At 38.5% G+C, this 144,179-nt stretch overlaps 7 protein-coding genes and 1 pseudogene across 8 annotated transcripts; 6 read left to right on the top strand and 2 right to left on the bottom strand.

The window, feature by feature from the left end:
* Positions 1-2,399: 2,399 nt before the first annotated feature.
* On the top strand, positions 2,400-9,795 carry LOC139951709 (uncharacterized). The gene is made up of 2 exons (XM_071950732.1): positions 2,400-2,600; positions 3,669-9,795. Exon 2 carries the CDS (start codon positions 3,695-3,697, stop codon positions 5,636-5,638), a length of 1,944 nt encoding a protein of 647 aa, XP_071806833.1. The 5' UTR covers positions 2,400-2,600; positions 3,669-3,694; the 3' UTR covers positions 5,639-9,795.
* Positions 9,796-12,184: 2,389 nt separating this feature from the next.
* On the top strand, positions 12,185-13,093 carry LOC139951854 (microfibril-associated glycoprotein 4 pseudogene; annotated as a pseudogene).
* Positions 13,094-23,263: 10,170 nt separating this feature from the next.
* On the top strand, positions 23,264-34,497 carry LOC139951785 (cytochrome P450 2U1-like). 2 transcript variants are annotated; one of them, XM_071950859.1, is made up of 6 exons: positions 23,264-23,377; positions 26,414-26,848; positions 29,390-29,809; positions 30,460-30,674; positions 31,244-31,565; positions 32,362-34,497. In XM_071950859.1, exons 2-6 carry the CDS (start codon positions 26,455-26,457, stop codon positions 32,541-32,543), a joined length of 1,533 nt encoding a protein of 510 aa, XP_071806960.1. In that variant the 5' UTR covers positions 23,264-23,377; positions 26,414-26,454; the 3' UTR covers positions 32,544-34,497. The 2 variants fall into 2 exon arrangements, with proteins under 2 accessions (XP_071806960.1, XP_071806959.1); XM_071950858.1 differs by lacking the exon at positions 23,264-23,377 and adding an exon at positions 25,223-25,827.
* A 554-nt stretch (positions 34,498-35,051) lies between these two features.
* On the top strand, positions 35,052-44,459 carry LOC139951256 (uncharacterized). The gene is made up of 9 exons (XM_071950045.1): positions 35,052-35,259; positions 36,190-36,339; positions 36,830-37,081; positions 37,614-37,664; positions 37,830-38,264; positions 38,738-38,841; positions 39,028-39,216; positions 39,784-39,932; positions 40,429-44,459. Exons 1-9 carry the CDS (start codon positions 35,110-35,112, stop codon positions 40,476-40,478), a joined length of 1,530 nt encoding a protein of 509 aa, XP_071806146.1. The 5' UTR covers positions 35,052-35,109; the 3' UTR covers positions 40,479-44,459.
* LOC139951257 (transmembrane protein 145-like) lies at positions 42,623-72,279 on the bottom strand. The gene is made up of 15 exons (XM_071950047.1): positions 72,087-72,279; positions 69,454-69,528; positions 66,415-66,501; positions 65,390-65,617; positions 64,545-64,623; positions 64,027-64,098; positions 62,288-62,356; positions 61,398-61,557; positions 60,263-60,356; positions 59,079-59,251; positions 57,981-58,101; positions 56,552-56,791; positions 54,543-54,704; positions 51,963-52,064; positions 42,623-47,689 (listed from the first exon to the last, which is right to left on the bottom strand). Exons 1-15 carry the CDS (start codon positions 72,210-72,212, stop codon positions 47,621-47,623), a joined length of 1,857 nt encoding a protein of 618 aa, XP_071806148.1. The 5' UTR covers positions 72,213-72,279; the 3' UTR covers positions 42,623-47,620.
* Positions 72,280-79,820: 7,541 nt separating this feature from the next.
* On the top strand, positions 79,821-87,970 carry LOC139951600 (uncharacterized). Its single transcript, XM_071950568.1, has 4 exons — positions 79,821-80,039; positions 84,589-85,851; positions 86,154-86,292; positions 87,246-87,970. Exons 1-4 carry the CDS (start codon positions 79,850-79,852, stop codon positions 87,763-87,765), a joined length of 2,112 nt encoding a protein of 703 aa, XP_071806669.1. The 5' UTR covers positions 79,821-79,849; the 3' UTR covers positions 87,766-87,970.
* An 8,791-nt stretch (positions 87,971-96,761) lies between these two features.
* Positions 96,762-102,422, bottom strand: LOC139951519 (E3 ubiquitin-protein ligase TRIM56-like). The gene is made up of 4 exons (XM_071950450.1): positions 102,363-102,422; positions 98,966-100,240; positions 98,482-98,605; positions 96,762-97,856 (listed from the first exon to the last, which is right to left on the bottom strand). The coding sequence occupies exons 1-4, from the start codon at positions 102,406-102,408 to the stop codon at positions 97,478-97,480; spliced, it is 1,824 nt and encodes a 607-aa protein (XP_071806551.1). The 5' UTR covers positions 102,409-102,422; the 3' UTR covers positions 96,762-97,477.
* Positions 102,423-102,640: 218 nt separating this feature from the next.
* Positions 102,641-143,584, top strand: LOC139951601 (gamma-aminobutyric acid type B receptor subunit 2-like). The gene is made up of 17 exons (XM_071950569.1): positions 102,641-102,665; positions 108,905-109,042; positions 115,351-115,521; positions 116,970-117,077; positions 123,850-123,915; positions 124,525-124,713; positions 125,134-125,379; positions 126,899-126,962; positions 129,795-129,881; positions 130,637-130,787; positions 130,936-131,068; positions 131,974-132,084; positions 134,265-134,384; positions 135,404-135,549; positions 139,098-139,293; positions 140,951-141,124; positions 142,859-143,584. The coding sequence occupies exons 2-17, from the start codon at positions 108,923-108,925 to the stop codon at positions 142,937-142,939; spliced, it is 2,163 nt and encodes a 720-aa protein (XP_071806670.1). The 5' UTR covers positions 102,641-102,665; positions 108,905-108,922; the 3' UTR covers positions 142,940-143,584.
* The last annotated feature ends 595 nt before the right edge of the window (positions 143,585-144,179 follow it).

The raw sequence follows: 144,179 nt of genomic DNA, 5'->3' as shown, positions 1-144,179 counted from the left end.
CAATTGAGGTCAAATGGTCACAGATTTGTTATGTATGCATTGGGATACACCAAGTTAGAATACGGGTCTTTGACGATGGGAAACTTTAGACTATCTGCCAATCACCAAGACAGGGCGCTCTTCACCAGGTAATGTCAACAACTTAGGAATAGGAGAAGCATGAGTGACGGTCACTGACAGCAAATACCTTGTGTTCTGCATGTTTTTGATTTTGTATTTCAGATTTAGCCAAACTGTATTTTGTTTTTCATAACACATTGCTAGCATAAACCAAACTGTTCTGGAACAGGACGTACTGGACACGAGTTCCCCAAGGATAACAAGCGGTGTGCATGAGGTTTTGGGAGTGTTTCTTCTAGGGTAATTAGCAAAAATCCAAAATGCGAACCTAGCAAAGTTGAGAAGAAGTCAGAAGTTTAGTTGTATAACAATGTATCTGATTTAATTTTCAAGAGGCTGAGAGACTTCTAACTATCATTTTTTTTTTTAGTATTTTTGAATTTTTAGCATTTACCATTGTTTGCTATAGGAGTTGTGCACCCTTACCTGGTAGGTCTGCTGCCCTCTAGTGGCAGAGCTTTCAAAAAGTCTCCCATTACCAAGGTGTCCGTCTAGTGCAGTTTAACACCTACTTGAACCAAAACGGAAACAAATTCGACCAGTATTCTCACTTGGTGTGAATTTTGACTTAATTGGTCATCTCTAGTTGCAAAAGAATATTGACAGAAACCTGGTTGTACACATTTGTGCGCTTTCAGTTGCCTACAAAAAGGGCGTCAGGCCTGAAGTATTTTATCAGATTAAAATTATTTTGGGGTTGAACAAAGAATTGACTAGAGTGAGATTTGAACTAACGACCTCCGGATTAACGTGCCGGCGCTCTACCAATTGAGCTATCTAGCCCTATATTTGCGGTGTCCCTATTGTCAATATCTATAGACCCCTTTACAGATAGGAAAAAACAATGCATTCTGGGATAGGATGCGATGTTTTGGGATGTTCGTCACGCATAAAACCTGCATAGCTTACTCGTAAACTCTCCCAAAATGCATCATAATCACCACTTCCGGCCTATCTGTAAAGGGGTCTATGTTTAGGGGTGCCAGTCAGATGCCATACAACCGTTGACTGCCGTGTAGCCAGGGATCACACCCAAATTACGATACAACCTGGGAAGCGGCAGCCAGGGGATCACCTTAAGGGGATGCGACTTGTTGTTTTAGATATCAATATAAACCACAAGGGAAACTGACCAAGCAAATTTTGAAATGATTTTGAGGGTTGAACAAAGAATTTTGGGGAGAAATATCCTCTTACTCAAAAACTACGTTACTTCACAGAGGGAGCGGTTTCTCACAATGTTTTATACTATCAACAGCTCCCAATTGCTCATCACCATGAAAGTTTTATATGCTAACAATTATTTTTAGTAAAAACAAATAGTGTCAAATGTCTTTAAAGGGCAAACGTAAATGTCAAGTCATATGAACTTTATCCCAAATCTGTGTTCATCGATACGCAATAACGCAATGAATGTAAAGGCATCCACTTGAAAGGGGCCGTGTCTTCATAATCACAGTATTTGTGTTTGGGCATGGATCCAAACATGACCACCAAATCAGAAAAAAAATCTTTAAAGACATCGGGTAAGTTTGGTATTGCCAAAGACGGTATCCTGGTGCATCCCAAATGCATAAAATCAAAAATCTGTGCAAATTTGGTCATCGAAGTTGCAAGAACACAATGAAAGAGAAAACACCCTTTTAGCACAAATGTGTGTTCTTTCTGATGCCGGAGAAAGGCCTGAATTCTGTTTCAGCTTGAATATTTTAGAGGGAGTGGCGTTTTGCACTTGTTTTATTTTTCCTCCATGTTAACTATCAACAGCTCTCTGTTGCTCGTTTGCAAGTAAAACGATGGTCTGGTTTTGCTTGTGTTTTAATGTTTTCTTTTGTGTGATTTTTAAATGTTTCAGTGTAATCACCTTTTTATATTGTATAATTATATTGTTATCGTTGGCAGGGGTCTGATTTTACACATCTTTTGATGACAGTTTTTATACTTGTGTTTTAACCTTGACAGCCCCTGTACAACTTGTAACTATTGTGTATGTCTAAAGATTTAAAATAAATAAATAAATAAAATAAATAAAACTATACAGTGCCTTTAAAGGGAGCCGTCACAATAATCGCGGGCGTATGAATATAACTGGATGTCTCGCCACACACTCGCTGTGACCCGCAGACGACACAGCCCCTTTAAAGGCTCCATGGATCCAACATACGGGGATTCTCATCAATGCGCAGTCATAATGCGCTGCGGTGACCCCGGGTCATCTATATTTAGCGTGGGGGAAAACCCATTTTGTGCAGTACATATCCTTTGACTAATATTGCATACATGAAAACGCAAAATATGTATAGCAACCTTTGATATGATGAGAGGCCACTATGATATGTTTGGATTGGTTTCTTTCGTCTGGTTTCGTCTTCTTTCGTCAGTGTTAATTTCTAGTTGAGAATTGTACCACATGCATGTTCGTAGCACCAACAAGTTTGGTCATGATTAGCAATCGTTGTTATGATGATTAATAATCATTGGTAAGTTTAAATAGGATTTACATGTATGTGTATACACGGGTTTCGCAATCGACAAGCTCGATCAAATGGGGCATGTTATTTTGCCCCCCAAGCCCACATGATCTGTACAGGATCTGTTTCAAATTTGAAGCTTAAAATACCATAATTATGGTATTTTTTTCTTCTAAAATAATGAGCACTAACACTCGGTTATAAATCATGGTCGTGTTTCATCTTGTTCAGTTGTTGATATAAGTGTAGTATGGATATTATTTCCCCCATTGAAAGCATGTGTTTTCCCGGACCCGTTTTAGAAATTTGATGTCATATCCCTTCATGAATTCCCTATATAAACCATATGAATCCTGTACGTACAACACAACCCCTACGATTTGTGCAGTGTACTTGTAATGCAAGGCTCATGTTGACCTGGTCAATATATATAAAAAAAAACGGTCACTTGAAGTCGACTGCCACTGTTCGATCGTAAATGCCAGCACGACTAACCCTTTTATCATGCTGCCACGATCTTGTTGGTCATGTTCACAACATCAGTCAGTAATGATTAGTAATATTTGTTGTACAAAAAGGAACCAGACCATTTCTCCTCCCAGCCTCGGTCTGGTTACGTTGAGTTGAATGAGGGAAAATTAAGATGGCCGCCATAAAGGTCTAATAACATCACGTTATGGTTTTGAAGAAACACAGATTTTTAAAAGCAATTTTCTTCTTTTGTCGTATAACAAGCAGCTGTTCCAGATTTGCACACAGCTCAAATCATTAAAGCCTGCCGCTAATGTATTTCTTAATTATTTTCTCGAGAATACCTTAATGCCTCCTTTATAATTTTTTTTATAATACTTGGAATAAACTGTTGTTATAAATATTGCTTACAGTTTATATGGCATATATGAGATCGCCATGACCATCATGCATACAGATATTTCATGTTTTATTTAATTATAATTGTTTTATTTAACTATTTTGGCATTTATAGTACCATCGGTCCTTTTGGTTGTGTACAAGATAATTAAGTAAATTCTTTTTTATTAACAATAAATTGTGTTACTTTTGTGTGTCATTATATAGATCACTGGTGTTAATACTGCTACAAAATGGATGAAGTAACAACAACCGAGGATGTGCTGAAGAAAATCAGCGCAGAACACTTGGAATGTTCAATATGTTGCAGTCGCTACAACCACCCGAAGATTCTTGATTGCCTGCATAGCTTCTGTGCCCAATGTCTCGAAAATTACAGGACAGCGCAGTATCCAAGCAGTGTCAAACTTCCATGTCCATTGTGTCGCCGAGATACCCCTCTGCCAAAGGAGGGCGTCCTTGTTGGGCTTAAAGGCAATTTCAACTTGACTGCCTTGGTGGAGGAGTTCACTAATCAGGAGAGTCTTGTGCGGAGGCAGCAGTCTCAGATCGTCTGCGAGGTGTGCGAGGATGACGAGGCCAACTCTAGGTGTATTGAATGCAAGGAATACCTGTGCGGTGAGTGCCATAAAGCACACCGCAGAGCTGTCAAGACGAAGAAGCACGAGATAGCCACCCTGGAAGACCTGCGTTCTGGCAAGGCCTGTTTCAAGAGCAAAATGAGAGATGAGATTCCAAAGTGCCAGAATCACCCAACTCAAGAAGTGGTCTTCTTCTGCACCACCTGTCAGGTCTTGATTTGTCACGTGTGTACAGCTCTAGATCACAGCAACACCAGTCATGTCTACGTGTACATTGAAAAAGCTGAGAGGTTATTCCGAGAAAAGGCCAAGATTCTGCTCTCGAAGGCAACGGATTCCACGGCTGAATTCAGGTCCGCGAAGAAGGTGATCGACCACGCCATGCAGACACTGGATGGTGTGATTGCAGCGGCTTCGGCTGATATCTCAAAACGTGCCGATGAAGATGTCGCGAGGGTTCGACAACAAGAAGTCATCTTGAAAAAGAAGGTGTCAGAGATCGGTATGGAGAGATTGAAGCTGTTAAAAACGTCACAGGATACCTACTGCGAAAGTCTGAAGTGGGCTGAGCATACGCTGGAAAAGGCAACCAGCGTCCTTGAACAGTCGAGCGGCTTCGAGGTGCTTGAGCTAAAAAAACAACTTGTGAAGAACTTGACAGATGTTTCTGAGCAGCAAGTACCAGGTCCAGTTGAAAGCCTGTCGCCGTTCATTGCCTTCAGCCCAGACCCTGGGAAGACCAAACAACCACTTGGTAAGATACTGCTTGAAGAAAAATGGGAGATGAAGACACAGTTTGATGTAAAGGGATCCAAGTTGGCAGCTAGCATTGCAGCCTTCACCACCAATGATCTAATAGTCGCAGACTTAGAAACGCACAAGATAAGCGTTTTCACTCCAAAGGGTAGTTTCAAATACTACTTTGACACGCCTGTCTCTCAACCAGTTGGGAAACTCTACTGCCCTTACGATATCTCTGTCACAAAAGACGACAGGGTCGTGGTAATAGATCAACCCAGTAAAGAAGTTTCTACGGCAACAGTGAAGGTATTCCAGGCACACAACGCTAAAAAGATAAGACACCTGCTGAACATCACACCGTTGCATGTGAGTAAGGCTCATGAAGACTACGATATATCGTGTATAGGGGCAGACGAGAACCACATCGCAGTGGGCAACACGGCTAAGAAGGAAATCACTCTCTACCAAACAGACGGCTCTCTGATATCAACAATACCAGCTGCAATGATCGACAGGCGGTTGGAAATCAGTAACCAGGGACGCCTCATCTTCAGCAACTACGACCATTCTAAACTCGTTTCACTGGACATGGAAGGCAATGAGATCTTCTGCGTTGATACCGTCTTGAATGGGGTTAAGGTCAAACCGGCTGGCATGTGCTGTGATCACTTTGGGGAGATTTACATCGTTCTACATGCAGGTCACGAGGGTGAGATACATCACTACAGCGCTGAAGGAGCACACATCCGACGGATCGCTCAGCATCTCGAGAACCCGTTGGGGTTAACAATCATGCCTAATGGTGACTTAGCTGTTGCTGATATGCTTTCTGTAAAGATCTATCACAAGGTATGAGCTTCCATTCATGAAGCTCCCAATAGGTTCTCAATTGGTGGGAGTTACGACTGGAAACAATGGGAGACTTTGGAACGCTAGGTGGCAGCAGACTTAGCAGGGATATTTCCATTGCTTACATATTTTTGAGCATGCGCAAACGTCTGAGAAAAGTAGATTTACATGGTTAGTCTGCTGCCAGCCAGAGTCCCTAAAACCCACCCGTTTTTTGAAGTATGTGAATAATTTACAGCTTGAACTATCTCGGTGATCATCATGCATAAAGTCTTTTACGAAAATAGTGTTTACTTATGTTTTAATTAGTGGCGTTTGATAAGGTGGCGGCGCTCTTTCTACTCACCGGTATTTCGCCAGTGTTTTCAGCGTCTAGAACAATAGAAAGGGACCGCTTAGTGGGACGCCCTCTATTGCACCAAAAGTCTCTAAGGTAGAACTGATGAGTAGGTATACACATTCATACCGGGAACCTATAACAAAAGAAGACATTAGGGTCCACGAATGCAGGCGTATACACACTTGGGTGCGTGGGGCATCAACATTGGAAAATCTCCATTAATCTCTCTTATAATCAGTTCCCCTTATCGTGGGAAAAGAATCTCCGGAGGCAAAGATCTCCTGCCCGACACATCGGCACGAAGGAGAGGGGTTGAGTGAACAACATAGCCTGGGCCCAATTTCATAGAGCTGCTTAAGCACAACATTTTGCTTAAGCAAAAAATTCATTACTTAGTAAAATCAGATTACCGGCCAAAATACCACTCAATTATTGTTATGCTAAGTAAATAACAGCTAAATACTAGTCATAAGCAATGTATATGGCATGAAATTTTTGCCAGTAACATGTGTAAAATAAGCGAGCTATTTTCGTGCTTAAGCAATTTTGTTGCTTAAGCAGCTCTATGAAATTGGCCCCTGGTTTAACAACTGCACATTTAAACAATAAAATAATTACGCAAAGCATATAAAAATTTGTTTTACCTGCATTTTTCCTGAATAATCCTGCTTTGGATTTTCATACTCGATGTGATTCTTGCCAAAATCACGAGAAAGAGGACGATACGCTCTGGAAACATGAATCTTTCGAATGACTGTACAACGGTTATGTTTTCATACAAAAACCTGTAACAGAGTAAATATGAAGCTCGATTTAAGAACAGTCTAAGCTCCCTCAATATTTTGTGGACCAATGTTTCACAGTTTTAGAAAGTCCCGTCAATGTATTTCAAGATAATGTATAGAAGACCATTCCACTTTAAATCAATGGAACGGTCAATAGGACTACCCTTAAGGCAGTGGACACTATTGGTAATTGTCAAAGACCAGTCTTCCCACTTGGTGTATCTCAACATATGCATAAAATAACAAACCTGTGAAAATTTGAGCTCAATTATTGGTCGCCGAAGTTGCGAGATAAAAATGAAAGAAAAAACACCCTTGTCACACGATGTGTGCTTTTATTTTTATTTAGTTGATTTCGAGACCTCAAATTCTAAATCTGAGGTCTCGAAACCGAATTCGTTGAAAATTACTTCTTTTTCGAAAACTCTGTCACTTCAGAGGGACCCGTTTCTGACAATGTTTTATACTATCAACCTCTCCTCATTACTCGTCACCTAATAGTTATTTTAAGTAATTACCAATTGTGTCCACTGCCTTTAAGAACAGTCTAAGCTCACTCAATATTTTGTGGACCAATGTTTCCTAGTTTAAGAAAGTCCCATCAATGTATTTCAAGATATTAAATAAAAGTTCATTCCACTAAGAAAAAAATGGAGGTCTAAAGACCTTTAACACGCTGACACCATCTTGGTCATGTTTCTTGTTTCAAATAACAGTAATGAATGCTAACATTCATTGCACATGACACCCGACTATTATTTCGTCCAGCCTCAGTTTGGTTACATTGAGTTGGACATGAGTAAAATCAAGATGGCCACACCGTGATAAAAGGTCCATAGGACTCCATTGTCAACAGTTATAGCCGTAACCGTATGTAGCCACCAAAGCAACACGTATACGGCCTTCGCTTGAATTATTGATGCATCTGAATATTATATAAATAATAAATTCTGCCCTCTATTGCTTGATACCGATTGTCCGGTCACAGCTCAAGCAAATCGCGTTCGACCTTATTAGGACAGCAAGGGCCATTAAAGGCAGTGGACACTATTAGTAATTACTCAAAAAATATATCATCATAAAACCTTTCTTGAATACCAGTAATGTGGAGAGGTTGATAGTATAAAACATTGTGAGAAACAGCTCCCTCTGAAGTGACGTAGTTTTCGAGAAATCAGTAATTTTCCACGAATTTGATTTCGAGACCTCAAGTTTAGAACTTGAGGTCTCGAAATCAAGCATCAGAAAGCACACAAATTCGTGTGACGGAGGGTGTTTTTTCTTTCATTAATTATCTCGCAACTTCGACAACCGAATGAGCTCAAATTTTCAAAGGTTTGTTATTTTATGCATATGTTGAGAAACACCAACTGTGAAGACTAGTCTTTGACAATTACCAATAGTGTCCACTGCCTTTAAATCCACTAGAGACCCTATACCATAATGAGTGTAATTTAGTTATTAGTACGGGTAATAGTAGACTTGATTCGAGTCCCATTCTCGTGCGAGAGGTCCCTATAAGCATGCCCGCAGTTAAAATGTATCGTGGTTCCGAACAGGTTGGGAATGCAGAGCATCACAAACGATAGTTTCCTGTCGATGGCACGGGATTTGGGACTTGAGTCAAGTCTAGGGTAATAGAAGTGATTGATCCTTTCATAGCCAATTCAAAACAACTTTCTTAACCAATTATTATTCAAAAAAACTTTGGAACTAATGTGCTATTATTGAACCGAACCATTTGACCCACTTATGTTGCCTTGGACATCAAACATTTTGCGAATTGGGGCACAACACGTGATTTTATTATGTTTGATGTCCCTTCAGGGCCACCCTACCAGAGCCTCAGTTAGGGTCTACAGTCTGGTGATTAGCCAACAACGATTGTGCAATCACATGTATGTATTTCCAGTTTTAGTTATCACAGAGCTCCCTTAACTTATCAAAAAATAAAGTAAAAATGTGCCCATATCGCTATTTGTTGAAACACTCATTCTTCATGTTTTCTGAAGGATTGAAGTTCTTGGGTTGATTATGTGTCAAAGGTTAACATGTGTACTGCTTGGCTGTATGGCTTGTAACTGTTAATTAATCGGCATTGATGATAGTGTAAAGGTGAGGTGGTTCGCTCTTTCAATGCATAATTATTTTCTTAGATGGAATTTTTGTGTGTGCGATGTTTTTGTTTTTCAGCCTTTTTAATACTCTACCTCGCACTTGTATAAAAGTTTGTAGGTTGATACTGGAGGGGTAGTAGTTATAGTAATAATACAAAAAATGGTGACTTAGGTCTTTTATAAATATAGCGCTAAAATCTTTTACCCAGTGACGCTCGAAGGCGCTTCAGCGCTCATCGATTTTTTTGCAAGGTATGCGGAGCATAAGTTTTGAAGTATGATACATATATACTTTACACGTCACCATGTATTAAATGCACTGTACACGTTTGGTAATTGTCAAAGACCAGTCTTCTCACTTGGTGTATCTCAACATAAGCATAAAATAACAAACCTGTGAAAATTTGAGCTAAATTGGTCATCGAAGTTGTGAAAAAAATGATGAGAGAAAAAACACCCTTGTTAGACAAATTTGTGTGCTTTCAGATAGGAATACAAGACTTCTGTATATAAGTCTTTTATTATTTTAGTGAGAAATTGCCTCTTTCCAAACATCTATGCTACTTCAGAGGGAGCCGTTTCTCAAAATGTTTTATACTATCAACAGCTCTCAAATCAAGTAAGTTTTTAAGTTAATTTTTTTGGAGTAATTACCAAACGTGTACCTTCCCTCTAAACATATGTTGTGCATTATGCAGCCAATCATGTAGCAATGTAAGTTTGTCCACAATGACCCGTTCTTTGCAAAAATGTGCACTTTCTACACAATTATAGTCGATGCTGTTTATTTTTTATCTCCGGTATCATTGTAAATAAATTAAGGGCCCCCATTAATAAGAAGCTGTACTTAAACAAATTTATATCAACAACTAAAATACATTATTGTTTTAACGTCCTTTTACTCCGAGTAAAAAACCTATATCTGGTGAAATAAACATTATTTCAATGAGCGTATAATGGTGACTGCTAAAGGTGTAGTCCTTTCTAAACCGTGAATATTTTATAGGAAATGTACTTTGCCTGGCCTTCTCCATCTAATAGTCATTATATACCTCAAGCGTACAGTACCTTGTCATTTGATTGGTGGAGAACATGCCACTGTTTAATTTGCGAATATAGACGTATAATTGTAGACCTTGAGCATCTATATCACCTTAATGTGCTTTCCAAACTGCCACTTTGGAGATCACGTGCACATTAAAAAAGTACACGAGGCGAGGCTATTATATGTCATAATTAATATTTGATATTAATGTTTTTGTTGTCCATATACGCAAACCAGAGGACGGTAATTTCATAGGCCCTGAACAGCTGCGCCACATTAAAGACACTGGACACTGTTGGTATATGTCAAAGTGCAGTCTTCTCACTTGGAGTTGCGCAATAACTATGAAAGAAGAAGAAGAAAGAAAAAAAAAAAACTTGTCACACGAAGTTGTGTGCTTTCAGATGGTTGATTTCGAGGCCTCAAATTCTAAAATTGAGTTCTCGAAATCAAATTCGTGGAAAATTACTTCTTTCTCGAAAACCTACGTCACTGCAGAGGGAGCCGTTTCTCACAATGTTTTATACTATCAACCTCTCCCCATTACTCGTTACCAAGCAAGGTTTTATGCTAATAACTGTTTTAAATAATTACAAATAGTGTCCACTGCCTCTATAAAGTACTTTTCAAACTGCTATGTTGGCGGTCACGTATACATGAGAGGAGTTTTCAAACTGCTATGTTGGCGGTCACGTATACATGAGAGGAGTACATGAATACACGCGTTTAATGTGTGTCTAAAAAAAAGCACGTGACAGATTAATTGAGCGGGAAATTTGTTATCATTCATAGAAACAGGAAGACTTCTTGGCAGGCATGTCATGGGGCAATGTGGGCGGGACGGTTGAGGACGCTATCGTGTGTAAAGTCTTAGCAAGATTGCTTGGCGGCAAAGGGAATATGCAAACTAGTAATTCGACTCTACCGATAAGTAGAGTGAAGAAGACTGTCGCGCTTATCTCTGTCATAAACACCTGGCAGGGAAATTGAGCGGGAAATTTGTTATTAATTTTAGAACTTGAAAACTAAAGGGGCCATTTTCTTGTCCCCTAATGAATGCATGAAGCTTTACCAAGCGTATTTTTCTCCTGTGTTTTAAGTTAAATAGAAAGGTTTTTTTTTCTTTTTAGAAAAGCAAAACTTCTTCTCAGCACGTGTTGATAAAAAGCCATCGTGATTGGCTGAGAGCCGTAACAAGCGCGTACACACATGCACGTTCCAGCATTGTTTGACATCAAAGATGACGGCCGTGCCAATGCAAGTAGTCTATTATATTTTGTAGGTCAACATATAATTCACATAAAGATCAATGTCATTTGAATGATTGCATTCATTTTGGTCATGCATCTTTGCAGATGCTCCTCATCAAACTTCTCATTATACATCTTATTGTTATATCAAGGGCATGCAGGGCCAATATTTAAAGCAGCCTTGTGAAAGTTATAAAATATGTATTGATTGATCCAGAGTACCTCGAGACCGACCTCTGAAGAAAATCAATGATGCGCAGTAGAACAACTCGTTATGACCGTTAACTGGGGTGATGAGTGGCATGGCACCCACGCTGTAAACAGTTTGGTGTTTCTTAGGATCGTTGCTATGCAGGTAGACTTGATTTCAAGTCTGAGATCACGGTTATTTATCAGCATCATCCACGCAAAACTCTTCCCACAGACTACTAGCTATCAAACTCCGACTCGCAATGGAACAAAGGCTAATGATGGCCACAAGAGGGCGCTTTTTTAGGCAGCAATAGACCTTTTCGCAAATACTGGGGCGTGCGCGTAAAGCTTGAAATTAGGTGCATTGTGGTATAGCTGGTATCCAAATTTGATCCATATCTATCCCACAATGCACCTCATTCAACAGTCTGCGCTTGCGCATTGGTATTTGCGATAAGGTCTATGTAATTGGTTATCGAGTGGACTGAAAGCCAAGATCAAAGACTTGGAACAATGACAGAGGTTAACTCACAAGAGGGCGTTTTTCAGGCAACGGGTAGACTAAAAGCCACAATCGCAGACTTGGAACCAAGCCTATCATTATGTAGGTAAATGAGCACACGTAGGATGCTTTGGAAACAGACTCATAATATGTAAACTGTCACTTCAAATCTACATACAAACACAGTTGTTCATTGATATCATAGTTTTGAAGTCACAATTCACTACGGACGTCAACATGGAAATGTATGTAATAGTCTTGTATCTAATCTACATGTTTCAGGAGGGGCAATGTGGTTATTGTCAGAGATTTGAGACCGAGATGGTGTTTCACAGTGCAAACAACCGTGGTATGGTCAACCACACATTTCAGACGAAGATGATATCTTCGCCAGTGCTGTGCGGTCGAGATTGCAGTTCGATACCGCAGTGCACATCTTTCAACTATAACAAAATTGAGAGATTTTGTGAGCTGAACAATGCAACAAGAATGATTTATCCAGCTGACTTTGTTGAGATACAAGGGACTGTATACTACGATGAAAACATGGATACCGTTGCGTTTTCGCTGTCTGATTTAGATAATAGCAGTTGTAAGATGCTACACCGGGCTGGACATCATAGCAGTGGTATCTACACCATTTACCCTTTGGGTATACCAGCCGGCCTGGATGTCTACTGCGATATGGCGACCGATGGAGGAGGCTGGGCGGTCTTCCAGCGTCGCAAAGACGGCACTGTTGACTTCTATCGCGCATGGGGGGACTACCAGTCCGGCTTCGGTGATCTCTCGGGTGAGTTCTGGCTCGGGAATGATATCCTGCGTAAATTAACCGAGTTGTCCCCGGGACGGTGGCAACTTCGGGTGGATCTCCGCGACTGGGACAACACCGACGATTTCGCGACTTATAATGGGTTCTCCGTTACCGGTGAGGACTATGTTCTCCATCTAGACTCCTACGTGGATCAAGGTGGAGCGGGCGACTCTCTTCTATCCCACAACGGAAGGAAATTCTCGACGACGGACCGCGACAATGACGAGGCTTCGTGGAGTTGTGCGGACGATTGGCATGGAGCATGGTGGTATCGAGACTGTTTTGCTTCTCACCTTAACGGCGTGTACCTCCCTGGTCCGGAAGAGGTACACAGGAGAGGCATAGCATGGGTATCTTGGAAAGGACTTGCGTACTCACTGAAGGAATGCAGCATGAAAATACGCGAAATTGTGTAAGCTCGATGTTCGTTTGATTCACACCTTTATGGGTAACTTGGAAAGGGTGTGCATACTCACAAAAGGAATGTAGCATAAAAACACACGTAATGTTAAAGCTCGACGTTCGAGGTTAAACATGTTTTAACAAAATGTGACCTTTAAAAAGGTCACATTTTGTCCACAGTTTCAAAAAAGAAAATAACAGACATTATCACTCAAGAGCAACCAGTTTGAAGAATACAACTTTACAGTCAAAAATATATCAAGAAGAAAATAAATATGACACTGCAAAGGGATCCATTTTAGAAGAAGAGCTTATAGGCAATGGTCCCTAAAGACATGCATTTGCATTGCGCCGAAGAAAACCTTTATAACAATTCTGTGAACCGTGTGGCACTCAAACGGTTTGACTCTAGCGTCAATATTTTGAAACTGTACGTGGTTTATTTCCCGCTTATTTTTCAATGAGACACGCTCGGTGTTTTAAAGGTAAGACATCTCCTCTGTTAAAAAAACTTTCCGTATCATGCCACCACTTTTCCACTCACTTAAAAAAAAGAAGACTAATATCTCTTGTTTGTCAGGAGTGAACTTGATACTATTTTATAACATAATGAAAGAAAGAAAGAGAAAATGGTGGCAGGATATGGACACTTTTTGGATAATATTATAATAATATTTAAAGTCACCTGGAAGTGGTATTTTTTCAAAATAAAGCTTTTGTCACTAATATATGTGTTTTGATGAATGGAATGTGAATAAACAGTACATGTAAAAAAAAAAACCGCAGAAAAACACTTTTTGAAATGTACCAACTCACGACTTGGACGTACATGTACTTTGCACGTGTGTTTACTACAGCATTGCAGGCAAAGTCTGCCTCGATTGACGTCACAAAAGGGGTAGGCGGAGTCAGCCCCCCGAACAACTTTATATATTTTTTAAACATATAAATCGTGACAAACAATTACTAAAAAAAATGTTTTATTGTTCGTAAGCATATACTCTTATGTTTGAAAGAAAAAAAAATTCTATTTCCAGGTGACTTTAATAATATTTATTCGGGCAATCACATTTACAAGCACATGTACATACATTAAACATATTTTTGAAAACAAAGTGAAACAGCAGTGGGGTGCCCAGGAGAGCTTACAAGTAACAAACAAAAAATAACTATCGCCAAACGGCGTATGTCTCCTAAAATGTTCTTGCGTTTGTTCGAATCTGATGACGCTAATGCATGTGGAGTGTTTTACCACAGCTAGGGAGGCACGAAAGGTATCGGTGCTTTTCACAACCTAATGGTGCAGGATGATGAAAACCTTACTCGATCAATAAAATGTAAAAAAATAAGCACATTGTTAAGGATGTTATTTGCAACGGAGATAACCAATATATTCATTTTGGTTTTATTCTTACACACAAGTGGAACGCACTGTGTACGCCTCTCTTAATATTTATGCATGAGGTACGTCACAATGCTAACTCAAAACGAGGCGATGGGCGCAGCCACTGTAAGTGATGGGGGAAGTGCGCCCATAGCCTCATTTCGGGTAAGAATTATGACGTCATGCATAAGTATTAAGAGAGGCCTATACTCACTACTTTCCCGAGTTCTGTGAACAAAATTACAAGCATATTACTGGTCGGGATTCAAACCTACGACCTTTGTAATTCTAGAGCAGTGTCTTACTAATTATTAAGACCATCCTATATTTTAGCTTCAAAACTTCGAGAGCTTTACTTTTTTTGTTTTTTCACCGAAAGAAAAACACGTTGCGTTGAACACAATGAACGGCTCGCACCCGGATAAAAATGTGAAAATAAAAACACATTTTCACGAACCGACATTGTGTGTATGGCAGCGGAATAAGCCACCTATTGAAACGGAAGTGTTCTCTTTTGGGTTTATTTCTGTTTTGCTTTTTAGCATTATTTGCACCGTTGATTTCTCAGTTTAAAGACATTGGACACTATTGGTAATTGTCAAATTGACCAGTCTTCTCAACACGTATGCATAAAAACATGTGACAATTTGAACTCATTTGGTCGTCAAAGTTGTGAGAAAATAATGGAAGAAAATACACCTATGTCACACGAAGTTGTGTTTTTTCAGATGCTAAATTTCGGAACCTCAAATTGTAATTCTGAGGTCTCGAAAATAAAATCGAGGAAAATTAATTCATTCCCGAAAGCTACGTTATTTCAGAGGGAGCCGTTTCTCACAGTGTTGTATACTACCAACAGCTCCATATTGCATCTTGCGAAGTAGGTTTGTATGCTAACAATTATTTTGAGTAATTACCAACAGTGTCCACATGCCTATCCTATAAGTTTTAGATGATGGTTATTTCAATCACAAATAATTTGTTTCATTAGTTTGTAGACGGAAGTATTTATTAATTATTTTGTTGGAAATAGTCATTAAAGGCACACACACACACAAATTTCTTGTACTTTCCGCAGATAAAATAAGGCTATCAGCATAATGTTTTAAAGGCCCTGGGGTCGATTTCACAAAGAGTTAGGACTAGTCCTAACTTAGGACTAGTCCTAGGAGATATACGAACTGCATGGATAGTCCTAAGTTAGGACGAGTAACCGGTCCTAACTCGAGATAAGACTGGTCCTAACTCTTTGTGAAATCCACCCCCGGACACCTTTAAAAAATTGTCAAAGACCACTGTTCTCACTTGGTGTATCCTAACAAACTTGTACAAATTAATGGGCTTAGTTTGTCATAGAAGTTGCTAGAGAACAACGAAAGAAAAACGCCCTTGTTGCTCAATCTTGTGTGCTTTCAGATGCCTAAAATAGCTTCAGGTCTGAAGTCTTTTTCGATTTGAGTGAGACATTATACCTCTTTCTAAAAAACTACTTTTCAGAGGGAGCAGTTGCTCACAATGTTTTAGAATTTATGCTATCAAAAACTCTTCATTGCTCGTTACCAAGTAAGATTTTTTGCTAAATATTATGTTGAGTAATTATCAGTAGTGTTGTGTGCCTGTAAGGCTACAGTGTCTGTTTTAAATAATGAAATTACTAGTTTTAATTCTGGTGAATGCAAAGACTTTATAAAAGAGTCTTTACCCATACAAAGTCAGGTCGAGAAAAAAACGAATGTGATTACTGTTTGAACTCTGCGTCAGTTTGATCACTTATGAGTCCCTTTGACCCAGATTCTGAGTCACATTGACCCTGATATAAGCCAAGCACCACTCAGGGTCAATTCTTGCCCGTGTGTTTTTAGATTGGGAAAGAAGGTTTCAGATATAGGGTGTGAACGAAAACCTCTAATGAATTAATAATATATAAATCTCATGTAACAAAGTAATTATGACAAAAACTATGGCCCACATCTGAAGCTTTGATCTGGGCCAAATTTATTAGAGCTGCTTAAAGACACTGTTGGTAATTACTCAAAATAGTTGTTAGCATAAACACTTACTTGTTAACGAGCAATGGAGAGCTATTGATAGTATTAACACATTGTGAGAAACGAATTCCTCTAAAGTATTGTAGTTTTTGAGAAAGATGTTTTTCTCACAAAAAAATGAATTGAATTCTACCTCATCGATCAGCTGATGTATCGAATTCAAGCATCTGAAAGCACACAACTTGTGCGGCAAGGGTGAACATAGTTCACAGACTCTTTGTGAATTTACAAATAAAAAATATGCCAACATCCTCCCTTTAAAGCTTACTCTAAGGTTCATAGAAAAAAAAGAATTAGCCTAAACGTTTTATTCAGTATAGGCACTTGCTAATTGCATAAGCGTGTGGGAAATTATAGATTCCTTGACAAAACTGTGGCTGTTTTAAAGGCACTGGACACTTTTGGAAGTTTTCAAAGATCAGTCCTCCACTTGGTATATCTCAACCACATAAAATAACAAACCTGTGGGAATTTGAACTCAATTGGTCGTCGAAGTTGCGAGATAATAATGGAAGAGAAAAACACCATTGTCGCGCAAGTTGTGGGGTTTCAAATGCTTGATTTCGAAACCTCAGCTGAGGTGTCTGATTCAATTCAAATTATTATTAGTGAGAAATTACTTCTTGCTAAAAACTACGTTACTTCAGAGGAGCCGTTTCTCACACTGTTTTATACTATCAACAGATTTCATTGCTCGTTACCAAGTAACAAATATTTTGAGTATTTACCAATAATGTACAGTGCCTTTAAGCAAGAAAGTATAAATGAAATAATCAAGAACGAAAAGCAAATTGGCGACGGGAAAATTCATTATTAATCGATCACGGCGGGCAAACGGTTCCACCATTTTGGAATGTGCGCTCAAAGGCACTGTACACCGTTAGTAATTGTAAAAAACAGTATTATTACTTGGTGTATCCCAACATAATACACATAAAACAACATTCTGAATCTGTTTACCTAATTTGGGGGTGCTGATTTCGAAAATTATGATACCAAAGGCAATTTTTTTTTCCTTGTCCCTGAAAATTCACGTTTTAAAAACAGCACAGAAAACCTACCAGACGACAGTACTTTACATGCATAAATAGTCAGGTTCTACTGTTTGTAGTTCACTATGGATGTTGTCAGGTGTCCATACAAGTCGGGTGTACGGTCAGGGCCCATTCATAAAACGTGCAAGCAGCCATTTTGTGCTTACCGGGCGTCCCTAAGCAAAAATATATTTCATAAATCTGTTTAACAAAGGTAAGCAAAGGTAATCAAGGGTAAATACGCGACTGGCTAACCCACAGTAAGCACACGAGTGACGCAGCAATGCAAATCCATGAACGTACATGCGCGCCTACAAATTGTCTGCTTACTGAGATGGTGAAATTTGTTCATTCTTACGCACATTTAAAAAAAAACTCGGTAAGCACACAAATTTGCTTACGGGTAAACAGCTTTATGAAGTTGGGCCCATAATGTAACCGTGTTACAGCGTTAAGAAGGCAATTCACACATTCACACATTGAATTAACCTTACACTAACAACAACATGCATTTAAAGCTATCAAAGTGTGTTAAGTTGATCTGAATTGAAATTTCACTAACTTAGTAACAGTTGGGCCAATAAGTGTTTTTAAGGTTTGTGAAAGTATTTGAGTAGGTGTGTTTTTTCTTACAAAGAGATAGACAGTCATGATGTACAGTACTTATATAATTATACGTGTAGCTTAAAGGCAGTGGACACTATTGGTAATTACTCAAAATAATTATTAGCATGAAACTTTACTTGGTGACGAGTAATGGGGAGAGGTTGATAGTATATAAAACTATGTGAGAAATAGCTCCCTCTGAAGTGACGTAGTTTTCGAGAAAGAAGTAGTTTTCCACGAATTTGATTTCGAGACTTCATATTTAAAATTTGAGGTCTCGAAATCAAGCATCTGAAAGCACACAACTTCATGTGACAAGGGTGTTTTTTTTCTTTCGTTATTATCTCGCAACTTCGATGACCAATTGAGCTTAAATTTTCACAGGCTTGATATCTTATGCATATGTTGAGATACACCAAGTGAGAAGACTGGTCTTTGACAATTACCAAAAGTGTCCAACCTAATGGTACAATAAATCTTGAGTTGTGAAATAATTGTTTTCATTGGTCAATAGATTCATTTTTAGTGTTCAAATTCATGGTCTTAAAATAGATCGAAAATAGATTTTTAAGGATTTTGCAGCAATTTTTTCCTTTACACTTATCACCCTTTGTTTAAAACAAAATGCACTAGATTCTACAAAAACAAATGTCATTTAGTTGTTTGCAGTATAACGCGTGCACGTTTTGTCGTGTCTATATAAACACGGGACAACATTACACACGAAGACGACTACTTTCAGGAAAACAAAGGACAACAATATATCCCCTCTACTATTGATAAAACAACCCATCCCTATCTGTTCGGATGGTTTCAGGAACAATAGATATTCAAGCCTAACTCTTTACCTTAATTATTACCGCTCGATCCAAATAAGCATAGAGTTCTTTCTTTATTTAGTTTGTGTCACTTGATCCATTTATAAGAATAAGCAAAGAGTCCTTCTATTTATTTTGTGTCAGAATTTAATAAAATAAAAAATTAAAAACAATTTATCAAGTGTGTGTGTGTGTTTCTCTTAAGTACTATGATGCAGTAATAGTTTGGTTCATATAATCCATGGAGTATAAATTTGGCAAACTGCTTTGCTAAACAAAATGGTATAACAAATTAATTAAAAAATCTGCTAAGTGCACAGATTCTTACTTTGTTTCTCCAGCAACTTGTTATGGGGAAAACAGCTTGATTTTAACATTTCGAAAACAACTTCAGGTAAATTCTAAAAGAAATTGCAAATGTTTTTTTAATGTTTTTTTTCCCCTGTGATACAAATTTTGACCCAATTCTTTATCATTTTCGACACAAATTCACACTAAGCTAAAATAAGCAAAACAAATATTAAGCAAGACTTCTGCTTAAAAAATATTAAGCAGCTCAATTAATCTGCCCTTGTATATTCGAATCAGCACATAGTTCCGTATCACTTTGAAAAAAATCCTTTTTTTTTCTCAGCAGAAAATTATTCTGCTTAGTTTAAAGTCACCTGGAAATAAATTTTATTTTCTTTCAAACATAAGAGTATATGCTTACGAACAATAAAACAATTTTTTTAGTAATTGTTTGTCACGATTTATATGTTTAAAATATATATAAAGTTGCTTGGGGGGCTGACTCCGCCTACCCCTTTTGTGCCTCGATTGACGTCACGAACAGCACCCTATTGGGTCGGGGTCTACTCTTAAATTTGTAAATAACATAAGAACTTATTTTTTGAAACCTTAGTTAACTGTTTATTCACATTCCACTCATCAAAACACATATATTAGTGACAAAAGCTTTATTTTGAAAAATACCACTTCCAGGTGACTTTAATTTAAACAGCCTAATAAAGTCGGGCCCTGAATTTTGAAACATCACGTATAGAGTGACCCAGTGCTGTATCATTTTGACACAAATTCGTGCTGAGTTTTGCTCATCAGAAAATTATCATTTAAGCAAGTTTTCTGCTTTGTATAAGCAGCTCAATAAAATCGGGCCCTGTTAGATTTGAATCACATAGACTCATTTGAACACCAGAAAGAAATTTCTTGCAAAATGTCATTTTTTAAGCTCTGATATCATTTTGAACCAGTTCTGTATCATTTTTACACAAATTCCTGTTACACTGCAAAAATTGGGGTGTTAAACTAATTACTCTTGGTATATAATATGTGACAACACCATAATGGTGTTATTTATCCCCATTACTATATCGTTGGTGAAATTAACACCGTGTCGGTGTTGTCACAAAGAGATATGTTCCTGGTTGTGGCTGCTTAAGGTGCTCAATATTGGGTCTCAGAATTCATCACTGCAATAACCTATCTTTCTGAAAGTTTGTATATACTCAGCGCCTTGAGTACCTTGTTTGGTAGATACGTGCGCTATATAAGACCTCGATATTATTATAACAGCAGACAATTTTTTTTCAGCAGAGCGTTAGCTTAGTCAGACCTCGGATCGAATAATTGTCGGCTCGAATCAACATATTGAACAACAAGGAAAGATACCGCAGTTTTATTTTTATAAGGCTGACCATAAGCGGCATAAAAAATATATAATCAATACTTTTTTTCCCCATTAAACCTGAGTCAATCACCTTGTAATAGTCATGTACGCCATTAATATTATTATTATCTTAGAGCGTAAAGGCGAAAATTTATTTAATAAAAAGATCGTGATGCTTTAAAGGCACAGGGGTGGATTTCACAAAGAGTTAGGACTAGTCTTATCTCGAGTTAGGACCAGTTACTCGTCCTAACTTAGGACTATCCATGCAATTTGTATATCTCCTAGGACTAGTCCTAAGTTAGGACTGGTCCTAACTCTTTGTGAAATCGACCCCTGGACACGTTTGGAAATAATTGTCAAAGACCAGTCTTGTCATTTGGTGGTTCCCACATATGCACAAAAAAAAAACTGAGAAAATGTTGGCTCATTGGTCATCTTAGTTGAAAGAAAATAATAAAAGAAAATACACCCTATTTTCACACTGTGTGCTTTCAGATGAATGAGAAAAGCTTTTAGGGCCTGAGGTATTTCTCTGACAAATATTTGAGTGAGAAATTAACCCTTTGTCCATAACAACATTACTCCAGATGAGACCCGCTTCTCCAAATGTTTTATAGCTGTCCGTTGCTTGTTACCAAAGTAATTTTTCTAGGGTAGTTTTGTGAAACTATCAAACATGTTTAGTGTCTTTAAGCACAGGATTTGTTTAGAAAAAGCAAGGCTGAGAAACAATTTGGTTTTAGAATATTAACACAATAATCAATACTAAAACAAGGTAGCGACGGCGGCCGAATTCGTGCAAGAAACCGGTACCCGGTTCAGAGCTAATAGGCCTCCTTCAAAGTTCACAAAGTTCCGCATTAACCCAAATTAGGCCTCAACCTAAGGTTTAGGTAAAAACGGTGCTAATAAACACCAGTACACGAGTGGTGATGTCAAAGGACTTTTCGCGAATTTTTCAAAAAGAAAAAACGCGACAAGATGATTACTCAAAACAATTTCTATGTCAATAAAAGCAAATTTCAGCAAAGGTCACTTGTTGCCAATTTCTCTCACGTCACACAGGTGAGGATGGCGATGATATTGATGATGATGAACGAGTAAGGGGCCGGGGGGGGGGGGGGGTTGTAGATGACGATGGTATCATGAGCTCATAATTACAATCTCTTAATTGAGTTGGCTATTAACCCACTTTAATGGCAAGGTCCTCATCAAAGGGCAGCTGAGGGGCCAACGGTAAAGCAGATTAAAGCTGTTGGTGTGTGTTTGGTGCGTCAATGCAGAATTTGCAGGGTGTGAGTATAGGTTCATTCTAATGTGACCTATTTTATCAAATAAAATAAAAACGCAAAAATTTGATGCATGCATAAAGCAACGTGCTTGGTAGTCTCGGATTCAAGACCTTCGTGTGCACAGCGCCGCTAGCTTTGCGCAAGTCAGTTCTCGGATGCTAGCTTTTTTGACCAATACGTGCTTGAGGGAAATTCTAAAACGAATATAACAAAAAAAATGTGGTTCTAAGTGAATTTAGAAATGGTATGCGAAAAAAATGAACTGCTGGGAAACGCTTATGGCGCCCCCTATCGCCGAATCATATTGTCCATAAACATACACAGTGTAAAACTTATTAAAAAAAAAAAAAAAAGCGAGAGATTTGTGCAAAACGGGATAAAATGACCAGGGTGTATTTCACGAAGAGTTAAGACTAGTCTAACTTTGAGATAGGACCAGTTACTCAACTCAGTATAATAGCCTTAAGCTTTTAATAACTCTTACAGTCCTAGGACTAAAGATCTAAGTTATACAGGGCTATCTTTGCGAAATCGACAAGGGGGCCTACATTGAGCGACTATCCGTACTCACATTTTGCAAGATGGCACCATCTAAACCGGAACCGTTGGTACCAAGTTTATAAAAACAAAATACCAAGGTTGGAAACCATATAATTTGAAGCGCTATTTGAACACAAAATTACGTATTGAACCAGATTGATGAACCATGGCTTCCCTTTTGTCAGTTACTTTGACGGTTATTTTTGGGTTTTCAAAGACCAAAGCCTTCCCAGCGAACACCTGGGCATCGAAACGTCTACCGTGCGTGACTAGAAATACTAAAAGGGCATAACAGAAAAATGTTTTTGTAAGCTGTAGATGAGGAGGGCAACGACGATGTATGGCGCAGTCGGTGGTTCAATTCAATGGGTTTTGTTGACAAACCTTTTGTGGGATCAATCAAGCGTGAACCACAATCAAACTTTAGATCAACAATTACTACTCAGCCGATGTATAACAATTATAAAGCGAAATACCTCCACTCTGATTTATTTCAGCTGACACGGAAGCATCGTAGCACTCTATTTCTTCCTCCAGGAAAGGTGTTTGTGTGATAATTTTTTATGAACGCGAACTAAAAAAGCAGATTCACCAGCATTCTTATTATTCGGTTGAGATTTCGGCTGGTGCCTGTTTTGTCAACATTGAGAAAAGCTCCACTAAATTTGCATTTTTGGACGACAAGAGAGTTGCATAAAACTCCACTTGTTGAACGGCGTGAATCTATCGTCTCGCCTGCTGAAGTACAGACCTGCTTTTCCCGCGTCACTTTTTTCTTACAACGAAAGACATCAACGCACTTCCAGTAAAAACGAACTTCAGAATTGTTGTTATATAATTTTTGTTAAAGACTGTCTTAGCTCACGAACCGACGTCTCGCCGTTCCAAACCTTTTACATATCAGGTAAGTTTGTTATCATCACTTTCAGATTAAAAACGTTATCACTGGCCTTGGACAAGTTTGGTAATTACTCAAAATGTATTAGCATAAAGACTTATTTGGTAAAGAGCAACGGAGAGTTGTTGCATGCAGTATTACACATTGTGAGAAACGGCTACTCTGAAGTATTAACTTTTTGAGAAAGAGGTAATATCTTCACTCAACTGAGAGGCCTGAAGCCTTTCTCATGCGTCTGAAAGCACCTACGTTTGTGCAACAAGTTTTTTATTTGCAACTATTTGAACCCAATGTTCACAGATTTATTATTTTATGCATTTATTTATTTATTTCTTCTCTCAAAACCTCCAAAAATGGATAAGAACATTTATAAAAGTTACATCAAATATTACATCAAACAAAAACAATATGTAGGGATACACCAAGTATGAATACTGGGTAACAGGAGCGACTAATCTTATAACTCGTCCTAACTACTAAAAAGTCCTAGGACTAGTCGTAGTTTGGGCAGCAGCCTTCGATTTCACCAAACTCTTCCTAACTTAGGATACTAGGGACTTTTCGTTTTCGACGACGGATGGTTCTGCGACGGTAAAGATGACATTTGGCGTCCCTCAATTTCTACGACAATACTTGGGATGAATCTTCGTTGTGCTGAAAACGACAACGTTTAGCTGAACAACCGTCGCAGAACCATCCGTCGTCGAAAACGAAAAACCCCTAATCTTAGGACCTATGGACGGGTTCAGTTCCGTATCCAAATACGTAGGACGCATTAAACTCATCCTAAGTTAGGACGGGTTACTCGTCTTAACTCGAGATAGGATTGATCATAGCGTTTCGTGAAATCGACTGCAGGTCTTTCACACTCACCAAAGGTTTCCATGTGCCTTTAACCATTTAGCCACTGGACCGCCCAGCCGCCTATCGATATACTGTATGTGGTAGGAGGAAACCTTGCTAGCTTGTGTTTGTAGAAAAAAAAGGAACATCAAAAGAATCCTCGATAGTCATTATTAAGCTAATGAAGCTAATGATGGTGAAATAATTTAGCTCTTACCCCAACAAGACGCTCATTAGTAAACACAAAGGAAACTGTATTTATTCATCATTCATGATAATACTGTCGAAAATTTACGACTTCGCATTTAATCAGTATAACCATTGAGTCAGATAAAAGCCTTGAAAAGCTATTGTGTCCAACAAGACGCTAATTAGTAAACACAAAGGAAACTGTATTTATTTATCATTCATGATAATACTGTCGAAAATTTACGACTTCGCATTTAATCAGTATAACCATTGAGTCAGATAAAAGCCTTGAAAAGCTATTGTGTCCATTTTATCCTTACAAACAAATATTCGCCATAAAAATTACCGTAGCCGTTTAACGAGAGACATTTATTGTTCTCATGCGAACTTGTACTTTTATACAAATATCAAGGTTCAAATTGTGCATAAAAATTAAGCTGTGGCTATCTTTTAAAATTTGAACTACAATACCAGTAATTGACTGCAAGAATATTGAAGTATTAGTTTTCAGCAAACTCGGGCGGTGCAGGGACTAGAGGGTTATCGAACAACAAGCAATAACCCATACATAATAAATAAATAAATAAAAATAAGTAATTATCAATTCCCACTATTAAAACGTCATCTTCAGTAGTCTTACGAAATGTTTACGGTAGCCATGAGCATTCCAGGACTTCCTTAAATCCCTTGTATATGGAGGTCCACTAAATTCCTATTAGTTTGCAGTCTCCCTGAAATCTCATTATTACACAAAAGCCTGTCTGCCATTAAGTGATCATGCGAAGAGTAAGGGATTATCCCGTCCATTGTCATGAGACAACAGAGTTTGGCCAGACGAACATTTCGGGCAAACCCACCTATTTATTAAGCTCAGTTGGTCACAAAAGCCAGTCTTCAGTACCAGAGACCGCCCACCAGGTGGGAGTTAAGTTCCTGGGAAGTGTCAACAGAACCTTTTCGCTACTGCACATTTTAAAACTTAAACTGCAACGGTAGGCCTACAGCTGAATAATACTGACAAGGATGGTCACCTTTGGTAAGATTGAGTTTGTACGCTAAACTTTCTCCTCCTCTGAGTTTGTACACTAAACTTTCTTTCAATATAAATCACAAGGGAAACTTTCTTTCCTGAGAAGTGTCAACATAACTTTTTCGCTACTGCACATTTTAAAACTAAAACTGCAACGGTAGGCCTACAGCTGAATATACTGACAAGGATGGTCACCTTTGGTAAGATTGAGTTTGTACGCTAAACTTTCTCCTCCTCTGAGTTTGTACACTAAACTTTCTTTCAATATAAATCACAAGGGAAACTTTCTTTCCTGAGAAGTGTCAACAGAACTTTTCCGCTACTGCACATTTTAAAACTAAAACTGCAACGGTAGGCCTACAGCTGAATATACTGACAAGGATGGTCACCTTTGGTAAGATTGAGTTTGAACACTTAACTTTCTCCTCCCCTGAGTCTCACTAATATAATAATTTGAATTGATTTTGAGACCTCAGCTGAAGTCTCGAAATCAAGCATCTGAAAGCACAAAACTTGTGCGCAAGGGTGTTTTTATTTTTTGTTCATTTATTCTCTCACAACTTCGATGACCAAATGAGTTTAACTTTTAATGCTTGTTGAGATACACCAAGTGAGAAGACGGGTTTTGACAATTACCAAATGTGTCCAGTGCCTTTAACCATGATATGATTTGCTTTTCTGCAGATAGTAGTTTGGGCAACTTTAAAGATTGAGTTTGTACACAACACTTCCCCCTTCAATTACAATACCACTAACATCTTCATGATAAAAAAGAAAAGTTAAACTAAAAGAACCTCAAACAATTGTTGGTTTTGAATACAATTCAACCTTGAAGTCCATTGGGATTGTTGTTACTTGGATTGGGAAAGTCCATTGCAGAACGTTTGTGATAGGTATTTGTGTCAGGTCCTTTTGACAGAATACCCAAAACTAGTGGTCCCTAGCGTTAACTTTGAGTATGACCATGTTTTGTTTTGCAGATACTAGTTTGGGTATCTTTGAAGTACATAGTCAACCCATCATGTCACACGAGGGTTTCTCCCGTTGGATCTTGGACACTTTGAACGTTCAGGGCATCTGTCTCATCTGCCTAGCCTCATTGCTCTTCTACTATGCCTACCGGGGCTTACGCTTCAATTCACGGTCCATAGCTCGACCTCTGCCCGGTCCGTGGTCTTGGCCGGTCATCGGCAGCATCCCCTCCATTATGTGGTACTCAAAACACCACGGCCACCGGGCTTTCACGGAGATGGCGAAGCGGTACGGCCCGGTCTTTGGGGTGATGCTCGGACCGGCGCAATACATGGTGGTTCTGAACGATAAGAGAACAATCAGAGAGGCATTCGTGACGCAATCTGCGAAGATGACGGATAGACCTATTCCGGGTCTCGTCAAAATTTCATTTCCAGTGCAAGGTAAGCGGCTCGCATCCAACTACTAACATAAACCCACTCTGCAGGCCTGATACTTCACGGAAGCAACGGAGGAAATTGCCTCGCTGCCCCCTCATCATTGCCTTGGTGCCCTTAAAATGTCATTTATAGTAAACAGATTCCTCATAGATTGCCTTTTACCAAGGAGAAAGTGCATTGATGCCCTTGCTCTTTCAAAAACCAAGCAAAGGCCTGCTTAATTTATCTCATTTTTTACTTTGTGTTTTTGCCGAACTACTTTTTTGCCCAATTACCAATTATAAGGCCTTTGTCAATAATAGCATTGTTCAATCAGACCCCCCATGACCCCAAACAACATACTGGTTTGATGAATGCAAAAATCATAACAGCTCTCAAATTTCACAAGCGATCAGAATATATCTCTTCTTCAATTATTTTAGACTTCTAAGCTAATTTAGGAACATAAAATACTTCCATTTGGCAATGGGTACAGCCGTGTAGATAGCTAAAGTTGTAAGCAAACTTAACTATGGCAGTGAAAAGTATTGACATATATAAAGCCACTAATATGAGTACTGTGAAAAAAAAGATGAAAAAAGGGTAGTGATAATATTCCCATTACAATGTCAAATTAATGTGAATAATATAAAGCTGTATGCCCTACTAGCCACTATATTCATAAACGTACACCAATATCTCAGCGTCAGAACAACTTATAACTGGTAAGCTATAATGTTTACAGCAATGTCACGCAAAGAAAACTATGAGTAAATTGGCAACGACGTTAGACTTTCTGAAGTGTTGAAGTCCTTTACACATGCACAAAGGGTGTCTTTGCAAATTACTATAGAACTATGCAAGGTATGCAAGCGCACTAAACCCAGTTTTGTTTGAGTGAATTCTTAAAGCCACTCCTTCGGTGTCAAAGACCTGTATTCTCACTTGATGTATCCAAAAAAAATGCAGAAAAATAACAGACCGGTTAAAGTTATTGGGCTCAATTGGTCATCTAATTTGCAAGAGAATAAAAATGAAAGAAAAAAACACTGTTATTGCATTTATTTTGTTGATTTCAGATGCATAATAACAGGCTTTAGCTGAAGTCTTTTATTAATTGAGTAAGAAATTACCTCTTCCGCTAAAAAACTACGTTACATAAGAGGGAGCCCTTTTCGCACAACGTTTTATATCAACCGCTCACCATTGCTCGTTACCAAGATAAGTTTTTATGCTAACAACTATTTGGAGTAATAACCAGTAGTGTCCGGTGCCTTTAACTGCGGCCCTCAACACCAGAAAGCCTCCGGTTAGATTGAAGATGGTTCTCTAGGGTCGAGTGTTGCATCCTCAATACACGACCTCTATCCTAGCTGCAGGCTGGTCCCTATTGTTAAGAACTGACACTCCAATAATAGACCATCCCATTAAAAAACCATCATCACCGACCATTGACCCATTGGCCGAGGCCATGTTTTTTTCTCCAGATGTATGTCGATGACCGGAGCGTTTTGACCCTTTACTATCTTTGTTAACTTTCGTTTCTGGTAATGAAAAGCAAGAGGTCCTCAATAGCAAATTAGCTGTGTGACGACCCGTAGGGCTGAAGATGTTTAAAGAAGACAAAACATTTATTAATGGCCAGTTTTCGAGCCCGAAGGGAAAAGTTCCACGTAAACAGATTAGTACTGAAAAATACCAAAAATCCATACACAAAGCTGCGGTGTGAAGAGAAGTCCACATAATTATAAAGAAATGGCCGGTCAACAAACCACCTGACCCCTCTTAAGGAGAAAACTGTCAAAAAGGTAAACAAACAATGGACATGTAATTACTTGAAAGGTTTTTAGCATAAAAGTTACCTGGTAACGAGCAATGGAGTATACAACGTTGTAAGAGAAACAGCTCCCTCTAGCGTATAGCTTTTGCATTAAAGAGGTTATTTCTTACTGAAATATTTAAAGACCGAGGGCGCTTTTGGGGTTTTTCATGGGTTCTATTTTCCTTAACAGCTTTCATCCAAGCATGTAGGCACACTGCAAGACAAGGCCCCACACTACAGTCAAGTTAAGAGCATTTAGGCCAGGGAGCTCTTCCCTCTCACTTCCACCTTAATCCTCCTCTCTGATTCACATTTTGTCATCCTCATCCTGATTTAAACCTTACAATAAGAAACCGAAGTTTGGCTTTTGTTGGCCATTGTTGCTGTCGAAGTCGAAAATCAGGCCTGATTCTTCACAAAGGCGATTGCCTCTCTCTATGCCCCAGGGACTTGGTCATTGCCTTGGTGCCCTTGGACTGCTCAGGTTTCCTCATACAGTTTCCTCACAGGATGCCCTTAAAATACCACGTGAGAAAATGCCTTGGTGCCCCTGCCCTTTCAAAAAACGAAGCATACAGACATGCAAGACGGTGAAACTGACGTAAGTTTGAAGAGGTTTTACTTTCCATGTTGTGCCTCGGTGCCCTTGCCCTTTAAGCAAAGCACACAGGCCTGGCTTGCCATCTTAAAGATGGTTTGGCAGTTTCACTGAAGTTTACTTTTGATGTTGTGTTTTACTCCAGGTAGTCTCGGATGGGAAAGCGGGAAAATATGGTCGGCCCGTCGTCGTTTCATCCTCCGAGCATTTCGAACTCTCGGCTTCAGTAAAAGCGGCATCCTAGGCCAGCGAATACAGGAAGAAGCCAAGGCGCTCTGTGCAAGCTTCGATGAGTACGGAGGTCTTCCCTTCAACCCGAAGCGTCTTCTCGAGTACGCAGCGTCAAACCTCTTCTGCTCCATCGCCTTGGGAGACCGCTACGAGTACAAGGACCCGGTCTTCTGTTCTCTCGTCAACAACTCGAGGGTCGTCCTGGACAACTTATCGGCGGTGTCCATCGGCAACTTCTTCCCATTTCTCTACCACTCGCCGGTCTGTCGAGAGTACAGGGAGGCTGCGAATTACCTGACTGAGTTCATCCGAGGATTGGTCGATCACCATAAAGGTTTAAAATGTGCTCCCTTGTTTTATTTGTTTTAGTGAACTTAAAAGTCATCTTTTTAACGTATAATGTTTTTGTTGCTCTGTCCAGGTTTCTCTGGTTCTGGTGCTTTTCTGTTCGCTTTTCTTTGCTTGTGTGTCGGGGTGTGTTTGTGGTTGTGGTTGTCGCTGTTTGGGTCTGAGTAAACACACCTCTGTGGTGTTCTTTATTCACTTTTGGTTTCTCCTATAAGCAGCCTTTTGTGTTTTTCTCTTGCTCCTTGGTTTGTTGACTATAATTTTAGGTTTTCATATTATATTTGTTTACTAAAATGTATTTTTCTTTTTACTAAACGTAATTAGTAAAATTAATGTGTTTTATATGTATTTTCTAAATGTGTTTAATGTATGTATTGTGATTTGCCTACTCGACTCATACCAAAGTCTGTCAAGCTTCTTAAGTCTGAATCAAGTCGCAGATTCTCTCATTTCGCTCCCCACACCTGGAATGCGCTCACAATCCTAATCAGGGAATCAGACTGTATGCAAATTCAAAAAGTTTATCAAAAAATGATGATTCCCGATCTAAATGCGCTGCGTAGTGGCGCTTTGTACATACATTATGTAATATTATGCCTGAATAAAGTACTATTATTGTTGTTAATTATTATAAAGAGAACTTCAACGGGAATGAGATGAGGGATGTTGTAGACCTCTATCTTGAGGAGGTTCGGAGGATGCAGGATAAGAGGGAAGATGGGGTCAAGTTTCACGAGGAAGACGTCTGGAGGAGCATGATTGACCTTCTTATCGGCGGGTCGTTTTCTGTCTCTAGCCACGTCATGTGGACGCTACTCTTTACGACTCAGTATCCAGATGTACAGGAAAGGGTAAGAAAGTGACTTGGATCTTGAGTCTTTGGTTGCTTTACTCGCCTAAAAAGCATTGCTGCTGTTCTGGGGAGGGTAGTTTGCAAAATCCATTTGTGCTCTGTGCTTCGCGCTTTTAATTAAATATAAGCCATTTTGTGGTATGGTAAATTTGTCTGTAGAAACCTTAACCAAACAGTGCACTCCTACAATTATAGTGTCCACCATATAACTCAACAAGGCTGATTGGATTATAATAAATTTTCAATTTGTCCTGAGAGAGATGGAAGCTCCATCCCTCTTATTAGCTGGCAGTGCTTTGCTCTGGAACCCTTGCAGATTTGTTGCAGTGACTGTAGCCACTAATAGCCTGGTCCAAACCCTAACAGCTCTTGTGAAAGGGCTATATATATATGACTTGTATTTATAAGAATAAGATGGATCGCCAGAAGGTACAGGAAAAGAACCGCAACAAGCCAATCAAAATTCACATAGTGTTCCTTCACATAGAATCAGCATCAATCAATAATAAATTACAGTATACTTCCAACAATCCTTTAAAATTATGATATGTTATATTTCATCTTTAGATCCACAAAGAAATCGACAGTGCTGTTGGTGACAGGGCGCCCTCTCTCGACGATCGCGACTCACTCCCTTTCACCCGAGCGACACTTCTCGAAGTGATGCGCTGTCGGGTCGGAACTTTAAGCATTCCGCACCTCGCCAATGATGACGCCGTTGTAGGCGGGTGCTTCATCCCGAAAGGGTCGCACGTAATGGCGAACCTCTGGGCTCTACACCACGACCCTCTGGTATGGGAAGAGCCGGAGAAATTCAACCCTTGCCGTTTTTTATCCGGAGATGAATCGGCGACCGTGTTGCCTGATTACTTCATGCCTTTTGGCGCTGGTGAGTAATTGTCAAAGTATGACCCCGTTTTAGAAACGTAACATGATGCACTTTCTTTTTCGAATTAATGAGTGCGATTGTAATCCAATTGTACTAGATACATAAGTCACCTAAAGTAAGAACTCACCCTTACCTCTAGCCCGGCGTGATGTTGGCTACAAAACCACTTTTCAACCTGCCCTGTGGGTTACGGGCTCGCATTTCTTCCTTTCTTAAAAAATGAAACATAGTTTTGGTTTTGCCAATCGCGTATAAACTATCAATACATCAGAAACTAAAACTTGGTTCAAATACTATTTGACACGTTATAAAACATACATCAACAAGCTAAAGCACTGCAGTGCACGTGCACTCATGTGGTAATTGTCAACATTCTGCTAAAAATATGTGATAATTTGAACTCAATTGGTCATCGAAGAGAAAAGAAAATACTCATTGTAGCACAAAAAGGCTTACTCTTTTGTGAAGTGTATCGGCGCAAGAACTGTTATTCAGAACTGACTCCGCGGCAGTACAGTTAATACGATCCTATAAGCTAAAGGTATTCCAAGTCTATTTTCTATACCATCCGTCCTGATAAAAGCAGGACAGAATTGAGAAGTCTCCCGAAACCGATTATCTACTAGAATAAATGCACGACAGGTTCTCTAAGAACAAACTCTACCTGGCAAGTAGATACACACATGGTGTTACCGCAAACCAAATATATTGATACCTCACCATGCAATGCTTCAAATCCTATAACTGTTATTTAATTGCACAATTTAGCCGATTTGTTCTGTTATTTTCTCATCAGGTCCACGCACATGCCCCGGTGAGCAGTTAGCTAAGCACCAAGTATTCCTTTTGTTTGCGTCCATCATGCAGAAATATAAACTGGTAATACCAGAGAGCGAGCCGACCCCGGATATGGAGGGAAAAGCATGTGGTCCTGCTCTGCAACCGGTAGATTTCAGGTTGTGTACAATCAAAAGATAGTGAAGAAAAGCTACAAAAAGGTTTTGTTAAAGACACTGGACACTATTGGTAATTGTCAAAGACCAGTCTTCTCACTTGGTGAATCTCAACAAATGTATAAAATAACAAACCTGTAAAAATTTGAGCTCAACTGGTCGTCGAAATTGCGAGATATTAATGAAAGAAAAAAACACCCTTGTCACATGAAGTTTTGTGCTTTCAGATGCTTGATTTCGAGACCAAATTCGTGGAAAATTACTTCTTTCTCGAAAACGAGTCTTTAATGTGGGTTCTGCCTACATACTGAAGAACGAAGTTGGCCCTATCATCAAAAAATTAATGATGCACGCAGATTAGTAGGATCATTGCTCCATCGTTGTTGACATTACAAACAGGGCCCACTTTTGTATAGAGCTGCTTTGAAGAAGCAGAAAATACTGCATACAAAACCCCGAAACTAAGAAAAATTATTACAGTCACAAATTGTACAAAATAAATGACATAGTATTGTGGCTGGACCTAATTCTGGTAAAGCATACATTTGTTTTTCTTAGCTATTGTTTGTGTGCTTGTATAGCTCTATATGAAATTGGGCGCGGGTCCGCCACCAAGTACCGATTTTCCCCCAAGGAAAATTTAACGAGGTACAGTTAACTCAGTTACAAATAAAAGGGAACATGATGATTCTTTACTTCACTGAACATAAAACATTCTTTGACCTAGGTGTCACATCAATGGTCCCGGTCCATGTTTGTTAAATGACCCTTGTCATTTTGTCAATTTGTCACTTTCTCAACTTTGACAGTATTTCAAACACAACATTCTAACTTTTTTTTACTTTTCAACTGATGAACTTCTTGATGGATAGAAGTAATTTTGTGTTTGTATTTTTTTTTAGGCTGGGGGGGGGGTCATGTACCTGTTTTATACCCTTAGTGATGTTTATAATTATAATTATCTTTTTGTTTCTATGGTGAAATGCCATGCTGAACCTGCATCCTGAAATACTGTTGTTTATATTTATGTGTAATTTTTGTATTTCAATTAGACTTTTCTATGCTACTACCAAGCATACAAACATGCAAACGCCACAGAGTTTGAGCGCATCGGTGTGTGTCTAGGACTTAAACATGGGGGTGTCCTGGGAATTCAATCCGCTGGAGATTCGGTCCCCCATATATGGGAAACTAACATGAGTGGGAGGAGGATGATTCAAAAGAGGTTGTTATCAGAAGTAATTTATACACGGTTTACCATTTTATTGGGGGGGGGGCACCGAATCTCCGGGGGACAGAATCTCCTGCCACAGGGGCACCTGGGCTGACGCCGCTTGGCTTGAATAAGAAACCACGTGTCGGCATTTTAGAGATAAATCGTACAAACAATGCTTTTACTACTCCTTCAATTTGCATTACATCTTCCGTTAAGAGCTAATGAGTGGCCATTGCGGACCTGTCATCAAATTATTTTGCACTATCGTATTCAATGAAACATTTAACGGAGACAATTTATTTATTCAAAATAGTTGCTGAGGTAAAGGGATAAAATTATTTTTCGAAAAGAGATTTTTTAGATTTGTATCTATTTTTTATTGTAAATAATGTATGAATACTGTGGCTTGCTACTTTAAAAGCAGCATTCGTTTGTATCGATTGAACAGTGAAATTTTTTGAAAGGATTAAATAATACATATTTTTACGTGATGGAATTGGTGCACCTCTCCAGCGGATAGGCATAAAATGATATAAATAACACTAATTATGTTTCGATGCAATGGAATGAGGTTACTTTTAAAAGTTAAAACAATTAAATTGAAATTGCTCAAAGAGGCGAAGCCAATTTAATGGATCATTCCATCTTTCCATCGAATGAAAGTTTTATCTCCACTGCACGAATTAAAAACATTAATCTATACTTTACAGTGAATTGTTGTACAGTCACAAAACAAAATATTAAAGGATAGCCTATGCTCGATGGTACTGAGTGTTGTGTTTATAATCATGGCGTGCAAAGTTTTAAAAACTAACATTTATTTAGTTTTATTTTATTTTCTTCAACATTCAACACAAAGCTCAGGGCTCTCATTTTCGCCCCTTCTCCAACTATAATTCAGAATAGTTTCAATTTTAAGAGTGTACTCACGCCCACGGTCAGCTTGTGCTCCAGAATCAGAAATGGTCCAAAACACGGACACGTGGCGACTATCGGTCCGAAAACACGGCCACCACTTCAGAAGTTCAGGCAAAACGTGCTTTAAAACAGTCCATGTTGTTCACAAAATTACAATGGCGGGAACGTCAGACTGCATCTCTAATCATCCTTCCTGAGCAAAGAGCAATAAGTCCATCGAAATCCAAAGAAAATCCAAAGATTTATTCCGAACTGTTGGAGAAGTTTTTTAAAAACAACCGCCCCGCCCCTCTCGCAGCCTCGATCAAAATCAAAATAGAGGGCGTTAACTCCAGTATCGATTATTCGAAACCGTGTTTTGAACCGCAGTGCATGGTGGGAGTTCTTCATTCACACAGAGCGGTAGATTTGTAAACATTTGTTTCTGAACTAAAGTTGTAGCTGAAACATCGACAAAATGCAGCATTTTGCAGACGATCGTCGTCACCACAGTGCTACTCATCGAATCACTCAGAAGAACATGGGTAAAAGACCCGTCAAAGTTGTTCCAGTTGGAGCTTGGGTTGAGCTGGAACCTCAGAGTTGCTGTACGAGTTATAAAGCGATCGTAAGTGTAAACAGTAAATACTAAAAAAATAGTAAACAAACTATAAAAGTTAAAACTTGACAAGTTGAAGTTGGCTACTTCCTTAAATTTTATAAACCATTCCAAAAAGCAATTTTTGTTGTGTTTACTGCACAGGGTTTCTCGATATGAATCGCCCATCAACAAATTCCGTAATACTGAAGTAAGGATTTCTGCTCACTTTTGTACAGAATCAAGATTATTTTGAAAAATTTGAGAGATTTTCCAAAGCAAAGGCAAGGGGCCTACCCAAACCAAAAAGAAACAACAACTTAAGTTCGCCATGATGATGGTTTAACTGCAAACAAAATATTAATATTACCAGTGACTTAAAATGTTTAATCTGAAGTTTTCCACTAATTTTGATGGTGAAGTGGAGACGTGTACACAAAAAAAACCTGTAAGTGATGCAAGGTAAGTCCCCCAAGGCCCAAGGGGCAATACTTCATAAAATGTGTTGCTCTGGCTGCTGGCTGTGTTACATTTTAAATTAAATTTTGCATAGCATAGCGTAACTACTGAATAGTTTCTGCCAAATAAGAGAAAACCTTTGATTTTCCAAGCTCATTTTTTTTTCCAATTTCCTACCCAATGGTCTAGATCTAAATTTACATGCATGGATCAACATCTTTCATGTCTGTCCCAGTTACTAATTTCAGCAATACTTTTGATTTACTGCAAGAACTGTATGTTAAAGGGGCAGTAAGGGCACCAAGGCCAAGACAAGGGCAACGGAGGCCGTGGCCTGCGTGAAATTCCAGGCCTGCCTTTTGAACTTTTAAATTTTGTATATCCTACATGAAGTACAGAACCCTTCCTTTAAATAATAAATTTGATTCTAATTTGTTTGTTTTCAACAAAACTCTTCCTTTAAATTTCAAAAGCCTTCAATATTATTTGAACGTTTTGCAGCTGTCAGCAGAGGAGGAGGAACAACGTATCAGTCAGGCCCAGGCTGAGAAACAAGCCAGGTTAGAACGCTTCCGTCGTGATGTCAAACAACGAGTACGACAACTTCAGCAAATCAAAAGACAAGAGAATCTCCAGGAATCCTTCCATGCTGTAAGTTTTCAATCCTCAGAGCAGGCATATTAAAGGACCAGCTTCATGCTTTTTTTTAATAGTGTGGATCAAGTCCACTGATTTTGTTTTTAAACGACTTTAACATCACTGTTTCATATTGATTTATGGGTGGGTAAACTCAGAGGTTGACAAAATACATAGTGTGGGATAGTTGTTTGTTACCCGGTACAACTTGTTTTTGTATTATGTTGCGTTTTTCTCTAGAGCGCTTTAAAGAGACATGTTTATTTACGATGTGTTATGCGCCATACAAGAATGGTTAATTATTAATATTATAGCAGATAAGTTCATATAGACCCAATATAATGTGCACAACAAATCCTACTGCTTGAGCTCAAAAACTTAATCCTTTGAATTAGCTTAGTAGTGAACCAATGTGTACATTTTCAGAATGCTTCAACCTTTAAGGCAGGGCCCAATTTCACATCTCTGCGTTACACTGCAAACTTCTGTCTGTTTTGCTCCGAAGGTTGAGATACAAAGCAACGTTGTCCAGCAGAGTTCACACGCAGCGGAACGTTCCACACCGAAGAAGGACCGCTGCCTCTATCGCCATGACAATGAAGCCTTGACCATCGGGCAATCCTCGGACAACGCGACTTCGGGCAGCGAGTCCGAGCAAGAGAATTCTCAGCAGTTGAGTGAAAGGTCGCACAGAGTTCATAGGGTCGTGACCCAGGCCAAGCGGAGCCTTGCTGCAAAGAAGGGATTTTATCAACAGGTACAAGAAGACCCTTTTTTGTTGTTTATCTCTCATGGTGTGGTGTAGCTGAACTTTTATACCGCATCAGACTCAAGTTGTACTTTCTTTTGAAGTTTTGAGGAGAGATCATTACAGACACTCATTGGAAACCTTTGGTAATTGTCTAAGACCAGCATTCTCAATTGGTGTATCCCAACATACATAAAAAACCAAATCTGTGAAAATTTTGACTTGATTGGTCATCAAAGCTGCAAGAGAGAAAAAACACCCTTGTTGCAAAAATAATTTTGTTTGTTTTCTGATGCCTAAAAAGTCTGAAGTCTTTTATCCGATACAAATATTTGACTGAGAATTTTTATTTTATTTTTTTGACCGAGAAATTGCCCCTTTCTCAAAAACTAAAGTACTTCAAAGGGAGTCGCTTCTCGCAATGTTTTATACCAATAAATAGTGTCCAGTGCCTTTAAATATTATACACATTATAAAGTTGTACATGGTCTCTCAACCAAAGTAAATCAGAAAGCATCTTTTTTTCTTTCATCTTTTACAGACGAAACTCCCAGGTGGCTCATGGGGAAGTGAATTCTCAAGAGATAAAAAGGTATTTCATTTTTAAAGTCATTGGTAACAAAGGCATCATGGTCAGATTATTGTTTCAGAACTCACACAAAAATGCAAAAACAACTATAGAAAACATGGAACTATATCTATAGTAGAAAAGGTGACAAAATTACTTAAACAAAATTGTTCTGTTGTGTTTGCCAAGAATGAACCAGTCCATTTGGAAGGACTTACACCAAGTCTAGGACAGCCCATCGGTCTCCAAAGTCAAACGACAGAGAGCGATTCAAGAATCTCCCAACAGCCAATCGACGAACTCTCCAGCTACGGGGACTGCGTTGAAAACAATCGTCCACCAACCGAAAACAACCTCCCACCAATGTCACATGATCAAGACGCTCTCTACCGATTGGCTGGAGTTCCCGCAACGAAATCCGTGACTTTTGCTGGTGACCTCGGAAAGGTCAAAGGTGGTGGAGATCAGGGTCAACATTTGTATGCAAATGAGATGAGGACGAGAGAAAAGGTCACGGAGAAGAGCAAGCAAGAGAAGGGCGGGGCCAAGACAATGCAACTGGGGGTTCCACGCAGTGTACCAGATTTGAGACCTGGGGTACATCTTGAAGAGAATAAAAGGAGGGTAGGTTAATTGGTGATACCATGGAGAATGAACTAACCCTGAAAAACCACTTACAGGTATTATACAGGATTTGTAGAGGTGACCAAATTAGTCGCAGGCAGTGTTCATACTTGAAACACCAAACTGTGCTCCCTGGGGTTCTTGGTTTATTGCCGTAAAACTACAACAATAAACTTAAAAACGTCAATCAGAATTTATCTATCAAAAACTATAGTAAGCGTCCAAACACGAACACATCATCTCGAGAACTGTCTGCTAACAACAAAGAAAGCACGAATTGCATTACTAGAAAAATGAGCCAAAACTATTGGTATAATGCCGACGCACCTGACTTCCTTGTTTTGGGTTTCCAAACTGGGCCATTGAATATTATACAATGAATAAGGTATACAACATATAACTGCAGCTGCGTGGCTGAAATTGACAGAAAAAAAATAATTGTTTGTTCTCTCTTTGCTTTGATCCATCAACAGACTGGCAACCAGTATTCAATGTATCGTCGACTCTTCATGGATATTGAAAGAGAACAGGTTCGAGAAAACATCAGGAAGAAGGACCATCAGAAAAATATACAAAGGTAAAAAATACACATTAGGGTGTTATACAGAAGGTCGATATTGTGTATGAAAAAGTTTGGAGCGCTACGAGTGCCCAGGTTGTATCATCCCCAGTGAGCTGAGAAAGATTAAAGGAATGTTATTGGCCCAACTTATTCCATTTTCATTCATTTGTTTCCTGATCGTCTTTGTTGACATTGAAACAGACTGAAAGAGGTGAAAGAAAAAGAAAGAAAGAAGATAGAAGCCGAAGCCCAGAAGTGTGTAGAGCCAAGAAACCCAACCGGAGAAACGGAACTGCAGATGGTCCAATGCCAGAGGGAGGAACAACAACAAGTTGAACAGCTGCTACAGAGGGAAAGGCAAAGAAAAAAGAAGAGCACTGAAATTGAAAGGTAGGTAAAATAACTGGGTTAAAATGTTTTATTACTGATTTAGTAGCATCCCATAAGTCGGAACTTCTAATTTGATCATGGATCGTTCCGTAGTTGTTAAAAAGCGGAACAGTTCTTCCAAAGTCTTCCAAATTCCGAGAAAAAAAACTATGCCGTTGAAGTAGAGTACAAAACAAGACGAGTTCTCAAAAGAACATAATCTATCCAGCAAGTCAATACACACACAGCAAAACAAATATAGATTATGGAAAAGTTTGCGGTAACACCATGTAATGACTATCTCTAATGAGTTGGGGGTGTTCTGGAAAGAACCGTTGGTTTCAATTCAACGTTTCAATCAGTATGCTCTGATCGCTTCGATCAGTGTGCTCTGATCATTTTCTGGAGAAAGCTTTCTCCAGAAGACGATCAGAGCATAGTGAATAAATAGTAAATATATTTTAAGTAAAAAGTAAGGTTTGCAGTGACACCATGTGAAAATCTCTTTTGTGAGCAGTGGTGGCTCTGAGAAGAGCCGGTAGGTATTGCTTGTTGTTTTCTAAATTGATTTCATTTTGTTAATAATAGATACATCCGTGCATTGAAGGCTATGATGAGAGAGAAGATCAGTAAGTCTGGTGTTGAGTTGCCGCCATTGTGCGCCTGTGGACCAAGCATCTGGGATTCTAACCCCGATACCTGCGCCAATAACTGCATCTTCTATAAGAATCCAAAAGGTAATTATGAGTTTGTGCTTTTACTTTATCGAGTTTGCTTCGAAGCACCCACCTTTATCACGCTGTCACCATCTTGGTCATGTTCCCTGTTTCAAATAACAGTAATGAATGCCAACATTTATTGCGCATGACACCAGACTATTATTCCGTCCAGCCTCAGTTCGGTTACAAAGAGTTGGAATGGAGTAAAATCAAGATGACCAGACCGTGATAGAGGTCTATAACATGCAGAACTTTTTAAGTGACACACAACAGCAGGGTTATTATGTGATATTCAAAGTTCTGTGCAACTTGGTCATGTCAACACCTGAAGCAAGACACTGTGGTCTTATTATTAAGGCTTGAAAAGTCTATTACACCATGTGTACATGTAGGGCAGCCCTTGCACTCGATACAACTTCCATCTTTTTCCAAGATTCACATTTCATGCCTGGAGGCTATAACATCACAACCTAAAAGATGCTGAAATTTTGTTTGAATTTTGTTTATCTTGCAGCATATGCAACGGCTCTACATACACTGCTGACATCATGTGACCTCAGCTAGCTGTAAGCAACCCCTAAGCTAGCCGTAAGAAACCCCTAAGCTAAGCTCGAGTCCCGTGCACCCGCCACGACACGGATCACGACACGCCACTACATGTATATACGCTTTCTACAAGGATTTGTTTCCTTAAAAATAAATGAAAAATGAAAACAAGATTAGAATGCCAGAGACACTATTTATTAGAAAGAAAAAAAAAATTGTTCTGATTATTAAAATTACCATCAATTCAAAATGATTGACTCTATCTATTGCTTCCATTTAATTAAATTAAAACCAAACGCTAGAAGCACTGGACACCTTTGGTTATTTTCAAAGACCAGTATGCTCCAATTACCGGTTTCTCAAAGACTATGTTACTTATAAAATCAACAGCTCTCTATTGCTCGTTACCAAGTAAGTTTTTAAAAGAATACATGTATACTTTTTGAGTAATTACCATTTGTGTCCAGTGCTTTTAAGGTGCAAATTTAACAATTTCAGTGAGTTCATTGCATTAATCTCAACCCATCATACATGGCCCAATTTCATAGCGCTGCTTAATGGCAAGCAAATTTGTGTGCTTAATGTTACAGAAAAATCTGATTAAGACTCATCTTTTCTCTGCTCGCATGTAATCTGGGTTTCTCCAGTGTGCCCCCCCCCCCCCAAACGCTGCACTTCTGGCTCTCTGTTCCTTTCATTTTCCAGTGCTTTGCATCCTCTGGTAAAAGGCGCTATATAAATGTCATGTTTATTTATAAGCGTGTTTCACAGATTAGAAAGAAAATTTGGCGGCCTACTTGCATGTTCACCATGGTTTGAAACTACGTCATTAATTTTCATACAGTAAGCTCAGAAAGGTTAGCATGCCTTTTTGTGTGCTTGCAGTTAGCAGCGCTATGAAAAGGAAATCGTATAGTATTTCAAAAAGCTGCTTAAAGGAACACGTTGCCTTGAATTGGTCGAGTTGGTCTTTGAAAAGCGTTTGTAACCGTTTGTTATAAAATGCATATGGTTAGAAAGATGTTTTAAAAGTAGAATACAATGATCCACACACATTTGCCTTGAAATTGCGTGGTTTTCCATTTACTTTGCGAACTAACACGGTCGGCCATTTATGGGAGTCAAAAATTTGACTCCCATAAATGGCCGACCGTGTTTGCCGACGAGGTAAAAGGAAAACCACGCAATTTCGAGTGATACTTGTGTGGATCCTTATACTAAACTTTTAAAATATCTTTCTAATCATATATGCATTTTATAACAAATGAATACAAACGCTTTTCAAAGACCAACTCAACCGATCCAAGGCAACGTGTTCCTTTATGCACAAAAATATGCAAAGCACAACAACATTTTGCTAACCACAATAAGGTTACCGGCCAAATACCATTCAACATGTTCAATTTGTGACTGGTATCCTGCTCATTATTGCTGTGCAGGATTTTTAAAGCAGTAGTTTCTGCTTAAGCAGCTCTATGAAATCGGGTCCAGATGTGACTAAGTGTTAAAAGCCGCTACCTCATGAATACCTGACGTCCTATTTATAAAGACAAATTTTTTGTAAAGAAACAAAATATACAATCCACTCAAATAAAAGTATTAATATATACAATCTATTGCTGTACAAAAGAAATTCTGTTGACCTTTTTCTTGGAAAAAACTTATTGGAAATTACGATTAGTTGTTCATGATACATGTACAAGTTTCTGATGATTCGTGTACAGGACGATGTTTTAAAGGGTCATGTACTTTTTGGGGGACAACAAACACAATGTTCACAGATTTACATCAGTTTGAAGATAATAATAGTAGAAAGCTTCCCTGAAAATATTACGTGCTGAGGTGCTGTAGTTTTTGTGAAATGAGTAAAACAGTTTTCGTCTCACTAATCATGAGACAAAAATTATTTTAGCATGTAAAAATGTATTTTCATGACATTGTTTTACTCATTTCTCAAAAACTACAGCACCTCAGCATCTAATATTTTCAGGGAAGCTTTCTACTATCATCATCTTTAAACGGTGTAAGTTTAATGTAAATATGTGGACATTGTGTTTTGTGTTACAAAAAGTACCCAAATCCTTTAATCCTGAACCCTTATGTTCTCTTAAATTATCTTCGGTCATCAATCCAGCCTCATGTCAAATCTACACAGTCCTCTCTTTTAGTACATGTACATGCTTCCTGAAGGCACTTAAAAATCAAAGCTACGTATATGACTAAAAAAGCATTAACAAACTTTTCTTTTGTTCTGACCCCGGTAGGCACAACCAGTACTGCACATTGAAAGAGTTGCAACAACTTGCGATAAGCCATTTTGTGTCAAAAAAACGCATGGTTAAACACATGGTGAGAGACTAGTTTGCCCATTCGGAGCAAGTTCGAGTGCGAAGATGTTAGTCGACTACTGACCAGCCATGTACATGCGCAGTGACTCACTCACACGAATGTCTCGTTTGAAAATCTTGTCAACTATCGAGAATTCACTCTATTGCCTTCCCCATTTTTCGCTGCAGTGTCACTGGTTCCCTTCTGCGCTTTACACACGCTAGAAACCATAGTCATGAGGTCAACCAGCCTAGGTTTGGGTCAAAATACGCACAAAGTGCAAACTCGAACTTGCTCTAGGCATGTATAATACATGAATTACTCAGGGTGGGATTCAAACCCAAGACCTTTGCAATTCTAGGGCATCTGGAGGTTGCTATAACAAAAAGCTTACACCGAATCATATGACAAAGCAAGTGTCTCTCTAGTTTAAAGGAACACATTGCCTTGGATCAGTCGAGTTGGTCTTTGAAAAGTGTTTGTAATAAAACACATGGTTAGAAAGATGTTGTAAAAGTAGAATACAATGATCGAAATAGTACAGGTTTCCTTTTAGGTCGTCGCCTAACACGGTCGTGTTAGTTCCAAAGTAAAAGGAAAACCACGCAATTTCGAGGCATATTTATGTGGATCATTGTATTCTACTTTTAAAACATCTTTCCAACCATATGCATTTTATATCAAACAATTACAAAACTTTTTTTAGACCAACTCATCCGATCCAAGGCAACGTGTTCCTTTAAGGAATTAAAATCCAAGCGGTAACTTGTGACTAAGCAAGTCATTGTGCCAGACATTATTTAAATTTAACTCGAAAATTGCTTATTCTCTGAGGTAAAAGTAGCGCGAATAGTCAGGAAATATTTCTAAGGCACTTCACATTATTATTACACTTAGAAAAGATTATAAAACCCTGTCCGTACTGATCACAAAAACACATCTACACAATTTACGATCTACATCCATGATAAAAACATCAACTATATTATTAAACCACATGGCGATCTGACTGGGTAAATTGGAATTCATTAAAAATAGCTATTTAGAATTTTTAGTTTCTGGTCAAATTGGACAAAAGTTTGACCTAGCATCTATAAATTGAACACATGATTTAACTGGTAAAATTCTCTGTTACTAATAGTGATTTTACAATGTACCTTAGATGTATGCTACATGATTTTTGTGTTCTCCTTCCCACTGAAATGGAAAATCTTGAAGCATATGGGAAACTATTGAAGGTGCACCAAGTCCAAGACCATGGGCAACAGAGGGCATTGCCTCCATGCATTTCAAGGGCATTGCCTCCATGCATTTCGAGGGCATTGCCTCCATGCGTTTCTAGGACTTATACCGAGCTATATGCCAAACTTCATATGTATGTCTATTCTTGCAATAAGTTTGTTTAATATGACAAATCTTTTGTGAAAGGATAAGAGTCTTTACATTTTTACAAATAATTTTGAGATTTACTACAGTAGAACTCAAATCCGGTTTAAGGTGCCTGCACTCTGCCAACTCTGAGCTTATTGTTTCTGCTTAGCAAGATTTTGTTGTGCTAAGCAACAATATGAAAGGACGGGTTTAGAATATTTCTTTTAATACTTATAAAATAATCCCTTTTTACCCCAAAGTCTGTGTGTACAAACTCAATGGAGCAATGCTACTTTTTTTTACATTACTATTTACACATCCACACCAAAATAATACAGATAGAGGATTCCATCCATTCATATAGCAAAGTTTACAGAGTTTGCACAACAGGGTGAAAACAAATGAAACAGGTTTTAAAGTAATAACAAATGATAGACGGCTTTGTAGATCTACAAAACAATTTCTTCAGGGGGAGCTGTTTCTCACAATGTTTTATACTATCGACCTCTCCTCATTACTTGCTACCCAGTAAGGTTTTATGCTAATAATTATCTTGAGTAATAACCAATAGTGTCCACTGCCTTTAGATTACTTATGAGTAGAGCCACAACAACTCTGAAAGTTAATTGCCTCTTGTGACTTGACCGAAAAACAAAAATGCACATGGTACTTGACATGTACATCCAGCCAAACAAAGAGTGAAGGACACCAGTGACAACAATACACAGATCCATTAGGCTCCGCCCATGGCGCACATTTGAGCAAGGACGTGTGGGCCTCTCCAATGCCATTCGGCACAACTCTGCCGGGCACGCCAAGCATACGCGCAAGCATGTTGGACCTTAATTTGTCGGACTTTTGGTTGCGCAATGGGTTGTGATTGGTCAATACGTAATGGGGTGGGGCTGAATGGATCGGTCTATTGTCAAAGAATCCAACTTTTCTCATTAGCTCCTTTCCTTTACACCCCAATTAATAAAACTAGAAAAACAATTTAAATATCTCTCGCATAATCTGAATAAATTTAACTTTGGTCAATAGACTGCAAACTTTAGTGCAATTAAGAATCAACAAAAACACTCACAAAATAACCCAAAACACAGAAATTTTAAATTATGAACAGAAACGATGTACATGTATCATATTAAAATGCACAAAGAAAATTATTGGAATCAAAATAAATGAAAATATAATTCCTGATACAAAATCAATGAAAAACAAAAAAATATAAAGCCTGAAACAGCAACTCTGAGTGTAAATTACAGTGTCGGATAGGCCTACCAACAAGGGGGTCAAAGGTCAGGGCCGGTCTAGAGGTAAAGGTCCCTATATATCCTGGGTCCAATTTCATGGATCTGCTTAGCGCCGTATTCTGTGCTTACGATAACAATTCTCTGCTTACTGTGCCTAGAGTAGAATGCCTAGTAATGTTGAGTAAGCACCACACAAGCAAATAAATTCCTGCTTACCCGTAAAATTCGCTGGTTGCAATTCCCTGCCTCCATAAGCGCCAATTCTTTTTCTTTTAATAAGCAGAGCCATGATATTCGGCCCTGGCCATATTGCACCACAAACAAGCGTATCCACTGCAAGTCCTAAGACAACGCTACCTTGTGTATTTCCCTAATCTTTTATTACCCTAACCCTAACATGTAAATTACAGGGTTTCGGAATATAGGGTTGTCGCAACTTAAAGACACTGGACACATTTGCTAATTGTCAAACCAGTCTTCTCAGTTGGTGTATCTCAACATATGCACAAAATAACAAACCTGTGAACATTTGAACTCAGTTGGTCATCGAAGTTGCAAGATAATAATGCAAGTAAAAACACTCTTGTCAGCTTGTCGGATGAAGTTGTGTGCTTTCAGCTGCTTGATTTTGAGACCTCAAATTCAAATTCTGAGGTCTCAAAACAAAATTTTAATATTTTAGTGGAAAATTACTTCTATCTCAAAAAACTATGTTACTCCAGAGTGAGCCGTTTCTACACAATGTTGTGTAATATCAACAAATCTCCATTGATTTCTATTAAAGCCATTGGACCCTTTCGGTTCAGAAAAAAAATAAAAGTTCACAGATTTACACATAATTTACAGGGTTTACAGAAGGTAATGGTGAAAGACTTCTCTTGAAATATTAGTCCATGAAATGCTTTACTTTTTGAGAAAACGGTAAAACAATATAAATTCTTGTTAGCGAGAATTACAGATATGTTACAAACACATGTCATGACACGGCGAAACGCGCGAAAACAGGAGTGGGTTTCCCCGTTATTTTCTCCCGACTCCGATGTCCGATTGAGCCTAAATTTCCATAGGATTGTTACATTTTTTATACACAAGTTTTTTTTTTACATGTTTTGTATACAAGTTGTGATACACGAAGTGTGGGACTTGGACAATACTGTTATCGAAAGTGTATAATGGCTTTAAACAAGTATGCAAACGGCGATTACCCAAAGTGTCCAGTGCCTTTAAGGGGTGTGAGAATATAAGTAGACTCCTCACCCAGACTCACTCCTCCCCATCTCAATAATATTACTATCTTATTGCTACTATTACACACAATGTTTATTCAATAATTGCATAATTATTAACACACAAAAAGGCCACATATTCAGCGTGAGGAATTCCACATAAGGTGGTGAACATAATATAGCTTCAATGATAAAATTGTTTTAAAATACTGCAAAATAATTTCTTTTATACTTTGGTGATCAGTCAACGTCTGGACCCGATTTCATAAAGCTATTAAGCAGAAAAATACTGCTTAACAAATTTCTTTGCTAAGTGATTTGGCTGGCTACCCCATTCTGTTAAGCAATATTTTTTGTGCTTAGCAAGTTTTTGTGTTTACAGGCTTAAGAACTGCTTAAGCAGTAAATATTGCTTGAACAACTATCTGCTAGGCAGATATGAGCAGGATACCAGTGAGTCACAAATGGTGCATATGACATGAAATTGGGCCCTGGGGCACAAATCAATCATACATGTACATGTAGTTGCTAAGTGTGATATCACCACACAAATCACTTTGGTAAAACTGACAATTTAATTTGCCTTGCGATGGATTTCATTGCTTTGTGAAATCGGCCCCTGATGTCATTTGATACTTGCTTTTGATTGGTCGGGTGTATTGTTCTAGAAGCTGCCATTGGACAAATCTGAAGTAAGTTGCTTCGATGAGTATTGCTTGATACTGTAGAGGTTGTGATAGTAAGCTACGATGATGATGCAGGCAAGACACTTCACGATGGCAACGAAGATGATGGCCTCCATGCCTTGGCGCCCTTGAAATGCTCCAGTAGAAATTTACAATTTCCTCACATGGTGCCCTCTGCTAAAGAGAAAATGCCTTGATGCCCTTTCAAATATGAAGCAATTCTGCCCGATGATTGTTCCATGACTGCGAAGACGAATACTGCTGGAAATTTATACAGAGGTCGTGACGGTAAGCTTTTATGATCGTTCCATGAAACCGTTGTTTCGGATGAAGGTGTTGCTACTACCGTTTTCATTTTCTCTTGCCTAGCGATAAAAGAATAAGGAAATACAAATGTTAGTAACCAAGGCGATAAAGTACAGGTACAACAATGAATTTTGGTTTTTACCCATATATACACCGATGTGTGAATAGCAATTTTTAGAGTTAAAAGGTACAGCAACCAATTTCACAAAGCGCTAGGATTAATCCTATTTCGAGATAGGACGAGTAACCCGTCCTAACTTAGGATGGGTTCAATGCGTCCTAACGTCTTTGAGTACGGAATTTAACTCATCCCAAGTCCTAAGATTAATCCTAAGTTAGGCAGAGTTTGGTTAAATCGGCGACAGGATTGTTGCTAAGGATACAAAAACATAATTGTTTTATCATTTTTAGTCTAAAAGGTTAGTGGTTTTGAAGATCATACTAAAACTATAGAACCATTTTTCCTGCAAAAGTATTTCCCCATTACTGTACATGTACATGTATATTCCATAACTATGTGTTAATTCAATAAAACTTACATTTACTCCTATGGGTAGCAGTTTGTTACATATGCAAGAAGAAATGAAATAGGAGAGAATTAGTATCAAGTGTACAGGATTATAAGTATGAGCTCATCACAAACCTGAATTCTACTTTAGAGACCCTCTTTAACATGTTTAAAGGAACACGTTGCCTTGGATCGGTTGAGTTGGTCTTTGAAAAGCGTTTGAAACAGCTTTTTATAAAATGCACATGGGTAAAAAGATGTTGTAAAAGTAGAATACAATGATCCACACAAACATGCCTCGAAATTGCACGGTTTTCCTTTTCCCTCGTTGACTAACACAGTCGGCCATTTATGGGAGTCATGGCCGACCATGTTAGTTCGCACAGTAAAAGGAAAACCACTCATTTTCGAAGCAAACTTGTGTGGATCATTGTATTCTACTTTTAAAACATCTTTCCAACATTATGCATTTTATAAAAAATGGTTACAAACGCTTTTTATAGACCAAATCGTCTGATCCAAGAGAACGTGAGACCATGTTATTTCACACATTAAAAGGAAAACCACTCAATTTCGAAGCAAACTTGTGTGGATCATTGTATTCTACTTTTAAAACATCTTTCCAACATTATGCATTTTATAAAAAATGGTTACAAACGCTTTTTATAGACCAAATCGTCTGATCCAAGAGAACGTGTTCCTTTAAAGGGTTGTGATACCTTTTGTAAATCAAGTTTTTGGCTATGACATGAATCCCTACTCCCTGTGAATGAAGATGTATGTATGAGGTAATACTCCGTGTAGAGGTTTAAGCTTCATTAGTCATCAAGTTTTTTGAGAGAAAAAAAAAGTGAAAATCACAGAGCAATGCAAACGAATGTTGATGCAGGCATGGGAATGGGCGATGATGAAAAAACAGGAAATCAATTTTGTACGAAAAAAATTGAACGCGAAACATGCGTGTCAGGATTTTGGGCAATGTCCATAATTTGGGCAAGCTAGCTAGGTGACCCAGGCGTCAGTGCTGCACCGAGTGAACTGTTGTCAGTAGACTTTTCAAAGTCTCCACACATGTTCCTTTACTGCAAAATAGGTAAACTTACATTTTCTGATTAGAGAAGAGGGATATTAGCGAAATCCAAATGTATACCCAGGGCCAACAACTCACCCCCCACATTTTATATCAAATTCACACTGAACTTGAAGACCACAAATTTGAAAGGGGAAAAACAGGAATTCCTGTTTAAACAGGAAAATTCTCATGCCTGTTGATGTCACATATTCCACACTCGAATATCGAGTTGTGACGTCAAATTCGAATCGCTATGCATACGCAGGAAGTATGAACCAGGCTTTACTCATGCAATTTTTTTCTAAGGTATTGAAAGTAGTAAGCAGTTCACTTTCAAACGCAATTATCTCCAAACAGAATTGTTCTGTGGTGCGCCACACATCACCATTGCACAACCAAGGAATTTTACGAGAAAAAAACGAACAAAATGATAGCAAAGACCCTACCTACAAGTAGCTTCAAATCCCAAATGACTATAAAACACTTTTAAACAATGTATTCAAAACTGAAAACACCAGCAAATAAATTGTAACACCAGCAAAATTGGGGGGAAAAAAAACACAGCTGAAATGGAAAACGCTACAAGATGAAGACATGTGACAATTCATGTATGCAGAAAATATATTTATTAAAATTGTTGTGGATATAATAAAGGCACTAGACACTATTTGTACAGTTTGTAATTAATAAAATAACGAGCAATGGAGAGCTGGTGAATAGTACAAAGCATTGTGAGAAACAGCTCCCTCTGTAGTTTTTGAGAAAGATGTAATTTTCCAACAAAATATTTGAATTTGATTTTGAGAACTCGGAATTAGATTTTGAGGTTCCGAAATCAAGCATCTGAAAGCACACAACTTGGTGTGACAAGGGTGTTTTTTTCTTTAATTATTTTCTCGCAACTTCGACAACCAGTTGAGTTCAAATTTTCACAGGTTTGTTATTTTATGCATAATGTTGAGATACACCAAGTGAGAAGACTGGTCTGTGACAATTACCAAAGGTGTCTAGTGTCTTTAAGTAAGCGGGCTCTATAAAAGCAGCATGAAGAGTAGTTCATCTTTAACCTTGGTATTCTTTTAAACACAGAGTTTTGCCTATGGCTAGCCATACTTCATGTCACAAGAAATTGTACATCAAAACGCAATACAGCAAAGACCCTCTTATGGCTTCAAATCAAAATGACAAAAACACTTGTAAACAATGTGTTTTAAACTGACATGCTAAAAGCACCAGCAAAAAAAAGGTAACACCAGCAAAAATGATAACACCATCACCACGGAAATGATAAGGTCTAAGAGATGACAATAATATGTTGAGACTCATCTATGTATCTTTGTATATTCCGTTTGTAGTCACAACATCTAGGCCTACTTAAGCCCGGTTCATACTTCCTGGGAATGCGAATGTGAAGCGAATTTTGGTGACGCAACAATCGGTACGTGCTCCGTTTCCCTTTGTGACGCACTGACTTTCGCATCGCACGAAGCATTCGCAGGAAGCATGAACCAGGCTTTATTTATACTTCCACCATGCAAAGTTTAAAATCCCACATGTACCATCTACTTTGCTATGTGGATTTTTTCTTTAAGAATTTGTTATTTAATCTACTGTTCCGGAACAGACTTTGGAGGAAAGGTAGGAAATTTGCCGGGAATACAACATTGTACTTTGCTTAGTAGATCGAAGAGATGTCTCGTTTTCAACATCACTGCCAAAAGCAAGTTCTTTTGGTCTCAGCGTTTTGACTACATGTAGCTTGCTTAGCCATAATCAGGAGATTAAAAAAAAAATTATACACAATAAAAAATGTATTCGCGGACAGAGGTCAAATTAAAACATTTGTACATGTACACATTTAAAAAGTATAAAATACAAAAAAAAAAGATTGGAATTAACAGAGAAAGCACAGATGTCTTTAAAAGCAAATCAAAATTAAAAAAGAGAGAAAAATAAAAATAAACCAATAATAGTTTAAAACACAAAAGAGACTGCGCCACGCATCTGGATCTCTCTACTTCTCAGTCTTAGATCTTGTCTTTGTACAACGCAATTATTTATTTATTTTCAAAACTTTCTTATGTCACAGGTTGTAAAGATACTGGACACCATTGGTAATTTTCAAAGACCAGTCTTCTCACTTGGTGTATCTCAACATATGCAAAGAACAACAAACCTGTGAAAATTTGAGCTCAATTGGTCGTCGAAGTTACGAGGTAACTATGAAAGAAAGAAAAAAACTTGTCACACAAGTTGTGTGCTTTCAGATCCTTGATTTCGAGACCTCAAGTTCTAAATCTGAGGTCTTGAAACCAAGTTCGTGGAAAATTACTTCTTTCTCAAAAACTAATTCACTTCAGAGGGAGCCGTTTCTAACTTTGCCTTAAACACCCGGCAGGGTAATGTGCACATTACAAGTCTTTATTATCTACTCTGCCACTGCGGCAGAATTCTCAAACTTAGACCATATCCGAATTGGCGGCTACGGCTACGGCCAGATCACCGCGTCGTCATGCATTGAAGTATAGGACGCCCTTAGCAACACCCCTGGCAATGGGCGTAGCCGCAGCCGCAGCCACCAATTCGGACACGGCCCTACTCCCACAGCAGAAGAATAAATAGACAAGTCCTCAAATGAAAAATCCACAAAACAAAGTAGATACATGTAGTGTTACCACAAACTGAATATACACCAATACCTACATGTAACCATGCAATGCCTCAATAACCAAACGTATGAACGTCTTCTTACCAAACTAGATCTAAACATAGATGCTACTTCTCTATCTCTTTGTGTTGTCTCTGGTGTTTTATGGTTGGTATTGAGTGAATCTGAGGCTGGTTGACTTGCATTCTATGGAATAGTACAAGTGAAGGCAAACAGATTCAGAAATCCAAAGTAAAAAAGTTGTTGACTGGAAGAGCACGAGAGGAACAAACGGTGACTCAAAAGTGGGGCACCATTTACAGTCTAGATGCAAAAGAAAGCCTGAAATCCACTGGACTGAAAGAATGTTCTACTAGTATAGAGGACCCTTTTCAAAAACCAGGGTCCAATTTCATAAAGCTGCTAAGCACAAAAATTTGCTTAGCATGACATTTTCTCCCTTGATAAAAACAGGATTGCCAACCAAATTTCCACTTGATTTTCAGGATAAGCAAACAACACCTGAATACCAGTAACAAGCAATATGCCACAAATGGAAATTTGGTTGTTAATCCTGTTTTTATCAATGAAGAAATTTTCATGCTAAGCAAATTTCACTGTTGTAATGGAGTGTTTCAGCGGTCCTACAAACTGCTCTACATTGGATATGTTTTGTATTAGCAAGATAAAGTGCATGTGATTAGGTGATTAAGTTCATGCAGCTTCAAGCAAAGCAAAAAATGTGTACTTAACACATTGGCACTAAAGAGCATTCATGAACAAACAACCAAGGGGCATTGGATTTTAGTACTGAAGCTAGCAATGAAGTACATGTAACATCTAAAATGTCTGGTAAGGCCTTGAATTTCACATTTAAAGACACTGCACACTATTGGTAATTATCAAAGACAAGTCTTCTCCCTTGGTGTATCTCAACATATGCACAAAATAACAAACCTGTGAAAATTTGAGCTTGATTGGTCGTCGGAGTTGTGAGATAATAATGAAAGAAAAAAAAACAACCTTGTCACACAAAATTGTGTGCTTTCAGATGCTTGACTTCGAGACCTCAAATTCTAAACTTGAGGTCTCGAAATCAAATTCGTGAAAAATTACTTCTTTCTCGAAACCTACGTTACTTCAGTGGGAGCCATTTCTCACAATGTTTTTTACCATCAACCTCTCCCCATTACTCGTCACCAAGAAAGGTTTTATGCTAATCAATATTTTGAGTAATTACCAATAGTGTCCACTGCCTTTAAACGGTATAATAAATGAGGCCATTTTCAATTTGCAAATAAAATGATATTTCCATTTAAAAAATTTGTGGCAATCTTTTGAAGGGACTCCGTGTAAACCCAGGACTGACTGTTCTAAGAACACCTTGGGACAAGTTTGGTCTACTGAACGGTAACATGATGGGTGAGAATTACGACGGTGCTGGTGTTGCCTTTAACCTGTATTTACTGTATAACTAGTTCCCATTTGACGTCACTTCAGCCATCTTTTTACTGGCAAACTGTGCCAAACTTCATGAAGTATTTAGTAAAATACCTTTTCCAGCAGTTACAAAGCGCTACAGCAAAACAAATGACAACCACAAAGGAAATGTATGGAACAAACCAGTGAGTTTTAAGATAATTAAATTGGAACTAGGAAGTTGAAGTCGCATTAGCCAATGAATGAGGTAACAATGGCCGCCATCTTTGATGAAATGTGTGAAAGGCTGGCATGGCAGAGAGTCAAGCCCAGCGCTTACACACGTGCACTTTACATTGTTTTACATCAAAGATGGTGGTCATTGACGTCATGTGCTATTCATCTATCGAGTTCCAGAGTGTAGGAGCAGTGATGGTCTCCAGCCTTCTTATTTGCCTTTGGAAAATCCAGGTTAGTTTGGCAATATGACTGCAAAACCCATAGAGTTATATATAAGAACTAGAGGGCGCACTGGTGATGCTTCTTGCACAAACCCGATGGGACCGCAAGGAGACACGCGCGCCCTTCTGCACGCGCGTTGAATATGAAGTACACGTTGGAATTTGTTTTTATTGAACGCTGATGCGATGCTGTTTTGTCAACTTACAAAATGGCCGCACAAACACATGTTTTGCGATGCCTGCTTTGTCAACTTACAAAATGGCCGCCTGTGCGCATATCAGGGCGCGTATGTGTAGGCCAATGCGCCCTCTAGTTCTAGTTGAAACCGCATGTTGCACGCTTGAGTTTTATCATATTCCGTGCATGGTGGGTGAACAACCTGGCTATGAGAAAAGTTAAGAAATGCCTGACGCAGCTCAAGGCAGCTCAAAGCCAAACCCAAGTTGCCCGTATAGATGACAGTGGAAACTATAGTTTAATATCTGTCTCGCATTTGCAGTGCCAGTGGGATTACTATCAACAATGTTAAGAGAAGTTTGTGGGAGCACCATGTAAATATCTTATTTAAAATAGTGTTGATTCTGAGAAGAACTGTTGGTTAACGACTGAACGTTCCGATCAGTATGCTCTGATCGTCTGCAGGAGAATGCTGGACTCTGTTGAAAAAAAACTTAATTTTTCATCACAACTGAAAGCCAAACCAAAGATTACTATAAAAGCGACTACATGAACACGTACAGCCAGCTCTCATGCAAGCAACTACTGAAAAGCCATCATGCACAGTAGTAGACCCGTCTGTCTTACCGTCCCAACTGTAGCTCCTTTTTCTAGCCCGTCGTTCTGATACGGGGGATAACTTAATGTTTGGGGTGGTACCAAGGGAGGGGGGTAGCCCCCTAGACCGGGGGGTAACGATGGGGGGTAAACTGGGTCCAGTACAGGTGAGTTTCCTGTAGTAGGTTTATTCTGGGGGTTAATAAATGTACAGTTACCGGTTATAAAAACACAATCTACGTGTACCAATAATAATGAACCATTCTTATACTATTATATAATAATAATTGTGGCTTCTTATATAGCGAACATGTCCGTCACCCAGCGACACCCCTGGCGCTGTGACATACAGTATTTCCTGCAAGATGTGGGACTACGTTTGAATTATGAGACCTAATTCTGATAGCACCAATGTTTTACAAGGTGCTGCGGCGCAATTTGCTGCCGATCAGACCAGGAACACAGGGGCGAACCCCTTCTTATTTCAACAAGTGTACTAGGTTCTTTTACATGCATAAAAACATGACACATGGGACCAATGACTTAACGTCCCATCCGGTATCATTGGGAGGTCCCTATTGTCCTGTCATTTGTTTCTTACAAGGTTATGTGGAGTTACATTTTGATGAGGCCTATTCCTTAACATAGCACCATGAAATGGTACAAAGGAAAAAAAACTGAAAAAAGCATCATCAACACCACTTTAGCAAACAAAACAGTTTAAATACTAGACAATAAGTGTTTGAAGTTAACAAACACAAGGTGTTTTGGATTTTATGTTGTCCTCGATGATGTCATCATCCATGGTAAGTTTTTAGTCTTTCTGAGATAATAACAAAATAATGAGATATATTTTTTACAAATTCTTACCAGGAAGGTTTGATGGGAAGAAGACACAGAAAAATACCAAGCGCAATAATAACAAACGATTTTCGGGTGTTAGAAAAGGAGATAGGGATGCCTTAACTGACTAGACCACCAAGCTAGCCCAGTGGCTAGCCCTATATAGGACTCTTCCTCTGTACACAGATACAGAGTCCTGACTACTGTATTAAGGCCCGTTTCTGGGGCGGAAAGATTTCAAAGCTTCATAACCCAAATCTTACCTGCAACAAGCCACTAATTTCAACAGATTCACATTCCATGGCGGCATATATTTTTCTGCGGTGGGTTTTGGTCCTCATATATTCATCACAAATCCGTCATTTTTTGTGAAATAATGCAGCTCCCGACGTTAAAAAAACTCCTGTTTTGATAGTTTTCTCACATGCTGTCTGTTGCTGTGCGTACGCGTATACATTCGCGTGCAAGACTAGTGGCTAGTGGCTAGAGGCAGTGTGAATCCTCCCCTTTATGTGTTAGCATCTATTACTGTGAGTAAGGGATTCACTGTGTGGTGAAGAGGTTTTCAACTGGTGGTTTAATCCCAACGAGGCCTGGTTCTTGATAATTTACCAAGACGAAGTTGAGGTAAACATGGTAAATTATCAAGAACCAGGCCTCGGCGGGTTTAAACCACTAGTTGAAAACCGATTCAACACACTTTGATTCCCATTCATAAATACCTTTTTGGTTAAAAGGCGTAATAAAGTAAGAAACTCTGTAAAAACTTATCCGTTTCTGAGTGCTTGAATTCTGTTAGTTTCCACCTCCATGGTACGTTCAGTATACATGTTGTTACATGTAAATGTACGATGTCCGTACGCGTGTGTTTTCCAGTTCCGTCCATGCACATGCGCGTATAGTCTTGGTGCATATTCGCTGGTTTTCCTTTCACACACAGCGCGGCCAACTCACCGACAGCGCCTGCATCACCCGTAACAAGAAACGTCTTGCATTAAGACTAGCGTGGAGTCTCCGCTCACAATCGGTTATAAACACTGGTCATTATCAACGGTTTAAACACCCCCGCGTGACGCGCTCTACACCAATAGGAATAGCGAAACTGTCTGAGGTATTAATGTACCTGTGGCAGAATAAAAAATGTAATCATCATTAATCCTTTCGTTGTCACAAACACGCTTGACTTTTTAACTCACCCCATTGACAGCATAAGGCGAAAACGCTTTTGACGACTCTCTGTTGGATGTCGTAACCGCAAACATCTCGGTAAAGTTTGGCATCCCATTATCCGTGAAGGCAGCATTGCCGTAGTCACTGTGAGTGAAGCCGTCAATGTTGTTGGACATGGCGCCGGACGGCTCGGCTATTATACCAATTTGGGACGTTCGGACATGATAAGGAAAGTTACGATTGGCTGCTGATGGCCTTGTCATTATCTGTGAATGGAATTGATTTAAAGATTACAATTAGAGACATTTTTATCTAATATTATTTATTATTTAGTTTAGGCCTATAGAACTTGTAGAACAATTTTGGTTGATGTTTTGTATATAAATAATGTATAATATCCATTTTGATATTGTGTATGAAAAGCCACAAGTGCCTTACAGGCAGCTCAGGGCTGTATACTCCCAAGGGAGCTGAGAAACATTAAAGGGATGTTATCGGCCCTTTGACCAGGGCGCAGTGATACGGTTATTGGTAAATGTGCTATATAATTTTTTTTTAATATTATTTTTGTATGGGCCTTCTTCTTTATATTGTGATGTCCTACTTAGTATTCTGAAATCTGTTTTTATTATGGAGCTGCCCAATTGTTTTTATTATTGCCCTATTCTAGAATAAATAAAGTATTTTTTAATTGAATTGAACCCTTAATCAATACATAGATACAGTAATGGACACTATAATTAATGTATAAAATATAAGCAACCAATCAATATCTACTGCTCCTAGTCAATTTAATCAGTTATTTATTATTCATTTATAAAAATATCTGAGCAATATAATAGACAGAGAAAATACATTGTAATAAAAAAAAAAATAAAAAAAATATAATAGAGGAAATGAAAAAAAAAAAAAAGGAGAAACTGGAAACAAGACATACATACAAAATATATCTCAATACAATCAATCAATCAATCAATCAATCAATATTTAAATCAGTGATGATTTGTAGTACTAAAAGTTCAGAAAATATTCAATAAAAACAATCTACCAACCAACCATTGCTCAAAGAACCAATTCCTACAAATATGTATGGTTCGAAGTATCTGTGATCAATCAATAGTCAATCAGTTATTAAATCTCTTGGTGATAATTTACACAATTAAATAATCAATGAAAACAAAATCAGTCAATCACATAATAAATCAGTCAATAAATCTGTAAAACAAATCAATTTCATCTTAAAAAAAATACTTGAAACAAAGTCAATCAATCAATCAATATTTGCAATATGTTACAAAATAAATCAATCAATAAATCTGTAAAACAAATCAATGTCATCTTTAAAAAATTCTTAACATTTCTGTGAAAAAGAATAACAGGCATATTATTCGGGTTGGATTTGAGCCCACAACCTTTTACTAAGAAATAATAAACCTGAGAATAAGGATTACTTACCAAGAAAGCCAACTGCGCAGTAAACGCTATAACTAACTCTATAACATTCATCACTTTTTCTCTCCACCATTTCGGGAACACAAACGTCGCAATTAGAATCATAATTGGTGTTGACAAGAACCTAGAAACAGAGAAGAAAACAACTTCTAAACTCTGAAGATATTTAAAGGCATTGGACACCTTGGGTAAATGTCGAAGGCCAGTAACACTAAAAATCCTGCAGGCGCCCTTGTCTTTGCTTTGCTACGAGTGTAGACGTGTTCTGCTTACTGGACACTATTGGTAATTGTCAAAGACTAGTCTTCTCACTTGGTATATCTCAATATATGCATTAAAAAAAAAAAACTGTGGAAATGTAAGCTCAATTGGTCTTCGAAGTTGCGAGATAATAATGAAAAAAAAATTACCCTTGTCACACGAAGTTGTGTGCTTTCAGATGCTTGATTTTGGGACATCAACATTTTATTCTGAGGTCTCAAAATCAAAATCGTGGAAAATTACTTCTTTCTGAAAAACTACATTGCTTCAGAGGGAGCTGTTTCTCACCATGTTTTATACTATCAACCCTCTACCCAATACTCATAATCAAGAAAGGTTTGATGATCATAATTATTTTGAGTAATTACCAATAGGGTCCACTGCCTTTAAAGCCATTGGACCCTTTCGGTACAGAAAAAAAATAAAAGTTCACAGATTTACAAATAATATTTACATGGTTTACAGAAGGTAATGGTGAAAGACTTCTCTTGAAATATTATTCCATGAAATGCTTTACTTTTTGAGAAAACAGTAAAACAATATAAATTCTCGTTAGCGAGAATTACGGATTTATTTTAAACACATGTCATGACACGGCGAAATGTGCGGAAACAAGAGTGGGTTTTCCCGTTATTTTCTCCCGACTCCGATGACCGATTGAGCCTAAACTTTCACAGGTTTGTTGTTTTATATATAAGTTGTGATACACGAAGTGTGGGACTTAGACAATACTGTTTACCGAAAGTGTCCAATGGCTTATAAGTTGTGATACACGAAGTGTGGGACTTGGACAATACTGTTTACCGAAAGTGTCCAATGGCTTTAAGGCTATGCACTTACCATAGTGTGTAGAAGAAAAAGAAGGGGACGTAGAATAATCCTTTCTCTGGGTAGTGTTTCAATGTGAAGAAGATGGCGTAGATGAACCATAACCAGCAGACACCACGGATGCCAATCAGACCAAAACCAGCTGGGCTCTCGTACAGGTACAGAACCTCACCAGGATCAAACACCTGAGGGCAGTATTTAAAATTGTTACAATCACTTGAGGGCAGTTTTTAAAATTGTTACACAGCAAAGCATGATAAATAAGAAGATGGCGTAGATGAACCATAACCAGCAGACACCACGGATGCCAATCAGACCAAAACCAGCTGGGCTCTCGTACAGGTACAGAACCTCACCAGGATCAAACACCTGAGGGCAGTATTGAAAATTATTACAATCACTTGAGACCAGTATTTAAAATTGTTACACAGCTAAAGCATGATAAATAAGAAGATGGCGTAGATGAACCATAACCAGCAGACACCACGGATGCCAATCAGACCAAAACCAGCTGGGCTCTCGTACAGGTACAGAACCTCACCAGGATCAAACACCTGAGGGAAGTATTTAAATTTGTTACAAACACTTGAGACCAGTATTTAAAATTGTTACACAGCTAAAGCATGATAAATAAGAAGATGGTGTAGATGAACCATAACCAGCAGATACCACGGATGCCAATCAGACCAAAACCAGCTGGGCTCTCGTACAGGTACAGAAACTCACCAGGATCAAACACCTGAGGGCAGTATTTAAAATGGTAACAAACACTTGAGGGCAGTATTTAAAATTGTTACAAATACTTGAGGGCAGAATTTAAAATTGTTACACAGAAAGGCATGATAAATAAGAAGATGGCGAAGATGAACCAGAACCAGCAGACACCATGGTTGCAATCAGACCAACACCAGCTGGGCTCTCGTACAGGTAGAGAACCTCACCAGGATCAAACACCTGAGGGCAGTGTTTAAAATGGTTACAAACACTTGAGGGCAGTATTTAAAATTGTTACAAACACTTGAGGGCAGTATTTTAAAATTAACCTATCTTTCTGAAAGTATGTATATACTCAGCGCCTTGAGTACCTTGTTTGGTAGTTACGTGCGCTATATAAGACTTCAATATTATTATTATTATTATTATAACAGAACAAAATTTGCAGCAACAACATGAACGAAAAAACATACGGTACTTACCGCAAGTTGGTAAATGAAGAGTGCTGCATACAGCATTGTATAGATACACATGAGAACTGCTATCTTGACGCTGCCCGAATGACTGATGCGCCCTCTAGAGGTGGAAACAAACCAGGAATGAGTCAAACAAAATAATCAGGAAAATTTGAAGCTGAGAGAATGTGTCTGCTCAAAAATTCTACACTCGTAAAAAAATTGATGAAGCTCTTTGTTGAGTGTTTTGACACTTGTCAACAATCAGCCAAGTCAAATGTTTGTGGATTTGTTAATGAGCGATGGTGACTTGGGATTTCATACTTGTGTGGCACTCATTAGAACTAGTTAAAGGAAGAAATGAAAGTTAGTTACCCCCCCCCCCAAAAAAAAAATGGGGGGCATGTTTTTCTACACAAAAACTGTCACACTTGCAAAGTAAGAAAAAAAACCAGTTGTGTAACTATGTTTAGAACCACTGCAATTTGTATTAAATATTTTCCTTTTGTTTTTTTAATGGAAAGTGGAGAATTGCAAGAACATTGATCTCATTCACATCAAGTAACCCCTAAAATTTAACCAAATATTGACGTCTACACTGTATTTTAAGATGTTGTGGCCGTGCGGATAAGAGCACCGAACTCAAGGTCTTGTGATTCTGTTCGGCAGAGTGTGGGTTCGAGTCCCGGTCGTGACACTGACTGTGTCTCTGACCAAGACACTTAACTACATGCTTTTCTCCACCCAGGGTTAAATGGGTACCTGTGAGGGCAGAGATGGTTTTGTGATTGATGTAGCCAAGTAGCGAATATTTGTTGCACAGGCTGTATACTCCCCAGGGAGCTAAGATGGTTTAACATGTTTAAGGAATGATTTAAAGCCCAGTGAAAACTCTTCCTAACTTAGGATTAGTCTTAGGACTTAGGGTTAAGTTCTGTAGTCATAGACGTTAGGATGCATTGAACCCATCCTAAGTTGGGACGGGTTACTCGTCCTAACTCGAGATAGGATTAACCCTAGCGTTTTGTGAAATCTGCTGCAGGGGTAATAATGTGGAAGTGCTTTAAAATGCCCCTCTGGTGTGAAAAGCACTATATAAAAACTCTGGGTAATGTTACCTGCACGGGGTTTCACCTCTACGATTCATTTTGCTATTACCTACCTTGTAATGGTATAACCCTTGCCCATGAGTATCAACATGAGTAGAAACACACCATCTCCAAATGCCTGGAAGGCCAGGGCGGTCATTTTAACATTTGTAAGGGGTGTTCCATCGTTTGCATAGTCCACGTAGAAGATGATGAAAAACATCATAGCGACCACTGAAGAAAAAGAAAACCAAACAGTATGTTAATAATACTGTATTTATTATTACAACAAACATGATAAACAAGTTTTTTTCTCCATCGATTGCATAGTCCACATAGAAAGTGATGAAGAACATCATGGCGATCACTGAAGAAGAAATAAACAGTATGGAAATATAACTGTAATTATAACAGTATAATGCAATAAACAAGTTTTTTTTCCCCTTTATCTAGAAGTTGATGAATAACATCATAGTGACCACTGAAGAAAAAAAACAGTATGGAAATATTATTACTGTCATTATGATTACAATAAACAAGTTTTTTCTCTAGCTAGAAGATGATGAAGAACAAAAAACAGTATGGAAAAACTTCTGTAGTTATGATTACAACAAACAAGTTTTTTTTTCTTCTTTATCAATTGCAAAGTCCACGTAGTGAAGAGTAATACACATCTTACCGATCACTGAAGCATAAAAATAAAAATGGAAATATTACTGTAGTTCTGATTACGATAAACAAGTTTTTTTTCTATCGTTTGCACAGTCTACTTAAAAGATGCACCATAGCGATCACTGAAAAACAACAGAATGGAAGTACAACTGTAAGTGTGATTAAGAGAAACAAGTTTTTTTCTGTACATGTTGGGAGAAAACACCACAGAAACTTGAATGTCAGTTTATAAGATCGCTGCTGCGTGTTGCGTAAGAATTTTATGCATTACTGTGTCCGTCAAATATCTTACCATAGCAGAAGGTGACAAGAATGAACATCTTGTAGGTGGTATGAAGTAACTGACGATTGTGTAGAACATCTAGAGAATCAAAACACAAAAACCCAATCAATATTGACCCCAACAGAGAACATTATTTATACATAGTTATCACTACATGTATATATCTAGACATAGCTAATATGGTTGAGTTTTCAAATGAACATTATTGTCTTGATATGGGTTGAACAAATATAAAGTGATGGGAGCAGGATTTTAACCTCTGACCTCTGGATTAACGTGTGGGTGCTCTACCAACTAAAGCTACATGTATCTTGCCCTATTTTTGTGATTTCCCTATTTTGCCAATATCCTTGTTCGAGACAGAAGCAATTGGTAAAAAGTATCTGAGAAGGATTAAATAAGCCAGAAATTTGTGCAACAAGGGTGTTTTTTTCTTTCATTATTCTCTTGTAAATTTGATGACCGCCCTGGGTCCAAATTTTCACAGATTTGTTATTTTATGCAAATTTTGGGATACACCAAGTTAGAATACCGGTCTTTGACAATTACAAAGGTGTCCAGTGCCTGACCAGTAGCAATGCATTTGTGGCTAATCTACATGTATTAATACTTATAATTTAGTTTGACCTTGTTTGGGGGATCATGACTAAAGCCTGTGACCTCACTTTTAATAAAAACACTTCCTTCGTGTCTGATGTCCTTCGCATCATCCATACATACATAGCTACACTTAAAAATCTGCGATAAATTCTGCACCTGATATGTTACAAGGATACAAGGTGAATTACTTTTTTTTTTTTTTTTTCTTTTTTTTCTTTTTTTTTATGCAAGTGAAGTTGCTACAATTGTTTTTTCCAGAGACCATTGCCACCTACTCCTAGGACTGAAACAGGGTTACCCCTTTTATGGTCCATACGAATGTAGGCTTGGGTTTCATCAATTCGAAGCCTGGCCTGTAGAGCAGATAGCACTACCTCACCAATATATGTAGCAAGTGTCACGACCGGGATCCGAACCCACACCCTGCTGATCAAACACCAGAGCTTGAATCCGATGCTCTTAACCATGTTAATCGCTCGGCCATGACACTGCCACAAAATGGAATGGTCTATCTTTACACGCTAGATTACCAATCCAATAAGCCATTTGTGTGTTAGAATTGAATACTGTCTGGTATACTGACGTGCTTGATCACAAGTCACACTTAAATTTGAGTTCATCAGACTATAGAGACAGTTGCTATGTCACATGATCAGGGGCAAGCTTTTGCAAAGTTCCGTAAGAGACAGTGAACACAGGTACACAATTCTAAATGAATGTGTATGGCACAATAGACCTTTATCACGCTGTCAGCATCTTGGTCATGTTCCCGTAAGTCCATAACAGTAACGAATGTTAACAGTCATCACGCAAACATGGCACCAGAATATTATTTCCTCCTGCCTCAGTTTGGTTACAATGAGTTGGAATGGAGTAAAATCAAGATGGCCACACCGTGATAAAGATCTATGGTACCAGGGTTTGCTCATATGGAGGTTGCTATACAAAAGCTTGCCTCACACCATTTGACATTGTAACTGTCTGTATAGTCTGAGAAATTCAAATGAAAGCGGAAACTTGTGACTAAGCAAGTCACTGTAGCCAACAATATTCAAATCTAACAAGCAATCGGCTTAAATGAGAATGATCCTTCCATTCTTATAGTTTGAGACACTCCCTTAGTAAGATCTTTAATATGGTATACTCACTTGCAACGTACAAGGATGCCATGAAGAGTAAGCCGAACAAAATCAGAAATGTGATATCAGTTTCAAGGATTCCTGCAACAAGAAAGACATAACACACCACCTTTAAAGTCACAAAATCAAACTGTAAAGAGTGCACATGAAGTAAGACTGGACCCCTGTCTTCATCCTTGCCGATAAAGACATAAAATAATATGTACCTTGGCACTGAAAGAGTTATGTTCCATAAAGAAAAGATCACAGTAACTGCCATTTTCCCTTGTGGTGAACAAGTCACGCAAACTAGTCGGTGAGAGAACTTTATCTACTGCTGCCTCTCGCCTACGGAACGGTCTTCCTGTCCCCATTAAAAACAGTCAGACTGTTCTGTACTTCAGAAAGGGTCTCAAGACTCACTTGTTCTTCACTTCGGTCTTTCTTTTTTACTTAAGTGCCTTGGATCCTTTGACAATTTGGCGCTATGTAAATCCAGTTGTTATTAATGGTTATTATTAGACATTAGATGTCAAAGTAAAACTTACCAAACTGATCTGCCGAGAAATGTGTGTCCCAGAAACCCTCTCCATTCGTGAAGGTTAATTTGTATTTCAGATACAAACCCTGCAAGACGTTCAAGAAAAATCTTAAATTATTAAAATTTAAAGGAATGTTACAGAATTGTAAGAAACAAAAATCGTGAAGATCACAGATTTACATCAAACTTACACGGTCTAATGATGATGATAGTTGAAAACACCCCTTGAAATATTTATGTCTGAAGTGTCATACTTGATGAGAAATAAATAGTCTTATTTCGCGTTTGGAGTTTATCGCTCAAGGAGCGTTTTATTCAGTTTTGCAATGCAAAAAAATTCTAGGTTTTTTTCCCAATTTTTTGATTTAGTTTGGTCAGTGACTTTAAAGACACTGGACACCTTGGGTAATTGCAACAGACCAGTATTCTCACTTTGTGTATCTCAACATGCAAAGAAATATAAACCTATGAAAATTTGGACTCAATTGGTCATTAAAGTTGTAAGAGAATAAAACAAATACAAACACAATTGTCGCACAAATTTGAGTGCTTTCAGATGCCTAATAATAGGCTTCAGGCCTGAAGTCTTTTACTAGATTCAAATAATTGAGTGAGAAATTACCTCTTTCTCAAAAACTGCATAACTTAAGAGGGGGCTGTTCTCACAATGTTTTTTACTACATGTACATGTATCAACAGATCTCTGTTGCACGTTACCAAGTCAGTTTCATGCTAATACATATTTTGAGTAATTACCAATAGTGTCCAGTGCCTTTTAGCTGAAGTACATCAATGCTTTGCAAGTGAACTCAAAAAAGCTAACTAGAAAAAAGCCCTGCCTTTGAACCTTACCCTTGTGGTATTGCAGTTATCCAGCGCCACATACCACCATCTCTCCCTAACCGATCGGAAGCTCCGCCCAGCTCTGCAGTCAAGCTTCTCTGTGTCTCCGAACAAGTTTGAGATCTCGTCATCTTCTTCTAGCTTGGTCAGAATACAGCCTGCCCAGACGTACTCTGTGGTCAAATTGATGACTTGGTGATTCTCTGGCTTCAGAACGGATTCTTTCTGCTTACAGGTCTAAGCAGAAATAGCAAAGGTTTTATAGTTAATAAAATGAACTCTGGAAAGTTTTTACAAGCCCTCAGCGATACAAAAGTACTCGTCTGCTTACGAAGTTCTGATTTAAGGATGAACGTGTGTGTCTTTTTAACAATTGAATTGCGATAGAATGCAGCTTTTTAAGCGCTTTTTGAAATTGTGATGGCCTTGAAAATTCACTGAAGTTGCCTGCAATATATTTTTTTTCAGGTTACTATTTTGCAACTTTCAAAACAATTTGTTTTATAAATTGTAAATATTTGTCTCCCTAAACCAATTATTTCTTAAATTTGTAATAGTGTGATTCTTTCTAATTTTTCATCTCTGTATGTTTTCCTGTAATTAAACCAATATTGAATGAATGAAAGAATGAATAATGTGAAAATGTTCTACTAAATTACGAACAAAATGAGGAAGTTTGTCAACGTGATGTCATGCAAAAAATTTGTCGACGTGACGTCACAGTCATACAAAAGTACCTGTCTTCGAACAAAAAATATACTAACTGCTCACAAAATCACTGGATTAAGAATGAAAATACAATGTACCAGTCAAACCATGTGAAAATGTCCCACTGAATTACAAACAAAATGATGCCCATTAAGAAAGTTGGTTGACATGACGTCATGCACCTCAGTCAGCCCTGAGTCAGTCAGCCCTAAGCATTACAATACACATGCATTGCATTGCTTGGCTGTAATACTTCATACCGTATTACGAACCGTGTTAAGAGCAAAATTTTAAAACTTGCCCCAAAAGGATGGATTTGTATGTACCTTTAAAGCTACTTCATCAGTCGGATAAACAGCCGGCCACTGATCCTCCTCATCGTAATAGAGAATGAGATTCTGTGTAGCAAATGACTGCAAAGAAATCAATTAAGGAAAAGAAAAAATACGTTATATTATTGGTTTATATTTATTGGTTGAAGGGTTTCGATAGCATTTAGTTTTTGGCCGTGATATGAATCCCTACTCACTGTGATGCATGATGAACATGTAATATAATAAAGGCCAACTTGTTGAAAATAAAACTTTTAATCATTTCTCAAAAACTCGTGCAGCATCTCAGCAGGTAATATTCTATGGGAAGCTTTCTACACAACCATTATCTTTACTACATGTACAATGTAGCTGAAATCAATGTTGCCTTACTACATACTTTATTGTGCCTACATAGTACGTAACATGTACATTGTAAACTGACATCCCTTTGTTAATGGTCATGCAACTCGAACGTCACCATGGTAACGTCATGATCTTTTGTACAAGCAATCAACTCTAGCGTCTAGGCCTAACTAAGGAGCGACTCTCTCTAATGTCTAAGGCAAACAGAGAGGGAATTTTGCTGCCATTTCAAAATAAGGCACGTAGGGCTGGCATGATGATTTTTTAAGTAATTTTATTTTATTTTATTTATTCTTTTTTGGGGGGGCGGGGGGAGGGGGTTTTACAAAAATGTGTAAAGTTTAAATCTTTCCTTTTATTTTGCGAACTAACAAGTTCGACCATTTTGTGGAGTCAATAATTTCTGATGCATAAGGAAAACAACGCGGCATGTTTGTGTGGATCATATTATTTTCTACTTTTAAAACATCTTTCTAATCGGGGTGTATTTTTGTAACAAAATGTTTTCAAACACTTTTCATAGACCTCAGAGGCAAAGTGTCCCTTCAAAGAGAACATTTACACGTACATGTACCTCTTGTTGGTACTTTTCTGGCATTGAACTTTTTTTAATTATTCAATAGAATTGAAAAGCATTGATTTGGGGTTGAACAAACAAAGAGTGGGGCATAGAACCAACAACCTCCGGATAAACATGCCAGCGTTCTACATTACCAACTGAGCTACATGTACCATGTACATGATGTATGTTGGCAGTCTTCCTATTTTGTTAATATTTTTGTTCAGGGGTGTTCAACATTTATAAACAAAATTATTATTTGTTTCTGTTCAAGATAAATACAGAGTCAGGTATTAAATTAAAATGAAATTCATAAGACTACTAGACTTGTCTAGTCATGATGACTTTACCAGCCCGATGCTAAAATCACTGCGGGCCTCGCAGCTAGCATTAATTTCAATACAGTAATTAGTGCACACTATGTACCACAGTACTTTGCATTGTATAATGCTGGAAACTAAAAAGCAATTTAAAGTACTGCATCTATCATGTCTATGCCCTATTGATTTCTTATAAATCAACACAGCCCTATTGTCTCAGATTTTTAATGAATCCTCCGAACACATTAGTATGAGCATGATGAGTGTACACAAGGGGTATGAATGTCAAATAGGGAAGAAGAGTGATATGAGTGTACAGCTCATATCCCTGACATCAACTACCTGTTCAATAATGAAAATTCAGCTACTATGTACCGTATGCAAACATCCAATTCAGTATACACCCAACCCACGTTAAAATGGTTGTTTTATGTACGTACATAAAAGCGTTTTTATTTACTGGCATGACATTTGGAGTTTTTGAGCATCAAGGCTGAGCTGACCTACCTACAAGGACATATTTAAGACATTTCAGGCTTTTGTTATACACAATTTTCAGAGTTTTTCAAGGGCAAAGAACATAAGAAATAAGACTGAATTAAGAATAACAGCATGCCTACAAATTGTAAAATAGAACATCTTTTAGCAAAGAGGCCCTACACCAAAACCAATTATTGTGCTTCAAATAAAAATATTCATTAATTAGTTTTGGTTGAACAAAGACAAATTTACTGCCATATAGCCAGGCATCACACCCAGGTTTTAGGAGATGTGACATTTGTATCCGACTATACATTATTAAGCAGCTCTGCATGTAGGAAGTAGGCGTGTAATCCTTGGTAAGGGGAAGTGATAATTTGGGGGGGGGGGAAATTTATCGGCCTACTGGGAAATGTAATGGGGCACCAAGGCAACAACTATAAGGTTACATAAAATAAAATTGTTGATCGTCCCCGCCCGACTGTTTTTTTTCCCCCATGTCTGGATATCTCTTTATACTTTTGCTGCCAAGATTTTCGGTTGAGATTTTTTTCAAAATGTTCAGGTTTGAAAAGATGTTTAAAGAAGGTTTTTATTCATGTTCAGATGTTGGCAAAGCAAGAACAATTCTTCAAATATTTACTTGGGCTACACTGTGCTTAGTTGTTTAAATTATTTTACAGAACATGTCATCTAGGACATGTAGGAGTTACATGTAAATTTGTTTGACAAAACTATTGAAAATATCAAAAACACACAAACCCTAACTGTTTTATATAGTGATTGTGATGATTTCTTTATTCTTGATTTCATATTAATTTTTGGCATGTCAACAAAACTTTTTGTAAAAATATTTTTAAAAACCCTCCTCCCTCCCCCATCCGCAAAAAAAAAAGGACAATCAACAATTTTTTTTTTTGGCCTACATGTAGGTGTGAAGTTAATTGCTTGAGCCATCTTCTTTGTAAGGTATTTGGCCTGCAAGAGTAAAGTTTATTTAAAGCCTGGGCGTCTAGTGTGTTGTAGTCGCGAATCATTGTTTAGTTGAGGTGCGGTTACTGTTCGTACTACTCGGTTAATCATGCCGCCACAGCTACTACAAAAATTATGGGGACCCGATAAAAAGTAGTCGCAATGTACTGCTTGGTAAGTTGCTCGTGACTATTCACAACAACAATCCAATCCTTCAATCGTTTCTGCCTAAATATGTACAGTAAGTCACGACTTTGACACTAGTCGCACCTGTAGGCTAAATGCAACAAATATCTAATGGCCTAACGTTTTGACCGTATTCTCAAAGGCTAATACTTTAAGTCCGTTCTTTTTTACCTTTGGATACTCCACCTCAAATCGTAATCTCCCAATATCTGACAGGAAACAGAAGCGAGCCAAAAACATCCAGTTCTGTCAGGGAAAACAAAACACATCAGAAATCAACTTTGAAAATCCAATTCCTTTACTCACTGACTGTTGTAATGGCTGCTTGACACCTATAGACGCAATAGACGATCCATTAAGCTCCACCCCATCGCGTATTGACCAATCACAACGCAACGAAGGTCCGACAAATAAAGTCTTACATGGGTGCGCGTATGCTTGGCGCACGCGGCAGAGTTGTGCAGAATGACAGAAAGGCTATTGGAGAGGCTCACGTGTTCTTGCTGACATCGTGCGTCGTGGGCGGAGCCTAATTAATGCTCTATTGTGCATCTGCTTAGTGCATTCTCTATGGCGTCTGCCAACATAGGGTCTAACCGCATGCATGAATGTAAAAAACATTCATGGAATGGGTCCATTGTGACATAAATGCATGATTTCTCTGTGGGGGGGGGGGGGGGGGTGGGGGACTGGAACAGGGCACTGTGCCTCTCACTGATGCATGCACAGTTTAAAGATTGCACACAATCTGACATTTATAAGCTGCAGATGGGCACAAAATTTTAAGTGTGCACAATCTTCAGATTGTGCAAAAACGTTAAAATCTAGCTTCCAATGCATCAGACTCAGAGAGGCACAAATTGTTCTGTTTGACCCCACACAGAGAAACGTGACTACATGTACAGGGGAATTTTAATCGACCTTTAGTGCTCTACCAATGGAACATCTATCCCCAAGCTTACAAAAGTTGGTAGAACGATGGCACATCAAAATCCAGAGGTCATTGGTTCAAATCCAACTCCAGTCAATTTTGTCCTAGTTCATCCCCCAAATTACTCTGGAATGACCGCAGTCAGTTTTCCTTTGCTCTTTTACTTGTTTTCGTTTTTGTTTTAAAGGAACATGTTGCCTTGGATCGGTCGAGTTGGTCTTTGAAAATCGTTCTGTCACCGTTTGTTGTAAAATGTATATGGTTGGAAAGATATTGTAAAAGTAGAATACAATAATCTACACAAATATGCCTCGAAATTGTGCGATTTTCTTTTTACCCTGTCGACTAACACGGTCGGCCATTTATGGGAGTCAAAATTTTGACTCCCATAAATGGCCGACCGTGATAGTTCGCGACGTAAAAGGAAAACTGTGCAGTTTCGAGTGATACTTGTGTGGATCATTATATTCTGCTTTTAAAACATCTTTCTAACCAATATGCATTTCATAACAAACGGTTTCAAACGCTTTTAAATAGACCAACTCGACCGATCCAAGGCAACATGTTCCTTTAAAGTGAAAAAGATGGTGGTCGAATACAACACCCTTTTCTTTTCTTTTTTCTTTTTTTTAAGGCAATTTATTTTGCAGATCAGTTCCCTAGTACACAAAAATTGTTGAATTTGCACTGAACTGTTTTATTAACTGCCATGGTGTTTAAATAGAACCTTCCACCAGCTCTTGCCTGCAACCGTCTGGAGGATATGGATGGGGGGTTAGGATAATTACAACTAGTCTAGACTCTATTGACCATTTCTACCTCCATGGTTGGTCTAGATGTTTTTTAGTTAAAAGATAATGCAATTCATACAATAAAACAAGATTTAATTACATGTAGAGTGACCTCAGGTCGAGGCCATCTGACTTAAATGTCGATCTGCTGAAAAAGGACACTGGATTTGTGAAAGCTGGAGAAGTAATGTATCCACATGTATTGGGGACAGGAAGACCTGGAGCAACTTCAGTCGAAATATCATTGACCGAGGACACCACTCCAAATAGAAGACCTCAAAAATTTTGTTTATCGTTCAACTGTTTCCCTGTGACTATGCCAGTGTGTGGATAGCCTCCGCCTCAGAAAACTTGTCGTATCCTGCCACCATTTTTTAAAATCTTTATTTTAATACAAAAATGAACCTTATTTGAGTTAGTTCAATATTATTTTAGGAACTTTTTCATTCAAAATGAAATAATTTAGTATCTCATTTACTTTTTTACCTCAATGAGATATCCTTTTTTTTGTAAAAATGAGTGGAAAAGTGGTGGCGCATTGTGGAAACTTTTCCTTATTTTGTTTTATAACAAATGAAAAACTGGATATTATAAGGAAATTGGTAGGATGGACAATTTTCCCATGTCTAATCTGTAGACAAACTGGCTTGTTATTTATAACGTTGGGAATGTTAAAAAGATAATGACAGAGTTAGTAATATAACACAAAAATGCAACAAGTATGAAGTAAAAACAACTGGTAACATTTTTGTTTACATATAAAAATATACAATGTATCACTATTCAGTCTTCAGACTTCCCCCATTCTTTTTCATTCAGGTTTAAAACAGTGTTTGCTTCTCAAAAGTCAAATGCTCGAGCTTGCAGTACAGTGCAGTTACACTTTTACTGACTATTATTTGGTGACGTTCAGTGAGAAATTGGCAGTCACATTATTTTCCCCTCAGGAATGTGAAATTCGTACTCGTGACATGCCGTACAAACTCAGTCAGTTCATTTCAACTTCACAACATTTCATTTCATCCAATAGTCCGTAATTGCTCCTCGTAAATCGTATCAACAAACACATCAAGTCAACTCACATCAAATGACTCTATTGTTCCTTCCATATACAGTGCACTAGAATTGGGCACAAAAACCACCAACAAAACGACCGTTACGCACAACGGCAACAGCTTCCTCCACTTCCAGTCACAGAAGTCCGCCATTTTGTCTTCAAATGAAGACTGACTACTTCCTTCGAGAAATAAAAGCACAATGCTCTAATGTTATGCAAATATTTCTTCCATGGTTGCCGACGGTTGTATTTCGATAGTGTGGAAAGTACGGGTACCAGATCAATTAGGGGACACGGCCAGGCACAACGTACGTGACGCACTGTTTACTATCACTCGGCAACTGACTACACAGCTTTACACAATGATTAAAGAACGTGTATTTGGGGTTGACCATCGGCTGTATTTTTTTATAATGCCCAAAATAGCTGGGCCAAATAGATTTATTAAAATAGATGGAAATTTGAATCGGGGATTAAAGAAAATTAATTTTGGCTTCTTACATAACAAAAATTTACAGAAATTTGTATTCCTGTTCCTATACATTATTTTGTTAGGCTGCCTTACCGTACATGCTGTGTATTTTTTTCTCGTGACTCACACCTGCCAACCAATAAACCAAATGTTGTTATTCCACCCTATTATTATTGGTTGACCACTCAAGCATAATAGCACTGTGTGACTGTTCTGTTTGTCTCTCTGTACTATTTCTACGATGAATGAGATTATAGTTTGATTTTCTTTTTTAATTAATCAGTGTTGCCGAGCTAGGCTGAAGTCCCAGACCCCCCCCCCCCCCCCACGGTAGATCCCCCCCCTGGACTTGAGGTCTTCACTTCAACAATTTGCATTCATAATTTGTTATCTATATTGTTTTTTCTTGTCTTTATTGATCATAGCAGCTTGCATAAAAACTCCCCATCACGCAATTGAACAGAGAAAATTCTTCCCGAAAGTGGAATGCCACACTCACGCTTGGTCCACATGGTCATGTGGTGGTTTTACGCAATTGTTTCCTCCCTCCACTTACAGTTAGGGTGTTCGTTAGAACTCCTTTTTTTTCGGCACGCCCAACCAAACTTTTATAAACGGCGAACTATTTTCTTCTGATAGCTCCCTCTCTTGAACCAACCCCTCCAGGTCATCATTATTAATATAATTTCCTACAGTGGAGGACAGAATCTCCACGGGACAAATTTTCCCATAGGACACCGACCGATTATATCAGCACAATTTCCAAAACTTTCCACATAGGGGACCGTAATCGTTAATAATTACAACGTAGCTTTGTTATAATTAACACAGCACCCGTCACCGTGTGACCTCAAAACAGATGGCCAATCACACTTACAGCATGCTGTGAGCAAATCAAACCATTAACAAAGTTAGTAAAATAAAAAGCACTGGGCACTAATGGTAACTACTCAAAATAATTGTCAGCATAAAAACTTATTTGGAAATGATCAATAGAGAGCTGTCGGCTCCATCTGTAACATAGTGTCCGAGAAAGAAGTAGGCCTTATACAAAAATTTCACTAAAATATTTAAAATTGATTTCGAGTCCCCAAAAAATTAGATTTTGAGGTCCCGAAATCAAGCATCCGAAAGCACACAACAATTTGTGTAACAAGGGTATTTTTTCTCGCAACTTTGACGACCAACTGATCATCGGCCCTGTATACGACCAATAACGTCCCAGTGCTGGTATCGTTTGTCTGTACTGGGCCAATACTGTATGCTTTTCTCGGTGACGAACCATTATAACGGCCCAATACTGCGGGCCCATATAATCTGCCTGCACAGGGCCATTACCGTATGCCTTTATCGGCCCGGTATAAAAAAGAATCATGACGGCCCATTGGTTAGCTTATCTGCCTGTCGTCCCAGTGCTGGCCAATAAATATGTCTGTACTGGCCGGGGCCAATACCGTATGCCTTTAATCGGCCCAATACACGAACGATAACGGCCCTGTTAATGACCCAATACTGGCCCAATGCTTAGCTGCATGTAGGCCTACTGGGGTAAATCGTATGCCTTTATCGGCCCAGTATACGAACTATCGTCCCAATATTGGCCCAAGGATCTTCGATCTGTGTACAAACTACTTCTTATTGCCCTCTTTTGAATCATCCTCCACCAGCCAACGTTATTTTGCCAGTGGACAGAATCTCCGGTGTCCCATGGAAATCGGTCCGTCGGCTAAATTCTGTCCCCCCAAATGGGAAGATATAAAGACCCTGGACACTATTGGTAATTGTCACAGACCAGTCTTCTCACTTGGTGTATCTCAACATATGCATGAAATAACAAACCTGTGAAAATTTGAGCTCAATCGGTCGTCGAAGTTGCGAGATAAGAAAGAAAAAACACCTTTGTCGTACGAAGTTGTGTGCTTTCAGATGCCTGATTTCGGGGGTGACACGACAAATAATCCGGGGACACCCTCGCTTCAAATTTAGGTAAAATAACGAAACGTGACGTCTATGAAAATATTTATAAAGTCTAAACATTGTGACAACAATAAGTCATTATTTTACTGATGTGACGTCACTCTATTTTTACGAATCTACACTTAACTGTAGATTCGTAACAAATCTACTGTTGAGTGTACAAACCCGAAGTTATAGATCAACTTGAAAATGAAAATTAGTTTAATGTCCAAAAACATTTTCCAGTTAAACAAGTTACTTGAATGTTAAATTACATACTTTTATGCTATTCAATCAATCAATCAATCAATCAATCAGTCAATCAATCAATCGATCAAACAATCAATAGAACATTTATTTCCACATTCACATCGCATGGAGGCATCATCCTAAAAGCCGAGGCTTGTGGCGGATGTGCCCGTTACAATATTACAGAACAAAACAGAAAAACAGCACTAAATAGACGAATAAATAAACACATACCACTACGGTAAATAATTCATAATATAATAATTTCAACAAAAACATTGTACACGGGCACTATAATGGAGTTATATTATGCTGATAAATAATTGGCAAAATAGTTATAAATGCGGCCGAACGTCGCGTTTGACAAAGAACGATGGGGGAAATGGTTTAGATCAGATAATAGACTCTAAAGTGTAGATTCGTTATTACAATGTACTCACCTTCGAGACAAGTACGAACCATTCAGAAGAACAAAGAACAACAACAAAAACAGAGCGGTAATTAATATGCTTTAATTTATTATTATTATTAAGTTTTTAATTCCAGAGGCCGTCATCAAAATAGACCTCGCTAATAAAAAGGGTAAACATTCATTATACATGTTTTACTCGACAATTTATATTGAGTTGAAGGATGATTAGAACTGAAATCAACTGTGAAAATTGTAAGCCACGGCTTGAAGTCAATTAATCAGTGTAAGTGGAGAGAGAGGAATGGGCCGCAACAATGTGTTGGGCGCTGCGGGTGACTCGAACGCACGGCATTAAAAGCACTGGACATCTTTGGTAAATTTGTCAAAGACCAGTGTTCTCACTTGGTGTATCTCGACACCGCAAAAAATAACAAACCTGTGAAAATTTGGACTCAATTGATCGTCGACGAAGTTGCGAGAGAATTTTGAAAGAAAAACCCCTGTCACATGAAGTCGTGTGCTTTCAGATGGTTGATTTCGAGACCGCAAATTCTAAATCTGGATCTCGAAATCAAATTCGTGGAAAACTACTTCTTTCTCGAAAACTACTTTACTTCAGAGGGAGCCGTTTCTTACAATGTTTTATACTATCAACTTCTCCCCACTGATCGTAATACCAAGTATCTTTACCACATCTAACACAACTTCGTGTGACAATGATGTGACAATGGTGTTTTTCTTTTATAGTTATCTCGCAACTTCGACGACCATGAGCTCAAATTTTCACAGGCAATTACTTACAGTGTCCACTATCTTTACCACATCTAACACATACAGGTCCGCCCCTGGAATATTCAAACACTATCCCTAGAACATCATGATTGCTGTCAGTCAGTTCATGCATCGGTATTATTATGCTAGGATACTGAGACAAACATTGTCAGTTGTCAAAATGAACGTCCCAAATATACCTTGTTATGACGCATTGTTTTGGAGAAAAGTTGTTTGTGTTTTCTCCACAGCTAACTGCTTTCTCTTTCCTGCGTCATTCGTCTTATATTCGTTATAAGAACGAATCAAATCACTGTTGTGATGAACTTACTCAAAGAAATGAAATGCCAGCTTGTGGTACACGTGGCATTGTTTCTTTATCCTTATGGTACGACGCTTTAGGTACTTTGCTTTGGGTCAGGTTCTAGATAAACGCACCTCGATGTTTTCCCCTGTCTAGAAGAGTGCTGATTCTGAGAAGTGGTCATTTTGTACATCAAAATCCACTCCCTGATGTAAAGGTGTGATTTCTTATAATGACGTAAAATGACATAGAAGTGCGGGCAGCAAATGCACCCATTGGCTGACTTTATGAATGGCTTTTCGATTGGTTGATTTTATGATTGCCTTTTCTTCATTGGCTGATTTCATGATTGGCCTTTCCCATCCACACGTGATCTCGAAGCACCTGCTAGGTATTATAAGTCGTAGCACTTGAGGTTTAGAGCACATTACAGCGTTAAGTGCACCAGTGGTATTTCACGCTGGAAATCTCCCTGTCAATAGTTGATTTACATGAGGTGCGACAGTGCACCTGTAGGACAGCGTTGTTGTATTTTTTTTCACGCTGGGTATTGCATCCTGTCCAATTATATACATAGTTGATTTGCGTTGAGGGGCCACAGTGCACATTGTTTGCACAAGTGAGGCATTTTTTTCAGTCTGGAAGTTTCCCTGTTATAGCTAATTTGGAGAGAGGCACCGAGGCCCACACGGGTGTAACTTTGCTATGGCTACGAATCATCAACCTTTTAGATTGTACATCACCACCATGACCTTACTGACTCTCACCACCACAGGGACCCTGTCTCTCACCAACATCACCCTGGGGGGTCTGTTCAGCCTTGGGGGTTCCGGCTCCGACTGGGATGGTACAGCTATTCTGAAAGCGGCTGAGATGGCGTTGATGCACGTCAACAGCGATCCTGATGTACTACCGGACTATTTCCTCAACATCGATACCAAAAACTCAAAGGTAAGAGAACCAACGCACAACTCAACTCACATATGGCCCCGACCTGGAATCGAACCGGGGTCACCTTGGTGAGAGGCGAGCGCTTTACGCACAAGCCAACCGTGCCACTAAATTATGTATTATTATGTGTGTGCATAAATTTGCTTTCTTTTGTATTTAATTTCAATTTTTGTTGTAAAGCGCATTGGTCTTTTTATTGGAAATGCGCTGTATAAATCTTTGTAATAAATAATAATAATATCCGCTGAAGGACCAACATTTTAAAATGCTAGCCCACTCTCGAGGTGGAATGAAAATTTGTTTCAAATTTCTTCCTCCATTTTTTAAAGGACATATCTGTGGATCAGCAGAAAAATAAAGATTCAAGGAGATGTAAGAAAATAATCAGTGCAAACAGCGCGTTCTCATCGACACTGTCTGCTGAAAGACCGAAATTTGATACGCTAGCCCAAACCCGACATGGAATGATTTTTTTTTTCAAGTTTCTTCTTTTAAATTTTTGATGAGGATATATCTGCAGACCATCAGAAGAAACAAATAAATCTATGAGATGTAAAAAGTATGTTTTAATAAGTGTAAACAGCGCGTTCTCCTTGCCATTTTGTTTTTTTGCAAATTTTTAATATACTTCTTTTAATGTGCTGTTTTTGTGCTTTTTATGTGTGTGCATAGATTTCCTTTCTTTTGTATTTAATTTCAATTGTTTTTGTTGTTGTTTCTGTTTTAAATGCGCTATAAATCTTTTCAAAAATAATAGTAATATTTAAAGCCATTATAGACTTTCGGTACAGAAAAAAACGTTCACAGATTTACAAATAATTTACAGGGTTTACAGAAGGTAATGGTGAAAGACTTCTCTTGAAATATTGTTCCATGAAATGTTTTACTTTTTGAGAAAACATTAAAACAATATCAATTCTCGATAACGGGAATTACGGATTTATTTGAAACATAATGTCATGACACGGCGAAACGTGCGAAAACAAGAGTGGGTTTTGCCGTTATTTTCCCCCGACTCCGACGATCGATTGAGCCTAAATTTTCACAGGTTTGTTGTTTTATATATCAGTTGAAATACACGAAGTGTGGGACTTGGACAATACTGTTTACCGAAAGTGTACAATGGCTTTAAAACAATCTGTTACAAAATAAAATATTAGGTACTTTAATTGCCCTCAAAGACCGAAGTACAGTCTTACGGGTTGTGGCTGAACGAAAGTCAATAATGCTCTCTTACGCATGCATCTAGTACACCGTGGATTGTTATGAAGTAAAAGGAAAGAGGCATAACGTTTGAATTAACATCCATTAAAAAGGGGAGAAAGGTAAACTGAGCATGCTGCCGCTGAAGCTAGTAATTTCCCCTTTATACAGGCAGGGTCGGCATCCGAAAATGGCGGTGGCATTGCGTGATGACATTGTGCGTGCCAGAGGGACGAATTATTTTGGCGCAGATTAAATCCTCAGCGAAGCAAAATGCATGCCGGAACCAACACGAGCAAACATGTAAATGGAGCCAATACGTGTATAATTGATTGCATTTCTGTATCCGTAGTATCAAGCGCAAATTGTATTCAATTCTTAAAACCATATACTTTCGGAACCGAAAACAGAAAAAAGTTCACAGATGTACAAATAGTTACAGGGTTTACAGAAGGTAATGGTAAAAGACTTCTCTTGAAATATTATTCGATGAAATGCTTTACTTTTTGAGAAAACATTAAAACAATTATCAATTCTCGGGGAATTCGATAGGGAGAATTACGGATTTGTTTTAAACACATGTCATGACACGGCGAAACCGATTGAGCCTAAATTTTCACAGGTTTGTTATGTTATATATAAGTTGTGATACACGAAGTGTGGGCCTTTGGACAATACTGTTTACCGAAAGTGTTCAATGGCTTTAAGAGCTACATCAGCAGAATCACAAATAGAACTTTGATCGGTAACATTTGTACAATTGCGATTGCAGTAGTATGAGAACACTTTGAACCTGAGGGTAAATTCAAAGGCGATATCAGCTCAAACAATGGATACAAACGTTTACATGAATCTACAGGCACATGTTTGGTAAACAACGGTGACTGTGTCGTCATATTATTAAACAAAACCAGTCCATTGGTGTAAAACAATCTGAAGTAGACTGCCTTAATATTAAACTAAAAAAAACTCCTTTCAAATACGTATGGTACACAAGCTTTGCCCGTTGTTGCCGATTTTGTGTCTTTTGCCTAGTTTTATCTCTCTCATTATTAGACTTGTTGACAGGTCGTTTATGCATATCATGCGACTCTCGCGTTGCTACTGTTGTCCGAGACTGCTTCCTCGCGGGAAACTGCTTTTGCGCGAGATTACACTAGGGATTGTCGCAACAGCAGTAGCCTCGCAAGCCAGTAGTCTCGATACAAAGATCACGTCGCGAGATTTCAGCTCGACAAACGACTTGTCCACAAGTCTACCGTCATACAAACAGAGCTACGTGTAGCTTTGACCCAAGGTTGCTGGCGTAGTGTGCCCCGGCCTGGTGCGCGGCACGATTCGGCAACAAAAACTGCACGAACAACGTATATATTGTTTGTGCAGTACATATTACACAGCGAGAACAGTATAGCGCAGTCATGAGTACGGTCGTGTCTTCAACCTCGTGCGTGTGGCTCGAACAAAGTACTCATGTACCGTACCCATGTACCGTACGTGTACCGTACCGTAAAGCAAAGCTACGTGCAGATGTTGTTCTCAACTCTCATCTCTACTACACAACGGCTACGCCCACTGGGACCTCACACCATACTCTTTTTAGACTACCAATTGTATGGTTGCAGCAAAATTTTCATTCCTACCGACTACTTGCTCCTTTCTGGTAAGTCTTTCATCACTTGAAACTTATAATAGGCCTATTGATATCGTTAGTGGGAGTAGTAAGTAGTAGTTAGGAACGGTAGGCGTCGTGTCTGCAATTACGTACAATTATATCAACTGATGCGTCGACGTTATGAGTCGTAGCCGACCGACGGTCTAAGCTCTAGCAGGCCTTGGCAGCAGCTGTCGACTACTATACCAGATCCTTAAAAAAAAAAGCCCATACTTAAAGGCAGTGGACACTATTGGTAGTTACTCAAAATAATTATCAGCATAAAACCTTACTTGGTAGCGAGTAATGGGGAGAGGTTGATGGTATAAAATATTGTGAAAAACGGCTCCCTCTGAAGTGACATAGTTTTCGAGAAAGAAGTAAGTCACGAATTTGATTTCGGGAGACCTCAAGTTTTAGAATTTGAGGTCTCGAAATCAACCATCTAAACGCACACAACTTCGTGCGACAAGGTTTTTTTTTCATATTTTATCTCGCAACTCCGATGATGACCAATCGAGCTAAAGTTTTCACAGGTTTGTTAATTTATGTACATGTTGAGGTACATCAAGTGAGAAGACTGGTCTTTGACATTTACCAATAGTGTGGACTGTCATTGTAAAGATACACTTTTTCTTTATTTACAATTACAACTAGATGGGCATGTTATTATTGAATCACTGGAGAATTAAAGGTTGAATTTGTACATGTTGCTTAACCATGCTTGAATTGCTTTGAATGTCAGGAGGTTGATTTTGTACTGATTTCTGCAACTATAGTAGCCAGTGTAGTTTGTTTAGGATGTGAGAAACTTGAGGATCGGACATTTTTTACCTGTTGCAGCAGCATATTTTGGACTGATTGTATAGACAGTGTGTTTTGAGGCTGGCAGGGCTGGAATTTAACGGCGGCCACGGGCCGCCGTTGCCCTTCAAGTGGCCGTGATGCCCCTTGAAAATAATCAATTATTACGGCATCCCCGCCGGGATATCCATCGGCAGCAGCCTTCTATAACGTATAGAACGTTGGACCCGGAAATGTCCACCATCACACAGTACAGCGCACAGCCACTGACTGGGAACACCATGAAATACAGCCAAACTTCGCCAGGCAGCCTAATTTATTGTCTGCTGACAGCTTAACTATAATAATAGTTCAAGCATTATAATAATTTTATAAGCATTAATTATTATAATAAATGCTTATAATGTAGTTCAACCATTCTTTAAATGTTGGTGGCCCCTCCGAAAATAACAAACTCATTGCTTTCCAGCGGGAGTAACATCAATAAACGAAGAAGGCAGCTGCGCAATTCTTTCTCGATGCTGTGTGAACGTACCATTACAAGAATAGGGGTGTTTAATTTTTACGTCATCGCACATACTAGTATTCATGCGCCCGAGCCTTGAAGTTGTGATTGCGTGCTCGATTTACCAAAGGGGAATTCCCATAAAATGTTATACTACGTGTCATTAAACCATAGGCTAGGCCTGCGAATGAGCTAGATTTTTGAGAAATAAAGCTAAATGGGAGTCAGATGACAATCATTAGTGTCACCTGGAAATAGATTTGTTTTCTTCTTCAAACATTAGAGTATATTATGTTAAGGAGCAATACAATTATTTTTTGAGTTATTGTTTGCAACGAGTTATAATGTTTAAAAAATAGATAAAGTTGTTTGGGGTGACTCCGCGTACCCCTTTTGTGACGTCAATCGAGGCAGACTTTGCCTCGATCGAACATCGAACACACGTACGTGCAAGTACATGCAAGTCCTAGTCGTGAGTTGGCAATTCGAAAAAAAAAGGTTTATTTCTTGCATTTTTCCGGCAATGTCGACCAGGTGTGTTGCTGCTGGAGGCAGCAAAACAACTAAAAATGGGGTCAGTTTGCCAAGTGGTCCGAACAGCGCCCTCTCGGGTCGGGCCTACTTTTAAATTTGTTAATAAAATGGAAACTACATTTAATTAGAGCCTTAGCTAACTGTTTATTCATATTCTACTCGTCAAAACACATATTTAAGTGATAAAAGCTTTATTTTGACAAAATACCACTTCCAGGTGACTTTAAGTTTTTCAAATGCACATTCGTTTCGGGATAAGTTTCCTAGGAAATGGAAGTTTTGTGTGTCACGTGGTACTTTTATTTGCTTGGAGGGGGGTCAAAATTGCCGCCTAAACATCTTCTTGGAACTTGTGTTCGCAAGAATCCAAACTTTATCATTTTTTTTAAAGTACTGTTTGAGCAGAATTTTCAAAGGCAATGGACACTATCGGTAATTACTTAAAATAATTATTAGCATAAAACCTTACTTGGTAACAAGCAATTGAGAGCTGTTGATGGTATACAACACTGTGAGAAACGGCTCCCTCCGAAGTGACGTACTTTTCGAGAAAGAAGTAATTTTCCACGAATTTGATTTCGAGACCCCAGAATTAGATTTTGAGGCTCCGAAATCAAGCATCTGAAAGCACACAACTTCGTGTGATTCTCTCACAATTTTGACGACCAATTGAGGTCAAATTTTCACAGGTTTGTTATTTTATGCATAAGATACACCAAGCAGCGAGAAGACTGGTCTTTGACAAACCAAAGGTATCCAGTGTCTTAAAAGTTTTATTTGTTTTATTGCCAATATCGGACCTCTATTGACCGAATATTATTAGAAAAACTATAGACTGGTATAGGCCATATGGTTCTTTCCCCAAAATGAGATACACAAATGATTATAGCAACCTTAAAGGCAGTGGACACTATTGGTAATTTTCAAAGATAGCCTTCACAGTTGGTGTATCTCAACATATGCATAAAATAACAAACCTGTGAAAATTTGAGCTCAATCGGTCATCGAACTTGCGAGATAATAATGAAAGAAAAAACACTCTTGTCACACGAAGTTGTGTGCGTTTAAATGGTTGATTTCGAGACCTCAAGTTCTAAATCTGAGGTCTCAAAATCAAATTCGTGGAAAATTACGTCTTTCTCTAAAACTATGGCACTTCAGAGGGAGCCGTTTCTCACAATGTTTTATACCATCAATCTCTCCCTATTACTTGTCACCAAGTAAGGTTTTATGCCAATAATTATTTTGAGTAATATACCAATAGTGTCCACTGCCTTTAACGAGCCCACTAGTAATGCCATGTTATTGATATAAGGGGGCCTTCACGGGAGAGTGCTTGTGGGGCCAGTCGCTGCGGCGCTCCGTCCCTCACGACCCTGCACGACCCTGCACCCACACGACTCTTGACTGTGTGGACTCCTTCACGTACCTCGGGTCAACAGTCTCCAGCAATCTGTCACTTGACGCAGAATTGAGCACCCGTCTTGCCAGAGCCGCCGCAGTGATGGCCAGGGTGGCAAAGAGAGTGTGGCTAAATAAGAACCTAGCCGTGCACACAAAAATCCAGGTCTACCAAGCATGCGTCACCAGCACTCTGTTATACGGCAGTGAGGCCTGGACCACCTACATCAGACAAGAAAAACGGCTGAACAGCTTCCACCTGCGCTGCCTACGCCGCATCTTGGGCATTACATGGCAGGAGAAGGTTCCAAACACTGAAGTCCTAGAACGTGCCCACTCAACCAGCATGTTCGCCATGTTGAGCCAGCGCCGCCTCAGATGGCTTGGTCACGTCCATAGGATGGACGCCCGTCGGCCGCCAAGAGCAATCCTTTATGGCGCACTTTCATCAGGCTCCAGGCCAATTGGTGGCCCGTACCTACGATTCAAGGACGTATGCAGACGCGACATGAGGCAGGCAGGCATAGACCCCAACAGCTGGGAGGAAGCTGCTCAAGAACGCAGCGCCTGGAGGCAGACAGTCGCCACAGGGGTCCACCACGCTGAAGAGAGGCGCACTTCCTTGCTGCAGGAGAAGAGGCAGAGGAGGAAATTGCGAGTAGCAGCCCCCACCCCTGTGTCAGCCCCCTCCTCGTATGTCTGCAACAACTGTGGCAGAGACTGCCATGCAAGAATTGGACTTCTCAGCCACAGCCGCAGCTGCAAGAGAGAGGACAACCCCCGAGCGCAGTCCATCGTCAGTATTGACTGACGGATGCCTATTACTACTAGTAATGCCATGCTATTGATATAAGGGGGCCTTCATGGGAGAGTGCTTGTGGGGGCCAGCCGCTGCGGCGCTCCGTCCCTCACGACCCTGCACCCCAAAAGAACGGTCCGTCATCAATGCACGACCGAGGTGGCGGGCGGGGCTCCCGCCCGGCTGGGTTGGGTGCAAAGGCAGTCTTTTCGGCAAAGTACAAAGCCTTAGGCCCTCTTGGGAGAGTGCTAGTGGTTCCAGCTCTGGTTGACCCGGAAAATGGTTTTAAATTTAATTCTAGTTTCATTTTGGATGTTTGTAATTGTGACCCATTTCAAGGTAATTTTTACACATTAATGTGTCAAATTACCCCAGGATTGAGTCGGGCCCAACGGGACAAGGAGCCAAGACGATTCTGACCGAAAGGTGATGTGCAATACTAAAAAAAAAAAAATGTTCTTTATGTTTCGTTTCTAAATTTAAGTTCTAATGTGTCTTTATTTTTTCACACGTAGATAACATGGCGAGTGCATCTGCCGTACTACAGGAAATTGGTAAAGACTTTTTGGAATGTGGTATCTGTTTTGAACGGTACACAAATCCCAAAATCCTCAGTTGCGTTCACAGCTTCTGTGAAAAATGTTTGGTTCAATACTATGGCAACGATGTTGTAAAAACTTGTCCATTATGTCGGCAAGAGACACGACTACCAGTGCCTGGGGGCATCGGTGGCCTCAAGACCAACGGGTTCCTAATCACACTGAGGGAAAAAGTTGAGCTCCAGGAGAAGGTTGCCAAAATAACAGATGGAGCACGACGCACTTGTGAATTGTGTTCTGAGAACGAGGTTACACATCATTGTTTAAACTGCTCTCAGAATATCTGCCAGAGCTGCATGAAAATTCACCCCCGGATCAAAGGTATGGCCGATCACATAGTCGGAACCTTGGAAAATATTTGCAGGGGGAAGGTGACTCTACCAGAGGAACAGAAGGAGGTCACATGCATCAAGCACAAAGGGGAGATCAATCGATTCTACTGTGAGACATGTCATGTCTTGATTTGTCGTGACTGTGTTGTTGTAGACCATTGCAAACCCGAGCATCAGTACATTGATCGCGCGACAGCCTCTTCCAAATACAAGAAAGCTTGGAATGAAATCTTCCCCATGTTCACCAAAGAAATCAAATATTTTAAGAAATGTTTAGAGAATAAATACCCTGCTCGGCAAGACTTCGAAAGAAAAATTGCACAAACAGTGCAGGAGGTAAAGATTGGAGCAGATCAGCTGAGGGACAAGGTGAACGCCGAAGAAGACCGAATTCTTGGAGAGATCCGGGTTCTTAAGAAGGATCATACCACAGCATTTGAAGAACACATCAAATCAATGAAATCTTTGCTTCAGAGGAAACAACATACGCTGACCATTGCAAGAGATGTCACCAACAAAGGCTCAGAAAGCGACTTTCTGTCTTTATTTCCAATCATCAACCAAGACTTGACTTTCTTACGTTGTTATGTCCCCCCTCAAATTGATGCCAATTTCCACTATCAGCGCCTAGATAAGACTGTGTCCATTGAACTAGGCAAACTAGATGTCGGAAGTAAGTGGGAGTTGCGTTGTGAAGTCGGTGGCGATTTGGGGAGGTATGGACCAATGTCGTTTTGGGATGTAACAGCTCTGCGGGGTGATAAGCTTGCAGGAACTACCACTGATGGACGAATGGCTATCTTCAACACTGCTGGTAAAGTTGCAAAAACTATACAACTAGACGGACGTAAGTGTTCTGATAAAATATATTTCGATTAAATTAAATGGTGACAGAAAAAGAGAGAACATTTTACCAATTATGAAACTTTGAAGAAATTTATAAAGATATGGACTGATGATATCTGATGGTCGATTCACAACTGCGGGCGTTGTTTGGGTTTGATTGCGGGTCAAATTCAGCATGCACCAACATTTCACCGCTTTTAAACTAAATTTATTACAGGCAAGCAATACAAACAATTGAAAAATTAATTAAGCTTTTATGCCATCATTACAGGGTGTCTATTATATAATTTTGTTTTATTTCAGGTCAATGTGGCATTGCATCTTTTCACTATGGCCCGGTGGTTGCCGATGGCAACGGAGGTGTTCAGATATACAATGAGGATTTCACGCTAGCTTCTCATCGGTTATACGAAGTCCCACAAGATATAAACCAAAAGAAAAGGTACAGCACATGAATTGAATTCATTTCATCGCATCAACAAATTATTTCGTTACCACCAAACAATCATTCCTTCCGAAAAATACTCATTTTGTTCCCTCAAAATCATTTTGTTTCCTCGTAATACTATTTCATCCCCTCAAACTATTATTTCGTTCCCCTGAAATAGCTACCATCGAATTGCTATTTCGAGGGAATGAAATAGTATTTCGAATGCACGTAACAAATTGAGGTAGCGACATATACTATAGGTTTTCTTTGTCAATTTCGGCAAATGGGCAGCCAGTTTAACCATCAAGCTATTCTATTTTGCGCGAAATCGAATGCTACTGAAAAGGGTAATTCGATTTCGTTTTATGATTAGTTTCATGTAATGTTGCGTCATTCGATTTAACAAAATAATCACTCAATTTCAGAAATCATCAAAGGAGCATTCAATTTCGTAGACGCTTCTTGAGGCGTGTCTGTCACGAAAAAGAATGACGATTTACTAAATTGAACAGAGTGCTAATTTGATTCGACTCAAAACGATATTGAATGGCAGAATTCTGAATTTGAAATGCACTAACAACTGGAGAGGCAAAACAGCTTTTATCCGAACGCATGAAAATGAAATCGACTGCTCATTTGCCGCATTTGACCGAGAAAACCTAGTATTTAGAGGTAGCGAAATACTTTTTAGAGGGAACGAAATAGTTGAGCAGCTGCCGGTAGAGCCTTGTTTGCCATTAAACTTCCAAGTATCATAACCAGCCTGTCACTGTGTTTGATGGTTTGTTTGTTCGCTTTGTAAAGTTGATGTTACTTTCTAATTAAATTAAATCAAATTGATATTATACTATTTTAAGCTGAGTGAGAAGAGAACCGTTGATATCGGAACCAATGAAACAGTATTGCGTGGAAATGAAATATTATTTCAAATAGTTTTTAACATTTAGTTTTAATTGTCCCTTCAGAGGATCCATGAACTACACGAAATCTCGTTTGTTGCAGAAAACATTCACTGACCACACGAGTATTTGTACAAGGAAAGACGGCACTTTACTGTTAGGACATCCCAGAGAAAACATGATAAAAATACACCATCCTGATGGTAGGCAAACTCCGATTACCCGCATATCACTGAAGACACCAACGTTCTTGGCCATTGACTTCAATGACAGAGTGGTTGTCAGTGGCTTCAATAACCAAGTTATTGTTATCGATGACCAAGGTGCTACCCTAGTCACCATCAAACCCACCATGAATGGTCAGCCTGTTATCTACTGCAGGGGCGTATGCTGCGACAGCTCATGTATCTACGTTGTAGTTGGTTATGGTTATGGTAGCCATATCCATCGTTATGATGGTGATGGGAAGTTCCTCTCCTGTATAATTCAGGGTCTGAATCAACCAAATGGAATCACACTCACGGAAGATGGTCAACACTTGGCAGCAGCAGACGATAAAGGAGTGAAAGTTTACCAAAGAGTATAATATTTCGTCCACTGCATTATTTATTAAACTAATCAGTCAGAATGCTTGTTCGCCCCAAACAAGGCAAACTAGCCACCCTTGATGAGTATCTGCAAGAAGGATGCAAATAACTCTGAAATCTTAAAGGAACACGTTGCCTTAAAATCGGTCGAGTGGTCTTTGAAAAGCGTTGGTAACCGTTTGTTATCAAATGCATATGGTTGGAAAGATGTTGTAAAGGTATAATACAACGATTCACACAAACACGCCTCGAAGTTGCACAGTTTTCCTTTTACCTCGTCGACTAACACGGTCGGCCATTAATATGGGAGTCAATTTTTTGACTTTCATAATGGCCGACCGTCGTAGTTCGCAAATTAAATGAAAACCACGCTATTTCGAGGCAAATTTGTGTGGATCATTGTATTCTACTTTTAAAACATCTTTCCAACCATACGCATTTTATAACAAACAGTTATAAACGCAGTTTTGAACTCGTCCGATCCAAGGCAATGTGTTCCTTTAATATGCTTACAAAATCACTAGACAAATTTTATCAAACGGATTCTTAAAAAGGTTAAAGCATACATTAAGCTTCAATCCGATCAAAGGCAACGTGTTCCTTTAAGGTGGGATTGATATTCCTTTTAAAACAGTCGAGCTTGCATATGAATCAGAAAAAAAACATGAACTATTTCTGCAAAGTGTTCCCAAGAGATTCGTGGAATGATCGAACATGTTGGATGGCTCTTTGTATGTTTTCCAGTAAAGCAAGAAGACATATTATGAGAACAAACATGAAGCATGATTTCACGCCCAGACGACTTGCGGAACCACTTCTGACAAAATGTAGCACATTGTGTTCTCTTTAATAAGTTAATATATTTTATATCAAAAGTTATGGCAACCCATTGTTTGAAATAATAATCAATGGTGCAGTTTAATTATAGTTAGAGTCAATACAATTGTAAGGCTAAGAATTTTGAAGAAAAAAGTTGTCTCATTTGCATTCAATCATTGCCACAATACTAACTACGTTATTATTCCAGAAACTTAAAGTCACCTGGAAATAGATTTTTTCTTCTTTCAAACATAAGAGTATATGCTTACGAACAATAAAACAATTATTTTAGTAATTGTTTGTCACGATTTTTGTTTAAAAAATATATAAAGTTGTTTGAGGGGCTGACTCCGCCTACCCCTTTTGTGACGTCAATCGAGGCAGACTTTGCCTGCAATGCGTATAGTAAACACACGTGCAAAGTACATGTACGTCCAAGTCGTGAGTTGGTACATTTCAAAAAGTGTTTTTCTGCATTCAGCAGCAATACACCTGGTCGGCATTGCCGGAAATTTTTTTTTTTTTTTTTGAAACGTACAAACTCACGACTTGGTCCGTACATGTACTTTGCAATTGTGTTTACTCTACGCATTACAGGCAAAGTCTGCCTCGATTTACGTCACGAACAGCGCCCTCTCGGGTCGGGGTCTACTCTTAAGTTTGTAAATAACATAAGAACTGATTGTTTAAAACCTTAGTTAACTGTTTAATTCACATTCCACTCATCAAAACATATGTTAGTGAAAAAATACCACTTCCAGGTGACTTTAAATCGTAACAATTAAATTGTAACAATATTTCTTTGTTAAATGTTAAGACACTTTAGCTTGCAATGTACATTGTCTTGGTATACTCTTAAAACTCTGTTCGGTTTCTGGGTCATAGTGACCCAGAATCTGTGTCAAAATTACTTAAGAAAGGCAGAAAAGGGTCAAACTGACGTAAAATACGAGCTAAATCTCATTTGTTGAATGAGAAGGGGCCCGTAATTTGGGATCCAGGTAAATTCTGACACCGGTGCTTTTAGAGTATTTTCACATTTTTTCAAGGTAACCAGCTTCCATTTTTTAATACTGCTTTTTGACTTCTCTGTTGTCCATGTCTATTTTGCAGCCATTATTATCCAGGTCTAAGTTGCTGTCATTGTTTGAGTTTTTGAGTTGATGTCATTGTTGCTGCCCTTTTCCTTCCCGTTCTTAAAGGGGAGGTAGTCATTCTTAAAGTGGCAATAGCAGCTTCCGATATAGTAAAAGCGTTTGTATAAACATTTCACTCTAAAGTAATTTGGTGATTTAACAAGATATCAGTTTGTTTACTCCGCCCTAACTTTAATTTTAAAAGTGTTACACAATCTCAGATTCAAATTATGGGCATAAAAAACGCACATCAGTTAAAAAAAGGAGCATTCAAAAACAGTCTTTGGCAGGTATGCATCTGGTCTTACATAAAATAGGTTTTCTCTGTCAAATTCGGCAAATCAGCAGTCAATTTCATTATCGTGCGTTCGAATTAAAGCTGTTTTGCCTCTCCAGTTGTTAGTGCGTTTCAAATTCAGATTTCGACCATTCAATTTCGTTCAATTTAGCGTATCGTCATTCTTATTCGTGACACACACGCCTCAAGAAGCGTTTGCGAATTTGAATGCTGCTTTGATGAATTGTTAAATTGACTGATCAAAAAACGAAATCGAATGACCCTTTTCAGTTGCATTCAATTTTGGGCGAAATAGAATAGCTTGGAGGGAGGTTAAATTGACCGAGAAAATCTATATTATACATGTAACTGTTCGTTGACAAGTAGTAAGACTCTACTTAGACTTAAAAAAGAGCTGCCAGGATTGTTGCTAATGGTTTTCACTTATGAAAATTTCATGGTGATGATGATATAATGAGAACTCTTTCTTGGCAGACTTTTGAACAGAGGAGGAATTTCTTTTTAGCCTGCCGTCGATTTCACAAAACTCTTCCTAACTTAAGACTAATCTTAGGACTGTGGACGAGTCCCAACCCTGCACTGTTGCATGCAGACCTTAAGATTAATCCTAAGCTAGGACGAGTTACTCGTCCTAACTAGAGATAAGACGAGTCCTAACTCTTTGTGAAATCGACCCCTGCATTTGTATCATCATCATCATCATCTTCCTATAACTGTGCAGAAACCTCCTCTGGAGTATACTCGCACATTGTTTGAGGTGCAAACTAGCAGGTGCAGACATAAACTCAAGGAATAAAAAGATACGCATACTGTGCAAGTAAAAGCATTTAAGCATTTTGTGTGGGGGATGGATAAAAGTGTTAATGGTTTAGCACCAGACAGACTTGGTAATAATATTGAGATGTACTTTGATGGGCATGTGTTCAATACTAGAAATGCTGATTATCTTCATGTTGTTCTCCCTAATCCTAACATGGAATGTTTTAAGCAATCTTTTAATTATTCTGGTGCTGCTATATGGAATAAATTACCAACTGAGGCCCAAAATGCATCGTATAATTTTTTGGGGTGGTTTAAAAAAATGTATAAATAAATCAATTTTTAAGTATATATTAATCCTCATGTTGTTCTTCTGTTTTTGTTTTTTTTTAATTGTAAATTTTTTTTACTCTGACTGTTTGTATTTTGTTTAAGTAATGTTTTCCCTTTTCCTTTTTCCTTTTTGTATTACACAGGACCATAAAGTAATACAGCTGTTGTGCTGATTATGGTATCATGTAAAAAGATCTTTAAATAAATAAACATTAAATAAATAAATAAATAAATGCATCTATGTATTACATCCCGTAGCTCATTTAATCTGTTATATAATAGCAGTATGTATTGCATTGCAGCTTGTTTTATTGATGTATGTTGTCGCTGATGTTTTGTTGTTGAATAAACGGAGTTGCATAACTCCACATCAAGAAAAAAAAAATACATCACTTTGTGTTTCCGTTTTTCACAGCTGACTTGTAAAAACGCTACTGATTAATAAATATTGTCCTTTTAAAACCTTTTGCCATTTTAAGCGTCATGTTTTGTCCGTTAGTGTATTCTTTCGCATTATTTTATTGCGCTGTTTTATGTAATTTAATGTTTGTATCTCCTGTTAATGGCACTTGCGCTGTGGGATGTGGCTGAAATAAAATATTACAAAAATCAAATAAAATGTTGTTCATTGTTGTTCATTGTTGTTCAAATTTAGTTCTCTTCCACCGTAACGATATTATTCAGTATGAGCATTTGATCTTAGATAAAAAGCTTTCATAAAACTATTGTGTTCATGTTAACCTTTACCAAAAAAAAATCACCTTAAAAATAGCCGGGTACCAGGAAGGTGAGGTTTCTATTGTTTCCTATGGACCAACCACATCAATCAAAGTGCGGTGGATATACCGAACAATACTGTGCATACGTGTGTGATAAAAACTTCGTGCCTAAACTCGTTGCCAAAACACGTACATATTTTGATGTGGAGGCACTTAGAGTTTGATCTCTGACCCTAGGTCATTGACCCTAAATATAGCATAATGTGCTTTATATAGATCACCAATGTAGCCTTTAATCAAGGCGCACGCCGCACGGCGGCGGTACCCCGATATGTTACGTACGAAATAAAAGACCAACGAATCTACACTTCCGAGTCTATTCTCTGACTTTAACTAGGCACAATTTTGTCCTTTTTCAAACGATGTTTGGTCACATTTATCACTATCTGTAAAAATTTATTGGCAGTGCTTGCAACATTATCGAGTACAATGGTTTTTTTTTTATATATTAATTTTAGGTTATTTACTAAGGTAAATTGTTTAACGTAAAAAATGGTTGGGACATTGCAATATCATTACTATTATTATTTAAAATATTTTTTTCAGCTTAAAGATGCTATGTCAGATTTTTGGCCTCAAACATTACAAAATAGATTTCTTTTGAGTGAATGGTATTTCAAAGAGTGTCACCCGCTCTAACGACAAAAAGTTTAACTTTTATTTTTAATGGTCAGGAACCATGACAAAAAATTAAAACGTTTCTTATAATACTCATAAGAATTGGTCACGTGATATATTGTCGGGATCCCGACAAAAACTAATTTTGAGCACTTTATTTCACTGCTACTAATAATTGGCGCACTATTTTGAGCAATGGCTCAAATGAAAGCTTGTAACTTTCTCGACCCCCATCAAAATATCTATTGAATTTTAAATCAAAATTTTGGGATCAAATCGGCCAAAAATCTTTTTTCCACATAATGGTTCTTTGGGAAAAACAAACATTTTCAAGTTGAACTATCACTTCGTTTGTACACTCAACCGTAGATTGATTCGTAAAAACAAACTACACTTCTGTAGAGTGACGTCACAGAAATAGAAAAGCCGTATGCGAAAAATCACCACGTAGTGATTTTTAGTCTAACAATTACCTCACACACACAACCAAATTTAAAACATCAAACTGCACCTCCTCTGCCAAGCATCCTGAAGACGAGCAGAGTTTACTGTTCGAAACTTCGATACCAAACCGGCTCTTCTCAGAGCCAACCATCACACAAACTAAAGAGATTTACACATGGTTGTACCCGCAAGTTTACTATTCATTTATAGTTTCTTCACAAACTGCACGACATCAATGATTAAGGCGCTTTTTTATAGCAGGCGTTTGGTATTTAGTTTAAGGAGAAAAAAGAATGAATATTTTATATAGTACAAGGGCTGTCTAGCCTGAAACAAGGCGAACATTTCCAGAGAAAAAAAATCTTTCAAGAGTAGGAAAAAAAATCATTAAAGAGTAGATTGTACCATACCATGCAAGATATCACCTCATTTTCATGCTCCTTCGCTGCGCTCATACGCATGAAAAACAGTTTCACTTTATTGTAGGACACACAATAAACACACCTTGAAAACATTATTTAGTTTAAATGGTGCACTGATGGGCTCATGTACAAAATGCTATACAGATGTCTTTTCAAATTACTTCTGAAAAGTGCATTCCACCTTTTTCTTTTTTTTTTTCTTTAAATTTGCAATGATTAACAACTGCAACCCTTCAGAAGAATGAATTTTCTGTCAAGAAGATATAAACATTTAATTGATTATGTGAAAACAGCTCGTTTTCCTTGCTCATCTAACAGGACCCATGTGTTTAGTTTTTATATCAAAAATACACGCCAGCCTCTTGGGAGAAATGAACTTTATTTCCCAATTTCTCGTTTCCGTTTTCTATGATTAACATCTCAGAAAAAAAAAAAAATACTTCAAGAAAATGAATTAATTTGTTTTCTTTCGATTTGTGTAAAAACGCGCTTTCTTTGTTTTCTCCATCGCTACAGGGCCCAATGTGTGAAAATTGGATATAAATATACTCTTAAAAAGGAACTGCAAATTGTTTGAAATTAATTTTTTGTTCACTTTTTTAATGAATGTACAGACCCCAGAACAAGAAAAATTATTAAAGAACATTTTATTTAAAAAACATGCATTGATTAATACTGAAAACAGCTTGTTTTACCCCAGCTCAGGAAATGTCGTGGCCGAGCGGTTAAGAGCACCGAATTCAAACTCTGGTGTTTCTGATCAGCAGAGTGTGGGTTCGAATCCCCATCCGTGACACTTGTGTCCTTGGCAAGACAATTAAACCATTGCTTCGTCCTTTGTCTCATGTGTTTTGTAATGCATGTAAAAGAAATGCAGTGCCCTTATCAAAAAAAAAGAAAGGGTTTGCCCAAGTGTTCCTGGCTGTGGCTGCTGTATGCGCTGTAGCACCTTTTTAACTCTTATAAGGTGCTAAATAATTGGGTCTCAAAATTACTCACTGCAATTACCAATCTTTCTGAAAGTTTGTATATACTCAGCGCCTTGAGTACCTTGGTTGGTAGATACGTGCGCTATATAAGACTTCGATAGTATTATTATATAATTATTATTATATTATGCTGACATCTGATAACAATAAACATATATACTCACATTTAAATTCTCCGAAGAAGGATTTTTTTAATTATTTATAATTGCACCCTCAGAAGAAAAAAACAAATATAGCTTAAAGGATTTGGGTCTTTTTTGTATGACACAAAACAACTTGTTCACAGATTTACATTAAAGGAACACGTTGCCTTGGATCGGTCGAGTTGGTCTTTGAAAAGCGTTTGTAACCGTTTTTTATAAAATGCATATGGGTAGAAAGATGTTGTAAAAGTAGAATACAATGATCCACACAAACATGCCTCGAAATTGCGTGGTTTTCCTTTTACCTCGTCGACTAACACGTCGGCCATTTATGGGGGTCAAAATTTTGACTCCCATAAATGGCCGACCATGTAAGTTCGCACAGTAGAAGGAAAACCCCGCAATTTCGAGGCAAACTTGTGTGGATCATTGTATTCTACTTTTAAAACATCTTTCCAACCATATGCATTTTATAAAAAACGGTTACAAACGCTTTTGTTTTAACCAACTCGACCGATCCAAGGCAACGTGTTCCTTTAAACTTACACCGTTTGAAGATAATGTTGTTAGAAAGCTTGCCTTGAAATGTTAGTTACTGAGGTGCTGTAGTTTTTGAGAAATGAGTAAAACAAGTCACACAATTTTTTGTCTCACTGTCAGTGAGACGAAAATTATTTTGCATTTAAAAACGTATTAATAACCAGTTATGTTATGTTATGGTAAAATACCATAACTAGTCAATACGTTCACATGCTAAAACTAAGACTAAATTAATTTGTGTGACATTGTTTTACCCATTTCTCAAAAACTGAAGCACCTCAGCAAGTAATATTTTAAGGGAAGCTTTCTATTATTATTATCTTCAAACTGTTAAAGTTTGAAATTAATGTAAGTCTTTGGACATTGTGTAAAAGAACCCAGACCCATGCCTTGTTTAGATACAGGTCCACGGTGTGTTGGAATTTGATAACTTTAATTATACGTATGCAGCTTTCCCCAGAAGACGATCAGAGCATACTGATCGAAACGTCGAGTTGAAGAACCGTGACCCCAACTCATTTAGAGATTATCATTAAATGGTGTTAACGCTAACCTTTAAATTAAATTTTTGTTTAACTTATTTAATTTTTATTAATGATATTTGCTGACCTTCAGATGATAGAAATAGCTTTAAAAAGATGAAATAACATTATGGTTTAATTAGTGTCATTTGCTCGGCTCACATGAGGCCCATGTGTGTAAAATTTGTATCAAAATATTCGCTTTCCTCATGAGATGTAATGAAATCGTTCATAAATGTCTTTCTTTTTTTCATTTGTTTATGATTGATAGCTGCAGACCATCAGAAGAAAATAATACTTCAAGAACATGTGAACAATTTTGTTTCATGTTTTGCGTTTTCCTTGCCATTGTGAGCTGCGGAACGAAATTTAATATCATACGCCCTACTCGCTAGCTTCCCGATATGGAATGAAAGTTTGTTTCTAATTTCTTCATTCCAATTTGTTTTAAGGATATATCTGCAGACCTTAAGCCTAATATGTTTTGATCAGTGTAAACAGCGCGTTCTCCTCGCCACTGTCTGCTGAAAGACCAACATTTGATATGTTAGCCCACTCTCGAGGTGGAACGAATTTGTTTCTTCAAATTTTTTCATTCATTTTTTGTAAGCGATATATCAGTGTAAACAACGCGTTTTCCTTGCCACTATCTGCTGGAGGACCACAAATTGATTGGCTAGCCTCTCAAGATGGAATGAAAATTTGTTTCAAATTCCTTCATTTAATTCCCCCCAGCGATATAGCAATGCAAACAGCGCGTTCTCCTTGCTACTGTATGTTGGAGGACCACAGATTGATTAGCCTCTCAAGATTGATTGAAAACTTGTTTCAAATTTCTTCATTTCATTTCTTTTCCAGCGATATATCAGTGTAAACAGCGCGTTCACCTTGCCACTGTATGTTGGAGGACCACGTTTTGATAGGCTAGCCTCTCAAGATGGAATGAAAATGTGTTTCAAATTTCTTCATTTCATTTCTTTTCCAGCGATATATCAGTGTAAACAGCGCGTACTCCTTGCCACTGTCTGCTGGAGGACCGAAATTTGATAGGCTATAACCTCTCGAGAAGTAAACAAAACAAGTAAACATGTACTTTATAAAGATTTATTTGGTCAATGACCTAATATGGTCAGAGGTAAAACTCAAAGTGTCCCCCCCCCCAAAAAAAAAAAAAAAAAAAAAACTGTACCGGAGAGGCGTAGAGTTTAGGCGCGAAACTTTGATGACGAAGTGCACAGTTTTGTTCGCTATATCCGCCGCACCTTGAAGGGTTTGGTCTTTAGGGAACAATAAAAGCCTCTCCTTCCTGACAGCGTTTTTTAACCACAGAGAGGGTTTTTGTACTGACATTGCCAAATCTTGTCTTTTGATAAGACTATGTTACAACACCTTTTGAGAACCGATCCAATAGGGAACATGTGCATAATAAAATATGCTTCCTGGTACCTGAGAATTTTTTAGAAGGTTTTGTTGCAAGGTTTTAAATGAAACACAATAATTTTGTATCGGCTTTTACCTAGCATCAAAAGCTTATACTGTGAATAACATCTAAGGCATTGGTTTTTGACAGTATATAGTTACTATGGAATAGAATTACAATTTTTAAGCTGCACAATAACAGGTGATACAATGTAAAAACTTTAAAAAAACGCAATAAAATAATATAAAATATTACAAAATATGACGATTATTAAAGTGGTGAATTTCTTTTTTTTTTACACCAAAATATTTCATGATCAGTCGCAATTTTACAAGTCAGCTTGGAAAAGGGGAAATCACAGAGTGATGTAGTGTAAACGATTATCATTTTTTGTAACTGGCGGCGTTGTTATGCCCGAAATTTAAATCTGAGATTGTGTAAAACGTTTCAGATTCAAGTTGGGGGGGGGGCATAAATCTCGCAGTGGAGATTATACGGCTCGGTAAATTTTCACTATTTTGCCGTCTACTACTGTCAAGTGATGACCATCTTCCGTGAAGGTGATTCCATTTGGATGACTCAAGCCCTGAATTATACAGGAGAGGAACTTCCCATCACCATCATAACGATGGATATGGCTATCATAACCAGAATCAGAGTCAAGTACTTTGACAACTGCAACGTAGATACCTGAGCTGTGGCAGCATACGCCCCTGCAGTAGCTGACAGGCTGACCATTCATGGTGGGTTTGATCAATATCATATTTCTGCTGGGATAACCTACCAGAAGAGTGTCGTCTTTCCTTACACAAATACTCGTGTGGGCAGCGAACATTGGCTGAAAAGAAAGATGTGTCCAGGAGTGTAAGCTGAAGGGGCAATGAAAAAGTTTGAAAATGTTTTAAAAAAACTATTTTAAAATTGCATTCCAACGAAATATTATTTCATTAGTTCCGATATCAACGGTTCTCTTCTCACTCAGCTTTAAATAATATAATGACAATTTCGTTTAGATCGAAAAGTCAACTATACAAAACTAACTAAGAAACAAAAGGACACAATTATAACAGGCTGGCCATGATACTTGGAAACTTAATGGCATACAAAGTGTCCACGGAAGCTGCTCAACTATTTAGTTCCCTCTAAATAGTAATTCGCTGTACCACTAAATAGTATTTCGCTACCTCGAAATACTACTACTGTCACTCGAAATGCTATATCATTCCCCCTAAATAACAATTCGAGTGAACGAAATAGTTATTTCGGGGGAAAGATTCAGGGGTAAACGTTATTTTCGAGGGAACATATTTTGTTAAAAATAATTCAGGTGAACGGATATTAGTTTGAGGGGATGATGTAGTATTATGAGGAATTACATTTTTTCAAGGGAACAAATGAGTATTTTGGGGGAAGGAAATATCATTTTGTGGTAACGAACTATTTATTTGGCGGGATGAAACGAATATAATTCATGTTTTGTAACTTTTCACTTGCCTTAGTTCTAAAGGGACTACGCAGAACCGAGAGGCTAGCGTGAAATCATGATTGTATATCTGAACGTTTCCGTCGTCATCAGCAACCACTGGGCAAGAGTGAAAAGATGCAATGCCATAATGACCTGAAATGAAAACAAATAGAATAGACACTCTGGAATGATTGCATGAAGGCTTAATTAAATTTCCAATTGTATTGGTTGCCTGTAAAACATTTAGTTTATAAGCGGTGACATGTTGGTGCGTGAATTCGGTCAGCAATCAAACCCACACAACGCCCGCAGTCGTGAGTATAGACCATCAAATATCAGTTCATATATTTAAAGAGTTTTTCATAATACTGCTTAAAGATGAAATGTCTGGGGTTTTTTCTTCACGGCTTTAATCAAAAGGTTTTCAGTCTCGTAAAACATAATTTGAAGTTTCTGGTCTTCACCGCAACAAAGCTTCAAGTGAAATAACTTGTTTTTCGTCAGAACACTTACGTCCAGAGGGAAGTTTTATAGTTTTCTCAAGTCCACCACCAGTGTTGAAGATAGCCATTCGTCCATCAGTGGTAGTACCTGCAAGCGTATCACCCGGCAGAACTGTTACATCCCAAAACGACATTGGTCCATACCTCCCCAAATCGCCACCGACTTCACAACGCAACTCCCACTTACTTCCGAGATTAAGTTTGCCTAGTTTAATGGACCCAGTGTGATCGAGGCGCTGATAGTGGAAATTGGCATCAAATTGAGGGGGGACATAACGACTTAAGAAATTCAAATCTTGGTTGATGATTGGGAATAAAGACAGAAAGTCGCTATCTGAGCCTTTGTTGGTGACATCTCTTGCGATGGCCAGCGTATGTTGTTTCCTCTGAAGCAAAGATTTAATTGACTTGATGTGTTCTTTAATTGCTGCGGTACGATCCTTCTTAAGGACCCGGATCTCTCCAAGAAGTCGGTCTTCTTCGGCTTTCACTTTGTCCCTCACCCAATCTGCTCCCTTCTTTACCTCTTTCACTGTTTGTGCAGTTTTCCTTTCAAATTTTTGCTGAGCATTGTATTCATCCTCTAAACATATTTCAGAATATTCGATGTTACTGCTGAACACGGGGAAGATTTGTTCCCAAAACTTCTTGTATTTGGCTGAAGCTACCGCGCGATCAATGTACTGATGTTTGGGTTTGCAATGGTCTACAACAACACAGTCACGGCAGATCAAGACATGACATGTCTCACAGTAGAATCGATTGATCTCACCTTTGTGTTTGTTGCACGTGTACTCCTTTTGTTCCTCTGGTAGGGTAACTTTTCCCTCGCGAATATCTTCCAAGGTTCCGACTGTGTGATCAGCTGAAACTTTGATTCGCCTGTGACTTTTCATGCAGCCCTGACAGATATTCTGAGAGCAGTTTAAACAATGATGTGTAACCTCGTTCTCAGTACATATTTCACATGGCATTTTACGTTCTGCTTTGTCTGATGATGTTTTGGCAACCTTCTCCTGGAGCTCGATTTTTTCCCTCAATGTTATTATGAACCCATTGGTCTTGAGGCCACTGATGCCCCCTGGCACTGGTAGTCGCGTCTCTTGTCGACACACTGGACACGTTTTTACAACATCGTTGCCATAGTATTGAACCAAACATTTTTCACAGAAGCTGTGAACGCAGCTGAGGATTTTGGGATTTGTGTAACGTTCAAAACAGATACCACATTCCAAAAAGTCTTTACCAATTTCCTGTAGTACTGTAGATACACTCGCCATTTTATCTAAATACAAATATAAGAACTTAAATTGAGAAACGAAAAAATAAAGAACATTTTCTGAAGTATTGCACAGCATCTTTCGGTCAGAATGACCCGGATCCTTGTCCCGTGGGGCCCGACTCAATCCGGGGTCAATCAAAATTACTTGAAATGGGTCAAAAGTACACAGAATCAAAACACAAATCGCATTTAAAACCTTTTTCTGGGTCAGACAGAGCTGAAAAGTGGATTAAGACCACGAGGCATTCTCTCTCGAATGCCTCCGACTCGGAGGACCGTCTTCGCACCAAGTCAAGGCCGTGTCCCAGGCTCCCAACCCAGCCGGGCGAAAGCCCCGCCCACCTCCTCGGTCGTGCTTTAGCAACGGACCGTGTCTTCAGTGCAGACTCTTAGGGGACGGAGCGCCGCTGGCCCACACGAGCACTCTCCCACAAGGGCCACTCGAACTGAACTAACTCTAAATACACGAATACAGGTGTAGAACCCCCACCTCCTAAATTGTCATTTTGCCCCCCCCCCCTAAATTTGGAACTAATGCCCCCATTGAATTATTCAACAGCTGCTTGCTAGCCCCTTTGTGTCAATAGCCAATTTTTAACCTTTACATAAGCCTCACTATATGTGCACCACACACAGCATGCAGTTGTAGCGAGTGCACAACAGAAATTAAAAGTGTGAAGCCATACTTACTGTGATTTCCTTTCTATACAAGTATATGTAGATTTTCCCTTTCAAAACTTAACAAGTGGAGATTGCTATGGTATTATTCTTTATTGTTTTAACAAGGGATAAGAAGGATTTATGTCCTCAAACTTCGCCATAACTTTCACTTTCACCATGAACTAGTCGTACACATTATGAGTGTGTAGAGCTTTACATGTAACAAAAGTTGGCTAAAACTGTGATATTGCAGTGAGTGCACAACAGAATTAAAAAGTGTGAAGTCCTTCTTATTGTGTTTTCTATGAAGCCCCATTGGTGCCACTTGACAAGTGCATAATGTTTCACTGAATGAGATGTATTTCACAGCACCGCCACTTATATCTTGCGGCCGCCACTTAGTATCTTGCGGCCGCCACTTAGTATCTCGCGGCCGCCACTTATTATCTTGTGGCCGCCACTTATTATCTTGCGGCCGCCACTTAGTAAGTTGCGGCCGCCACTTATTATCTTGCGGCCGCCACTTATTATCTTGCGGCCGCCACTTATTATCTCGCGGCCGCCACTTAGTATCTTGCGGCCGCCACTTATTATCTTGCGGCCGCCACTTAATATCTTGCGGCCGCCACTTATTATCTTGCGGCCGCCACTTAGTAAGTTGCGGCCGCCACTTATTATCTTGCGGCCGCCACTTATTATCTTGCGGCCGCCACTTATTATCTCGTGGCCGCCACTTAGTATCTTGCGGCCGCCACTTATTATCTTGCGGCCGCAACTTAGTAAGTTGCGGCCGCCACTTATTATCTTGCGGCCGCCACTTAATATCTTGCGGCCGCCACTTATTATCTTGCGGCCGCCACTTATTATCTTGCGGCCGCCACTTATTATCTCGCGGCCGCCACTTAGTATCAGTCTCTTTCTGAGCCTAATTTCAACTCCCTCTGGATCTAAAATTTTCAGCAGCAAACGTACAGTTTCCCTGTCCACGGTCAGCCCAGCTTGAACACATTTCGAATGCAGCCATCTGTATCCTTGGTGATTTCCTTGGTCTGTTTGAGTTTTAACAATAAATTTCCCAATGTTGCATGTACAAGTTCAACCTTTAATTCGCCGCTGACAAAATAAACACAGGCCTAATCTAGTTAAAGTTGTAAATAACAAAATGCATTTTTACAATGATGTTCGGAATACAAGGCCCGAGTATAATATGCAACCATTCATCGATATAGAAATGAACCTAAAATACTTTTCTGGTTGTCGAATGCAGCTGCCAAAAGGCGTATACCCAGAGCAAAGACCGTCAGTCCGCTACTAACGTCGACATGCGTCGACACAGCAGTTTGGTACAATTTTTACGTAATATTGCAGACTTGACGCAAATATAAGCGTCTTCTTACATTCCCAACTACTACTCCTACGGTATAATAGGCCTACCGGTATTAAAAGTTACAAGCGAAGGACTTACCGGAAAAGATCGAGAAGTCTTGAGGAAGGAAAATGGCTACAACCATACAACGGGTATTAGAGTCTGTTGTGATGTCACATTGGGGGTGTATCCGTTAATCTGCAAGTAGCTCTTTTTTGTAATGTAGACTTGTGGACAAGTCGTTTAACGAGCTAATAGCATACCAACTCTCTGTCTGCAACTCTCTCGACGTGATCTTTGTACCGAAACTACGTACTGGCTCGCTCGCGTGGCTCCTGCTTGTGCGACTACGTCCCCAGTATAATCTCGCGCAACAGTAGCAACCCGAGAGTCGCATATGAGGTGCTTACCACAACAAACATTATCGACCTGTCAACAAGTCTATGATAATGTAAAAATAGGCAACTGATTCAGAATCGGCAACAATGGGCAAAGCTTGTGTATTCTATTTGTACGCATGATCATCAATCTTCATCAACATGCATTGCGTGGATTTTTTAGTTAGTTTAATATTAAAGGCAGTGGACACTATTGGTAATTACTCAAAATAATTATTAGCATAAATCCTTTCTTGGTGACGAGTAATGGGGAGAGGTTGATGGTATAAAACATTGTGAGAAACGGCTCCCTCTGAAGTGCCATAGTTTTCGAGAAAGAAGTAATTTTCCACGAATTTGATTTTGAGACCTTAGATTTAGAGCTTGAGGTCTTGAAATCAACCATCTAAACGCACACAACTTCGTACGACAATGGTGTTTTTTCTTTCATTATTATCTCGCAAGTTCGATGACCGATTGAGCTCAAATTTTCACAGGTTTGTTATTTTATGCATATGTTGAGATACACTAACTGTAAAGGCTAGTCTTTGACAATTACCAATAGTGTCCACTGCCTTTAAAGGAACACGTTGCCTTGGTTCGTAAGAGTTGGTCTATAAACAGCGTTTGAAACCGTTTGTTATGGGTAGAAAGATGTTTTAAAAGTATGGTTTTTACCCATACACCGATGTGTTTTAAGCACTGTATACTCAGTACTTTCCCGAGTCCTGTGAAAAAATATCACAGGCATGTTACTCGGGTGGGATTCGAACCCACGACCCTTGCAATTCTAGAGCAGTGTCTTACCAACTAGACTACCGAGGTTGCCCGGTAGCTAGAGGCAGTTCGAATCCTATGTTTTGGCAGCGGGTACCGCAACGATATAATAGATGTTAAATTTGCATCGGGGATAAAGAATATTAATTTTGGTTTTAAATGAGACAGGTAATTACACGTAATGGCTTTACGCCGTACGTAATCAATGTTTGGGTTTTCTATGAGTGCTATATAGGTAGTGAATCCAAACGTGGATACAAAGGTGGCAGCATTTTTCAAACAAAAACTGCAAAACTATTTTACAAATAATACGCTGAAGACTGCATTCAGTAATCTGATGTTGCTGCTGCAAAAGCTCTTGGCCCATAAAATTAAAGGCAGTGGACACTATTGGTAATTACTCAAAATAATTCTTGGTGACGAGTAATAGGGAGAGGTTGATGGTATAAAACATTGTGAGAAACGGCTCCCTCTGAAGTGACGTAGTTTTCGAGAAAGAAGTAATTTTTCACGAATTTGATTTCGAGACCTCAGATTTAGAATTTGAGGTCACGAAATCAAGCATATGAAAGCACACAACTTCGACGACAAATTGAGCTCAAGTTTTTACAGGTTTGTTACTTTATGCATATGTTGAGATACACCAAGTGAGAAGCCTGGTCTTTGAAAATTACCAATAGTGTACATTGTGTTTAATGAAAGTATCTTATCTGAATACGGTATTTTATCGGAAGCCATGATAAGTCATGCAAACAGGAGACATGTCTTGTCTTCAGTGTAGTGATTTTAAATCATACTTTTGCGTAACAAGCACTTATTATAGACCAATCTTCTTAATCTGAATGATTTAGTTGACAAACCATCCTAATAGACCCTTCCCATGAAGTATGTAAATTGCCCACAGCGCGTGCGCACTAACATTTTGGTTGGCAAAATGAGGGAAAATCGCGCTGTTTTGTACATAGACCTTATCGCAAATACCAATGCGCAAGCGCAGACTGTTGAATGAGGTGCATTGTGGGATAGATATGAATCAAATTTTGCTACCAGCTAGACCACAATGCATCTAATTCCAAGCTTTACGCGCGCGCCCCAGTATTTGCGAAAAGGTCTATGGCTAATGGCTGCGTGACGCAGACGTGATTGCGCGTCTGCTTAGTGCACAACTCTACGGTGTTTGCCAACCAATAGGGTCTGTACGCATGCGTAAATGTAATTAGCATATTTCATGGGAAGGGTCCATTGAAACATCCCACCAACTTTTCAGTTTCGTAAACTTGGGGAAACCCACGTAAAGGACTGGAAACCCAATCTACACGCAAGGCTCCAATCCGGGAATCGAACAAGAGTCCACAGGAACGAAGTGCATGGACAGAGACCAGGGCCCAATTTCATAGAGCTGCTTAAGCACACAATTTTGCTTAAGCAAAAAAATCCTTGCTTAGTAAAATCAGATTACCGGCCAAGACTCCACTCAATTGTTATGCTAAGCAAACACCAGCTAAATACCAGTCACAAGCAATGTATATGGCATGACATTTTTGCAAGTAACATGTGTAAAACAAGCGAGCTATTTTCGTGCTTAAGCAAATTTTTTGCTTAAGCAGCTCTATGAAATTGGCCCCTGAGGTAACCTGTATGCCTCTTGTCTAGTTTTTTTTTCAAGTCGGCCCTGCTCGTTGTAGATTATATAAATTTTTTGCCATTTTTATGATGACTTGTCTAGCCTGAAACAAGTCGAACATTTCCAGAAAAAATCCTTAAAGAGTAGAAAAATCCTTAAAGACACTGGACACTATTGGTAATTGTCAAAGACCAGTCTTCTCACTTGGCGAATCTCAACATATGCATAAAATAACAAACCTGTGAAAATTTGAGCTCAATTGGTCGTCCAAGTTGCGAGATAATAGTGAAAGAAAAAACACCCTTGTCAAATGAAGTTGTGTGCGTTTAGATGGTTGATTTCGAGACCTCAAGTTCTAAACTTGAGGTCTCGAAATCAAATTTGTGGAAAATTACTTCTTTCTCGAAAACTATGGCACTTCAGAGGGAGCAGGTGATTGTTTAACAAGTAGGAATATTTACCGAGTACAAGGGCTAAGTTACATGTATACTATTGGCTCTAATCATGGAGCAAGAGTTTATTGCTCCATGCTCTAATACAGAGTCAGGCTATTTAATGAAAATTTTCCAGATTTTACCAAGGGCAGGGAAAACCGGAAACAACACTTAAATATGAAGAATATCATGCCTGTTAATAGCCAGTAAAAGCTTCCGGCCTCGTGACTTTTTGAAAGGATCAGATACGGGCGGTTAAGATGGTCACAGTGTCCCATCTATTTTTATCTTACGTATTCTTTTAAAGGCACTGGACACGTAATATAGGTAATATTATCAAACCAGGGGTGGATTTCACAAAGAGTTAGGACTCGTCTTATCTCGAGTTAGGACGAGTAACTCGTCCTAACTTAGGATTAATCTTAATATCTGCATGCTACAGTGCAGGGTTGGGACTCGTCCTAATTCCTAAGATTAGTCTTAAGTTAGGAAGAGTTTTGTGAAATCTACGGCAGTATTCGTACTCGGTGTATCCGAACATGTGCATAAAATAACAACCCTAGCCTGTGGAAATTTTGGTTCAAGTGGTCACGATGATAGAAAAAACACCCTTGTTGCATTACTTTTTATTATTTTTGTGTTGAATTACTTTTTGCATTACTTTCTGTGCTTTCCCGCTCAATAACAGGCTGAAGTATTTTATTATTTGAGTGAGAAATTACCTCTTTCTCAGAAACCACGTTACTTCAGAGGGAGCCGTTTCTCACTATGTTTTTAAATACTATAATATGTTTTGTATCTTGGTCAGGGTGCTAGTCAGCATTGCCAAGTGTTTAGAGTGTTGTTGTTGTTGTTTATTCGATGTTATCAATTTGCTTACAGACTAGCCACAGTGCATTATACACAAAAAGCAAACGAGGCATCTTGCATAAGAAAACGTGCATAACACGAGTGAAAAACCTAAACTGCAACCACATCGGTCAAGAGCATGCAACGAAGCGTGTCCTTAAAGGCATTTATTTTAGCTGAAAGCTCCTTTTATAAATCCACGGATGGATGGACGTTCGTACTCCTCGAGTGCAGCATAAGGTCAAATGAAAAAACCAAAAATGTTTAGCGCCCCGCCCCTCTTTTTTCCCGGTTTTTTTTATATTCCTCTTTCTTTCTTTTTTTAAACAAGGTTACACATTAACAATCTTCGACAATATTTGTATTATTTATTTAAATACAGCCGAGCCGATTAACTTTAAAAAATAAGTCAGGCGGCCATAACAAAAAAGGCAGGACGCTAAACATGTTCTGCTTTTGTGCCTAAAGCGTTAAACCTAACTTATTTCTGCTTGGACAAAAGGACAATACGTTTCAACTATTCGTAGTAATATGAAAGCAATACAAAAGGAACTATTGCAGAAGAGGTTTTCGTAGCTTTCTTTTGTGCTACTCACAAGATTGCGGAAAAAATTCCTTTTTGTATTAACGGCTTCAAGGCAGAGAGCATTGAGGCTGTTTTCAAGCTCTATGCAAAAAACAAAACCTCCTGACGTAGGCTATGGCTATGGCAGAAAGAATACAAATATCTCCTTTATAAAATGTGTTGCTTTTGTTTGGTGAGTGTCAAAGACAAGTTTTTTTCATAAGTATATCTCAGCATAAAGTAACATACTTGTGCAAATTTAAACTCATTGGTCATCGAAGTTGTGAGAGAATGATAGAAGAAAAAAAACACCGTTGTCGCACAAGTTGTGCTTTCATATTCTTGAATTCGAGACCTCAGCTGCTCAGGTCTCGAAATCGATTCGATTCAAATATTTCGATGGGAAACCGCTTCTATCTCAAATCTACGAACTTCAGAGGGAGCTGTTTCTCACAATGTTGTATTATTATCAACAGTTCTCCATTGCTCGTTACCAAGCAAGTTTTTATGCTAACAATTACTTTGAGTAATTGAACAATATAGCGGAATCATTACAGTAAATCATGTAAATAACACGCGTGACATTTTGGTCATTGGAAAAAAAGTAGGAACATTTTATTGAGTGCAATGACTATAGCTGACCTATAGAATGTGCACATGGTGTTGTCCTCAATAGACTGTGTAGGCTATTCCCGACTCTGAATTTTCCCAAAGGGCAAACCGACAATCGGAAATCAGACTGATGCCAGCAGGAAGAATATCAGGCATGAAATAAGGACAGTGTATCAGAAATGTCAACAGGACGTAACAAAAGGATTTTACAAAAGGAAAATGTGATAATGGATAACATCTGTTTCGGTTTTACCAACTTCCTTCTAGCGAAGAGTTCTTGAGAGAAGGCCGAACGTTTTATTGATCTAGATTTGCGGTAACCACCAAAACATTGATAGATATCTCACATTGCCTTTTAGGAATTACTGGACACGTTCGGTAATTGTCAAAGACCAGGGCCCAATTTCATAAAGCTGCTAAGCACAAATATTTGCTTGGCATGACATTTCTTCCTTGATAAAAACAGGATTACCGACCAAATTTCTTTTTGTTGCATATTGCTTGTTACCGGTATTCAGCTGTAGTTTGCTCATCCTGAAAATCACGTGGAATTTTCGGTTGGTAATCCTGTTTTATCGAGGCAGAAATTTCATGCTAAGCAAATGTTTGTGCTTATAGCAGCTCTATGAAATTGGGCCCAGTATTCTGACCATATATCATATATCTAAACATATGCATACAACATTCTAATCTTCAGCTTTCTCCAGAAGACGATCAGAGCATACTGATCGAAACGTCGAGTTCAAACCAACGGTTCTTTTCAGAACCACCCCAACTCATTAGAGATAGTCATTACATGATGTTACCGCAAACCTTTCCATATCGTCTTTCCACCATGCAAAGTTTCAAATCCTACTTAAACAGCAGGCTTCTGCTGAGGTCTTTAATTTAATTGTTAATGAAAAATTGCTTCTTTCTCAAAAACTACGTTACTTCAGAGGGAGCCGCTTCTCCCAATGTTTTATACAGCATGTGTACTATACTCTACATTACTCGTTTACCAAGTATTATTTTATGCTAACAATTATTGTTTATGAGTAATATTACCAGTGTCCAGTGCCTTTAAAGACATTTGACACTATTGGTAATTGTCAAAGACTAGTCTTCACAGTTTATGTATCTCAACATAAGCATTCAATAACAAACCTGTGGAAATTTGAGCTCATTAGATCGTCGAAATTGCGAGATAACAATGAAAGAAAAAATATCTAAGGTCTTAAAATCAAATTCGTGGAAAATTGCGTCTACTCGAAAACTGCATTACTTCACATTGTTTTATACCATCAACCTCTCCCCATTACTCGTTACCAACAAAGGTTTTATGCTAATAATTATTTTGAGTAATTACCAATAGTGTCCACTGCCTTTAAGACTAATTATCTTCTTCTTTTTGTTTGTTCCAGTGCCGGCCTGGAGATGGAATGAAAGGATTCTTTGAGCTCCTTTATGAAGAGCCAACTAAGCTGATGATTCTTGGAGCAAGCTGCTCGGTGGTGTCACAGCCTGTAGCAGAGACTAGCAAACATTGGAACCTTGTGCAGGTGAATGAATAACCGCACTCAATAGATTAATTATGACGTTGCATCTCAGTAAGCAAGTATTGGAACCTTGTGGAGGTGAATGACGAATAAGTAATTGACTATGAAACTGGACCGCATGACCGCACTTATTGGTAAATGTCAAAGAGCAGTCTTCTCACTTGGTGTATCTCAACATATACATAAAATAACAAACCTGCGAAAATTTTAGCTCGATTGGTCGTCGGAGTTGCGAGATAACTAAAAGAAAAAACACCCTTGTCACATGAAGTTGTGTGCTTTCACGAATTTGATTTCGAGACCTCAAGCTCTAATCTTGAGGTCTCGAAATCAAATTCGTGGAAAATTACTTCTTTCTCGAAAACTACACCACTTCAGAGGGAGCGGTTTCTCACAATGTTTTATATACTGTCAACCTCTCCCCATTACTCGTTACTAAGTGAGGTTTTATGCTGATAATTATTTTGAGTAATTACCAATAGCGTCCACTGCCTTTAATATCAATATCTTAATTATTTCAATATCATTATTTGTTGTTTCTCTCACAAAATAACTAAAATAATTTAAAGATGAGATCGCCTTAAAGGGTTGACGCGTCACTTCAAAAAAGAAGAAGCAAATGCTACTTAAATCGTGTTGCCCCCTTCACATTCCATTAGGTAAGGAGGAGTAGGTATGATCCACTAGGAACATGTAGAGCATAATGCAGTCAGTGCGCATCGGTCAGAAAAAGTCTTCCATTCATTGGTTACGTATTCGTGACCATCGCTGCTATGAATACATAATGAGCTCGGAGGACACATTTCTGGATAATTAAATACTGTATCGAAAAAATACTATTGCATAACGGAGCAACAACGTTTTATTGTACATTATACAAAAATTATCACACAGTTTTCGGGGCCCAAAATAAGGAAATATTTTTCTTACCTTTCCATTTGTTTTAGTTATTGTGAGTTATTGAGAGTCTGAAATGCAATACCGTTCTCAATTTAAGATTCATCATATTGCATCTTAATTTTTTAATTTTTTTTAAACAAAGATCGCATCACATCATTATGGCCGGACGGCCACTTCAAAGTGAGAGCACTTAAAGACACCGGACACCTTTTGTAATTATCAAAGACCATTATCCTCACTTCGTGTATCCCAACTCCGAATAAAATACATATCTGTGAAAAATTAGGCTCAACTCGTCATCGAAGTTGCATAGGAATCAAATAATCTTGTCCAGTGTATGTCTTGTTTCGCTTGCGTTGCATGCCCTTCTCTTATTTACCTAGATGATGCAGTGATCATGAGACGAAGATTATTTTAGCTTGTAAAAACGTATTTTCATGACACTGTTTTACTCATTTCTCAAAAACTACAGCACCTCAGCAACTAATATTTTACCTAAATCCTTTAAAGCCATTATACACTTTCGGTACAGGAAAAGAAAAAAAAGTTCACAGATTTACAAATAACTAACAGGGTTTACAGAAGGTAATGGTGAAAGACTTCTCTTGAAATATTGTTCAATGAAATGCTTTACTTTTTGAGAAAACATTAAAACAATATAAATTCTCGATAGCGAGAATTACGGATTTATTTTAAACACATGTCATGACACGGCGAAACGTGCGGAAACAAGGGTGGGTTTTCCCGTTATTTTCTCCCGACTCCGATGACCGATTGAGCCTAAATTTTCACAGGTTTGTTATTTTATATTATAAGTTGTGATACACGAAGTGTGGGGCCTTGGACATTACCTGTTTACCGAAAGTGTCCAATGGCTTTAAGGGTTGAGATAAGGTCAAAAACCAATTAGTATAAAAGGTAGACGAGACTGATATTATTTTTTCCTTTAACTCAATGAACTTGAAATAATAAACTCCTTGTTATACTTTGGATACTATGGGTCCCACGTTCATCGATTTACCTATTTCTTAAAAGTTGTTATTTTAAAATTTTCAAGAACTCAATCTCTTAAAACAAAAAGCTACTTGCTAATAGTTTTTTTTAAAGAACTCTAATATAACTCGTGTAAAAATATGAGCGCATGGCAAACTTGAATTTGACCCAAAAGCCCATTTCATAATCATAATGGTTACTGTCTCATAATTTCTAAGAGGGGCAATAACATAATCTAGATTAATACATACTCTCTGTAAACCCTTAAATGCGGGAAAGCCATTAGCTATACGCCAATACTTGAAATGGTCAAATTGATAAGGGCACAATCTAAGGAAGTATAATTAGAGATGGGGACGCAAAAGAAATTAAGACATGCGGTGAACGATATTATTTTTTATTACGGTCGGAATCACAAATTTCAAAACCTTTTCAACTACAAATGGGGCAATTACGCCGATCTTTAAAGAGGAAGGGGAATTTCAAATTCAATTTTGTAATTTATTAATTTGTTAAACAGATTATAGTCATCGTGTGAGAGGGGGACAACTTATAAGTCTTCAACCTGAAGTTAAAATATGGTGTAAATAGTCATTGTATTCGATAATTTTGCGGAGAAAATATTGTCAACAAACAAGACATCCGATGACATCATTTTAAGAAAAAATGGTCCTTACATTTACTGTACGGGGATGTTTGGGTATATTTCTGACTTTGACGTTTTGATTGACGGAATAGTCCTGTTTAAATCCAATGCTAAAAACGTGGAATTCTAAATGTTTAATGGATTGACATTTTAAATGCATTGCACACTATTGGCAATTACTCAAAATACATTAGCATAAAACCTTTCTTGGTAGCGAGTAATGGAGAGCTGTTGATAGTATAACAAATTTTGAGAAACAGCTCCCTCTGAAGTAACGTAGTTTTTGAGAAAGAGGAATTACTCCTCACTAAAATAGCCAGAAGCCTTTTATTGCTATCTGAAAGCACACCATTTTGTTCAACAAGGGTGTTTCCCCCCCCCATCATTTTCTTGCAACTTCAATGACTAATTGAGTCAAAAATTTCACAGGCTTGTAATTTAATGCATATGTTGGGATACACCAAGTGAACTGGTCTTTGACAATAAAAAAATCAAAATGTTTCTTTTTTGTAGTTACAATTTGTAAAATGTGTCACGCGGAGAATTAGTACTCGTGTAGGCAATAATAAAAAAAAATACTGGTTCTTTTGATAGAATAAAGCTTTAAATCGCAAACTCTGCAGATAAAGAGGCATGGTAGCCTATAGGGCAACAAAACCTAGTTCTAATAAAAGTGCACTTAACAATAATTTTTCAATGCACTTTACAAATGGGGTGTCTACTTTTATCGCCTAAAGTATTGCCAAAAATGTGAAAATCTATGTTTTTGTCATTTTTTCTGTCTACTTTTTTTCTGTTTTTTTTTCTGGATGAAGGTAGGTTAAAAATCTCATAAACACAGCTGCGGCAAATTGAGTCAAAATCAATACAACGCGATCGGCATTGGCGTCCATAAGTTATTCATGACGTCACATGCTTACAAAAGGGCCACAACATACAGACTTATTATGGCAGGCAGGTCAGTGCGCAGCTCATAAGACGAACAAACACAAGTTCTATATTTATACTGTTCGAAGTGCACTCAACTTTGAATATTATGAAGATTGTCTTTACAATATTATTTGATTACTAGGTGTGTTTTTTGCCAAAAATAGTCCAGTAAAGTGCAGTACTCTTCTTGTTAAAGTACTAAGACATGGTTTAAAGACCCTGGACACTATTGGTAATTGTCAAAGACCAGTCTTCTCACTTGTTGTTTTTCAACATATGCATAACATAACAAACCTGTCAAAATTTGAGCTCTATTGGGCGTCGAAGTTGTGAGATAACCGTAAAAGAAAAAAACACTCTTGTTACACGAAGTTGTGTGCTTTCAGATTGCGGGATTTCTGGATCTCAAAGTCTATTAATTCTGAGGTCTCGAAATCAAATTCGTGAAAATAATTACTTCTTTCTCGAAAACAACGTTACTTTTCAGGTACCCGTTTCTCACAATGTTTTACACAGCTCTCCATTACTCGTTACCAAGTAAGGATTTATGATTATTACCACTAGTGTCCACTGCATTTAAATGCAGTGAACACTTTTGATAATTGTCAAAGACTACCCTTCACAGTTGGTGTATCTCAACATATGCATGAAATAACAAACCTGTGAAAATTGAGCTCAATCGGTCATCGAACTTGCGAGATAATAATGAAAGAAAAAATACCCTTGTCACACGAAGTTGTGTGCGTTTGGATAGTTGATTTCGAGACCTCAAGTTCTAAATTTGAGGTCTCGAAATCAAATTCGTGGAAAGTTACTTCTTTCTCGAAAACTATGGCACTTCAGTGGGAGCCATTTCTCCCCATTACTCGTCACCAAGAAAGGTTTTACGCTAATGATTATTTTGAGTAACTACCAATAGTGTCCACTGCCTTTAAGCAGACGTTCATTCGTAGTATCAGTTATAAAACGCCAAAACATGGTTTAATCTTCACGCAGCGTGCGTTAACATTATTGTTGTTATATATATATAAAATGTACTTTATCCTCACCTACCAACAACTTTTATTCGATTAACCTCACACTTTCTTAAAGAAAATTTCTGAAAATCATTATACCAATTATCTGGTTATGTGTCTTGTTTGTCTGTGCCCACACCAGCTCATAACGTCAACGAACGTGCCTTGATTGCTTAATGTAATAATATACTTTTGAAATTCAATCGAATTAAACGAAATAATATAATCAATAACAGCCTTGTTTCTTGAAATCATTTCGTAGAAGCGAAAAATGATAATAATTTAGACCAAAATCTCTCGAGATATGATTTTTCTAATCGTAATTGAGTTTTAAACAGGATGCAATTTTCGTTGAGGGTATCATCACACAAATCAAGAATTATTATGTTTGAAGTCCGGCGGTATTTTATTAAAAAAAAAAAAAAAAAAATAGGGAGAACAAGAATTGGCAATCGGGGCTTACTGAAATGTTTTAAAATGAATGAGCTGTGGAAATTATGACAGATTCAATTTGGATGTATGCATGTTTTTTTTTTTTTTTTTTTTTTTTTTGGATGACTTGTCTTTTGTTTAGTAACAGCCTAGATGTAATGAGTTTTTGAAACGCTGCAATGATAACTCTTTTTTGGAGGAAAAATGAAAAAAGAAAAAAAAAAAAAAAAAAAAAAAAAACCTAAAAGTCAAGACAATGCAGTTGTATAACCAAACCATTTTTTTAAAAATAACTAATGATTCTCAATTTTTCTGGCAGTCTTTCGGTTTTATAGTATGAAATCGCTAACACGAGCAACCGATTACCATAATAATTGTTATATAGCTCCATTTCACTAATGTGGAGTTAGAGTGTTCAATAAACATTAAAAAGCTCATGAAGCTCATTGATGTGTGTGTACCCTGAGTGCTTTTCTTGGCGTCGGTTACAAATGCCTGCATTTCACACTGCAGAGTGTCAATAAACATGAAATAATATCAAGGAAATCTCATGAAGCGTTGAAACCTCATGAAGTTACAGGCCTCGGGTAAAGGCATTGGACACTATTGGCAATTACTAAAAATAATTATTATCATAAAACCTTTCTTGATTACGAGCAATGGGGCGAGGTTGATGGTATAAAACACTGTGAGAAACGGCTCCCTCTGAAGTGCCATAGTTTTTGAGAAAGAAGTAATTTTCCATGAATTTGATTTCGAGACCTCAAGTTTAGAACTTGAGGTCTCGAAATCAACCATCTAAACACACACAACTTCGTGTGACATGGGTGTTTTTTCTTTCATTATTATCTCGCAAGTTCGATGACCGATTGAGCTCAAATTTTCACACGTTTGTTGTTTTATGCATATGTTGAGATACACTAACTGTGAAGGCTAGTCTTTGACAATTACCAATAGTGTCCACCCAAACTATGGTTAATAATTATTAGCATAACAACTTACTTGGTAGCCCTAACAAGAAATTGAAAGCTGTTGATAGTATAAAACATTGTGAGAAACGGCTCCCACTGAAGAAACGTAGTTTTCGAGAAAGAAGTAAATCCCACTAAAATATTTAAATTTGATTTCGAAACCGCAGAGTTAGATTTTGAGGTCCCAAAATCAAGCATATAATAGCACACAACTTCGTGTGACAAGAGTGCATTTCCTCCATTATTATCTTGCAACTTCGACGACCAATTATTGAGGTCTATTTTTCACAGGTTGGTTATTTTGTGCATACGTTCAGATACACCAAGTGAGAGTACTGGTCTTGGACAACTACCAAAGATGTCCAAGTGTCTTTAAAGGAACACTAGAGAACTAAATTTTTAATAACTTTCTGTATTTCACAGATGTCCTTTAGTTCAGCGTCAGATGTACTGTCCCTACGGAACCGATTTCCTTATTTCTTCCGGACCAATCCGGCTGAATCCGGCGTAAATACACCCCGGATCGCCATCATCAAGGAGTTCGGATGGGAGAGGGTGGCAATCATACACGACAACAGCGAAGTGTTTACAAGTGTAAGTAATTTTATGAATAAAGGCTTAGTTTATTTCATCAATTTTTATTAAAAGAACATTTGCACTAAGAAAAACCTGAGTTATGGTAGCCTACACAATAAAAAGCAGAAAGCATTTAGGTAGGTTTTGAAACTGTGCATGATGGAAATACGATCTGGAAAGGTAACATCGTGTACTGACTATCTCTAAATGAGTTGAGGTGGTTCTTAAAAGTACTGTTGGTTTCAACTCGAACTTAGAATTTTCTTTATTAACCAAATGATCACAATAAAATTGACAAGAAGTTCGGCTGAGGGTGGCAATCATAAATTTCAATAGCCAAGTGTTGACAAGTTTGAGTCATTAGTGATTAACATTTTATTTATATATCAAATGATATTATAAACCATTATGTGAAGTTGAATGGTACATTTTAAAGACACTGGACACTATTGGTTATTGTCAAAGACCAGTCTTCTCACTTGGTGTATCTCAACATATGCATAATAACAAACCTGTGAAAATTTGAGCTCGATTGTTCGTCGAGTTGCGAGATAACTATGAAAGAAAAAAACACCCTCGTCACACGAAGTTGTGTGCTTTCAGATGCTTGATTTCGAGACCTCAAGTTCTAAACTTGAGGTCTCGAATTCAAATTCGTGGAAAACTGCTTTTTTCTCACTTCAGAGGGAGCCGTCTTCACAATGTTTTATACAATCAACCTCTCCCCATTACTCGTCACCAAGTGAGGTTTTCGCTGATAATTATTTTGAGTAATTACCAGTAGTGTCCACTGCTTTAAATGATTTGGCGCTGAACAATGCATGTCCAAATGTGCATGATCGACGCGCAAAGGGTTCTGGGTGAAATCAAAGACCAATCAACCACCAATCATAGCACTATAAAACCTGGGGCCGATTTCACAAAGAGCTCAAGATTGGTATCAATGTTAAAGGCAGTGGACACTATTGGTAATTACTCAAAATAATTGTTAGCATAAACCTTTCTTGGTGATGAGAAACGGGGAGAGGTTGATGGTATAAAACATTGTGAGAAACGCTTCCTCTGAAGTGCCATAGTTGTCGAGAAAGAAGTAATTTTCGACGAATTCGATTTCGAGACCTCAGATTTAGAGCTTGAGGTCTCGAAATCAACCATCTAAACGCACACAACTTCGAGTGACAATGGTGTTTTTTTCTTTCATTGTTATCTCGCAAGTTCGATGACCGATTGAGCTCAAATTTTCACAGGTTGGTTATTTTATGCATATGTTGAGATACATCAACTTTGAAGGCTAGTGTTTGACAATTACCAATAACGTCCACTGCCTTTAAGTGCTAAGCAAACCCATGTCACAATGGTGCATTCTTCTTCTATTTGGGGTGCATGGAGGGGTATTCTTAATGTTTGTAGAACACATTTTGCGTTCAAGTTTCTGTCTTTGATTTCTCGCCTTTTTTTTTTTCTAGGCAACTAATAAGTTTTTGGAAGATCTCGCAAAAAACAACATAACTTTGGTGGCCAAGGAGTCTTTCACTGCTGGTGAAAAACCTACAGTTCAACTCCAAAGCATGAAGGTATGAATCTGTATCCTCAGAGGAGAATTATGTGTGTATTGTGGCGTGTCATGGCCTAGCGGTTATAAGAGCACCTGTCAGATGCAATTGTGTCCGCCGTGCAATAATGTCCGCTCTGGACACTTTTGCACATGCAATCGTGTCCGGGGCTATGCAAAAACCGTCCGGTGGACATGTACATGGAGCGTGCATGCAATGAACCTACGTACTATATGCAGCATGAATATTCGCGTATTTCTTTTGTCATTCATGACATGCACTGAGCTTGTAAAAAAAATAAAAATAAATGGCGAACGTGTTCCGTCGACCAATGGCGTTTAATTCACTGCAAGGACGGTTTTGCACGGGGGCGGACACAACTGCATATGCAGCAGCGTCCGGGCGGACACACTTGCACTATGCAGCAGTGTCCGGGCGGACACGATTGCATATGCAAAACTGTCCGGCAGACATTATTGCATATGCAATAATGTCCGCCGGATAGTATGTCATAGAGGACACATGCATGCGACACCGGATGCCATTCTGGTGTTTCTGATCAGCAGAGTGTGGGTTAGGGTCAAAGTTGTGACACCTATATATCCTTAAGCAAGACATTTCACCATTGCTTCGTCCTTCGGATGGGACGTAAAGCCGTTAAGCCGTTGAACGTTAAGTGTTTTGTAATGCACGTAAAAGAACCCAGTGCACTTATCGAAAAGAGAAGGGGATCGTCCCGGGTTTGTGATTTGGTTGGCTATTGCGCCACAACAACTTGCAAACCATTGCACAGTGCTATGTATAGGTCTCAACATTCAAACCTTGCAGGAAAATACTGTATCTTAAAGCCTCTTAGGTCAAATTTACAATGCAGCATTACAAGAATACTCGAACAGCTTCACTACTTCAAATATCTTCCTACTACAATATTATGAATTAGGAAAACGAAACTTAAGTAATTTGGTCATGTCAAAAGAATGGGCAGCGACCGATGCTCCAAAATTCTTTTCGAAGGTCACATTGCAGGTAGCAGACCCATAAGTATAGAAAGGGTGGCTGGAAGATATCAAGCATTTTTGCGAAAAGGCTGACATTACCATCTGTCAGCAGCATGCAGGACACCTAGCAAGCAACAGAGACCTCATGGAGACTCATAGTTGGGAAGCCATCTCCGGGATCTACTTTGGAGGACGGCTATGATGATGATGATGATGATGATGATGATGATGATGACGAAAGCGCTTTCAACGTCACTGAGTGACGGATATGAATTGAACTCGTCAAGTATATAAAAATATGAGCGCGTTCCAAGAGAACACTTTTTTTTACTATTTGTGTATAGATTAATCAATGCATTTCTTGCTGTGATGTATACAGTATGATTGTACCTTTTGTATTTTTCAAAGTTTGTGCCTTGCTTTTAAGTTTCTTGTGTTTTAGCTTCGTTTTGCTTTTATAATGTTTAGTGTTTTTTGCCTTTTTAATGTACAGCGCCTTTGAGCATTTTATCGCACTTAAAACCAACTGACTGAGGTGAAAGTATTTATTTTATGTAAACTACATGGCAAAGAACACATGAGGAGCACAATATTTCTTGGTTACTGCGGGGAAGGTGTGGCATAGTCTTCCCTACCACATCAGGACTGCAAATACAACATCTTCTTTTAAAACTGTCCCTCAAAGTTCACCTCTTCCAAGTTAAATGTTGACCAGCTACTCTCAAACATAATATTGTTCTGTTCCTTTCTTTTGAACTGTTTATTTTGTATCATGAGCGAGCGCCATGAGCACCTTTTTGTGGCGGATACCGGCGCTAATATAAGACTCAATTATTAATATCATTATTACATGAGGAACAGCTGTAAAAAATATCTCAGTCTCAATATGCATAAAATAACAAACCTGCGAAAATTGAGCTCAATATATCGTCGAAATTGCGAGATAACTACGAAAGAAAAATTTATTGTGGCGGATACCGGCGCTAATATAAGACTCAATTATTAATATCATTATTACATGAGGAACAGCTGTAAAAAATATCTCAGTCTCAATATGCATAAAATAACAAACCTGCGAAAATTGAGCTCAATATATCGTCGAAATTGCGAGATAACTACGAAAGAAAAAAAAAACCACTTGTCACACGAAGTTTATTGCTTTCAGATGGTTAATTTCGTGACCTCAAATTCCTATTCTGAGGTCTCGAAATCAAATTCGTGGAAAATACTTCTTTCATAAAATAAATACGTTACTTCAGAGCCTTTTCTTACAATGTTTTATACTATAAACCTCTCCCCATTACTTGTAACCACGTAAGGTTTTATGCGAATAGTTATTTTAAGTAATTACCAACAGTGTCTGCCTTTAATAATCATGAACATTAATGCAAAAATATCTTACCGTTGCTATTATGAATTTTCAAATAGGGGCACCATTTTTTTGCGTATTCTCAAGAAACTGCTCTAGAAATGCAAGGGTCGTGGGTTCAAATCCCACCCGAGTAATAAACATCCATTTTGTTTTCTCATAGAACTCGGGAAAGACTCACATCGATGGGTAAAACCATTTTAAGACGTTGTTAAAGCAATCGCACAACATCGGTATTGTCCAAAGGCCCACACTTCGTGTATCACAACTTATATATAAAATAACAAACTTGTGAAAATTAAGCCTCAATCGGTCATCGGAGTCGGGAGAAAATGACAAGAAAACCCACCCTTGTTTCCGCACGTCTCGCCGTATCATGACATGTGTTTAAAATATATTCGTTATTTTCGATATCGAGAATTGATAATTGTTATATGGAATAATATTTCAAGGGAAGTCTTTCACCATTACCTTTTTGCAAACCCTGTAAGTTATTTGTAAATCTGTGAACTTTTAATGTTTGTTCTGTTCAGAGAGTGTCCAATAGCTTTGACTTTAAAATCACAGAAATCTATTGAAATTGTGAGTGTGTTGTTTTTTTGTTGTTTCTTGTGAGTGTGTTGTTTCTTAAGAAGGGTAATTTAATACTCCGGATTTCTTTATACTTCTAATCCATATAAGTGCAGATAAAACAAGAATTATAAACCATCGGCTGTACTGGGAACTGTGTACTTAGCAGATTAAGTACCCTGTAATGACGTCACATCATTACATACGATTACAAGGCAAACAAACTTTTGGTAATGTCAAAGACCATTGTCAACACACGCATTAAATAAAAATCCTGTTTAAATTTGTTGCACTTAGACAAAGTGTGTTCTTTCAGATGTCTGAAGAAAGGCTTCATGCTTTTACTTCTAAAAAAATACATTAAAGGTAAGGTACACGTTTGGTAACTACTCAAAACAAAAATTAGCTTCAAAACTGACTTGGTAACGAGCATTGGAGAGCTGATGATAGTATACAACATTATGGGAAACGACTCCCTCTGAAGTAAGGTAGTTTTTAAGAAACAGGTGATTTCTTACTAAAACAATAAAAGACTTTTAGCTAGAAGTCTTTTATTCCAATCTGAAAGCACACAAATTCGTCCAACAAGGTAGTTTTTTCTTGATAACTTTCTCCCAACACCGATGACCAATTGAGTTCAAATGTTCACATGTTTCACAAAATTAATATTCCTTTATCCCCGCTGCAAATTTAACATCAATTGTATTGTTGCGGTACCCGCTGCCAAAACATGGGATTTGAACTGCCTCTAGCTACCGGGCAACCTCGGTAGTCTAGTTGGTAAGACACTGCTCTAGAATTGCAAGGGTCGTGGGTCGAATCCCACCCGAGTAACATGCCTCTGATATTTTTTCACAGGACTCGGGAAGTACTGAGTATACAGTGCTAACACACATCGGTGTATGGGTAAAAAAAATATATATATATATTACTTTATCCCCGATGCAAATTTAACATCTATTACATGTTTCACATGTTGAGATACATCAAGTGAGAACACTGCATGGTCTTTGACAATTACAGTGTACCTTCCGTTTAAAGGCAGTGGACACTATTGGTAATTGTCAAAGATTAGTCTTCACAGTTGGTGTATCTCAACATATGCATAAAATAACAAACCTGTGAAAATTTGAGCTCAATCGGTCGTCAAAGTTGCGAGATAACAATGAAAGAAAAAAACACCCTAAAACACCCTTATCACACGAAGTTGTGTGCTTTCTGATGCTTGATTTCGAGACCTCAAGTTCTAAACTTGATGTCTTGAAATCAAATTCGTGGAAAATTACTTCTTTCTCGAAAACTACGTCACTTCAGAGGGAGATGTTCCTCACAATGTTTTATACTATCATCCTCTCCCCATTACTTGTAATCAATTTTGAGTAATTACCAATAGTGTCCACTGCCTTGAATTCGGCGGAGGTTGTTGGTATCGTTTTGTATTATAATAATACTATTATTAACAACTATCCTGTGTTGTTTATTCATTACAGACAATTACAAGGTAAACAAACTTTTGCTTTTTGTCGATGACCATTCCATACGATTACAAGGCAAACAAACTTTTGCTATTTGTCAATACCATTTATTACAGGCGTTTACAAGAATTTGGTATTGTGAAAGACCATTGTCCCTTAAGTATCTCAACACACGCGTTTAATGATAATCTGTTAATGTGTTGGCCGTCTATAGACCAAGCACTCTGTTAGTACGTCACATGATTACGGACGATTATAAGGCAGACAAACTTTCAGATGTCTGAAGAAAGGCTTCGTAAAATAATTATTGTTATTAACAGCTATCTTGCTCTTTATTCATTTAGTATACAGTCGATTACAAGGCAAACAAACTTTTGGTATTTGTCTAAGACCATTAAAAACGATTACAACAAGACAGACAAACTTTTAGTTGCCTGAAGAAAGGCTTCGTATAATAATTATTGTTATTAACAGCTATCTTGCTCTTTATTCATTTAGTAACAGACGATTACAAGGCAAACAAACTTTTGGTATTTTTGTCTAATACCATTTAAGACGATTAAAAACCAGACAAACTTTTTATATTTTTGTCAAAGACCATTACAGAGGACTACACGGCAAACAAACTTTTGGTACTGTCTAAAAGACCATTTGAGACGATTACAAGGCAAACAAACTTTTTGTATTGTCTGGATGTCAATAAGTATTGTTCTTTTTGTGACATTCTTCCTGTTTAGGAATGGTTAATTAATACTCCGGATTTGTCTTGTTTTTATAATCCATATAAGTGCAGATGTTAAAAAATATGAATTATGAACCATCAGTTGTGCTGTGTGCTTGGCCGACAATACACTAAGCACTCTGTGACGTAGTCACATCATTACAGACGACTACAAGACAGACAAACTTTTGCTATTTGTCTAAGACTATTGTCCCATTAGTGTCTCAATTCCGTTGAAATGTTTTGACCGACTACAAACCAAGCACTCTGTGATTACACGTCCAGACGATTACTAGGCGGACAAACTTTCAAATGCCTTTAAGAAAGGTTTCTGTCTTCTTGGGGTGAACACTTACTCACAGCATTTGTTATAATAAGTTATTAACAGCTATCCTAAGCTCTTTATACATTCGATTACAAGGCAAACAAACTTTCAGATACCTTAAGAAAGGTTTCTGTCTTTCTCTTGGGGTGAACACTTACTCACAGCATTTATTATAATAAGTTATTATCAGCTATCCTAAGCTCTTTATACATTCGATTACAAGGCAAACAAACTTTCAAATGCCTTTAAGAAAGGTTTCTGTCTTCTTGGGGCGAACACTTACTCACAACATTTGTTATAATAAGTTATTAACAGCTATCCTAAGCTCTTTATACATTCGATTACAAGGCAAACAAACTTTCAGATGCCTTAAGAAAGGTTTCTGTCTTTTTCTTGGGGCAAACACTTACTCACAACATTTGTTATAATAAGTTATCAGCTATCCTATGTGCTCTTTTCATTAAGTTACAGTGGATTACACGGCAAACAAAATTTCAGATGCCTGAAGAAAGGTTTTCAAGTCCTTTCTATTGGGGTGAACGCTTACTCACAACATGTTCTATAATAACTTACTAACGGCTATCATGTGCCCTTTATTCATTTAATTGAGATGATTACGAGGCGAACACGATTTCAGATGCCTGAAGAAAGGTTTCCGTGCATTTTCTATTGGGGTGCACACTTACTCACCTCTCTAAAACTACATTACTTAATAATAATACCGATTGTCTTATATATGTAGCGCACATATCTACCAAACAAGGTACTCAAGGCGCTGAGTAAGAACTATTGGTTAATGCAGTGATGGATTCTGAGATCCAATTATTTAGCACTTTATAATGGTTTACAAGGTGCTACAGCGGCGCATACAGCAGCCACAGCCATGAACACCGGGGCGAACCCCCTCTCATTTCGAAAAGTGCACCGGGGTATTTATTTAACTACGTGTTTCAACACATGGGACCAACGGCTTCACGTCCCATCCGAAGTACGAAGCAACTGTTAAGTGTCTTGCTTATGGACACAAGAAGTGGGGTCGTCGCATCTTGTGATAATATTATTAATAACAGCTATCCTGTGCTATCCAAATTCGTTTTGATGGTCACTGTCTGGTAGAGTAACTACCCAAAACAGGTCTTATACACCGCGGTCTCAAAAACTTCTTTACTTCATTATAGGGAGCCGTTTCTCACAATGTTTTATACTACAACAGCTCTCCATTGTTCGTTATTAAGTAGGTTATATGCTAACGATTATTTTGAATTACTACCAATAGTGTCCAGTGCCTTTATTGTTTATACTGTTTTGGTTTTTTGTTTTTGTTTAACCACACAGGACAAAGATGCACGGATCATAATAGCCAGTGCGCAGGAGGAAGGCTATCAACAAATTTTCTGTGAGGTATACATTATTTCCGAATTTGCATTTTTTTTTTAAATAAGAGGCAGTGTGAAGCTGGCGACATGGACATGCGTTGCTCTCTCACTGAGACGTTAATTATTTTTGTACAATCGTTTAGTCATTAATTGTTTTTCCTCAAAAACTATAACACCTCAGTAGGTAATATTGTAAGGAAAGCCTTCTACTATCAAGTACAAGTACATGTACAAGTACATGTACATATATTTTTGTATTCTCTGTAGCAATTCCAGTTTTTTAACTAGGGTTTATTCTCTGTGTTTTTTAATCATTGATTGATGGTTGTGTACAAATTCTGCATTTATTACATGTTTACTGTATTTTCTAATGGGTGTTTTAATTGTATGGATTTTAATATGTTTTCTATTAATTGTTCAGCGCCCAGGAGCATGTTTACATGGATAGGCGCTATATAAATTTCCATTATTATTATTATTATTATTAATATCTTTTAACCGTGTAAGTTTTCAAGTAAATCTTTGGCCAATGTGTTTTGTGTCGTACAAAAAGTAACCAAACCCTTTAATTAAAAAAAAAGAAGAATCAAACTCTGCGTAATGAATAAATTAAAACATTGTTTTTCCACACCAGGCCTACCACCTGGGGCTGTATGGCAAGAGATACGTGTGGATAATCAACAGCTACAACAGCGTTGATTGGTGGAAGAATGTCACGTGGCTTGGGTGTACTGAGGAGGAGATGCACAAAGTTGTTGATAATTACATCGGTGCTGTGGTCCTGGGTTCACGTACCGACAGTAACAAGACAGTGTCTGGATTGGTAAGATTGAAGAGTAGACTGGGTAAACCTGTCTGATCTTTATCCGCAAGAACAAATGGGTCGACATCATTGAAATAATTATGACGTTTTGATCAAATTGAAATACAACGTGCAGTCGTGCTCGTCACAACATAACCACAACATTTTAATAAGACTTTAAAGGGCGTGTTTTTAAAGGCACTGTACAAGTCTGGTAATTACTCAAAATGAACAATTACCATAAAACCGACTTAGTAACGAGCTACGGGGGGCTGTTTATATTATAAACATTGTGAGAAACTACTCCCTCTAAAGTAAGGTAGTTTTTGAGAAAGAGGTAACTTTTCACTAAAATAATAAAAGACTTCTAGCCAGAATAAATTTCAGTGTATGCTTTCAATAACCATTGTATATAGTTTATGTTTCCTTCTCTTGTAACAGACAGCCAGTGGTTACGAGGATGCCTACATTGCTTATACGCAAGGCGTGCCATACTCCGGGGTCGAGTATGGCTCGTTTGGTTACGATGCCGTCTGGGCGGTGGCTCTGGCCCTACACCGCGTTGTACGGCAACTTGAAGCAGAAAACGCAACTTTTAAAATCGAGGATTTTGACTACAGCAATGCCAACCGTCTGAGAGACAGATTTGTCAAGACGTTATCGGAGCTGGTCTTTGAAGGAATAACGGTCTGTTACCCCTCTGAATTTATTTATTTTTGGCACATCCAACAACATACTGTTTAGCGACAAAAACTAGATGAATAGGAAGCGAGAATACTAATTTTGGTTTTTACCCCTGCACCGATGTGTGTTAGCACTGTATACTCAGTACTTTGCCGAGTCCTGTGAACAAATATCACAGGCATGTTCCTCGGGTGGGATTCAAACCCACGACCCTGGCGAGAAGAAATATTAGTTAAGGTTTCAGGTTTTTCCATTTGTACTTAAACTTAACTTACTTAACTTAAATGCATTTATAGAGCGCTTTAACACTGTTTCAAAGTGTTGCACAGCCAAGCAAATTATTAAAATACAGGATAAAAATATAAGCAAAATAGCAATATGGTTTTAAAAATACACAACAGTAAAAAAAAAGAGATATGTACAATGTAAGGGGAAAATAATTATAGAACTTAATAACAGTATGGAAAGGTCGCAGACAGGAAGTCTAGACTTGTACAGGGTCTATACATATTCAAACCAGGGACCTATAACAAAAGAGGGCAATATATAAAGGGAACTGTTGCTAAAAAAAAGTATAAACAAAAGAGGGACAATAATTGCAGGTTCACGGTTTCAGGTGTATACAGACTTCTGTGGGAGGAAATACCCCAATATGATGAAAATGCACACAGTAACGTAGGGACTGGAACATAATAACTACACAGCATTTATAAAGGCGCACTGAATCTGGTGTAAAACCATTCAAATGCGCTGGTCAAGATGGAAAAGAGGGAGTTCTCAAGTGTTGGGGAAAGCAAGTGTGAACAGGTGTGTCTTGAGTTGATGCTGAAAGATGGAGATGTTATGTAGTTCCCCGAGGTTTTTAGGGAGTGAATTCCAGAGCCTGGGTGCTGTAATGGAAACCTCTCTGTCCCCGTATAGCTGGCTAGAGGAGACCGGGTAACAAGGAGACTGGAACACCCAATCCACGTGCAAAGCTCCGGTCTGAGAGTGAATTCAAACCGGGGTCCAAAGAGGTGAAAGGCAGGGAGAGAAACAACTGAGCTAACTTGATCCTCCAACATAATTCCTGAGCAGATTTCCTACCCGAATGAACTTTAAATACCGGGCAAAAGTCACTGTTCTAAAATTCCAAGGGTCGTGGGTTCGAATCCCACCCGAGTAATATGCCTGTGATATTTTGTTTTCACAGGACTCGGGAAAGTACTGAGTATACAGTGCTACCACATCGGTGTATGGGTAAAAATCAAAATTAATAAATAAGCATGTTTCCACTCTGTTACCTAACACGTTTGATCGTGCCACATTCTTGAAACCATCCCAGCTCCTGTTGGAGGATGCATTTCCGGAAACGAACTAACGCACAGAAACTTTGAGTTGATCCCACGACAAACGCTATCATTTTAAAACCAACTGTGAACACGCACTCAAACAACGCAACGACTAATTTGTACATGTTGAGACTGCATTATTGTCGAAACTTATAGTGTGATTAACATAATTTGTTTGTTATTTTGTACAGGGGTTGGTTTTGTTTGACTTGTCAGGAAATCGTTTATCGCCCTATAAAATCGAACAACTCATAGGTAAGACTAGTTTTGTAAGCTTTTTCTCTCAATTCCAAAAGGAGAGTTTCTCATAAAGTTAGGGAAAATACTAATAAAATGCCCCTTTCCAAAAGCAAGGGCAGTCTCCTGACGATGACTAGAGCAAACATGTCGACACTATGATACCGATGAGAACGCACTCCGGGGTAGTGCAGTTAATAACGATCCACTAAAAATGTAATACTTATTAATTTATTTTTGTATTCTTGCAGGCTTTAAAAACATCAAAAACACACAGCAACAATAACAGAAAATGTAGGATTTAAAAACATTAGGAAGCCATTGAGAGACATTACAAATCAAACAGAAAAAGCTACCAGAAGCCTATTGGATTGCCCAAAAGCGAACCAAATCACTATCCAAAGAGACAATCCCTGAATGAAAGTCCCTAACAAAATAAGCAGGACAGATCTGAAGTCTCCCGAATTACGAAAATCTACCGCCGCGGTAGAGCAAGACAAAAAGACCAAAGTCTACCTGACAAGTAGATCTAAAAATGATTTTAAAGACACTGGACACTAATGGTAATTGTCCTAGACCAGTCTTCCCACTTGATGTATCCCAACATAGCATAAAATAACAAACGTCTGAAATTTGAGCTCAATTGGTCGTCGAAGTTGCGAGATAACAATGAATGAAAAAACACCTTTGTCACACGAAGTTGTGTGCTTTCAGATGCTTGATTTCGATACCTCAAATTCTAAATATGAGGTCTCGAAATCAAATTCGTGGAAAATTACTTCTTTCTCGAAAACTACTTCACTTCAGAGGGAGCCGTTTCTCACAATGTTTTATACTACCAACCTCTCCCCATTACTCGTTACCAAGTAGGATTTTATGATAATAATTATTTGAGTATTTACCAATAGTGTCCACTGCCTTTAACGCAAACCAACATTGGTACCTCATCATGCAACGCCTCAAATCCCGCTTAAAAAGAAGAGCTTCTCTGATAGGAAAGTGGAGTGAAACTACAAAACTGTTAATGCCACTGTCCTTGTATTGCAGCATCGAAAGCATTGCCAAATCCATAAACACTTGTTTTCAGTCTTTATCCTTACGGATAAAGACATTTATTGGTTTTCTAGAACCGGTGATTTCACCGAATACCCACAATGGTTTAATTTGATAACGTACAGTGACGTCTCGTAAGCTTTCACAAAAGGTTTGAATACCTTCTCACTAGGAAACTGTTACAAGGTCTACACTATTTCCATAGACAAAGGCCCGACATTTCGACTCTAGCGGAGTTTATCTCGAAGGCTTAATGACAACACTACAACAAAATTAGTCAATAACCAGACGTTTCGACCATCCAAATAGCAGATTCTTTTTTGAATGCTAAATTGCCAGCACAACAAAACAACACAACAATACAATATTTGTATGTGTTTATGATGTCAAGTAAACATAATTATGCATGTGGAGAAAAACACTTTGCCCTAATGACAAACAGTCTCGAATCCATAGAGTCAATGAAGGCTACAGCTAGACTGGTTCACTTCGTATAAAGGGTGTGTTCGTTTAGCTTCCCTGGGTCATCCCCGGTGCGTTCGACTAGCTTTTGACGTCATTCCAGGGGCTCACCCAGGTCAGCCCCCAGTGCCCTGCTTGTGGAGTGGGTCACTTAGGGGCTGGCCCCAGGTAAACGACGTCACTACGAGAGCGGTGAGTGGTCGTTCGTTTAGCTCTTGTCAGGGGCTCACCCGAGTGAGCACCGCGGGGTAGACCCAGGGAAGCTAAACGAACGCACCCAAAGACATGTACTGGTTTACAGAACTAGTGATTTCAATGGATACAATGATTCCATTGGATAAAAGTAAAGTGACGTAAGCTTTCACAAAGGATTTGAACACATTTCCCCCACAAGAAACTCATACAATGACTACACAACTTCTCAGTGTTTATGCTTTCAATTGGACTTGCTGATAAAGACGGGAATTTGTCTTACAGAACAAGTGTTTTCATGGGATACAGTGATTCAATTGGAAAATAACGCGCAGTGAGTAAACTTGCACAGCGGATTGTGCACAAATCTTTTTAAAACGCCTGCCATTTTTAAAACGCCTGCCATTCTGTGTCCATACTATTTCAAAGGACGAACTGCAATGGTCTTTTTAGACATAAATTTTGCTCATGGCATGCTCTGACTGTCTCCCGAAGTCCATGTTTCATCAAAGACTATATCCCCTCATATACCTGCCTACTATACAAAGGTATATCTACAAAGGAACTTATAATATTTTGTGTGGGCCAAGTTTAGCAAAGAAATTTGTCAGTGTATGCAAGAACATTTGGTGGGACCCAAATGGAAAAAAACAAAAAGCCCGGCTACGCTAAAGCTATGTAAACTTGCACAGTCATTAATGGGCAGTGGCGACGTTTCTCTACTCTGTTTACGCCAATGTGCAAAAAGATGGATTGCACAAGATTACGTCATTGACCACAATTTTTGATGAAACGTGCACGCGGGAAAGACTATCATTGGCCGAGAGTTGTGCTCATGCAGAGCGCTTATACACCTTTCCATGTTTTTCATCAAATTATAGCGGCCGGTGACGCGTTGTGTAATTCATCAATTACTTTGTGACAGTTATCGCAATACTGAAGAACATTAATATTAAGACGAACATGAAAAAAGTCTCACCTTTTTCACAAACTCGTCGTCATGTAGAAAGTTTACCAGGATGTTTGGTGAACAGTATGACGCACGGTGCGGTCACTTTAAAACTTTGAAACAAAATCAACGTTTGCTCTGCAACTTGTTTATTTTGCACATTTTCAATATAATTTCTGATGTTTTGTTGACAGATGGAGTGGAGGAGACAGTCGGTTTTTATCTCCATGATAGGCCATTTGGTTTACAATGGATGAGAGAGAGCAAGTTTGTCTTCACAGGTAATGCCTTGGATATTAAGCGAGTCGTAACAGTTGAACAATGGTAGCAAGACTTACAAGACTTAACACATTTTCTCAGAAATCGGGGGCGACTTTGTCGGGGGGGGGCGACCATGCCTGACGAGAATGGCGACTTTGTGGGGCAACATTGTGAGGGGTGAGTTTGTTCAGGAAGGGGGCAAGCTTGCTGCAGGGGGCAACTTTGCAGGGGCGACTTTGCAGGGGCGACTTTGCAGGGGCGACTTTGCAGGGGCGACTTTGCAGGGGGCGACTTTGCGGGGGGCGACTTTGCAGGGGGCAACTTTGCAGGGGCGACTTTGCAGGGGGCAAGCTTGCTGCAGGGGGCAACTTTGCAGGGGCGACTTTGCAGGGGCGACTTTGCAGGGGCGACTTTGCAGGGGGCGACTTTGCGGGGGGCGACTTTGCAGGGGGCAACTTTGCAGGGGCGACTTTGCAGGGGGCAAGCTTGCTGCAGGGGGCAACTTTGCAGGGGCGACTTTGCAGGGGCGACTTTGCAGGGGGCGACTTTGCAGGGGGCGACTTTGCAGGGGGCGACTTTGCAGGGGGCGACTTTGCCGGGTGGGGGGGGGGGGTGGGGCGAAATGACCATAGCATGCATGGTACATAAATTACAATGGCGTAATACCATCATACAAGTGCAGCTATAGAAAATACAGCAATTTTATAAGTACCTTTTATAAATACCGAAATTATATGAGCAAAACACTTACGTTGATTTTCTTCTTTTGTTTGAGGTGGCATCGTACCCAGAGATGGTCCGTCACGAGAGGTGGTTTACCTTGGTATAGAGCCCTCTACGTTCAGTGTGTTCGCTTCCCTCGCCTTGATAGGGATGGTCATGACAGTCGTCTTCTTGATATTTAACGTTAGCTGCAGAAATAGAAAGTAGGTTTTATTATTTTTTTTAGCACTGAGCACTATTGGTAATAATTGAGAGTGAAATTAAGTTGTTGATATAAAACTATCTTTTGTGCATACGAGCGTGATTGGTATTATTTTATAGTTTAAAAGCTGTGTGTTTTCTTAATTCGAGGGTGGTGAAACTGTCATGCCCCAAAGTTAACAACGTCATTGCCATCGGCTGTTTCATGTGCTACACCGACGTCATCCTCAGCGGGCTAGACGGAAATCTTGTATCAAAATCAGCCATGAACAGCCTATGTTTGGTAAGAAACATCCCCAACAGTAGGCTGTGTCAGAATTAGCGGCTTAAGCTACGGCTACGGCTAGACGTTTGCATCATCTTGCGTTGAAGTATGGGACGTCCTTAGCAACACCCGTAGCAACAGTATTAGCCGTAGCCGTTGCCGCCAATTCGGGTACGGTCATCATCCATAGGTCCTTTTCGAATCCACGGCTACGGCTCAAGATTCGGTTCCAGTATCGGCTCAGACTAGCTTGGCCCGCAGCCGCAGTTGTTAAGGTGGCCTCAGGTCGACCTTGCGTCAAAAAAAAAATAATAATAAGTCGGCGACTGACTTTTCAGGATCACACTGTGCATGAGCTAAGACCACCGGGAACTTTTCAGTCGGCGATTATTTACGAACTGGGCGTTCCTGCGATGATTTTAAGACAAAATCTGAAACAGTCGCCGCTCGAAAAATTAACAGTCGCAGGATAGAACAATTTCAACTTCGACGTGATCCCGACGGTCGGGAACAAATCGCATACGGCCACGATTTCTTAGTTGTTGTGACCTGGGCCCAAATTCATAGAGCTGCTTAGCATGAAATTGATGCCTTGATAAAAATAGAATCACCAACCAAATTTCCTCGTGATTTTCAGGATAAGCAGATAGCAGCTGAATACCAGTAACAAGCAATGTGCAACACATGGAAATTTGGTTGGTAATCCTGTTTTCATCAAGGAAGAATTTTCATGCTAAGCAAATTGTTGTGCTTAGCAGCTCAATGAAATTTGGCCCTGTACGAGGCCGGCTTTGCATAGCTTTGCGTACGCGCTCAGCAGGTTGGGCTTCAGAAGACAGAACGGGGCCTGAAGCAGAATCCAAAGCCATAACCGTGGATTCCAAAATGGCTTTTTATCAACGTCTATTTTTTTGTTTTGCCAGGCCCGAGTGTGGATTCTGCCCATCTCGTTCACGCTTGCTTTCGGCGGTCTTTTCGCAAAGACTTGGAGAGTTCATGTGATTTTCGGTAATAGAACGGCGAAGAGAACAAGGGTAATTATTGTATTAATTTTGGTTTTTACCCATATACACCGATGTGTGTAGCACTGTATACTCAGTACTTTCCCGAGTCCTGTAGAAAAAAATCACAGGCATTTTACTCGGGTGGGATTTGGACCCACGACCCTTGCAATTCTAGAGCAGTTATTATTTTTAGTAATTATTTTGTAGTTTATGTGTGCTTGGATCTAGCGTCTTTTTAAACTTATGTGCAATGTTTTACTGTGTAAATTTATAATCTTTTATCTTAAAGGAACACGTTTCCTTGGATCGGTCGAGTTGGTCTTTGAAAAGCGTTTGTAACCGTTTTTTATAAAATGCATATGGGTAGAAAGATGTTGTAAAAGTAGAATACAATGATTCACACAAACATGCCTCGAAATTGCGTGGTTTTCCTTTTACCTCGTCGACTAACACGTCGGCCATTTACGGGGGTCAAAATTTTGACTCCCATAAATGGCCGACCATGTTAGTTCGCACAGTAGAAGGAAAACCACGCAATTTCGAGGCAAACTTGTGTGGATCATTGTATGCTACTTTTAAAACATCTTTCCAACCATATGCATTTTATAAAAAACGGTTACAAACGCTTTTGTTTTGACCAACTCGTCCGATCCAAGGCAACACGTTCCTTTAAGTTCACTTCTGTAGATTGTTATTAGTTGGGATCCATTGAGAGATCAGTGAGTTTTTCTTACTGAATGGATTTCCCAGGATAAACAAGAAATAAAAAAAAAAAAAAAAATAAATATTGAATGTCATGTGAAAGATTGTAATGTAAGTAAAACTATGATTTATTTCTAGATGATGTCATAGTTCCTGCATGTTCATTCTTTGAGTCAGGGTTGTTAGTCCGTCGATGTGTTTATTTGTGTGTTAGTTTGTTTATTGTAGTGTATGTCCGTAGGTACGGGAACAAAAGCCCTTGGTTCACACTGTACCTCAATGTTGTCCTACATTTGTGACTATTTATTTAGCCCCCATGTTAATTATTAGTTTTGTTACTACTTTTTGGGTTCGCTTTATATAACCGTAATCATTTTTGGTGTTTGTTTGAATGATCTTCCCATCTGGAACTCTCTACCACTTAATCTTCGATCTTGTGTTTGTACCGCAAAATTCAAGTCTCTTCTCAAAACTTATCTTATGTCACAGGTTTTCGATGACTAATTTTGTTATGTCTGTTTTTCTTTGTGTTGTGTTTTGTTTTTGTTTTGTTTTTGGTTTTTCTGCGCCTTGAACACCCAGCAGGGTGGATATGTGCGCATTACAAGTCTTAGTATTATTATTATTATTATTATTATCAAGGGAACATGGCAAAATCCCACTAAGCCGGATACAAACACCAAGCTGGCTACAGCCAATTTCCTCATACAAACATTGGTTTAAAGATGCTATGTCAGATATTTGGCCGATTTGACCCAAAAATTTCGATTTAAAATTCAATAGGTATTTTGATGGGGGTCGAGAAAGTTTCAAGCTTTCATTTGAGCCATTGCTCGAAAAAGTCCGCCAATTATTAGTAGCAGTGAAATAAAGTGCTCAAAATTAGTTTTTGTCGGGATCCCGACAATATATCACGTGACCAATTCTTATGTGTTTTATAAGAAACGTTTTAAATTTGTTGTCATGGTTCCTGACCAGTAAAAGTAAAAGTTAAACTTTTTTTCGTAAGAGCGGGTGATACTCTTTGAAATACCATTCACTCAAAAAAATCTACTTTTTAATGTTTGGGGCAAAAAATCTGACATAGCATCTTTAACGTCTATGATTATGAATTACACAAATCAAGAAGTTGCGATTCAGTAACTAGACGACAATATTTATTCTAGTAATGTCTTTCACGACATACACTAATGTGTTTATTTCGCGTAGCAACATTCAAATAAACGTGTCAACTATATCTATAATTTCAATGACTTATGTAATTCTAGGATTTATAATAAAGAATAATAAGCAGTGCCTTAAAAAAAAAATGCGATAACTTAATTTTTGAATCACAATTTTTGGGGGTTCCTTTTCCCTTCAGATTTTTTAACTATCATCGATCTCTTCATGATCAAGATGTAATTCTAGGTTTTGTTTAATAAAGTTTAATAAGCAGTCTCTTTGTAAAAATCGAGATAATGAAATTGTTGTATCAAGAGTTTTGTTTGTTCTTTTTTCCCCGCTAGATCTTTGATTATCATCTCTTCATGATCATAGGCATGCTAGTCGTGGTTGATATCGCTATTATATCTGTCTGGACAGCATGTGACCCAATTCAACTCGTCCAAACAACCCTACCCGATTTGGTAATAACATGAAAACAGTTTTTATATAGCGCAATTTCAAAATTGATCACTGCCGCTTCACAGACAAACCAAAACATCACGAACACCTAATATAAGAATAAAAAGGTTTTGAGATTGCGCTTGAAGCTTCAACAGTTGTTGAGGATCTTATGGTCTGCTAGAGAGTTGGCCCGAATACACTAAAAGCTTCCGGGTCAAGGGTTAACTGACCCAGGTTTGGGTGCAATGTTTCTGCACTCCAAACTTGCCACTGTCGCACTACTTTTTAATGGGAATTTCTTCTTTTATTAAATATCAAATAAAAAAGGGGTCCTTTAACAAAAATCAGGAACATATGAAAGGATGGCAATTCTGAGCTGCGGGTTAAACGAATCGTGGTCCGTGTCCCCATTTAAACTATAATGATGTGAATGATGGGTGTGGTTGCCTGGTTTACTTTGTTCATCAGCTTTGCTTAGCAGAAGTGTGTCAATGATGCTTTTTATAAAGTTGTATACACATTATAGGTAATAGTCCAGCGCCTAGATTTCACAAAGAGCTAGGATTGATCTTAAAGACACTGGACAACTTTTGTAATGTTGTCAAATACCAGTCTTCTCACTTGGTGCATGCACAAAATAACAAAACTGTGAAAATGTGAACTAAATTGGTCGTCGAAGTTGCGAGGTAATAATGGAAGAAAAAACACCCTTGTCACACGAAGTTGTGTGCTTTCAGATAATGCTTGATTTCGGGACCTTAAAATCTAATTCTGAGGTCTCCTCGAAATCAAATTCGTGGAAAATTACTTTACGTCGAAAACTACGTTACTTTATCAGAGATGGCCGTTTCTTACAATGTGTTATTCTATCAACAGCTCTCCATTGCCTTAAGCCCAAATCACTTCCAAAGAAGAGTGTGATGTCACATTACAAATCACTATACGGTATAAAACTGACAACACTTGTGAAATCAAGCCCATGTACATTAATGAATGTCTCTTACAATTTTTCTTATGACCATTCCAACTTAACATCCAGCATGATGTAGATGGCGATAAGATTATTGTCCGGATACTGAACAAGTGTGACTCGCCAAACTCGCCCAGTTTCTTGTGGTCAGGTATCATGTTTGGGTGGAAGGGACTGCTGCTAGTCTATGGGGCTTTCCTGGCCTGGGAATCAAGGCAAGTCAAAAATCATTTAATCTTCGCATTTTTTCTGATCAATTTTTAGTTATAATTTTATCAAACGGTTGATTAAACTTTTTAATCAGCCGTTTGATAAAATTCGTCTAGTGATGTCCCTTTAACATATTAAAGGGACACGTTGCCTTGGATCGGACGAGTTGGTTTTTGAAAAGCGTTTGAAACCGTTTGTAATTAAATGCAAATGGCTGGAAAGATATTTCTAAAAGTATAATATAATGATCCACACATATATCACTCGAAATTGCACGGTTTTCCTTTTACGTCGCGTACTAACACGGTCGGCCATTTTATGGAGTCAACATTTTGACTCCACAAAATGACCGACCGTGTTTCTTCGCGACGTAGCAGGACAACCGAGGCATGCTAGTGTGGGTCATAATATTATACTTTTTTATTATCAATCAATCAATCAATCAATCAATCAATCAATCAATCAATCAATCAATCACTTTCTTCAAGAACACTTGCAACAGAATTGTCACACATAAGACAAACCTTACGAGATCTCTTCCCCAAACTCTTCGACAAAAGGGGTGCTACAACGACTCCTGACGAAGGAACTGAGTCTTTTCTCCACTTGAACTTTCCAACACCTGACATCAAAATTAACGACATCAAAAGTGAATCCAACTTTCCCTCCAAACACCTGTACCCCGTCTTCAACAAAGAACTCAATACTCTGCCGGACAACCCCCGAACCCCTTGGCACAGGGACATCCTGCAAATGACCACTACAATACCGTGGAAAAATGTTTACAAATCACCCATCTCCAAGAAAGAGGGTGATGTACAGTACCGGTTACTTCACAAAATTCTACCATCGCAGGAAGTTCTCCACTACATCGACCGTAGTCTACCAAAAACGTGCGGCTGGTGTGGACCATCAGAAAAAGGAACTCTGCTTCATCTCTTCTTCCACTGCCCATCAATTCAACCAGCACTCAACCTTCTGCATCGATGCATCACACAACTACTTCCCACACTGACACTAACTTTCGAAACATACTGGTGCCTCATCCACCACAGCAGGGGCCGACCGAAAGAAAACGTTGATTTAGCCAATTATTTAATTGTTAGCTTCAAAGCTAGTGTTTACTGGTTATATGTTCACTCCAATTTCAAAGACTGCCTTCACACCTGGAAATACCGTATTAAAAGTAAAATCATAATAGAGTACCGCTACTTCCAGCTCCAGAACAATGTTCCCCTTTTCCTCAAGAAGTGGGGTCTCTGCAACATGTTCAAGATCACCGATAATGCCATTGAATGGACTCTGTAATTCTGTTGCTATTCCTTGTTTACCATGCCATGCTAATGTATTTGCTTAAGTGTTAATTTGGGTGTTATTTCAATCCCAACTTCTGATCTCTTTTTGTCACAGATATTTATTGTCTATTTTATGTAAATTTTTAGTTTCTATGTTTTTGTAAATTCTGTACATCTTGTGTATGAATAAAGTGTTTGCTTTGAAAAGTCAAAAGTCAATCAATCAATCAATCAATCAATCAATCACTTTCTTCAAGAACACTTGCAACAGAATTGTCACACATAAGACAAACCTTACGAGATCTCTTCCCCAAACTCTTCGACAAAAGGGGTGCTACAACGACTCCTGACGAAGGAACTGAGTCTTTTCTCCACTTGAACTTTCCAACACCTGACATCAAAATTAACGACATCAAAAGTAAATCCAACTTTCCCTCCAAACACCTGTACCCCGTCTTCAACAAAGAACTCAATACTCTGCCGGACAACCCCCGAACCCCTTGGCACAGGGACATCCTGCAAATGACCACTACAATACCGTGGAAAAATGTTTACAAATCACCCATCTCCAAGAAAGAGGGTGATGTACAGTACCGGTTACTTCACAAAATTCTACCATCGCAGGAAGTTCTCCACTACATCGACCGTAGTCTACCAAAAACGTGCGGCTGGTGTGGACCATCAGAAAAAGGAACTCTGCTTCATCTCTTCTTCCACTGCCCATCAATTCAACCAGCACTCAACCTTCTGCATCGATGCATCACACAACTACTTCCCACACTGACACTAACTTTCGAAACATACTGGTGCCTCATCCACCACAGCAGGGGCCGACCGAGAGAAAACGTTGATTTAGCCAATTATTTAATTGTTAGCTTCAAAGCTAGTGTTTACTGGTTATATGTTCACTCCAATTTCAAAGACTGCCTTCACACCTGGAAATACCGTATTAAAAGTAAAATCATAATAGAGTACCGCTACTTCCAGCTCCAGAACAATGTTCCCCTTTTCCTCAAGAAGTGGGGTCTCTGCAACATGTTCAAGATCACCGATAATGCCATTGAATGGACTCTGTAATTCTGTTTCTATTCCTTGTTTACCATGCCATGCTAATGTATTTGCTTAAGTGTTAATTTGGGTGTTATTTCAATCCCAACTACTGATCTCTTTTTGTCACAGATATTTATTGTCTATTTTATGTAACTTTTTAGTTTCTATGTTTTTGTAAATTCTGTACATCTTGTGTATGAATAAAGTGTTTGCTTTGAAAAGTCAAAAAAAAAGTCAATCAATCAATCAATCAATCAATCAATCAATCAATCAATCAATCAATCAATCAATCAATCAATCAATCAATCAATCAATCAATCAATCAATCAATCAATCAATCAATCAATCAATCAATCAATCAATCAATCAATCAATCAAACATTTATCTTTCTAAACATTTGCATTTCATAACAAAATGGTTCCAAACGCTTTTCAAATACCACCTCGTCGTCCGATCCAAAGCAATGTGTTCCTTTAATGTATACTTTAAACTGTTTAACTATCCGTTTAATAAAATTCATCTTGTGATTTTGCAAGCATATTTTAATATAAACAATATGCAAATAAATGTGTATAAATTTATGCCATCCCGTCCATTATCCAATCAATTACAAATTTTGCAAATGTTGCTCACAACCGAATTAAGCATGAATATATATTGGTAAACGGGGTACTATTGGTTGTATACTTGCTCTCAGCCAATGATAGCCTTTCACGCATGAACGCGTCATGACAGATGGTCAATGACGACGCCATGTGCAATCTGAACGTACGGTTTTGCATCATTGAATGGAAGGAACTTTCATTCAAGACACTGGACACTATTGGTAACTGTCAAAGGCCAGTCTTCTCACTTGCTGTATCTCAACATATGCATAAAATAAAAATAAACTGTAAAAAATTGAGCTCAGTCGGTCGTCAAAGTTGCAAGATATTAATGAAAGAAAAATTCACTTGTCACACGAAGTTGTGTGCTTTCAGATGCTTGATTTCGAGACCTCAAATTCTAAATATAAGGTCTCGAAATCAAATTCGTTTAAAATTACTTCTTTCTCGAAAACTACGTTACTTCAGAGGGAGCCGTTTCTCACAATGTTTTATACTATTAACCTCTCCCCATTACTCGTTACCAAGTAAGGTTTTATGCTTCAAAATAAATTGGAGACCAATAGTGTTCATTGCCATTAAACAGTCGTCTGCATTTGCAGGAAAGTCACAATGGTACATCTGAACGATTCCAAGTTCATCGCCATCGCAATCTACAACGTGGCTATTCCAAGTATTATCATCGCCCCTCTGGTCCATCTACTTGACATTGATCAACCCAGCATCACTTTTACTCTCAGTGCCTCATGCATTACCTTCGGGACTACTATCACTAACTGTCTTATATTCCTTCCAAAGGTATGTATATTGGTCCATAAAAAAAACCATCCTCAATGTCCGGTGTCGTAGGGAACTTTGTCCCCTGAGATTCTGTCCCCCATAGACCCATCCCTCGAAGTGTGAAGTTAGCTGTTCAGACTGCAACTTTGTTTCTGTAAACCAAAATTTCTTTACATCGATTAAAAAAATGGGAATCCTTAAACAAAAATATGACACTTTTTGAGGATGGCAATAATATATTCTAAATTAAAGGAACAAAAATTGTGTCTAGGTCTAGCAATATGGATGTGACCTTTATTGACAAGAAGTGTGATATAGCCTGTATATTCTTGGGCCTTTTTGAAATGGAGTAATGGAAATGTTTCAAGATCAAGGTAATAATCATTATACAAAGTTACCTGTGACCGTAATATAGTTATAACTCTATGCCTGTGACACAACATGTATATGTTGGGCGCGATCGGTCAATCTGCGCGATCAACCGATCGCGCTGCGCTATTGAACGATCAAATTAAGAACAATTGGTCGCGCAGCAATCGGTCGATCGCGCAACAATCGGTCGATCGCGCAACAATCGGTCGATCGCGCAATGACATCTTTGCGCGATTGACCGATTGCGCTACGAGTATTTTTTCCCGTTATCAGCGGATCGCGCAGGAAAGGCTTTGCGCGATCTACCGATCGTGCAGGAATGGGTTTGCGCGATCGACCGATAGTGCAGGAAAAGTTTTGCGCGCTCAACCGATCGTGCAGGAAAAGTTTTGCGCGATCTACCGATCGTGCAGGAATGAGTTTGCGCGATCGACCGATCGTGCAGGAATGGTTTCGCGCGTTCGACCGATCGTGCAGGTAAAGTATTCCTTGGGGCGATTTCTCAAAGCAATAAAATTCATAGCAGGACAAACTTTCAGTATCACCATAGTGATTTATATAGTGACGTCACACTACGATTGATTTGCAGGTACAATCAATGTTACATCTTTGTGAATTCGGCCTCTGAACATCAGCCGATCGCGCCAAACCAATCATGCACAATCGGCCGATCACTCATAACCATTCCTGCACAATCGGCCGATCGCGCAAAATCATTCCTGCACAATCGGCCGATCGCGCCGAGCCATTCCCGCACGATCGGTTGATCGCGCATGTTCGTTGCCGAATGTTGCGCGATCGACCGCTTGTTGTGCGATCGACCGATTGTTGCGCGATCGACCGATTGCTGCGCGATCGACCGATTGCTGCGCGACCAATAGATATTTCAATAGCGCAGCGCGATCGGTCGATAGCGCAGCGCGATCAACCGATCGCGCAGATTGACCGATCGCGCCCAACATATACAAAGAGCCACGACACAAAACATGGAGTTCCTGAACAGGCACGATTTGTACACAGCCCAAGGGAAAACAAATCCCATAACATCTTATATTAGTTTATCGCGATTGCACCTGTCTATAGATCAACTTTTTGATATCATAAAAAGGAGCCCATCTCAAAACTTAATTGTTCAATCAGCTTTTACTTTTGTAACTGTCGGATTTATGTGGGGATTATGACACAAAGTGTAAGCTTGCTCTCATGAACACAGTTCTAACCGCACATGTAAGACGGCAGCTGCACTGCTGCATATTTTTGCCGCAAATTTAATGATTTATTTATGTATTTCTACCAACTGCAGATAATTGCCTTGTGGCATGTTAAAGATGAGCAACCTGAACACAGACTGTTCACCACCTATTCATCTCAGAACCAAGTAGCGCCATTACAGACTGGAATGAGCCGGAAACCAGACCTCACCCTCCTCAGGGAAAAGGAGACTGAGATAGTAGAACTCAAACAACAACTGCAACAGGTGAGCAAAAAACAAACAAATAATAAGACACTGTATGGGTACCTTTTGTAACACAAAACACAGTGTCCACAGATTTACATTAAACTTACACTGTTTGAAGATAATGATAGTAGAAAGCGTACCTTAAAATCAGTTGCTGAGGTGGTGTAGTTTATGAAGAGTGGGTGAAACAATGTCTTCAAAATACGTTTTTACATGCTAAAGTAATTTTCGTCTCATGATCACTGAGACGAACATTATTTCCATGACGTTGTTTTACTCATTTCTCAAAAACTACAGCACTTCAGCAAGCATTATTTTCAGGGAAGCTTTCTTCTTTCATCTTCAACTTGTGTAAGTTTAGTGTAAATCTGTAGAACAAGTTTTGTTTTGTCCTACAAAAAGTATATAGACCCTTTAAGCCATAATTTGCAATTGTTCTTGTAAAGTAAAGTTTCAAAACTACTGACAATACATAATTGCCGACTACAAATTCAAAATAAACATATCAATGACAATTTACAGTGATGTCATTAAATGCATGTTCAAACAATAGCTATACTTATAACATTTATCTTGTATTCGATTTCTTAAGACAACACTGCTCAAAACAGTCTCTAAACGCTCACCACCTCGGCACAAAAGAAAAATTGATTCGCGAAGACTTCCCGATTTCCTTGAAAAAAAGTGAACACTGTTTTATAGTAAATATTTCAAATTCAAATTTGTTTTTCATTTAATTGCAATAATATTTCCAATAATCCTTCGCTGGGAAAACGTATGTTGATGTGATCCTCTAATCCTAATTATATTGAGTGCCCTTTAATTATTCCCCAACTGGAAAACCCTGCCCTTTGAAACGGAAAGAACCATGATCAATCGTCTTACATTAAGCTCAATGCACAAATTTCCCACAGCTCAAAGATTAAGACAGCAACCTGCTTCTCATTTTAAATGGGTGTAATTCATTTGTCACTGTTTATTTTCTCCCTTTTATCTTGTTATAGTTCCTCCTTTTTATCTTTCCATTTATCGTTTTGTTTCGTTAGATGCATACTGGAAAACAATTTACTTTTTTCTTCTTAAAGGAACATTACAGAATTGTTTTTTGCTACCAAAACAGTTGCTGGCAGTGTAAGCAATTTGTGTAATCCACCATATACATAAACTGACAAACCCGTCGAAGTTTGAGATCGATCGGCCATCTGGCTCACGAGAGAATAGTGAAAACCGATTACAAATTTTCCATTTAGTCATCGATGCCAAAAAAAAAAAGGAATAAAACGCTCACTGAGCGAAAAACTCCAAACGCGAAGTTAGATTATATATCTCATCAAATATGACATTTCAGACAGAAATATTTCGAGGGATGTTTTAAACTATTATCATCATTAGACCGTGTAACTTTTATGTAAATCTGTGTTCTTCACGTTTTTTGTTTCTTACCAATTCTGTATAACGTTCCTTTAAGTGATGTTTTATAATTATAAATAATTGGTTTGCGGTTACCCCATGTGTGTGTCTACTTGCCAGGTAGAGTTTTTTCTTAGAGATTTGTCTTGATTATTCTACTATCGCAGAGTAGATTTATCGGATGTTCGGGATACTTCTCAGTTCTGATGTTTTATAATTAATTTAGATGAATTGAATTGAAATTGTATTATTGCAACCCAAGACATCTCTAAATCAACTTGTTTCCTTCTTGACAAAGATTCTAACAATGCCTTCTCCCTCTTGTTCTGTTTTTTTTTTAAGCAATTGACTGAGAACGGAGACTTGCTTGAAAAGATACGGATATTGCAACAAGGACCGCAGCCAAGATCTTCTTGTACTTAAATGCACTGGACACCGGTGGTAATAATTACTCCAAGTAATTATTAGCATAAAAACTTACTTTGTAATTAGCAATGGTGAGCTGTTTATAGCACAAAATATTGTGAGAATTAGCTTCCTCTGAAGTAACGTAGTTTTTTTGAGAAAGATGTAATTTCTCACTCAAACAATAAAAGACTTCAGCTGAAGCCTTTTATTATGTATCTGAAAGCAAACAAAGTTGAGCAACAAGGTTGTTTTTCTTTCGTTATTCTCTTTTAACTATGTTGACCAACTGAGCCTAACGTGTTCACTTCAGAGGAAGTGGGAACTTCTTCCGAGTTGCCTTCGGCCCAAAGAGATGAAAATTCCTTAAGGACATTATCAATAAACTCCTTCCTGGACAATACTCTGGAAAGAATTTTGAAAACGGAGTAATTGGGCGTTACTTCGAAGACTACCATTTTAAATATCGAAATATAAATGTGTCTCTATAGGATGTGTGTAATTGTTGCTGCAAGACATGTTTTTTCGTGATTGGAATTAAACTAATATACCTATACGCACCCTACGTCACTGCACCTGTTTAGTAAAACTGTATTTGGACAAGAAAGACAAAACTGACCCAGTTTTATCAATGAATAAGGGGTTTACTCACTGTGCCTTTTAAACTGGCACCTAAATGTAGCCCGAGCCCTAAATGTAGCCTGACCTAAACGTAGCCCCAAACATGTACCTAGATGTAGCCCGGACCTAAATGTAGCCCCAAACTGCACAAAGGGCTACATCTAGGTACATGTTTGGGGCTACGTTTAGGTCAGGCTACATTTAGGGCTCGGGCTACATTTAGGTGCCGCACAAACGTCACTTGACCATAAGGGTAGGGAGTCTTAAACAGCACACGCACTATAATTTAGGCCTGCGGCAAACAATTTGCCGCAACCACACTTTGGGAATTAACCATTAGTCGTGATTAGTGTAGAAGTCGCAACTATTTGAGTCACGACTAGTCGAGCAGTTAATATCACTTATAGTCGCGCACTCTAGCTTACTATGAATAGCACGTGATACGTGGTAGTAATTAAAACTCAAACCGTCAATTTAAAGTGAGTGGACACTATTGGGTGGTACTCAAAATAATTGTCAGCATAAAACCTCACTTAGTAACGAGTAATGGGGAAAGGGGCTCCCTCTGAAGTAGCATATATAGAAGAAAGAAGTAATTTTCCACGAATTTGATTTCGAGACATCAAGTTTAGAATTT

Source organism: Asterias amurensis, chromosome 19 (genome assembly GCF_032118995.1).
Source record: "Asterias amurensis chromosome 19, ASM3211899v1".
NCBI lineage: Eukaryota > Metazoa > Echinodermata > Asteroidea > Forcipulatida > Asteriidae > Asterias > Asterias amurensis.
This window is presented reverse-complemented; position numbering and strand designations above follow the sequence as displayed.

Excerpts from the sequence above, each read along its gene's own strand:
- LOC139951709 (XM_071950732.1), top strand. The coding sequence starts at position 3,695 with ATGGATGAAGTAACAACAACCGAGGATGTGCTGAAGAAAATCAGCGCA.
- LOC139951785 (XM_071950858.1), top strand. Across the intron at positions 29,810-30,459 it reads ATTGGTCGATCACCATAAAG|AGAACTTCAACGGGAATGAG; the intron begins GTTTAAAATGTG and ends ATTATTATAAAG. Across the intron at positions 31,566-32,361 it reads CTTCATGCCTTTTGGCGCTG|GTCCACGCACATGCCCCGGT; the intron begins GTGAGTAATTGT and ends TTTTCTCATCAG.
- LOC139951256 (XM_071950045.1), top strand. The coding sequence starts at position 35,110 with ATGCAGCATTTTGCAGACGATCGTCGTCACCACAGTGCTACTCATCGA. Across the intron at positions 37,082-37,613 it reads AGAAGGGATTTTATCAACAG|ACGAAACTCCCAGGTGGCTC; the intron begins GTACAAGAAGAC and ends CATCTTTTACAG. Across the intron at positions 39,217-39,783 it reads AAGAGCACTGAAATTGAAAG|ATACATCCGTGCATTGAAGG; the intron begins GTAGGTAAAATA and ends TGTTAATAATAG.
- LOC139951257 (XM_071950047.1), bottom strand. The coding sequence starts at position 72,212 with ATGGCGGACTTCTGTGACTGGAAGTGGAGGAAGCTGTTGCCGTTGTGC. Across the intron at positions 62,357-64,026 it reads GGCATCCTTGTACGTTGCAA|ATGTTCTACACAATCGTCAG; the intron begins GTGAGTATACCA and ends TTGATTCTCTAG. Across the intron at positions 60,357-61,397 it reads AAGGGTTATACCATTACAAG|AGGGCGCATCAGTCATTCGG; the intron begins GTAGGTAATAGC and ends TTCCACCTCTAG.
- LOC139951600 (XM_071950568.1), top strand. The coding sequence starts at position 79,850 with ATGTACCGTACCCATGTACCGTACGTGTACCGTACCGTAAAGCAAAGC. Across the intron at positions 80,040-84,588 it reads CGACTACTTGCTCCTTTCTG|ATAACATGGCGAGTGCATCT; the intron begins GTAAGTCTTTCA and ends TTTCACACGTAG. Across the intron at positions 85,852-86,153 it reads AACTATACAACTAGACGGAC|GTCAATGTGGCATTGCATCT; the intron begins GTAAGTGTTCTG and ends GTTTTATTTCAG.
- LOC139951519 (XM_071950450.1), bottom strand. The coding sequence starts at position 102,408 with ATGGTTGTAGCCATTTTCCTTCCTCAAGACTTCTCGATCTTTTCCG. Across the intron at positions 98,606-98,965 it reads TATAAAACTTCCCTCTGGAC|GTCATTATGGCATTGCATCT; the intron begins GTAAGTGTTCTG and ends TTTTCATTTCAG. Across the intron at positions 97,857-98,481 it reads GTAGTCCCTTTAGAACTAAG|CTTACACTCCTGGACACATC; the intron begins GCAAGTGAAAAG and ends TTGCCCCTTCAG.
- LOC139951601 (XM_071950569.1), top strand. The coding sequence starts at position 108,923 with ATGAAAGGATTCTTTGAGCTCCTTTATGAAGAGCCAACTAAGCTGATG. Across the intron at positions 115,522-116,969 it reads ACAGCGAAGTGTTTACAAGT|GCAACTAATAAGTTTTTGGA; the intron begins GTAAGTAATTTT and ends TTTTTTTTCTAG. Across the intron at positions 123,916-124,524 it reads ATCAACAAATTTTCTGTGAG|GCCTACCACCTGGGGCTGTA; the intron begins GTATACATTATT and ends TTTCCACACCAG.